General features: G+C 41.5%; 1 pseudogene; it reads left to right on the top strand.

Moving 5' to 3' along the window:
- Nucleotides 1–1114: 1114 nt before the first annotated feature.
- Nucleotides 1115–4816, top strand: LOC118880022 (annotated as a pseudogene).
- Nucleotides 4817–144179: the final 139363 nt, after the last annotated feature.

Here is a 144179-nt window from a genome sequence, read left to right as displayed (position 1 = left end):
GACGGCATTTCTAAAAATGAAGCTTTTTAAACTCTTCTTTGATCAAACTACAGCAATTTCCACAACTTCTCCCTCCTATTTAAACCCCAGTTCGAGGTAGGGTTGGGGAATCTCCTCTTGGGAGTGCCCTTTTACGTGTTATGTTGAGATATGATCATAGGATGAGGAATTTAAAGGGGGTAATTTTCAGCTTAAGTAACAAAGCAGAGAGTAACCTTCATTTTAACACAACGTGCTATGAATATGTAATTTTGTAGAGGTAGCCATAACCCACTCAAACATCAAAGATCAACCCATAGACAAACAGACTTGGCTCCACTACTTAAAATCATTAAAATTATCGTTATCATTTCGTTATTCTGCCTTTCAGTTGCTACACTGAATTGTTCCAACGGGATCCCTTTTTCAGTGCGATATTCCTAACTACTTTCCTAAAATTTTACCCCCGCCCGCCAATCACACTCTTTCTTCCTCTTCCCCGCTGTACTATTATCAGCAGCCTCAGAGGTACTGTATATTTCACAAATATGCCTGTTTATTTTCTATCTTCCCCACTGGAATGAGAGTCCCGTGAGAGAGGGGATTTCCATCTGCCTTTTCTTCCTGTTTTATACCCAAGCCCCAGGCAGTCCTCGACACACAGCAGCTGCTCAGTGAAGAGTTATCGTCTCCTTAATTAACGTAGCTCTCAACAGACAATCCTGCAGCACCGAGAGGGGAGGTGGGTTTTGACGGAGCCTTATTCCTCCTAAGAAATCCGTCCTCCCTCCTCGAAAAGGCTCCCTGGCCAACCATTGTACATCCTTTATCACATCCAGCCATCTGCCAAATGACCATTTTATCACCCACTATTCATCATGGTGTCTGCATTTGGAGGCGGCTCGTCTTAAATTTCACCCACATTCCCATCCGCAGCAGGATTTCTCTGCATTAGGTACTCCAAGATCATGGCCAATGCAAATGGTAACTTGTGAAATGTGTGCCTGGAGTGACATTTCTTCAATTTCTGGACAGCCAGTGGGCGATTCGAATATCCTAGAGTAATAAACTGTGTGCCCACTAAAGACTCAAGTGAGGGACCTCCCACAAATATGATGAGAGTGACAGCCCAGCCATGGCTGATACATGTAAGTTGTGCCTGATGCCCAGGTGGGGACTGGGGGCGTCTGTGCACCAATCAGCCAATGCTGTCACAAGCCTGGGTGGCAGGGGGTGGAGGAAAGGGACCCTGACTCCTCTTCCTAATGGGGAATCCCATGGGAACCACCTGGGGCGCCCAGATGTACCTTATCCTGCACGGGAGTTTATCTCACTGCACCTTGGGGTTATCAGTAGCTAGTCTCTCAGACCCTGTCCCCGGAGCTGAATGCAACTTGTCCTGTCTCTCTCTGCATTTCTGCTCCATTTCCAAAGAGTCTCAGTTTCCTCATTTGCAAAATAAGGATAACAGCATCTGTTATTATTAGCATCGCTATTAAATGTCTTAATGCCTCTCACATAGATTAGGGTGTGGCTTAGAGTTAAGTATCTAAGTCTAGGCTGTTATCTTTATGATTTATTTCTAGCTTCCCTCTCTGTTGGCCTTTTCCTTCATCTCCTCTGGTATCTCTCCTTGCCGTGGCTTTGAGGTCTCACGCATCGTCTCGGACCCCACGTCTACCTGATTTTGGACCTCAGCTCCCTACAGCTGACCGATGTGGGGATTCCTAAGGAGAAGAAATCTGCTCATCCACTCTTACATCCCAGCTGAAACTGAAATGGGATTCATCTTAGTAATCAGCCATGTATGTTTTAGAGAAAATGTAGGCATGGCAGTTGTAACACCATTTATTTACAGTCATCCAGACTTTTTAAAAAAGTTAATTAATTAATTTTTGGCTGCATTGGGTCTTTGTTGCTGCACGCGGGCTTTCTCTAGTTGCGGTGAGCGGGGCCACTCTTCGTTGGAGTGCGCGGGCTTCTCTTTGTGGTGGCTTCTCTTGTTGTGGAGCACGGGCTCTAGGCACGCAGGCTTCAGTAATTGCGGCACTCGGGCTCAGTAGTTGTGGTTCATGGGCTTAGCTGCTCCGCGGCATGTGGGATCTTCCTGGACTAGGGCTTGAACCCATGTCCCCTGCATTGGCAGGTGGATTCTTAACCACTGCACCACCAGGGAAGTCCCCAGCCATCCAGACTTTTAACCACCAGGAAGATCAGATAGAGAGGTTGGTTTTGCGCGTCCACTGGGAGGTCAGTCCTGGTCCAGGAGACTGGGCGTAGAGCTGGTCTTGACACACCACAGCGCCCTGTGACGCCTGCATTAGCAGCCTGATTCCCCGCCGTGGAGCCCTGGGTGGTGGCCTGACTGCCCACTAGAGTTCCAGCTCATGGAAGGCAGTGATGCTCTCCTTGGCACAGGGATGGTGAAGACCGTAGCCCTGCAAATATCTGTTAAATGAGTGAGGGAATCAGTGACTGAAATCCGCTTCTCCGAAAAAGACTCATCAAGTAAGCAAGCCCTGCTAAGGAGTGGAAGTAGACCCTTTACAGAGATATTTTGTAGCTGCTGTGGAGGTGTGCCACCTGGATCTCCACGGGGTGCCACTTCGCTGCAAGTGGTCCCCTTAGTGGACAGGCTCCACCTGTTGCTTTCTGGATCTGCCTTGGTTTCCCCTTTTCCCAGTCAGCCAGCCAATTACTGAGCAAATCACAGCAGGGATGCAGGGTCTGGTTACTTCTGTCCAGTTCAGGACTCCTCCAGTGGGGAAACTCTGCCTCTGGACCTCCCCACTGTGTTGGCTGAAACTTTATCAGATCCATTTCCCAAGTCCTCTCTGCTCAATTCTGCTTCCTCTTTAATCTTCCATGTGGGCATTGCCTCCCAAACTGTGTGTGCTCCTAATTCTCCCAGCATCTGCTTCCCAGAGACTAAAACTAACAAAATGGTGTTTCCCGTGGATACATCGGAGATTCCAAACTATTCAGGAAGTTTTGAAAAATTGAAATATTTGACAACACATAAAAATTGAAGACAAGAAGCCGCAGCCTCCTGGCAGCCCTCGGTGTGCTTGGCTCTGCACTCTGGCCACGTGCCCACCGCTGCCTGCAGCCCCCAAAGTGTAGCCAGTGTCCTGCTAGCTCTGGGAACTGCATTAAAATAAGACAGGAAGCATGTGGGAGTTTTGCTTAATTTCTGCCCTTGGCAATAAGGAAAATTTACAAGAAGATAGTAACCGCGAAGTCCAACCTGTCTGATGATACCAAATTCACTATTCTTGACTTCAAAGTGGGGGCCTTGGATTCCTGTGTTGGCCTCTCTGATGAGCTGGGGAAACTCAGTACCTTTGCTGAAAGCCTCATAAAGAGAATGGCCCAGAGACTTCCCTGGCAGTTCAGTGGTTAAGACTCCATGCTTCCACTGCAGGGCGCACGGATTCAATGCCTGGTCGGGGAGCTAAGATCCCACATGCCATGCACAGCGCAACCAGAAGATTAAAAAATAAATAAATTGTTTTTAAAAAGAGGACTTCCCTGGTGGCGCAGTGGTTAAGAATCCGCCTGCCAATGCAGAGGACACGGGTTCGAGCCCTGCTCTGGGAAGATCCCACATGCTGTGGAGCAACTAAGCCCGTGCGCCACAACTACTGAGCCTGTGCTCTAGAGCCCGCGTGCCACGACTACTGAGCCTGCGCGCCTAGAGCCCGTGCTCCGCAACAAGAGAAGCCACCGCAATGAGAAGCCTGCGCACCGCAAAGAAGAGTAGCTCCCGCTCGCCACAACTAGAGAAAGCCCGTGCGCAGCAATGAAGACCCAATGCAGCCAAATAAATAAATAAATTTATTTATTTATTTTAAAAAAATGATAATGACCCAGAGTATGGTAGGAGTTAGGGATGTTGCAAAAGGGAAGGTACAGGAGACCTTTCCCACCTTCGGAGTTGACCCAACATCCTTTGTGCTCACTTTGAATTGGACAAGCCAAGTATCCTGCAAGACAGCCGCTGGGGAGCGGGGAGCATGATGGGCACAGAAACAGAGCAGCCAGCATGGATCGAGAGTGACCTGGCATCCGCAGGTGCTGCCTACAGCTCTCTGAGGACGCACCTGGAGAGCCTGGATTAGAAGTCCACGTCTTCACTTGGGTACTGATCAGTACTGCGAGCAAAGAAGACTTTGTGTTGGATTCTGAATATCTCATCGTGCTTCTGGCCCCTGTTCCCAAACCAAGTGACACACGATGGCAAAAAGCCCACGAGTCCCTCTTGGATATGATGGTCCCTCCATCAACCAAATTGATGGTCCAGGATGAGGACTGCCTCTACACGGTGACCCTGTTGTGAAAAGTGATTGATGATTCCAAAACCAAAGTCAAGGAAGACAACTTGTCTGTGAATTTTCCTATGATGAAAAAGACATTAAGAAAGAAAGGGAAGAGGTGACCAGACTGCTGTGTGATAAGAAGCAGCAGTATCAAACTTTCTGTGTTGCCCTTAAAAAAAAGGATCATGCACCTTCCAGGGCCACAGATGGAAGGTCCCCAACTGCACAGACTCCAGATCAACTTCTGGGAAGCTTTGACTGCCTGGAGGCACATAAAAACCTTGAGAGTGTCTGTGGGTCCGTGCCCAGGTATGGACAGCCGGTGATATTTCAGGCAGTCCTTCTACAGCCTCGTAGAAGGCATCCACCAAACTTTGAAGGTTCCGAACTCCGTCTTCCGTCATGTGGATGATGCAGCAGCAGCAAGTATATTGGATGCATCTATAGAGGACCCTGAATTGTGACTCAAACACCAAGCCTACTTTCCTTGTGTCTTTTTTTTTTTTTTGCTGCATTAGGTCTTTTTTGTTGCGCGCAGGTTTTCTCCAGTTGCGGCGAGTGGGAGCTACTGTTTGTTGCGGCGCACGGACTTCTCATTGTGGTGGCTCCTCTTGCTGCAGAGCACGGGCTCTATGCATGCAGGCTTCAGTAGTTGTGGCATGCGGGCTCAGTAGTTGTGGCACACGGGAGTCAGTAGTTGTGGCACATGGGCTTAGTTGCTTCGCAGCATGTGGGATCTTCCCGGACCAGGGCTCGAACCCATGTCCCCTACATTGGCAGGCGGATTCTTAACCACTGCGCCACCAGGGAAGTCACTTTGCTTGTGTCTTAGTTTTTCATTGACCTTGGTCTTCTTGACTAGGAAGGTCAGCTGGCACCACTAAGCTCTCATATCCATGCAGACGACTACAGGTTCTTCTGTCCCTGGTCGAGAAAATACTTTAATATCCTACAGAATTTAGATGTTCAAAGAAATTGTTCACAAAAGTCAGTTACAGTTGTGGTTCTTTTTTAAAGTTATAATAAAGAAATGCTCTCAGCCCTCTGGGGGAAACATAATTGGAAGACCACATCATGTCAAAATACACATTTCCCCATTTTCTTTTGTAAAGACAGAAGCTGTCATTCCAAATTCCCTGAGCACAGTGACCTCCACATATGGTGGAGGACACAGGTCAGGTCAAGGTCAATGCTATGACTTGCCTTCGAACTCTAAATGAATCAATGAAGTCTCCTTTAGGGAAATCATTTTATTTAAATAAAATGTTGGGTGGTCATATGATCCCAGAACAACTTAAAAATGGCAGCCATCTCTTTTCCCAAAGTCTGGCCTAACTGATGTGGCCTTTGTCTCATCTCTACATAGTTCCTTGCAAAATTTGATAATTTGACTGAAACTTTTATTTCATCATATTTATTGATGAGCATGAAAGAAGAAAATTTAAGTTGGGTAAGATTGAAAGCCCTTTTTGGCTAATGAGAGACATTTGTTTATTTTCTTTCCCTCTTTGTTTCTTCCTTCCTTCCTTTCTTTCTTCTTTCTTTCTCTCTTTCTCTCTTTCTTTCTTTCTCCCTCCCTCTTTCCTTCCTTCTTTCTTCCTTTCTTTCTCTTTTTCTTTCTTTCTCTCTTTTTCTCTCTTTTTTTCTTCCTCTCTTTCTTTTTTTGTAAATGTTCATTTGCTTAATAGGCTCTTTTTTTTTTAATGTCAAGCAAGGGTGCCATAACTTTAAGACATTTATCAGAGTCATGGACATTTTTTGGTCATTAAAAATACATTTAGTAAAGCTGCCGCTGTTTACCAGGAGGAACAAGATTGTGGGAGAGAGGAACATGTTTAGGAGAAAAAGGATGAAATTAAGGGCTTAGAAACCTGTGTCTCTGTGAGAAGCAGAATGATTTCCCCTAAAGATGGTCCAGTCCTAATCCTCGGAACCTGTGAACATGCTACCTTATGTGGGAAATGGGACTTGGCAAGTTGATTAAACTAAGAATCATGATATACAGTTATCTTGGGATAATTCATGGTTTATCCAGGTAGAACCAATAGAATCACAAAGGTCCTTATAAGAGGGAGGTGGGAGGTCAGAATCAAAGATGTGACAATGGAAGCAGAGGTCATGATGATGATAGAACAAAAGCCAAGGGATGCTGGTCCCTAGAAGCTGGAAAAGGCAGGGAAAGGGGTCCTCCCCTAGAGCGTCCACAAGGAACACAGCCCTGCCGGCACCATGATTTTACGGCTACAGATCTCTAGAACGATAAGATAATAAATGTGTGGGTTTTCTTAAGCTGCTGAGTTTATGGGGGCTGGTTACAGAAGCAAGAGGAAACGAACACAGAGCCTAAGCACCTTGCCCCCTGAACGCTAGAGAGCAGAATTCAGTGTTAACGCATTGCACTGGCAGAAGGACCAGAAGTACAGCCACGAACAGCATTTTTATGTAACAAGGTAATAAATAACAATAAAGCTCGTCTTCACGCGGTGCTTCCCAGGAAGCAAGGCACCATCACTGTGCTTTGTTTATAGTGGCTCATAGAGTCCCAACAATAGATGTGAAATAGGCATTACCATCACCCCCACTTGACAGATAAACAAAGTGAAGCCCAGAGACTCCAAGCACGTGGCTTCAGGTCACACAGCAGCAAAAAAGAAAGGCCCACCTCACTCAGTTTGTGTGGGTCCAGATCCCATGATCTTTGCCACTGCCCTGAGCTGCCTCTTCTAGGAGACTGGGTTTTGAATATAAAATTCAGACTCTTAGAATCAAAAGGCCTGTTCGAATGAATTAAAAGAGGTATAGGGACTGGTGCGTTTTAGATGTCTGCTCTGAACTTGCGTGACGATTTAACGATGATGTCCAAGGTGAAGACTTTATGATGCTTTTCGGGAGACAGATGAGCAGAACCACTTGCTTTTGTAGTTATTATTATTGTTACTATCATTTATATGCAGATATGATGCCATTTAAAACAGTGCTTCCATCTTAATTTAAATAGCCACAATCCTCTTTATTTCCTGGCTCACCAAACCTTTCCATCTTAGACAAGACAAAGGTTTTGTTGATCCCCAATTAAATTAATTGTTCCCAGTTTCTGCATCAATAATGGAATCCTAATTAATGGAGCTTTATGGACTTTGAAAAATAACAAATGATGATTGTTGGCTTGAAGTGTGGCTTGTAGACATATGGATGATTTGGAACACTTGCAAAGGACTTTGTAAATATTTTTAAAATATTTTACTGCTCCTGGCTATAAAGAGCCCTTTTGCTATTACGTTAAAATCTATTTAAATTAATGCTTAATTACGCTGGAACTGCTTGCATGATTTAATGTAAAGTTAAACTTTGACTATGTGACTAAATCTCTTTAAGAGTCTAGCCTTAATCTTATCTCTTCTCCCCTCAACAATTTCAGCACCTAACTCAGAGGTAACCTGACCTTGGTTCGGGGTGAATCATTCCTTACTTTTATGGGGCATTTTCATTCATATAGATGTCACTGTGTGTGCTATTTGTGGCTGGTTTTTGTTTTTGTTTTTGTTTTTGGCGGCACTGCACGGCTTGTGGGATCTTAGTTCCCTGACCAGGGATCAAACCCGGGCCCTCAGCAGTAGAGCTCTGAGCCCTAACCACTGGACTGCCAGGGAATTCCCTGTTGCTAGTTTTTTTTTGTTTTTTTGTTTTAACTTTTTATTTTATAGTGGAGTATAGTTGATGAACAATGTCGTGTTAGTTTCAGGTTTACAGCAAAGTGATTCAGTTATACATATACACATATCTATTCTTTTTCAGATTCTTTTTCCATTTAGATTGTTACATAATATTGAGCAGAGTTTCCTGGCTAGTTCTGATAGAGTACAAGAATGCCTTTGTTTGCACTGCTTTCTACCAGGCTAAGAGATTTCGTCAAGAACTAAATCAACATTCTCATCAAACGCTTATTATCCTCCTTAATCGTTTACCTTTCCCAGCTCTGCCTTATTTTTTTTTTTCTTTGAGAACCTGAACACAGCCCCTGACTTCCTTCCCCACTCCCCTCTTTATCCCAGGAGAAGGAGAAGGGGGTCTCTGGAGCGTAAGGGAGGATGTAGCGTCTGCAGATCCCCTCCCAGCCGCTCAGCTTCTGCCTGGAGACCTTCCCCACTTAATCACTTATTCATCATCTTCCGACGGGGCTGGAGTTATGCTAAGTCTGAGTGATGTCCTGGACGAAATATCCAAAGTTTCAGTTCAGTTTCTCCTCCCATCGCCAAGAAGTTTGCCCTTTGGCTCATACAGTTGAAATTGACCTTTCCTAGCATTTCACCAGCAAATTCCTATGATGCCAAGATGTCATCCCTGAATTTATCTTCAGTAAAAGCTTGCTTGGATTCAAGGAACAGAGGGAACTTTGGCTTTCAGGTGGCTTGAGGAGGGAGGGCAAAGGCCACCTTCCCTATTTGCCACTCTGTATATCTAACAAATAACTAAGCAAATTTGCTGGAAACCATTCTTTGAGTTTTAAAAGGAAAGTAACATCTTGTCACCCAGATCTTTGTTCTGTGCTTGAAAAACCAATGAAGAATAATCCTTTCCCACTCATGTTGCCCCGTTTCTGGACAAGCATGAACTCCGGGAAATTCACTTTTTCAGGCCACTTGTGCTGTGGGTACCACACACCTGGCTGGTTCGCCACTGTCATCAAAGCATCTGGGCTAAATAAGTGTGCACCAAGCCAATGAGAATTTGGGGCGGTTTCTTTCCACGCAAGATTTAGGGACATCAGCTTCTTGTTATTTTTTCCCACAGTTTGATTATATTCTACTGTTCTCAGTTGAATTCAAATAATTCCTTTAAAATGATTAACTAGCAGCAGCCCCATGCCTGGCTGGAGCCCCACGGTGCAGGCGAAGAGACGGCCATGTCGAGAGGGAAGTCCCTCAAACTTGCAAAATCCACTCTGTTTGCAATTGTCACTGGGATGAATTTCCCTGAAGTTTTCCCATATTTCTAGTAATTTCTCTTTGGAGGCTCCATCAGTGAAGACTAAAGTTCTAATGAATTAGCCAGCCTTGATGTGACAAGATGTCCTCAAACCACAGTAGACTGTCAACCAACAGAACCGTTGTCATTGGCTTTTCTTGACCGTTTGTCATTGTCTGTAATTAATTACAGCTCTTTAAGCCCAGGCATCCATTATAGAGATAATGCATAATAGAAGCCTTTTATGTTGGATTCTCTATTTACTTTATTGTGAATTTCCTTCCCTTCTCTTCCACCAGAGAGTTCCTGAAAATGGTCTTTGTGTGCAAATTCTAATTATCCTTCTTAGGTCTTGCAAGCCACTTTTCCCTCCTGCGTGGGGACATTTTTTCTATTTCTTGATTATTGTCTATTATTCCAACACAAAAGGAGACAGTTAGGTGAACACTGACCTTGGCATGGACAGAACATTAATTATCATTGGGATAAATGCCAGAGTGCCTACAGTTGCCATCAAAGAAACAGATGTTTTATTTTCAAGTGCAAAGTTGGGTATAAAAAATGCGAGGAAGAAAGAAGAAGGTCCTTACTGTTCAATCATTTAGCTGGAACAGGGCCCGTTCTGGGTAATGGCTTTCTTAACAGGGGGTTCTCCTAATGACTAAGAGCCTGATTCTTTCTCTTTTTATTGAAGTATAGTTGATTTAAAATGTTGTGCTAATTTCTGCTGTACAGCAAAGTGATTCAGTTATACATATATATATATATATATTCTTTTTAATATTCTTTTCCATTATGGTTTATCACAGGATATTGAATATAGTTCCCTGTGCTATATAGTAGGACCTTGTTTATCCATTCATCTGCTAATCCCAAACTCCTAATCCATCCCTCCCCCTTGGCAACCATAAGTCTGTTCTCTATGTCTGTGAGTCTGTTTCTCTTTTGTAGATAAGTTCATTTGTGTCATATTTTAGATTCCACCTATAAGTGATATCATATGGTATTTGTCTTTCTCTGTCTGACTTACTTCACTTAGTATGATAATCTCTAGGTCTATCCATGTTGCTGCAAATGGCATTATTTCATTCTTTTTTTATGGCTGAGTAATATTCCATTGTATATATGTACCACATCTTCTTTATCCATTCATCTGTCGATGGACATTTAGGTTGTTTCCATGTCTTGGCTATTGTGAACAGTGCTGCCATGAACATAAGGGTGCATGTATCTCTAACTTTCTTGTGAATTGTAGTTTTGATGCAACAGCAAATTTATGTGAAGGTGGTTGCTCTTGAATAGTCACTGTTTATGATATTTGAAGAGAATCACACAGGATACTAAATAAAATAAAACAATTGATTTGAGTAAATGTAGTTCTTGCTGCAACAAAGATGAAAATCTGAGTGAGTTTTTGCTTTTCTTCTCTCAACCTCATCTTCCCTCCTCTGTAAAGTGAGGGGGCTGGGTAAGATCCAGGCAGGTCTCCCAAGAGTTTAGTAGGAAACATGCAGGACAAGAGTCCTGGTCGCATCAAAGCTCTTCCACAATCGGCACTGGGAGACCATGCAAATTGTATCCCTGTCTTGGAGTTTCAGCAGGCGTAATACAATAGTAGTGATTCTGCAGGGATATAGAGAATAGACTGGTGGTTGCCAAGGGGGAGGAGGGGTGGGAGAGGGTAGGAGTGGGAGTTTGGGATTAACAGATGCAGACTGGTATATGTAGGATGGATAAACAACAAGGTCTTACTGTAGAGCACAGGGAACTGTATTCAATATCCTGTGTTAAACCATCATGGAAAAGAATATGAAAAGAATGTATGTATATATATATATAACTGAGTTACTTTGCTGTACAGCAGAAATTAACACAACATTGTAATTCAACTATACTTCAATAAATAAATTTTAAAAAATATTGGGTTGGCCAAAAAGTTTGTTCGGGTTTTCTGTAACACCTTAAGGAAAAACCCGAACAAACCTTTTGGCCAACCCAATAGCAGTGATTCTGAAAAGTCCTGCAATAAAGAGAGCTTTTTAAATTTGCCTGAGTTTTCCATCCATTCATCCACTTCTTTCTCAAATGTTTGCCAGAATGCCTCATATGAAAAAGTAGGAGTGTGAATGGAATACATGCCTAAAATATTCAATTAAATTAGACACATGAGCATCTCAAGCTTATCTGAGCAAAGTGTCACAACTTTGGAGTAGCCCTTATCACCCAGGCTAATTCTAAAACCTGGTCTTGACTCAGATGGTGGTCACACATGGAGTTGAGTGGCTAGGACTGAAAACAGAGAGACATTCTTTCTGCAGAAATTACCAGAAGGCTTTTAATCCATGAATAACTCAATCACCCAAAATGGGATGAAAGAGCCACTCTTATTTGCAAGAGAATACATAAGACGCTATTTTTCTACTAATTACTATTCACTTAAGTGAATTAAAAATTTGGGGAAAAAATCCACAAAAACTTGGAGCCAAATCTGATAAATTAAAATTCTTTAAAAATATCCTCTCTCAGGTAACAGCCTTTCACTCATTTTGTCCATCTTTGGGATCTGAAAAAAATGTGTCTTCATCCCATGCTGGGCTTTTAGTGGCCATGTTCTTTTAAGATGACATTCTAATTTTAGATGTCTCCTGAATGATGGAGCGTTCTGTTAACTTCCAAACTGCACTACGTTTGAATTGAAGTCTCTCTTCTGTCTTCGTGGATCTTCTCTTACATTCATCTCTTGAGCACATATGTGTGTGAACCCCTCAGGAATGATTTTGGGGTTTGTAGTCTACAAAATATTGGAGCTCTGGGCTTTGTACTGTTTCTTTTCCAGGTGTCATAATATCTAGAAAAAAATAATACCAAAACTGTCCTTAGAAGATCAAGTTCTAGAGGACCCCACAGAGGTTCTGACTGAGTGGACCAAGACGCAATGTAGCTTTCATTTACCCAGGAGACGTGCATAGATCTATTCCGTGCTCAGCCATTAATGTTGAATTTATGTTGCTGAACATGAAGTCATAAAAAGTCCCAGTTGTGCCGTTTTATCAAAGAGGTGTTTCTTTATCAGTCTCTCGTGAGTGATTTAAACTTCAAATTGGCATCAATTCGTGGCGTAAGTGGGATGGAACACGGTAACTGGAACTTAATTGTATCATTTGGTCCGTTAGATGGCATTATCTGAAATGATTTCCTGGATCCATCTAAAGCGTGTATCAAGAGGCAACTCTACAGTCGTACATTTGGGAAACGATTTAAATAACTCTAAATGCCTCTAGATCTTTCTTGTCAGTTGGAAAATCAGTAAAGTGTGTTCTGCAGTGTAGCTGCTGTTCTTCTTGTTCTGGCATTAAGAAGTCACTTGCAAAGGATGACTGTTCACTTAGGACATGAGAGGTTCTTTTGTGGACATCTCCTGGAAGGGCTGCCATGTACAGCGGTTCAGGTTGTACACTGAGTAAGAGCATCCAGGTGACAAGGCAACGGAGGGCTGAGATTTAGTCCTTATTCCATATGATCATTTAAGGGTGGTTTCAAGTTCCTTCCCACTCCTCCTATTGAGAGGTGGAGTCTATGGCCCCGCCCCCGTCTTAAATCTTGGCTGAATGGCTCCTTGACCAGTAGGTTATGGAAGTGACTCTATCAGTTTCCTGGCCTAGGGATGAAGACACTGCCTAGTAGTTAAAAAGGAGCTTCAACTATTTCTTGCTTGAAACACTTGCTCTTGCTGATTGAGTGAGGGCTGCTCGCAGGGATGTTAGTGCCCCAGCACAGACTACTTGATCTAGGGCATGAGTCAGCAAACATTTTCTCTAAAGGGCCAGATAGTATATATTTTAGGCTTTGTGGGCCAAATACGGTTTTCGTTGCTTCTTCTCCTCCCCCTTCTTCCCTCTCCCACTTCTTCTTCCTCTCCTCCTTCTCCTCCTCCTCCCCCCTCCTTCTTCTTCTTCTTCTCTTCTTTATTCTTTACTTTTTCCTTCTTTATTCTCTAAGCATTTAAAAATGTAAATAATAATAATGATAAACTTTCTTACCTTACAGCCTGTACAAAATCAGACTGCTAGTTGGGTTAGCACACTTCTCCAGCATAAATACTTCTCCGGCAGAGAAGTCCTTGTGGTAGAAAGCCATCTGTATATATTATAATGATGATGCAAAGGACATGCTGGCAAAATTTTTTTCCTGGTCTCTTTTCTTAGTGGATGGACTTCCATTGTCTCACCAGTGACAGCCTTCTTTCTTCCTCCCTTATTTCACTGGAACAATTGGTAAATTCCCCCCCTTTATTCTATACAGAAACGTTCCACTCATTCAAGACCAGGGTAGTTAGTTTCTATGTGGAAACTCCCTAATGAGGGCAGCATTGACTGGGTCCTGAAGCATGTGTAAGAGTTTTCCAGGAAGAAAAAAATGTCTCTTTCTCCAGTCCTGTGATCCTCTCAAAGTTCACAACCTGAGGATTAGATGCCAGTCATTACATCATCCTTTTAAGAGAGAGCAAAGACCCTTTGAAGGTCTCTGGTTCAACTTTGCCTTCTTGTGAAGGAGGAGCTTTAGACTGGGGACCAGCCAAAGATGTGGTCTCCTCTGGAGTTTGATTTGAGGGTTACCACAAAATTCCTTTATCCCTCAGTGCTTGAGGTGCTATCATCCGTGGTGATTCATGCTTTTTTGGGTACCAAGTCAATGATCATATAGAAAAGCAAATTCTCCTGGGATGGGAGCATATTAACAAATCTTTAAAAGTTTAGAGTCCATGAAATCTTTTCCACATGATATTTAGCTGAAGACAGGATTTATTGATCTCTGTGAAATGGAAGGAAGGGAAGCATCAGAAGACTGGACGTTGTGGGGAATTTTGGGAGGAAGAGCCTTGTGAAAGGACAGGAACACAGAGGTGAAACCCCCTTCCCACATCGCCAGCCCCGCTTCAGGGACAGGGTAACACTTAGGCACCTTTGCGTTACTGCCAGTCATTGGTGTACACAGTAGAGATTCAAAATAGCATTTGCAGAAGGGATAAAAAAGGAAATCTACAGCAAAATACTGCCATTTGCAGCAACATGGATGCAACTAGAGATGATCATACTAAGTGAAGTCAGTCAGACAGAGAAAGACAAATTGATATCATATGATATCACTCATATGTGGAATCTAAAATATGGCACAAAGGAACCTATCTACAAAACAGAAACAGACTCACAGACATAGAGAACAGACTGGTGGTTGCCCAGGGGGGAGGGATTGGGGGGAGGGATGGAGTGGGAGGTTGGGGTCAGCAGATGCAAACTATTCTATAGAGAATGGATAAACAACAAGGTCCTACTGTAGAGCACAGGGAGCTATATTCAATCTCCTGTGATAAATCATCATGGAAAAGAATATTTAAAAACGTGTGTATATCTACGTGTAACTGAATCACTTTGCTGTACAGCAGAAATTAACACGACATTGTAAATCAACTCTACTTCAATAAAAAAATATTTTAAAAAAGAAAGGAAATCTACAACAGGAAAGTTAAAGCGCTCTAAGAATGGTTTCCCATGCAGATTCACACAGCTGGAGAGGTTTCAATGCACAGGGATATCTGAAAGTCATTTCTTGCCAGACAATGACAAAACTACCACTATTAACCATTTGGTATATTATGATACAAATACTCTACCTCATGCTTCACGTGTTTCATCTCACTGAGACCACCTGGCAGCCCTATGGAGTAAAGTATTATTACTATTACCATTCTGTAGATGAGAAAACTCAGGCTTAGAGAGGGGAAGTGAATTCCCCAAGGTCTTAGAGCACCTGAGTGATGGAGCCAGGATGGATGGCCCCCTCGTCAAAATCCAAAGCTTGTTAAACCTGGATATCAACTAAAATGAGTCCCAAATGCCACTTTTCTCCTTGTACCACCAGACACACAGGATGAGGAAGTAGAAGGTTAAAGCCAATCAGCTCGGGCTTCCCTGGTGGCGCAGTGGTTGAGAATCTGCCTGCCAATGCAGGGGACACGGGTTCGAGCCCTGGCCTGGGAGGATCCCACATGCCGCGGAGCGACTGGGCCCGTGAACCACAATTACTGAGCCTGCGCGTCTGGAGCCTGTGCTCCGCAACAAGAGAGGCCGCGATAGTGAGAGGCCCGCGCACCGCGATGAAGAGTGGCCCCCACTTGCCGCAACTGGAGAAAGCGCTCACACAGAAACGAAGACCCAACACAGCCATAAATAAATAAATAAATAAATAAAATATTAAAAAAAAAAAAAAAAAGAAAGAGGAGCGTGAAGCATCTTCGTTTAAAAAAAAAAAAAAAAAAGCCAATCAGCTCTAGAGGGGTTTTGGATTGTGTTTGATCGCAGTTTAGAAAATGTTATTACCAACTGTATGGGAGACATTTATATGGCTTTTCAAACTCCGGTGATAATTCTTGGTGCATGAGAGGTAGTAAGTGATTAGTATTTGGAGATCATTAGAGAGAACCAATGAACTGACAGTTTCAATTGGGAGGAAGGGTCAATTATTAAGAGCTGGAGATTGTAGGAGAGAAACATTTTAGTATTCACACATTCCGTGCTAATGCGACCGATGATTTGCGCTTTACAGCTTAACAGAGAGTAAAATAAATTACCATAAATGCAAAGAAAACATTTTCCCTAACAAGAAATGTACTGAATATGCAAACATTTAAATACATAATAGGGCTGACAGTAAAATGAGTTTGGTGCATTCCCTTGAAGGAGGGTTTATAAGGCTTTCATAGGAATTTTGGCAGGTGTGTGGGGGTTTTTTTAAGAGAAATTCCTTCTTATTTCCACTCTAGAGTGATAATCATTATTAACTATTTGGTATACATCCTTCTTGATAATCTTTTCCATATGAAGTTTTTGCTTTCGCATAAATGAGATCACATTTACCGTTTGATATCTGTTTGCTTTGTTTTTTAACATACAGTGAACATCATTCCAGGTTAGTACAGAACTATCTAATTCACCCTTTTTTAAATTAATTTATTGGAGTATAATTGATTTACAATGTTGTGTTAGTTTCTGTTGTACAGCAAAGTGAATCAGTTATACATATACATATATCCACTCTTTTTTAGATTCTTTTCCCATATAGGTCATTACAGAGTATTGAGTAGAGTTCCCTGTGTTATACATTAGGTCCTTATTAGTTATCTATTTTATATATAGTAGTGTGTATATGTCAATCCCAATCTCCCAATTTGTCCCTCCCCCCTCTTTTCCCCTTGGTAACCATAAGTAACCATAAGTGGTTTCTTTTTTGTTTTGTTTTTTTTTTATAAATTTATTTATTTATTTATTTTTGTCTGTGTTGGGTCTTCGTTGCTGCGCGCGGGCTTTCTGTAGTTGTGGCGAGCAGGGGCTACTCTTTGTTGCGGTGACTTTTGTTGCAGAGCACGGGCTCTAGGCGTGTGGGCTTCAGTAGTTGTGGCACTTGGGCTCAGTAGTTGTGATTCGCGGGCTCTAGAGCGCAGGCTCAGTAGTTGTGGCACACAGGCTTCAGTAGTTGTGGCTCACGAGCTCTAGAACGCAGACTCAGTAGTTGTGGCACGGCCTTAGTTGCTCCACCGCATGTGGGATCTTCCCGGACCAGGGCTCAAACCTGTGTCCCCTGCATTGGCAGGCGGATTCTTAACCACTGCGCCACCAGGGAAGTCCCCATAAGTGGTTTTAAAGGTTTTATTTTATCAAATTCTGTAACCTCTATTTTTCCTGATTCATGCTACATACCATTGACATCTTCATACATGGATGTCATGATTAAGACAAACTTTGATGGCCAGAACTTGGGGGATGCTGAAATAGTCTTTTTGCTGTCCACCGTTAAGATGATACATATTTCACTTTGCTTACATCTTCTTTTCAATTCTTACTTTTTCTCCTGTTCCAGCTCTTCACAATTTTTTTTATTCCCATCTTCCTTACTGGTTTGGAAACTTTCCATGCTATGTCTATTATTTTAGATGTTGAAATTTCACTCTGTTGGGCCCGATTGTTCATGGTCTTCCTGAATGTACTTTACTGATTACCAGTGACTCCTGAAAAGTGCCCCTTAATTGCTTAGGGAGCAGGAAGAATATTCAGGGGTTTTTTTTTCCATCAGGTGCAGTCAACAATTGAGTCTACTCTTTTCTGAAGTCCGTCTCAGTTCTTTTTCCCTTCCACACCCATCTTTGTTTCTTTCTTGATTATAGCCAGTTGGGCAAAAGTTCACACCTTCCACAAGGCTGAGAAATCATCCAGAGTGGAGAGTCCCAATCGTTAGCACACGTGAATCACCTCGTTAAACATCAATCACGTGCCGCATGCCCAAAGTTTCTGATTCGGTAGGTCTGGGGTTGGGCCTGAGGACTTGTGTTTCTACTCAGTCCCCGGTGACTCCTGTTGTTCTAGGAACCACACTCTGAGTAAGGCCTTCAACATCATCACTGGAGATCATAAGTCTTAAAGAAGCTTTTTTTGTAATTTATTTTTTTAATTTTTATTTTATATTGGAGTATAGTTGATTTACAATGTGTTAATTTCTGTACAGCAAAGTGATTCACTTATGCAAATATATGTATTATATATATATATATTCATTCATATTATATATGTATATGTATATACATTCTTTTTTAAATATTCTTTTCCATGATGGTTTATCATAGGACATTGAATATAGTTCCCTGTGCTATACAGTAGGACCTTGTTGTTTATCCTTTCTGTATATAATAGTTTGCATCTGCGAATCCCAAACTCCCACTCCATCCCTCCCCTACCTCCCCTCCCCCTTGGCAACCACCAGTCTGTTCTCTATGTCCGTGACTCTGTTTCTGTTTCGTAGATAAGTTCATTTGTGTCATATTTTCGATCCCACATATAAGTGACATCATATGGTATTTGTCTTTGTCTGACCTACTTCACTTAGTATGATAATCTCTAGTTGCATCCATGTTGCTGCAAATGGCATTATTTCATTCTTTTCAATGGCTGAGTAATATTCCATCGTATATAGGTACCACATCTTCTTTATCTATTCTGTCAATGGACATTTAGGTTGTTTCCATGGCTTGGCTATTGTGAATAGCGCCGCTATGAACATAAGGGTGATATATCTTTTCGAATTAGAGTTTTGTCTGGATATATGCCCAAGAGTGGGATTGCTGGATCCTATGGTAGTTCTATTTTTAGTTTTCTGAGGAACCTCCATACTGTTCACCATAGTGGCTGCACCAACTTACATTCCCACCAACAGTGTAGGAGGGTTCCCTTCTCTCCACACCCTCTCCAGCATTTATTGTTTGTGGATTTTTTGATGATTGCCATTTTGATTGCTGTGAGGTGGTACCTCATGGCAGTATTGATTTGCATTTCTCTAATAATTAGCAATATCGAGCATCTTTTCATGTGCCTGCTGGCCATGTCCAGATAATTTTTAATGGCTTCTTACCTGGGAATCAAACATCTTTAGCCATCCCACCTGTATGTCCCACTTGCAGAGGTACCTGGTACCACCAGTTTGGGAGTGGGAGTGAGGGGGTGGATTTGTAGAATAAGCTACAGTGGGTCGTGTCCCATTCTACACACTGCTGGCCTGCGGCCCAGCCATCACTCTCTGTCTCAGTGTGTCTCACCCTCCTAAGTTGCATTCCTGTTTTCTCCTCCAGCATCTCCTTGTCCTTGTGTGTCAGTATCTTAAAAACAAAATCAACTTACTGCTATTTTAATGGCATTTGAGGAACAAGTACAAATAACTCCTTATGTTCATACCATCATCTTTACCAAACATGGACTTCCTGAATTTAGTGGGGTGGGTGGGGGGGTGGAAAGTTTGAATAATTTAATTTCCATTATAATTGAGTGCAAAATTCCAGATGCTGATATAGTTCAGTTCATTTCTGGGTTATCTTCAATCCCCTGAATTTATTGTTGGTCTCAATGAGTCCCGAGTGCTCAGTTCTCTTGCTTTTAGTTCCTCTTATTCAGTAACACAAAGACATAAAAAGTCAACAGTTTCTATTCATGATGACAAAGTCACTTTTTCCCCCAAGTTGCACATGGTTTGAATGAAAGCCAAGGTTTTTGTGAAAAATGATTTAAATATATTTTTAAAAGACCAACTAAGGAAATAGGTACCTATGATGCTTTTTGTCTGCTTAGACTTGGGGCAGAAATGGTTCCCCTACCCTTCAATCTGCAAATAAACTTCCACATGTTAAGGCACCTCCATAACTTTGTTTTCTGTGGTCTACTGGGGCAGAGGCAAAGATCAGAGCATGTTTAAAATGTATATGTCTGTTTCTGATTGAATGGTATTCTGGGCCAGTCAAATGATAACTAATTACTGGATCTCAACATGCTAACATCTTGTGATGACTGATGAACCACTGGAAAAATGGATAAAATTTGCATTTTCTATACAGAATCAACTTTGCAAAACAATAAAAGAGAGCATTGGATACATGGTTTGGCAAACAAAAAACTATCTTTAAAAAACATTTTTTTAAAATTGAAGTATTGTTGATTTACAATGTTGTGTTCATTTTTGCTGTACAACAAAGTGATTCAGTTATACACAAGTATATATTCTTTTAAATATTCTTTTCCATTATGGTTTCTCACAGGATATTGAATATAGTTCCCTGTGCTGTACAGTAGGAACTTGTTGTTTATCCATTCTATATATAGTAGAAAAAACTATCTTTTAACCTTGACATTTCAAATGATGACTGTGTACTGTAATTTCCTTGGCCCGTTTTTCTATGTCTTACTATTACTACTACTACTAAGTATATTCCTATTAGCTACCACTCAGTTCATGTAAAATGATACATTCCCTGCAAGATGGTAGATTCCTGGCATAATTTGAAAGCTGAATGCTAAATGAACAACACCTAAGAGATAATATTCTTTCTATTGACAAGATATCAAGAACGACATTAGAAAAATACTTGTTGTTGCCTTTTCAAAATATACACTTTAGTTGTTGGTGTATTTTATAAAAAGATTAGGAGTGCAATAGCAAAATAATGAACCAAAGTAGGGAAATTTTACCCTTAGATGTAGATAATTCATCCTTTGTGGATTACACACTAGACATCTTTAATTTTATATTCAGTATCTGATTTTCCTAAAGTCACACATTGTTTCACTCCATCAACTTTACCCTTTCTCTAATGGCATAAGCTTAACGTTATTTTTTCTAAGAATTAGCTTTCGTACTTACTAGAAAGTCAAAGCTTTATCCTAATTTTACAGTGACTGTGATCTAGAGTTAAAAGAAATCCCAGATGGCTAAGAGGGGTTAATAAAATCACATAGAAAGAAGACTAATTACCATCAATCTGGACTACATGGGCCAAGTATGGGATGAGCAATCCTGAGAATGCAGGGTCCACCAGCGTTATCTGTGTTGGTGACGTCAAACATCTGGGTATTTTCAAGCATCCTCACGCTGGGGCGGGTAAATTAGACCAACCATCTGGTTGTTTGGCTGAAATTTACACTATTCATATGGTACACATTTTAAGAGAGTCATTGAGACCAACTCCAACCTTGCTCACTTTTCTGGTTTTTAGAAGCATTAAGCAGTGATACAGAAAATTAGATGGTATTTTTAAACTTGCAGTGGTGGGTCTCTCTCTACACGGTAGTTGCCTAGGCCATATCATTCCAGAACTCTTTTCTGAATCCCAATTTTGGTATTTAACTCATCCTAGGCTGGCTGCAAATTTTTTTCTAAAGATCTCATGCACTAAATGAATAACTCCATTCTTACAGCAATACCTAGTGCCTTGAAGTTCTGCCTGGCGTGTCTCTGTTCTGGACTTTTAATAATGTTCCATTTCCTCTTCCATTAGGAATCTGTTTCTAGAAAGAATCCCTTCAGTTTCTGGACAACGTTTTCTGTTTATAAGCTTGCTCTGAACTGCCATCAGATGGTAAATCGTGTGTACTTTAGAGGACCCTTCCAAACACATCTTCCGCTAGTGTCAAGAAGAGGGGGTGGGGAGTCAGTGGTACCAAAGCTAAGGCTGATGGGCATTGAGATAAGATGGGTCCAACTGATTCCACCGCCAGAGCTGCTGGGTTTTGTCTCTCAGAAAATCTAGTTTGCGTGTGGGCTGAGATCGGAGCTTTATCTTCTCAACCCTCCCCTCAGGAACTAAATGTCTTTTCCTTTTGAGTGACCCTGTTAGCTCCCATGCTGAACCTTGTTTCTGATTTTTCATCCAGTCTCCCAGTGTGCTACTGAGCCCACCTGGATGTCTTTGCTGACGATAGCCATGGGCTGAGTTGGATGGGGAGGAAAGCCACTCTGGGTTTAAAACAAACCACACACACACACACACACACACACACACACACACACAAAAACCCGACATAACAACAAACAACAGCCATTTGTAGAATGCCGTGTCAGCTGAACAAGCAAAAGGATTGTTGAACGAACATAAGACAAGGATGGGACTTTTTGTCACTGTTGAGATGGAGAATCCCTTCCTATATCTAAACTTGTGTTTTGTTCTCTTTGAGCATCACAGCTTTATTTCAGCTGTTTTGTATAGTATTCTCCCAAAGGGAGCTCTGCATTTTTGGTTTCTGAAGCAGAGCTCACTGGAGAAATGCCTGTGTGTGTGTGTGTGTGTGTGTGTGTGTGTGAAATGTCATAGGAAGCGTCAACTATTTTACATATGTATATATTTATTTATTTTTATTTTATTTTTTTGTACGCACAGTGTTGGTCTATGGAATTACTTTCTAAACCTATTTGTTCCTTTTTTATATGACCTCCTACTGACAAGCTTTTAAAAAATCTGTTTTAAAAAACTCTTTTTCATTGTTTCTACAGTGCACTGCTACCAATGTCCCCTGCTCTCAGCTTGCTCCTTGGGCAGGTCCCCTGCCATCAAGTTTGCTTCTTGTGCACTCTTACCTAAGAAAACAGATAACCTCTTCTTCCTTTTTTTTCTTTAATACATTTTTTTTAACATCTTTATTGGAGTATAATCGCTTTACCATGTTATGTTAGTTTCTGCTGTAGAACAAAGTGAATCAGCTATATGTAGGAAGGAAGGGGGCTTGTTTGTCCTGGTCACCCGGTACCTAGCACACGGCTGTGCCGTAGTAAAGGCTCATTCAATATTGTCTCACGAGACAGTGAAGTTATAGCAGTCAGGGTAAAGCAGGAGGAAATCATTCATAGAATCCAAAGGCCTTCCATTTTCCTAAAGCATGTGAACATAAACACACAGACTCAGTGGGTCTATGCCTTACAAGAAGCTTTAAAAATGCCCTCCTAGGGGCTTCCCTGGTGGCCCAGTGGTTAGGAATCCGCCTGCTAATGCAGGGGACACGGGTTCGAGCCCTGGTCTGGGAAGATCCCACATGCCGCGGAGCAACTGGGCCCGTGAGCCACAACCACTGAGCCTGCGCGTCTGGAGCCTGTGCTCCGCAACAAGAGAGGCCGCGATAGTGAGAGGCCTGCGCACCGCGATGAAGCGTGGCCCCCACTTGCCGCAACTAGAGAAAGCCCTCGCACAGAAACGAAGACCCAACACAGCCAAAAATAAATAAATTAATTAACTAATTAAAAATGAATGATGCTTTTTAAAAAAAATGCCATCCTAATAGTTGGCTGTGTCATTCGTGAATGCACTAGTGCATGCCAGAGATTCGTATCCATTCATTTTGGGAAATTCTCCAGCCACCTCTCCTAGACGGGTCTTCTTCTAGACGGGTCTTTGTTGATTAACCTTTGGGAAGTCTCCATCATGCATATCAATTGGGCTTTGCTGTGTGGCCATGATGCCGAGAAACACTGCACGCGTGTATTCTGACCACGTGGCTTCTCACGTACTTGGGTCTACAGCGCATGCTTGGTCACCTGTCTTTTCCAGAAATTCTAGGAGTGTGCTGAGCCTCCCCTGCAGCTGTTTGCACGCATTCACCTCTTGAAATGTGAACAGGTCCTTTCATTGGTCAGTGGCTGATACAGGTGTGAGGGCAGAGCGTTTAGCTCACTTGTTTCAATGTGTTGGACGATGACTCTTCCATATGACAAGTTGTATTAGGGAAAGTAGAGCCACGTAATCAGCAGCCAGATTGCAGTGATAAAACCCTAGAGGATGGCAAGGTGCACTGCTCAAAGCAAGGCTCTTTTTCAAATAGTTTTGCCTGATGAAATTCTAAGGATTTATTTTCCTCAACATAACTGTGCAACCTTCAGAAATCTCCTGAAAGTGACCAAATGACCCCTTGCCCGCCCTGAAGTCTTTGACTTTGAAAATGTATTGGGAACATTTGAATAGCTTTTATCTGAAAGAGAGTGCTAGTAATAAGTGTTTCTGACTACTGAGTTCTCCCAAAGTCTGTGACTTTATTTACATCCTCTTAAGATGTTCACTTGAGACATTTGGAAATATAAAATCCTTCGGCGGAATACCAGACTATTAATATTACCTTCTTATAAATTCTATTTTCCCAAACTGGCATTTATTAAATAACTGAAATATAATTTTACATGGCGTTTGGATTATGCATAAGCTTCATGTTTGATTTATTTTTCTTTGAGATTAAAGGTGACAGATGACATTGATAAGAGGGTGTTTTTAAAATATCTCCCCTTTGCAGCTCGTTCACTGTAGATTGACAACTCAGAGGAGGAAGAAAAACATAAAGTCAAAAGGGCTGATTATGCAGATGCTGTACACGCACTTCACAGAATATCAGGCAGGAGAGACTTGCGGTTATGGGGGAGGTGTCTGGGAAGAGGATGCAGGCAAAGGAAAGAAATGATTTAAATACTAGGCAAATACAGGGAATTTCAGATATGTCAGGATTGTAGGCTAGCCCTGTGAAAGATTAGGAAGGAAAATAATGATTTATTAAAGGTAGGGGACAAAGAAGATAAAGTTAATAGTTAATGCTCATATTTTATTATTGAATTACTTTGGCAGCTATGGCTTCCCTGATACAACTTTAGTCTGGTTTTAAGATCGTGCAGTCGTGTCTGGGCATATGATGTCTACTTGGGCTGAATAAATGCCAGGATGCCGCAGGGTCGGGATGGGGGGAGAACATGGGATCTCAGGGGTATGGTCCCACCTCAGCCACTTCTAGCTGTGTGACCGCCCCTGGAAAGGGGATTAATGATCCCAGCCTTGGGAACCTTACAGGAAAGCTGGAACACAATGAGTTAATAGATGAAAGTAGAAATAGCAAAGAGTAATAATAGTTCATTGTAAAAATGGCTTAAAATATTAAAGTGTTGTATCCCGGGAAGGGAGCACTATGATTAAGGTCAGATCTGACTTTTCTCAAAGCTCTTTTGTCTTCTCCACAGCTCCTAGCAAATATCCAGCACATATTTTCTGGGTAAATAAATATAAACACATATTTGTATGTGTGTAGATAGATGGATAAATAGATCATCAGGCTTTCCTGGTCCTGTGGAATACCAAAATGTCCTCTGTGGTGTGTGTGTGTGTGTGTGTGTGTGTGTGTGTGTGTGTGTGTGTGTGTGTGTAATGAATGAGGATCCCTATTTTTACAAAGCTTAAAAAACATGTAGTCCCCCAAGCGTTACAAAATTACTTCTTCTTGAGAATGACAAACACCATAGGATATCACTTATGTGTGGAATCTAAAGTATGACACAAATGAACTTATCTACGAAACAGCACAGCCTCATGGACATAGAGAACAGACTGGTGGTTACCAAAGAGAAGGGGGTTGGGGGAGGGATGGAGTGGGAGGTTGGGGTCAGCAGATGTAAGCTTTAAAAAAAAAAGGATAACAACAAGGTCCCACTGTATAGTACAGGGAACTATATTCAATATCCTGTGATAAACCATAATGGAAAAGAATATTAAAAAAAGAAAATATATATATATATTATATATGTATATATCACTTTGCTGTACAGCAGAAATTAACACAACATTGTAAATCAACTATACTTAAATTAAAGACAAAAACAAAAAAACAGAAAATCAAAATTACTTCTTTTTCTTCTTCACTGAAACGTTCACGGTCCATAACCGGTCTCTGAATATACAGAACATTCACATTAAGCAGTTGATTGTGTTTCTGATTTATAAAATTTTTGGTATTTATTATAATTACTTTTTAAAATGAAAGTATATAGTCATGGTAAACAATAATTGGGGGGAGAAGTTCTTGAGGATTTTGATGATAACTTTCCCATAGGATACCAAGCCACATTCCAGGCAACTAACTGGTACTCAAGAGTTATATTTATTAAATTAAAATTTTTAAAAATTAAATGTATAATATTGGTTGGGATTTTTGATTATGTGGCATGAATACAAGGGATTCACAGAGTTGGAAGTAAGCAGGGAACATTGGATGAGGCATGTGCATGGCTGCCCCGGAGGCTGAAACCTCGATAGAGATCCCATTCTAGGAACCATCTAGAATATGAACAGTCTTATCCGTGGAATGGAATGGAATGATGTTCACCTGTTTTGTTCCTGTCCTAAAGGAGCATCTCACTGGGCAACGGGCACAGATGAGTATCAGCACCACGAAAGTTTCACTGACAACACCCATCGTAATTTCCAGCATAAGACACTGAGGGGCTATCATAAAAGAGAATTTATACTGAGGAGGGAAAAAAAGGAGGAAACTCCTCACAGCATTACCTTTTTCTACCCTCAACTCAAAGCACAGAGCCCCCTCGGGGATCAGCATTATTTGCATCACAAGACTCTTACCAACCATCAGGGTACAACATGACAAAGGAATCTAGCCTCTCTGGGCTAATTTGCTATTTACTATCGGCATCACCCATCATTATGTAAACAAACTCCACCCTCACAATGTTAGTTCAAAGGAGGAAAACAGCTAATTTGCCAATATGATTGACTTGCAATTTGTTGTTACGCTTCATGAATTAAAGCAGAAGCCTATCAGTAGATAACTAATCAGAACCCGCTGTATAGCACAGAGAACTCTACTCAATACTCTGTAATGGCCTATATGGGAAAAGAATCTTAAAAAGAGTGGATATATGTCTATGCATAACTGAATCGCTTTGCTATACACCTGAAACTAACACAACATTGTAAATCAACTGTACTCCAATAAAAATTTTTTAAAAAGCAGAAGCCTATCAGATGACAGTAATTACTAGTAAAAACGAAAAGTATTGGCTGGCAGCTGGACCTCCCTGCTCTGACCTCACAGCCCTGACCTGAGGACACCAAGCTTCCGGGGCAGGTGGAGATGGAGGTGCCCAATCCCTGTGGTGGCCAGAGGGAGAAGCACCTGCTGGGCACCTGCCCATGGACGTAGGTCATGGAGAGCCATTGACAGAGACCTGCCGGCCCGTATTTTTGCACTGAATCCTGTGTTATATGTCAATCTGAAACTATTACATACTGTGAGCCCCATTTTAATCACAAGGAAGCCAGTCTCTGTCGTGGTAACAATGACCATATGGAAATAAACAACTGAACACAGCAGCCTGAAAATTGAAGTAATAGGCATTTAGCATGGTTTAAGGAGAGATGCTTGGAAAATTAGCTACTAAGCGCTGGTGTCGCCTTTAGGTTTTTAAAAAGGATATTATTTTCTGAATATTATGGAAAACAACCCAATTGTTTCCGAATATAAAAAGCATTTAAAAAGTTTGGAGTGGTTGGATTCAAATATTGCCGAGAGAAAACATTTTCTGTCTCTGGGTTACTGAAAAATGGTGTTTCTCCAAACGAAAGAGCCAAGCAGTTCACATTCTGTTTCCTAAAGAATACTGCGCTTTACTTTCACGTGTTTTCCAAAGGAAATGCTGCAAACGTTCTCTGAAAATTGAGTGTTTTCCTCTGAGCTCTTGACAGCCAAATACTGTATTTACACGAAACTTCAAAGAAGTGCAGCGCCCCCTAGTGGGATAACTTGCGCCATCACGGATTCATCTCGTGTTAGTGCATCTCTCCTGCAGATGGTTTGAGAGACCAGCCCATTAACCCCAAAGATGCGCCAACAAACTTCGACCATAATAACCAAATACCCAGAGCTTCCAATTCACTTTCCTGGGTATGAAATACATTTAAAATGTTCACCAAAATGTTGTTATTGCATGAGGCTCGTGCCGCCTGAAATCAAACTAATGTGTTTTTTGCTGAATTAAGAAATATAAATTCCACTTGCAGCTTTCCGTGACTCTGCCTTTAGTGATTCCTCTGAACTCTGCTCATTTCTCTATAATATCTTTAATGCTTTTATCATAGTAAAATTGTTTCTGGCAATGTTCCGTCACTGAGGAACAGTAGATGAAGTTAGCATTATCAAAACGGGTAATTAGAGGCAAATTCATTTTTATGTGTTTGACAAACCTTGCCATTTGATAGAAGTAAACACCTTGTCACATCTGAAATCAATGATAATTATAAATGATGGAGTATTTGCAAGAAGGCAACACAAAAGTAGCTACTAGGCCTGCTTCCAAACTTAGAATAAATGCATTAACAATTTAATATTGACCAATTATACATGAATTCTGTTTAGTGTGTCAGTACTTCTGGTGGCATGGGATTTATTAGACTAAGTAATGTAAAATAGAATGAAATGATTAAGTCTTTTTTATGAAATAATGGTACCCGTTAGATCGGGTACTCTAAGTCAAAGTGGGAATTTTCCACCTTGTAGACACTCTCTGAGTTGTGGATGGTGTGTTGAAACTCTCATGCTGCAGACAGCCCTAAGCCTCAAATTAAAACAGCCAACAAGAATGATAAAACAGATTTGAAAAAGCAGTTATCTCCAGGTAGAGAGAGAGAGTTTGGGAAGTTTGGGAAAGGTCCTTAGGTGTCTGCAAAGGTAGTATAATTTCTAACGTTGGTGTGTAAGTGTGGGTCTTCTGAGAGTGGAGACTAAGATGGGATTAGCTAAGCAAGAGATTGATTAGGGTAAACAATTTTGAGGAACATTTGGCAGGAAGCCAGGGGAGGTGGGAAAAGCCTTCAAACCTGCAAATCCAATTGTTCATGGGAAAAAAAAAAAAGATGGAAGGAAGGGTAGGTGGGTGGAGGACTCTAGAATTACAGGAAATTTGGAACATTTGTAAGGGTCCACTGGGAACCTTCAAGCCAAAGTCACTGTCACAGAAGCTTCAGTGTCCAGAGCAGCCTGCCTTGAGCAGGAAAGAGGACTATTTGCCTCTCACCTTAAGCCAAGTGAGAGATAGGATTCTGAAATTTTGCCCTGGAAGTTGTAGGGGCACAAAGCCTGACATCAGAACCACTCCTGAACATACCTACAGGGACAATGCCTTGCTAGAACAGCCCAGTGGGCATCAGAGCAGACAGGTATCCACGTAAGGAAGTAACTGCATCCTCATAGCTCAGAGCCAGTGGTCTGATATTCACCTGCAGGGTGAAGAAACCCCAGTAAGAGGGGAGCTAAATGCCTTGGGACTGGGTGGGGACTGGGAGTCAGCCTCAGGAGCACAGCCAGCATTGAGGATGTCCAGTTAGAGAAAGGCAATGGGGAATTTTCTCAGTGTTGGAAAACAGTAGATGTTCAATAAATGTTTGCAGTGGCAAATTTATCTTGTTATGCTGTGTCAGTCATGAAAGCAGAAAGCACAGGTATTGCAAACAGGGAATTTAACTCAGGGAACTCATTACAGTGGTGATGGCAGACCTTAAAAGCTTCCCAGAGATTAACAACTGACAGTAGAGAGACAAAGGGAGATGGTAATATTATTACAGCTGGGAGCCTGGGCCTTAGAATTAAATCTTGAATCACAGCAGGCCCTACGGGTTGGGGGGATGGGGAAAGAGTCCACAAAAGACGCTCAGCTGCTATCTGAGATGCTGCCCATGGCAGAGAGAGGACGTGGGGAAACGCCTGGCTTCTCCCCGCCTTCCACCTCCAATCTCCTGCCAGGGTCTGTATTGGGCACATCTAGGCAGCAGCAAGAGAGTCTGGGAAATGCAGTTCCCTGTAATTTGGGGCAAAGCAGAAGGTCAACAATGGATCTGAGATCAAGCAGGCTCGTGAGCAATCCACATATCCTCTTAACAACCACATGTGTCAGGAGACTTGTAGGAAAAAAAATCAGGTGACAGTGACACAGACTGCAGTTGGCAGCTGGCAGAAGGATGCCATTCTCCATGGAGCAGGAGTTCTATGGCCTCATTTAGACCAGGATCCTAGAAAACTAGACCCTTTTTGATTTGGAACTTTTATAACAGTTCTGCGTATGAGAGATTTTGCATAATGATAAGGATTATTGCCAAGGGGCGGGGGGGAGGCAGTTTTCCTTTTTGTTTAGTTGGCACATAATTAAAACTCTTACACTAGTGAGAGTTTTCAAATTTGGCACAAATCTATTTAATATCAGAAAAGCTTTGAGGCGCTGCTCTCTGGGAATTATGTAAACTTAAAAAAGCAAATAAAGCCTGGGTTTTAAAGAGTCCCAAAGCAATACTAGAGAGGAGAGTATTATTATGTTCCTTATAGAGACACTGGCTTAGGACAAAAAAATGAGCTCCAGAAATGTCTCTAAATTCTTCCAGTGCATTTCCTTACCTTTAGACCAACTCTTCGGACAGTTATTGGACATGATCCTTGTTTGGAACTTTCTGTGGAAGGAAATGATTTCCTGCATCACACAATAGGCACCAAGATAACAAGTGTTCTTGATTGGCCAACAATCTGATAATACTTGAAGTCAATATTTAAAAACAAAAAGAAATTGAAAAGTATTTAGAAGAAAAGCAGAGTAATCTGTGGGCAGAAGAGTGGATAAAAGACAACCATTGTTCTCTTTTACTTGTATTGCCCTGAGCAATTCAGCTCTGCCCCCAATTTGCATATTAAATTCAACAACAAAAACATCAGCAACAGCAATAGCGCTTGTGGCAAATCAGAAACACCCTCTTGGAAGATGTCCGTGGACACTGCTACTTCTCTACAGCTCTCTTGCTAAAAGGGAATTCAGTAAAGAGCCCTTCCCAGGTGTCCTGACATTTTCAGTTCCCATTAAGTGTGGGCACCTAGCAGTGCCCTGATGGAGATCATAACCTGGTCTTGCTCCAACGGATGGGGAAGTGTGGGTCAGTGATGGAAATTAAACAAAGGAGGAAGCTGAAAGGCAGGACTTACGTTCAGGGAAGGGGCTGAGAACAAAGAAAAGAAGAGGGGACTCTAAGTCAGGGCGTTTGGGGAAATGGGAAGGCGACATTTCAGACAGGAGCCTGGGAGATGTGAAAATGAACCTAGGGATCTCCTGCTAGTTATTTTAGGGGAACCACTGACCGAAACTGCCCACCCTGGCCAGGCCTGATAGTAACCACTTGCATGAGTTATCTTACAACAGGAGGTCCTGGTAAGGAACACGGAACTAACAAGCTATCACCAACCGGAAGAATTTGGGAAAGGTCAAGAGGAGAGAGGATACAGACACCAGTCCGTATGTCCTACCAACCTCCCAGAATCCTCTTCGCTGGAATCCACCTTGGCTGAGCAATGCGTGCGCCACCAGGAAGGACCCTGAGTCAGAATGATTGGCCAGAGACAACCCGGAAACTAACCCCATCACCAGAAAACCCAAGACTGCAAGCCACATGGCAGAGCGGTTCTCCTGGGTTCCCTTACCCTGCTGCCCTCCGCCCCGGCGCCCCTTCCCAATCAAGTCTCTTGCACTGTCAGCACATGTGTCTCCTCGGACAATTCATTTCCGAGTGTTAGGAAAAGCCCACTCTCGGGCCCTGGAAGGGGTCCCCCTTCCTGCAACAGTTAGAGGGGGTGCTGAGGGTGGGAGGGAGGAGTCTAGAAGCCAGTGGGAAAATGGAACAAACTAGTGAAAGCAGTACTGGGGGCAGGGAGTGGCTGGACATCCTTTTCCTGAGCATCTTATTACGATTTTATTACCGACTCTCTCAAAGAGGAAAGAAACTTGCTGATGACGCTTGAACACTCACCACCTAGAGTCTACTTTTCAAAGTCAATTTCAGACATTAGTTCACTCCCTCCCCCCAAACTTCTGCACTTGTATCAGTAAAGACAGTGTAACGTTATTCGTGGATTATCATTAGAGGTAACATGTAAAACAATGACCCACACAAATCTCACGGGTAACATTCCGTAGGTTTTAACAAATGCATGTGTCCATGTAAGCATGCTCTTATCTGGATGCAGAAGCTTGCTGTTCCCCCGGGAAGTTCCCTCAGGCCCTCTGAAGCAGCTAGGGGGTGGAGCAGGTGGGTGCTGATGTAGAGGAAGCTGAGTGGTTAGGGATGGGGGGAGGCCAGGGTGTCAGGGTGGACCATGGCCAGGGAGGCACCTGTGTAATGGGCGTGGCTGGGAGTGGGGTGACCAGTCAGGCAGTGGCTCTCAGAGGCTTCACGACACTGGGGCAACAGGAGGGACCACGGTGGGGTCTTCAGGGGGCAGTTGTATCTCTGAGGAGCCTGTCTGGGCAGGTGAATGTATCAGGACATGGCATCTAAGAAAGATGAAAGACGGGGCAGCAAGGAGGCTGGAGGGACCACTGGATCTCAGATTGCAAGCCAGAGACTGTCCCCAGCCAGATCCAAGCCAGACTGGGGTGCCAGGTAAGGCTTAGGGGCGGGAGGTGAGAAGCAGGAAAGGGCAGGGATAGTGGAGGCGGGAAGAGGGGGAGAGCAAGGATGAGGGAGACAGGGAGAGGGTCCCATGGGGTTTAGTGGATTTTTACTAGATTTTCCATGTCGTTAACTTCACATCTGCAAAGAGTGACAGCTTTTCTTGTGTTTGCCAGTATTTATCCTTCTGTGTTCTTCAGTCTCTCTTGTTTTGCTTTGTTTTCTTACTGGACTGGTTAGGACCACTCGCAAAATGTTGACTATTATTAGTGACAGAGGAGATTGTCTAAGGTTTTTTCTAGGTTTCTGATGGCTACTCTGAGTGAAGAAATTGATATAATTTCTAGCTCATTGAGGATATATGACTTGTTTGTGTTTTATTTTTGGTTTTCTTTGTTCGGAGGGAATGTTTAGAATTTAAACAAACACATTTTGGTAATCTATTGACATGATTTTGTGCTTTTTCTCCTTTTCCTCTATTTTACATCGATAGATTTGACTGAGGTTGTTACATCCTTGCATCTGTGAGAGAAGTCACCTTTGGTTCCAAGGAATAACTTTAAATACACTAAAGGGTTTGGATTTTCTGATAGGAGTTCACCCTTGTTACCTGTTTTATAGATAAAAAGGCTAACTCCCTCAGATTCTTTTCAGATCATTGATTTTCCACACTTTGTTGAGTGCGCTTTGTAATCTGTGTTGACCTGGGAAACCCCTCAGTATCTTCCTTTCTGAGATAATCCCTTCTCTTGTTTGACATCGACTTTCCTCAGGGGAATCCTTCTCCCCCGAAGACACGGTTTTCTCTGAAGCCTTTAGGTCATGGCTGACTTACCTCCTGCATCGGTTCACTCATCACCTTGCAGGCAAGGTGACGTCCTGGTTCTCCTCAATGATTCATCCAGAACAATGTTTCCATCCCTCCTAAAATGTTCCAACTTTGAAACTCGAGGTATACCACCCTTTCCCCTTCCTTGTTGCAGACACTTGTAGACCCTGGTTCGTTCTTCCACAGTTCTTGAAGTTCTCTGACTCACTGTCATGGTCTTTGACTCCTTCCTTCATAATCGAGATTTAAAGCATGCACCTCTTCAAGGAGCCGTTCTCATTGTAGTTGGTGTATGGAGGAAGGTAGGATTCTAAATTCGTGGAGAGATAGCCAACCTTTATTAAGTTGCTACTATTTTCCAATTAAGTCCCATGGCTGACACTATCAAATATCAAGTTCTCATACATGTCCGGGCAGTTCCATTATTCCATTGGTGAATTTGGCTACTCTTGTCCCCATACCACAATCCTAGTGACTTCAAAGAGGTAACACATCCTGATAATTGTCAGAAAGTCCCTCTTTTTGGTTGTTTCCTTTATAATAATGATCTCAGTTATACTGGGCTTGGCAGGGTCAATTCCTGGGCTCAGTCTTTATTCCAAGATAACATTCTTGAAGCTAATTTCTGTGAGTGTTAGATTCTCTGAAAAGCATGACGGTCTCCTAGCAGAGGCATGCCATGTGGTTGGGTACCAGCCAGGACTTTGGGGTCAGTCCCAGCCCTGCATCTCATCAGCAGGAAAATGCTGAACCCGTGAAAATAAGTCTAATGATAGAATCAGCCACATCTGTTACTTTGAAGCATAAGATAATGTCTGTTAAATTGCCCATGGAACATAGTAGATATTTAATAAGTGATAGCTGATTTTATGATGATTTACAAACTTCTGATAATCTTAGTAGTACTATGTAGGGATATTAATTAGGATTAAAAGAGCTAATATAAATAAAGACCCAGTATAAAGTAACACCTGTCAAATATTACTTTTAGATAACTCATACAGGTTAATTTCCGTCACTAATTCTCTTCTCTGTTCTCTTCTTTTCTACTGCTTCTTTCTCTTTGCAAATCCATGTCATAGAAATAAGATAGAATTTGGGGAAGAAAAGTATTCAAAATGAACTTATACTGCTCTTTGAGCAAAAAAGGTAAATACATTTTTAGATAGCAGTGATCTTCCCCAAACTTTAATTTATCAAATTCTTGGGAGAAGAGTTATTGTGAATATTGTTAGCAGTTAACAGTATTTTCTATGGAAGTTTAAGACAAGTCAGTTTTATTCTGATAAAGAAGAGAAACATATTCTGTTTATTCTGATAAAGAAGAAAAACACACATACACAAAACCCAGAACTACTCATCTGGAAAAAAATAAATGAAGGCTGTGACTTCTCTCTGGTAATATTTTCTGATCTTTCTTTCTACTAAACTTGAAAAATAAAAACCTCTCCTTGAGTTAGCATCTACCACGAAATATGACAGCCAGTTCAAATCAACATTACTAAAAATATTTTAAAAATTAAAATGCCGCAAATAGAGATAGATCAATATCTTGAAATTTCCTCATTTCTCTCTGTAATTGATACTCCATTTTAGAGTTTCAAAAATCCCACAAGCATTGAACAAAACTTTAAGAGGAAAAATGGATCAATGGGAACAACATGCTTGGCGTATTTTATAACAAATATAGAGTAGCTACAAATTGGTTATGTGGTGCTGCATGTTATAAAAGCCTTGTCAATATCTCTGTGTATATACAATTATAAGACGGGATGATAGAATGGGGAATGCTTGAAAAATCTATATGGTAAAAGTTGCATACAACACGTGCCCATATAAATGAGATTGTGCAGGTTTATAGTCCTGTACAAGAAGATCACTTTCCTGAAAGAGAGAGAATGCAACTTGTGTGAAACTAACTGGGGGAAACTTAAACCTCAAGCTGAGCTCCAGATGCCTTCCCTGATATAAATGAGTTGACTTTCATGTACTGATGATATTCAGGGTTGGGTTGACTGCCAGGAAAGTTAACCATGACTAAATATGATAGCAGTTTGCTACACAAACTGTGGATGTACTTTAAGTAGTGAACATGGGGTCCTGTGACCCTGTGATTTCTAGAATTTGCTTTGATTTGGTGTACTTCATAAGAGGAAATTTATTTTAAAAGATAGATTTACATTTTTATTAAGAGATTAAGTTTAGTTTTATTACTAGATTAAAAAGAATTTCTGTTTCTGGCCAAGATGAAATAACAGGGTCTGAATTGACCTTCCTGGTTTAGACAACTTAAATAAATGGAAAAATATATATATATGAAACAAGAGTTTTGGACATAGGGCATCAGACAATTCAGGGCAGTGATCACTGAGAGAGGAGAAATGATAAAGGACTTGGATCCAGAATATATAAAAACTCCCCCCGGTAATACAGTCAGATATCCTAATAAAAAAATTAAAAGGATATGAAATAAAATTTTGTAATGATGCTAAACATCATTATCCACAAGGGAAATGCAAATTAAAACCACAATGAGATACACTATACTCTTATGAGAATAGTCGAAATTGAAAAGATTGACTGCAAATTATTGGTGAGGCTGCAGAGCAACTGGAATTTTCATACATTCCTCGTGGTGATGTAAAAACATACTTTCTTCAGGATAATTTGGAAACCGTTCGGCAGTTTCTTAAAAGTTAAATATACCCCTCCCTGTGACTTAACTGTTATACCTCAAAGTATTTACCCAAGAGAAATGAATGCACATGTCTATACAGCACATTTTGTGTGAATGTTTATAGAAGATTTATTTGCAACGGCCGAAAACTGGGAACATCTCAAATGTCCATCAACAGGTAAACAGATAAATTGCAGTATATCCATACAATGGACTACTACACAGCAGTAAAAAGGAATAAAGAATTGCTACAGCCAACAACATGAATGGATATCCGAACAAATATGCTGAGTGAAAGAGCAGACATACTGTCGGGTTCCATTTATGTAAAATTATGCAAATGTGAATGAATCTGTAGTGACAGAAAGCCAGTCAGTGGTTGCCAGGAGCAGGAGGTAAGAATTACAAAGGGACATAAAGAAACTTTGGGGAATAATGGACATGTTCATTTTCTTGATTGTGATAATGTTTTATGGGTATAAACATATGTCAAAAATTTTCAAATTGTATACTTTAAATATATATAGTTTATCTTATGTGAATTATAAATCAACAATGCTATAAAAAGAGGCAATTTGGAAGGATGATAAAGCATCATTTAGATGGGAGAAAATAGTCTATATAAAACCACGTGTAATTAGGTAACTAAATTGCTTATCTGCCATGCAAAAGTGACAAAAGGTGAAATTAAAAGTACTGCTTTCCTTAAGCAATTCACTTAGTACCCTATCAGATTCAATTTTTGATAGTCTGCACGTTGCTTAAAGGAAAACAAAGTAAGGATTAATCATGCAATTTTTAGCTTAGGGTGGAGCTGATGAGTTTAATTTCCCAATTTATTTTTTGGAAACATGATTTGCCTATATGAATACATAAGCAGTTGTATTCTTAATATTGCCTTCAGTGTTATTTATACAGAGATAATATAATAAGAGAAACGTTATTCATTTATTCTAATGCACCCTTCAGGCTCTGGGTGATAACAGCTCTGACGCCTGGTGATATTGGTGGTATAAATATTACATGTTAGACTCAGGGTGGTGAGAATTTTTTGATAGAAGGAGAGTCTCATTATTGGCTTTGTATATATTCTGTCACATGGAGGTTTCCTGTGAAACAAAAATGATTTAGGTTTACTTTTACAGCATCAATAAAGATGCTTAATCACTATTGTCTTTCCACGGTGTTGTAAATCTGGGGCAGTAACATAGATGGTAAATATACCACGTTTACCCCTCTTACATCCATAACAGACATTAATAGTCAATTGTGATACTCTGACCCAAAGCTTTGCTCTCTGAATCCCTCTCATCACATTCCCTAAAATAAACACTAACTTCGGGGAAAGTGTGCACGAAGGCTGAGCCCAGTTTGCCACTTCAACTCTAGAGAATTCTGCAGACATCAACGGCTCAGCTCTTGGGTGGCTTGGTATAAAACGTGTACTATCTGCCCAATATCAGGACACTTATTAAGAATAACAATGACAATGTCTTTCCTTTCATATAAATTCCTTTTCTTTTGTACAAATGTAGTACACGCTCACTGGAGAAAATTTGGAAGACACTAAAAATTACAGAGAAAAATAATTATTGTACATAATCCTACCACCAAGATAAAACAATTAGTGCCATCTTCAAGTGACTTTTTTTTGAGATACATATATTTCATTTGTGGAGGTTGATTTGGGTCTTCTTTCCACATCTCTACTTAAACGCACATTTTCCAGTACCTTCTTGGATATTTGGAGCGTATTTATAATAGCTATTTTAATATCGTTGCTCTATTTCTATCACTTGTGTCATTCCTGTATCTATTTCTATTGATCAATTTTCTCCTTATGGATAATGTTTTCCCATTGCTTTGTATGATGGGAAACATGAGTGTGGCCAATTGTCAGCTGACCATGAATGCATGAGTGATACCAGCCCAACCACATCAAGTGCAGACCAGTTGTCCCAGATGAACTTGGCCCAAATTGCCAGCCTATAGAATTGTGAGCAAGCTGATGATTGTGTTTTTAAGCAACTAAGGATTTGGTTGGTTATCCAAAGCTAATTGATGCATCAGGTAAATATTTATGAAAATGATGAATAAATATTTCATAATATCTCATAACCTTGAGGGACAAATTAGGGTAGGGGATTAACAGATACAAACTACTATATATATTATAAAATAGATATGCCACAAGGTATACTGTACAGCACAGGGAATGATACCCATTATCCTGTAATAACCTGTAATGGAATATAATCTGCAAAAATACAGAATCACTATGCTCTACATCTGAAATTAATATACTATTGTAAATCAACTATACTTCAATAAAGCATCATAAAAATAAATATTTCAGTTAATAAAGAAGAATAAAAGGACAGTAATCCAAATGATTTGAAAAAATAATGTGTGACTAAGTTCCCTGACAGATCCAAAATGGGTGTTATTTCCCACAAACGTGGAACGTACCCTGCTTCCCAGGTTCCCTCTGTGTTTCTTGCATGTGTCTCCCTGAGTGTCTCTTCATGGTTTCTGTTTATTTGCTGATGAATGTCCCCTCTCTGACTCAATTCACAGGGAGAGCAGGATGAGACCACTCAGTTCATTTCTCTGCTTTTGCAGCTGGAGTAACTCCAGTCTCCTGGGGTAGAGCCCAGATGAGACAGACTGGGGGGTTCATGATTCCCACCTACCGTTATCAGGCTGTCCACTTTTCTTTGAGCTGTTTTCATCTCCTCACTTTCATCCTTAATTGACCATAATATCGACTGAAATAAAGGATTGCATTATTTATCATTATTGAACAGTTTCATATTTCTTGTCCTTAAAGACATAAACAGATGAGTAGAATATTTTCTATTTCTCTGAGACTACTACTCTAAATTAATTTGCTTTTTGCTTATGAGACCTAGCATTTTTCTCTCTCAGAGTTAAGGCTCCTAGAAGAACTGAGAAAACATAGGTTTTGTATGTCAGCATTAAGTGTTCCACCCAGATACTTTCTTGCAAAAATTACAGTTACTATTACCACTAATCATTATAATAAGAATTAACAAGTTAAACATGACTGCTCTCTGGGAAGTTTATACGGAGCTCTAGGGACCGAGTTCCTTTGTTTCCCCAAACAGGATACACAGTGGATTTTATCACATATTTACTTACTTAATTTTAGATCAATACTTGCAATTTGGCTTCTCTGAACCACTTATTTGAGGAAAATGTCACTGCTTCAAGCTGAACTTTACTAGTGCAATTTGCAAGTAATGATTGAATGTTGCAAATTGTCATCAGGCAATTTAGTCAAGATTGGCGATGGAGTGGGAATATTATAGCTGCAGAAATTAGCTGCTGTGAAAAACATCACTATTTTAAAAAGTAATTTCAGCAACTTGGAAAAATGAATAAGAATTCCATTTTTTGATTATTGAGATGGAAGATGTTAAAATACAAAATGAGTCTAAGGCACTTAAGCTCCAATAAAAACTTTCCTCCTAGAATTTATCCTAAACTGATAGCTCAATTTTCCTTGGTACAACCTGGAAAACACTAGAGATTTGAGCTAAAGTGTCATAAAAATGTGTGCGTGAGACTGCTGTCTGTAACCTGTTTGAAATGGAAAACATTTAGAGCACAGTGGTTAAGCAGGCACAGGGTTTGAAACCAGGGTAAGTAGTGGCGTACCTTTGGGTATTTATTTAACCTCTCCCAGCTTCTACTTCCCAGTCTGTAAAATGGGACCGACTGATAGGTACCTTCCTTCTGGGAATGTCATAGGTTAAATGAAAGCATGACGTAAGCCTTTATAAGTATAATGCCTGACACTTAAGAAAGAAATGTTTTGTAATATAAATGCTGCTCTTGTTATTATTTAAGGGAACAATGAAATAACTCAATGTTTATATGCTATAAAAAAACATGATAATGTCCATGATAAAAATAAACAGTTCAAAGGAGCATAAAGGGGGGAAATTGCATTAAAAATTTCCCTTCATCTTATAGCCCCTCTGTTTTTGTCTCCACAGATAGTCATTGTTAAATTGTGTGTGGTGTCTGTGTGTATGTGTGTGTGTGTGTGTGTGTGTGTGTGTGTGTGTACACTCTCCAGAGTCATTCAGTACATAATCAAGTATACGTCACTCTTTTAAAAATATATATGGAAGCACACCCTTCCCATAGCTCTGAGCCTCACTTTTTCTAGCTCAGTTATAAATCATGAAGGTTGTTCCCTATCAACACATATAGATCTACTTTCGTGGCTTTTTCTGGGTCTTGCTCATCATGTTTTCTTTCCTAGAAGGAAAGATCTCTGCAGGTCATTATTTTCCTTCCTGTTAATTACTTGGCAATGTACTAAGACATTGACAGATAAGGCAGTTTTGACATTCAGATAATCATTCTTTACAATTATTCCAGCTGGACCTACAAAGACCAGATAAGGAAAGGCAACCATACTCCTAAGACCCTAATAGAAATAATGGGGGATATTTTAAATCACACAGTTGTGAAATGTACTTGGTGTTTCAGTGCAATTGGGAAAGTCAATTACCTTTCTGAGATCTCATGCTATTTACTAGAGCTAAGGTTATAATTCCTGAAAGGCAGCTGGATATAGTTAATTTGCTGTCTACAGTGAATTTCTCAATCTACTAATCATATAACTTAGCTCTTTTTTTTTTTAACATCTTTATTGGAGTATAATTGCTTTACAATGGTGTGTTAGTTTCTGCTGTATAACAAAGTGAAACAGCTATACATATACATATATCCCCATATGCCCTCCCTCTTGCGTCTCCCTCCCACTCTCCCTATCCCACCCCTCTAGGTGGTCACAAAGCACCGAGCTGATCTCCCTGTGCTATGCGGCTGCTTCCCACTAGCTATCTATTTTACATTTGGTGTGTATATATGTCAATGCTACTCTCTCACTTCGTCCCAGCTTACCCTTCCCCCTCCCTGTGTCCTCAAGTCTACTCTCTATGTCTGTGTCTTTACTGCTGTGCCCCTAGGTTCATCAGGACCTGCCCCTAGTTTCATCAGGACCTTTTTTTTTTTTCTTTAGATTCCATATATATGTGTTAGCATACGGTATTCGTTTTTCTCTTTCTGACTTACTTCACTCTGTATGACAGACTCTAGGTCCATCCACCTCACTACAAATAACTCAGTTTTGTTTCTTTTTATGGCTGAGTAATATTCCAGTGTATATATGTGCTACATCTTCTTTATCCATTCATCTGTCGATGGACACTTCGGTTGCTTCCATGACCTGGCTATTGTGAATAGAGCTGCAATGAACATTGTGGTGCATGTCTCTTTTTGAATTATGGTTTTCTCAGGGTATATGCCCAGTAGTGGGATTGCTGTGTCATATGGTAGTTCTATTTTTCATTTTTAAAGGAACTTCCATACTGTTCTCCATAGTGGCTCTATCAATTTACATTCCCAGCAACAGTGCAAGAGGGTTCCCTTTTCTCCACATAACTTGCTCTTTGTATATATTTTAGAGCCAGTGAATAATAAATCTGGCAAAATATCTTCTGGCCTTCACATTCAAACTTTGCTGTAATACAGCAACTGAGAAAGTTATTTTATTTTATTTTTTAAATTAATTTTTATTGGTGTATAGTTGATTTACAATGTTGTGTTAGTTTCTGCTGTACAGCAAAGTGCATCAGTTATACATATACCTATATCCACTCTTTTTTAGATTTTTTTCCCATATAGGTCATTACAGAGTACTGAGTAGAGTTCCCTGTGCTATATAGTAGGTCCTTATTAGTTATCTATTTTATATATAGTAGTGTGTATGTGTCAATCCCAATCTCCCAATTTATCCCTCCCCCCGCTTTCCCCCTTGGTAACCATAAGTTTGTTTTCTACATCTGTGACTCTATTTCTGTTTTGTAAATAGGTTCATTTGTACCACTTTTTTAGATTCCACATATAAGCAATATCATATGGCATTTCTCTTTGTCTGATTTACTTCACTCAGTATGACAATCTCTAAGTCCATCCATGTTGCTGCACGTGGCTTTATTTCATTCTTTTTGATGGCTGAGTAGTATTCCACTGTATAAGAGAAACTTATTTTCATCCAGGTCTATATATGCTCTTAACTGCCTTTATCAATCCATGGGTGATTACAGGTCTTGATTTCGGACAATGGGGTCTCCGAATTTGGGCCTGACCAAGGCAAGTGGCACTTGTTTTCTCCTCACACCATGCATGCCTCCTAAACCACGCACTTGAGACTGAAGTTTCCACTTTGTTTGCATTCTATCCTCTCCTTCAGAGTCTGGCCAACATATAATTAAATGGAAAAATCTTTCTTAACATACGAGACAATGGCATTTACTATTTTCTATCACTCAAATCTATCCACACTTAGGAAAACACTAAACTAATTTATAGGTTTGTTGTCTTATTGGGGCTACTCCAGGATTTAACTCATGTGGTTATTTAGCAGATGTTTGTTCTTGGGCCTTTTTGAAACTTAGATTCCCCATAAATAAAACGGGAATAAGCCCATCATAAGGATAATATTACAGCTCAATGATATAAGACATGTAAAGATGCTTATCATCTTTACTGCTTTACCACATAATAAGGTACCAGTAAATATCCAGCTTGTATAATGAGGATCTGGGTGTGTATTGGGAGATGGCTTCCCCCACTATTTCTGGGGGTAGCTCTCTTGTGGGTGGAGACTTGAAGCCTGATGCTGATGCCTGCCTTCTTCACTGCCCATGGTGACTGTCTGCTGCTCTGTGCTCCAAGGACTGACCTCTCCAAACTCTTTGCCTCTTACACCCAGTTGGGTTCAGTGGACCTGGGAATTACTGAGATAATAATAAGTTGGATCAAGTTTCCATTATTCATCAGAAGCTTATTTAACTGTGACCACAAAGAATTTTTTTTCAACCAAATTCAGAAAAGAAAGGAAAAGGGAAGAGAAACTGGAATTTGGGGAACACCTCCTATGAACCAGACACTCTCCCTATAACTTGTCTCCTTTAATCCTCAACTTACCCCGTGAACATTTTTTTCTTTCATTTTTAAAATGAGGAAACTAACATTCAGAGAAGATAAGACATTTGTTTAAGTGTACAAAGATTATCAGTGGAGGGCCAAGACCAAATCCAGTTGTGTTTGACTCTAAATGCCATGAATGAAAGGTCATATGTGCCAAATTTCAGTAATCTTAGTGGTAAAGTAGTTAGAAGTTTGTCAACTAAATTGTCAGTGGTGAGAATTTGAGAATTAGAGAACTGCCTAAGAAGGGAATGAATCAAGCAGAATTTACCTGTCACTTACTCATGTTGGCAGTATCTATTGTTTGAAATACGTTTTTGATGGTGATGATGGTGATGGTGATGATGATGATGGTGATGGTGGTGATGATGATGATGGTGATGATGATGGTGATGATGGTGATGATGGTGATGATGATGGTGATGATGGTGATGGTGATGATGATGATGGTGATGATGGTGATGATGATGATGGTGATGATGGTGATGATGATGATGGTGGTGATGGTGATGATGGTGATGATGGTGATGGTGGTGATGGTGATGATGGTGATGGTGATGATGATGGTGATGGTGATGATGATGATGATGATGGTGGTGATGATGGCGGTGGTGGTGATGATGTTGATGATGATTATGATTATGGTGGTGATGGTGATGATGATGATGGTGATGATGGTGATGATGATGGTGATGATGATGGTGATGATGGTGATGGTGATGATGATGATGGTGGTGATGATGGCGGTGGTGGTGATGATGTTGATGATGATTATGATTATGGTGGTGATGGTGATGATGATGATGGTATGATGATGATGGTGATGATGATGGTGATGATGATGGTGGTGATGATGATGATGGTGATGATGATGATGGTGATGGTGGTGATGGTGATGATGAAGGTGATGGTGATGATGGTGATGATGATGGTGATGATGATGGTGATGATGATGGTGGTGATGATGATGATGGTGATGATGATGATGGTGGTGATGGTGATGATGAAGGTGATGGTGATGATGGTGATGATGATGGTGATGATGATGGTGATGATGATGGTGGTGATGATGATGATGGTGATGATGATGATGGTGATGGTGGTGATGGTGATGATGAAGGTGATGGTGATGATGATGGTGGCGATGATGGTGGTGATGGTGGTGGTGATGATGTTGATGATGAATAGCTGATATTGATTGACTGCCTATATATGCTGGGTACCACTTTGTGCATCTTGCAAGGGCTACTATCTTAAATCCTCATAATAACTATATATGTGCACACTACCAGTCTCTATTTTATGAGAGGACAGAAGAAGCAAAAGTTTATTACTTCATCCAAGGTCAACCAACAGTAAGACTCAAACCCAGTTCTACATTATTCCAGAATTGTCCTGTTTAATATAATCTAATTTTGCTTCCCACCAGGGATGAATGGGTGCAAAATTCTCTGAAATTTCTTCCATTCAGTTATTCTCATAGCTCTGGCCCACTTGTAAATGTGTCCTTTACAAGGACAGAGTGGCATTTGGGGGCATAAATTTTCAATTTCTAAAAAAAAGAGGCACTGATGATTTAATGCCATGTCATGATCTACTGCAATGTTTAATGTAATTAAAATTCACATTTAAAATATGTGTGATTCCCAAGATGATTGGAAACAAACTTGTCTGAAAGTAAAGAGAAAAAGATGGATTGAATACTTCTCAACTCTACCTGCATCGGCCAAAAGGAAGAAAGAGATTGGTCTTTCTCTATCATTCTCTATCATCATATTGGTCATCTCTAGCTATATCCTTGCTTTGCATTTAACAAATGCAAACCCTGAAAATCCCAGGGCCTCAGTTTGCTCACTTGTTAATGAATGTACCTGCTTATTCTACTTCACAAGATTATTAGGAGAGTAGGACCTAAATAAGAGATATGAATGCTCTGACTGGTTACGAAAAAAAGTTGGATAGTATAATGCACATACAAAATTTTATGATGCTTTGACACATGCAGAGAAAAATGAATGTGTAGCTTCCATAGATGCTCAGGGGGACCAGGAAACAGTGTTCCAATGCTTGGATGACAGGAAAAGGCAACAGAACCAGTTTCCACTTGGTGAAAGTTGCTTATTCTACTTCGCTCAAATCAGACTCCCCGTATGTACAGAGATGGGTAATAGAAAGGAATAAATTTTGGAGTCAGGCCAGAATTTAAATCCTAGCTCTGGCATAAAGAACATCTGCTTGTTCATATGACTTGAGGACCAGATGTCTTAGCACAATGTAGATTTCTAATCCTTAGACACCGACTCAGAAAAGGGGAAGGCAACCCTGGATGGACTGAGATGGACTTCCTGCCATCCTTGAAGAATGGGGACTCAGGAGGGAAAAAAAGGTGAGATGTAGAACAAAAATGATTATTTTGGAAAATTCTCCCAAACCTGCATTTGTAAACTGAGATCCAAACCCATCCACAAGTGAGATCTTGAAATAGCATCCCTGATGCTGATGTGCTTTTTTCTTTTTTTAAACTAGAGTTGACTTACTTTTTATTTATTTTCTAATTTTTATATTTATTTTTATTGTTTATTATTATTATTATTAATGTGTTTTTAGGATCCTAATTTCTTTAAGTATCTGAAATAATCCTCCCTTATTACTGTGCTATTAGCACCTCAAGCTTTGGAAGAAATAGGGGAGCTTATTATTGGTTAGCAGGAGGTAAAATTGTGACTGTCAACAAAATAAAAAAGAAACTCTGCATGGCACTAAATCCTTCCTTTCATGGCCTCCTTTCTTTATAACTGCTGGGCCATTTACTAGGAATCTTGTTGATCTCCCAACACTTCTTTGTAAAACACACTCCAAAGTAGGGTTAAGTGAAGCTGATATAATAGCATTTTTATTATTGTTATGATTGCTGCTTCCATAAAGCCAGCCTAAGTGCCCCGTTTGTTATGATTATAGTCTAGTAATAAAAGAGCATCTTAAGTGAAGCAAACCCTGTCACCCATCTAAACTCAGATGGAATTTTATGTTAGAAATTAACATCTCCAGCCTTTATCTCCAGTTGAGCTGTAAGAGAGCCAAACCTTCAAGGACCAAACTCCAGCATTAATCAAGGTCGACTTCTTTGTTTTCTTTCTGAAAATACGTTTACTTTCTTCTCACCACTGCAATAAGGCTCCAAATTCTCACTAAAACTGTCCTCTCAAAAGCCATTGCAGGTGAGAAAGTAACAGCCAAATCCAGTGGTTCAGTGTCTTTACAATCATCAAAGTTTTCTAGACATTTTCACTTGCATCTTCCCACACCAGGGTTATGACAATTAAAGTGTGAATGGCCAGCAGTGAACAGAGGGAACCAAGAGTAAAGTGTATTCCTTTGACTCTGCCCCTATTTTCATATTAATTTAGTTACACCTTTTCAGGAATAAAGAAATATACTACTACAATTAATGATATTAACCTTTTATATAGTAGCATTACTGTATCCCTGAAAAGCTGCTACCAGTAATGTATTTACTTTCTATCACCTTTTCTGCACCTGAGAATCCTGGAAATGATGTAACATTGAGTATCAACAATGGACCAGACACAGGTGATGGTTCTCAACCATCCAACAATCCCTGGATGCCGTATATTATCTGCATTTCCTAGATGAAGATTCGGAGGCCAAGAGGTGTGAATTAACTTTTTCAGACTCAAACATCTGATGCGTCTTGGAGGCAAAATCATCAAGGGGCTTAGAGAGTGACTCACAGTCTAACTTTTGGGACAGTTATTTTACACCTGAGATTCATGTGTGACCTTTGTTCTACTTCATGGATCCCCTGACCCATGTGTCCTGAGACAGATCTTACAGTAGCAGAATCAGTGAGCCCCGAAGTTCTGGAACTGTCTCTTCGGAAGTGACCCCCAGGTGACGCACATGCTATGTTCCACCTGTAAACCAGGTCCTTTTCTATAATTCACCCTTTAACTAATTATTGGAAAAGAGCAACTGCTCCTCAAAGCCTTGAGGAAAGTAAACAAACCATAAATAATGATTTATTAGTTTAATTAGTTAACTCTCTCACATGTTCTGTTGGGAAGCTAGGAAACCAAATGAAGCTAATTATAAATGTGTGGTTGACAAATAAAAGGCCAAGATGCTCAATTAATTAAAAGTCCCCCAGGATGAGCAGTAGCCTGGGGTTTCCTTCATCTTGGAGGAAGAGGGAACAGGTGTCATATTGGGAGGCGTAGCCTCCTTTCCAGCCTGGAACAAGGTAGCTACTATGGATAAATGTTTTTAGGAAAACTCTCTTGCTATTTTCTGTCTACTCACAGAATCCTCTACTCCATTTCTTCTGATCACCAAGTGTTGAAACCAAGCAGGACCCTGTGGAGTCTTCCCGCGGACACATCCCAGCCCGTGTCCCCCACCTCTTGTTTACAGAAAAGCTTTAGCCTCCCTGAGTTCCAAAGAGCAGATTTAATCAGAGACGTGAGAAAATGCAGAAACAAAGGAAAACAGTCAAGCGAGACAAAATAATAATAGTTTAGCCATGAGACAAAGTCCAAGACCTTTAGTTCCTCCTCAAGGGCTGTAGATAATATCCTGAGAGCTGTTTTACAGATGCCGAAACCCCCTCCAGGTAGAAGAAGTTAACTGCATGCTGGTCACCAGCAAGTAGACCCCAGACCTGTTGGAACCAGAAGGTTGATGACTGAGATTCCTGAAACATCACCCTGTTACCAGGACCGAGCACCCTGAGGGGATTCAGGATGAAGAAAAGCAGGATTCTGGCCCTAGATAGCGAAGGTGCTTCTCAAAGGAATGATTTCAATGAGCCCAGACTCCTGCATCTTCCCATACACGGAAAAGCACTAAATTCATTAACTTATTAGCTTGAGATGTCTGGTTTTTCCTTAATTAACAGCAAGCTTTTGACTTTCCAACTACCTGGTCTTTGCTGCAAAAACTCCTACATATCCTGGATTACCCCTTCAGAACCGTCCCTCAGAGCTATCTGAGAGGCTGTCTCCCGGGCGTAAGTCCTCAGTAAGTCCACTGAATAAAACATCATTCTCAACCTTTAGGTTGCGCTTTTTTTTTTTCAGCCCAGAGTTCCACCTCCATGACTTTATATACACACATACAAATTACATATATATACATATATACATATGTATATGAATGTATGGATGTGTGTGTTTGTGTACGTATGTAAATCTCAGATACATACGTGCCGAGGGAAAGGTAGAGCCATGGACATAAGTGAAGGTGTAGCTGGACCACAGTAGGTGGGTAGAGATGCAGAATGTTATGTAGGCAGCTATAGTCGCCTTGCTCAATCTGTATCTTCAGGTCCCATCCACACACGTCACACCTATTGGCCCCCAACAAATTCTTATTAAACAAACACACGAACACTAGACTTCGCAGTATGGAGAGCTACTTATGTATTCACATCTGTGAGCTTGCTCCAGGGAAGGGAAGAATATCTATGCCTTTCTTTCCTGGCACATGGCCTGCTGACCCTGGAAACATTTGTGTTTGATGAATATTTATGAAAGCTGCCACTTTAATTAAAATATAAAAGCCTCAAGCTAAATTAATTGGGCTGAAGTTAAAAAAAAAAAAACCCACAGCCCACTTGCATTCTAGAAGATAACAAATGAGGGTCAGAGGTTGTCTTTGTTCAGAGCCACAGAGAATAACTCAGGAAGTAAAGACTTCGGGAAGGAACACACCTTGAAAGCATTTCTAAACCAACAGACTTTGAAAACATATTCTCCTTCGTGGCTTGCTGGCTTGAATCACCAGGCAATAGGACTGGGTTTAAGTGAACATCCTTACGGTTCCCCTCTAAGCAGGCTGCTGTGTTGCCCAAATGTCAATGTTCACATTCCGTGGGCACACAGGTCATCACCTCTGCTTTCACTCAATTCCCCCGAAACCTGCAGGACACATGAGCCTCACACCTGGACCTCACAGTATGAAATCATTGTGATCTCAGCACAAACCATGACATTTACCACCAATGTAGCTCGCCAAACATCTGTTATTGATAGGAAAACAAGGTTCATGTTTTGCTTAAGGACTGATAAAAAGGCAATTTGGGGGAGTACTGTTTTTCTCCAACCTCTTAGTGTCGTTATGTTGATTTTCTTAAATCTTATTTTCTCACCAGAGTGCTTGACCGAATCTCCCTCCGTAAAGTAGCACAAATCCCCTTATGTCCTGGGTGCTGAGGAGTGGATATCTGTCACACAGAGCTTCCTGGATTTTCCTTCCTGGATCACAGCTCTGAGAAGGTAAAAGTGACCTTGGGGCCCCTCTATTTCTTGCCCAAATTTACATTTCAAGATGGCAGGTTTGGTCATCAACACCTTGCTGACCTGGGGAAAGCAAATTCATCCTCATTCTAAACACCCCTCTGGGTCCCCCTTTCCTGCAACATCTCAGCAGTTGGGGGCCCCTGGATGGGGATGGGACATTGAGACCTGTGTCAAGGGCACCCTGGGTTTGCTCACGAGGGCAGCACTATCGCCCCATTGGAAAGGTCTCATCTCTCATGTCAATGGAGAAGAGCCTCTTATTGTGCAGCTCAATTATTTATCTTTATTGAGCTTGAGGCTGCGTGTTCATATGAAATTCACCCTTTTGTTACAGCGTTTGAGGATAATTAAAAGGCACTAAACCAAATGAATGAATCATCACAATATTTTTAATTAAATATTACCAGGTGAAGACACTTGAGAGGATTTTCATTATTGAGAGACACAAACAGGCACAGATTTCAATTATGTCAACTATATCTCCTACTTTCAACGTTAAAAAGTGCCACTGAGTAAAAAAAATGGAATTCATTCTATTGATGTGATTTTGAGAATAATTCATTCAGTTTATTGTAATCACTAGTAATTTATTGTGGGCAGTCAATTAAAAGTATTAAAAAGTCTAAAACTTAGCGGTGAGAAAACCTTACCATGGTGGGTAACTGTAATTATTTCAGTCATCAGAGGAGAAAAGTAGCTAAAAAACTGAATAAGACAAATGAAAATATACAGCCACATGAAAACTGGACCTGACGTTCACAGCAGCGCAGCACTGTTCATAATCGCCCCGAAGTGGAAATGACCCAAATGTCCATCAAGTGATGAATGGATAAACAGAATGTCAAATGGACCTACAATGGAATATTATTTGCCACTAAAAAGCTGTGTATTACTGATATGTGCATAGATGGACCTTAAAACATCATAGTAAGTGAAAGAAGCCTGTCACAAAAGACCACATACTATATGATCCTATTTACATAAAATGTCCAGATTAGGCAATCCATCAAGGTAGAAAGTTGGTTCATGTTTGCAAGGAAATAGAGTCAGGAAGGATTCAGGAGGGACTGCTAACGGGTATGAGGTTTTCTTTTGGGGTAATGAAAATATTCTCAGATTAGATTGTGGTCTTGGTTGTTCAACTTCAAAAATCTAAGAAACATTGAATTATGTCCTTTAATTGGGTGAATTGCATGGTGTGTGCATTCTATCTCAATAAATCCATTTAAAAATGGAATGAAGGTCAAGTAATCACAGTCACCCAAAATGCCACATATAACTTTTGAAAAACTCATTTACCTTATTCATTTTTGAAGTAAAAAACAAATCCAATCATATCTCTCTATTCACATTCAAAAATGAAATAAAGCCCTACTTACTAGTGTATTTGGTTCTGTGTATATTTTAGTTTTTCTCTCTCTCCATATTTATACATTCTAATATATTTTTATACATTTAAATTTTTAGGAAAAAAATTTTTTAACCTATATTATTTATGTATATAAACATAACACATAACATATAGATAACATATATACATATACATAACATATACAACGTAGGTTTTTAATTTTTTTTTCCTCTTGGCAAGGATTCCCTTGATGAAAAAAGTATCAGGAAATACATTTTGGTGGGGTCTCTGTGGCCCAACAGACAAGAGGGTGAGACTTCTTGCATTTTGATAGCAGCATTGCAATGGATACCCTATTTAGGGACCGGGAATAAAGGAAACAGATTTCTACAGATGTTAATGCCTGAATGTTAATGCCACAGCCTTGCTAAATTTCTAGGATCATCTGAAAATAACCCAGCCATTTAAAAACTCTTCAAGGGTTACGAGTGACTTGATTCTGAACTTTACAACAAAATTAAAATAATTTATTAATAATAGTAATAACAGCCTACACTTAGCATTGAACAAAAACCATAGACAGTTGTATAAATACTCATTGAATTCTCAACATGATGCTATTAGCTTCATACTATTATTATGTCTACTTAAGTGGAGATCATTTGCTTCAAATTAATTTTTGAAAAATAAAAGTATTAAATGTAATTGCCCTATTAGCTTCACAAAAAGATTTTAAAATATACTTCACTTTTTTTTTTTAACACTGTTAACTCAGTTAATTTAGGATTACATCAGTGGGGTTTTTTTTTTAATCAGATTTTCTTTTAGGGCACATCTGATAAATATAGGTTTTAGCACATCGATGTTGTTGTTGTTTTTTTTATCATTTAAAACCAAATGGCTTATCTACTCATTTAGTCCAATAAGAATGTGTGTTTGCATCTCCAAGTTGGAATTTTCCATTGACTACTCTTTTAAGATCTTTTATCTACCCTGTGTAGGAAACAGACTAATGAAAAGCTTTAATTATTTTCCCATCTACTGATCCTAACTGTCCTTTTCTCCATCAGTATCCATTCCATGTGCAAACTCTGAACCTGTAACTATGATGTCCCAGACACATGACACTGGAGGGTCGCATTTCTCCAAGGATTATTGAGATGATGATGACGATGATGATGATATAACATCTTTGAAATCCCTCACTCTATGCCTGACACACAGTATGTGCTCAGTTTCTCTCCTCATTCTGTTTCTGCCTGTACCGTCCATTGCTGGGCATTGAGACTGTGATTTTACATGTTTTAAGACAACTTAACACTCACAACAATCCTATGAGGTAACTTCTAATCATACCCCAACTTCACAGATGTGAAGATTGAGGCACAGAGTAATTTTCCCGAGGTCATAACTACACTGGATGGAGAAATCAGAATTTAAAACCATCAGGGACTGTCTCCTTTGTAATAAACCAATAATCCAGTGAGTAAACTGATTTCCTGAGTTCTGTGAGCCATTCTAACAAATTAGTTGAACCCAAGGAGTAGGTGTGGGAACCTCTGATTATAGACAGTTGATCAAAAGCACAGGTGATGACCTGGACTTGCAGTTGGTGTCAGAAGTGGAATGGGGGCGTCTCATAGGACTGAGCCCTTAACCTGTGGGATCTGATGCTGTCCCCAGGTAAAGGGTGTCAGAATTGAGTTGAATTGTAGGACACCCAGCTGGTGTCCAAGAATTGCTTGGAAGTGTGTGGAAACCCTCCATGCATTGGAATTGGTCGACCCTTAGTGACTCTCTCCACACAATCTTTCTGTCCCCTCCTCTATTTCAATCTTGAAGCCCCCGCAACTCTTAATAGTCTGGGGGTCTTGTACTAACCCTCATGGTTTCTCTATACCCTGTGAGCACCTTATAAATAATTATTTTATTAAACTGTCTTTAAATTCTCCAAATTTGTACCAGAGATTTCCTAGTTCTACTGGAAAAGTAATCTTCGGTTGTCAGTTTTCTGTTCTTCTTCTCTCTTTTACCACAGAGAGACACAAATATCAAATTGCAAACCACAGTGGAACTAATACTGTTGCCTTGCAAAAGTCAAGTGCAAGTTCTTATTTTCACCCTGTTCTAAGGGTTCTAAATCCTTTGTTACATATCAGTTAATCAGCTCTATAAAGATATGAAATATGCATCTGAATACTTCCCAGAGTTCTGTATCAAAGCAATGCACACTTTACAATCATTGAAAGCACCCTGGAGGTTTGCAAAACTCATTATATTTAAGAGAAAAAAATATGTTTCGGCTATAAATGGCTTCTCTCTAAATGATTGAGACAAAGGGTATTAGTACCGTAGAATGAAATCGAAGAACACACCATCTGGAGCATTTGAGGATATTTCCGTGGCAGGGTCATACAGAACAGCACCAAAGAGCTCTCTGAAGATGGTACTGAAAACCTTGAGTTTTACCAAAAGGACAGTTTTGTCTTCTAGCATTCTGAATATTCTTTTCAGGTTGCTAAATGAGGCTATGATTCCAATATGAATCCTTTCCCTAAATATTATGTGATCGGTCAACAAATCATTCATTTTTTATTATTATTTAAATGATTGCTAACACTTTCTTGACTATTCAAAACCCTTTTCTTACCCTTTAACATGGCTATTGCTTTTTATTTTTTTGACCTCTTCTTCTCTCCTCTTTCTTTTCACCTCTCCTCTCCCATCCTCTTCTCCAAGTCAACATTTTGTGTTCTGTGTTATCCCTGAAATGCCTTGGTCTTATTTTCTTGCAGTTTCAGGAGAGCTCTCTTGCTTTGGCTGAAGCAAGATGAATGGTACCGTGAAAGGTGCCAGGAAGTCCTGGACCCACATCCTGCCTCTGCCACTTACAGGCTGTGTGACCTGGTGTCAACTGCAGAGCTGCTGTGAGGCTAAGTGTCCACGTGTATAAAATGGGGCACCATGACTCATTTATAGGATTTTTATGAAGGCTAGCTAAAACAAATTCCAGTTATACACGGAAGACTTACACACATTTATTTTGCTCCTTCACCCGAGGAAGGGGTGGACATATCAACACAGTTTTGTCCAAGGAAATAAGACAGAGCAATAATAGGACTGTTGGTCTCAGGAAAGAAATCTTGGTGCCTGCAGAGAGGGCGGCCAGGAAGAGCTGGTCTGCTGTAGAATCTCAGGAAATGCCAAGGTGCCAGGTACCTTGGACAGTAGCACAGAGATGGAGCTGACGAGGAAGGTAGTCTGTAGCATCTGAAAAAGGACCGTTACACCCCACATCCAGCCCTTCTGTTGTCCTTGCCGATCCGATTGGGAGTCTGCCCTCCACCCCAGGGAAGTGATGGGAAATTAACATGGGAGGCTCTGGTGAATGTCTCCGTGCCCCACAGGCTGGGGAGGATTGGATGAAACAAGAAATGAGGAAGCATTCCATGGATGGATTGGGGAGGGTGACAGAACACCCCTGCTCTAGATTGGGGGGTGGGGCGGGATGCCCATTTGTCCTTTCTTTGCCCACAGACCCCAACACGTTGAGAGGCAGCAGGGCTTGGGGACGAAGGTGCCAGCTCTGCCGGCAGAGGGCCTGGAATCTCGGCACTTTGTGGCTGTGAGACCATCGGTGAGTCATTTAAAGTGTCTGGACCTCAGTTTCCTTGTCTGTAAATGGGCATAATAATCACACCAATGCATGGGGCTGTGAGGATCGGGGGAAGGAGGTAATAGATGCACGAGGGCGTTAGAACAGGGTCTGGCACAAAGTAAGTGTTGTTAAAAGTGTTTGTGACAAATCTTTCTTTTTGTCTCTTAAATGTTTTCCAGGATACACACACACACACACACAAAATGTACATTGGCATGAATATGTGGGTGTTTATTTGATAATTAAAAAGAAGGAAGGGAAAGAGGAAGAAAAGGAGGGAGAGAAAGAGGGAAGGAAAACAAAACAAAAATACAGAGACAGAAAAGAAGTCTGTCAAGAATAAATCAGAAACTAAATAAAATGGTACCTTTGGAGGAGTGGTGAGAATGGCATAGGGACATGTCATAAGAGTTAAAGGTCTAATTTTATAATTGGGAATTTTATGGATATAGACAACTAGGAAAACCTTAGGAACAATCGGTTTAAATGTTCTCTTTTCCTACTTTTGCATATCTGAAATTTTCCATAAGGAAAGGTTGACATAAACAGATAACCTTTAAGGAATCTTTATTAGATGTAGCCGGGACCTTTCTGATACTATAAAACACCCCAGAGCACTTATTATCAAGGTATTTACACACACACACACACACACACACACACACTCACTCCTCTGGAAATGTGTTTTCAGTTTTTTGTTTTCCTGATCGTGAAGTAAATTTTCTTAGCGTTTTGCATGATGCCCCTAACAGTACTTAGATATTTTTCTGAAACTCTCTGGCTCATTTCTTGATTTCAATGGAAACAATACGCACCTATTAATAGTAAGATTAGCTTCTATTTTTTTCCTGTTCATATTGTGAACACCCTTCAGCTTCTTACTTTCTCTTGATATTTGCGACTCAGAAGATTTAAGCATCATCTGCAGAGTTAAACATTTCATTAAAAAAAAAAAATCCCTCCTCCAGACCACTTATCGTAAAATATTAAGTAACACTAATCCAGAGGCCCATCCACTGGTGGTTCATCATCCAGAAATATTCCTTTTGCTTCCTGCTAAAAAAATGAATTATTGCCTGCTGACAACATGCTGTTTCTGAGCCCAAGATTGTTAAAGAATTGAGCATGTGTGGGTGTCGATCATTGTCGGAGGGTTTTTGAATTAAAGCTAAATTAATTGGCTCCACTTACTCTCTATTTTCTGCATATGCTCCTTTCTGGAATTAATGGGCAATTTGCTCGTGATGTTTAATACAAGCAAACGTCACTTTGTTAGTGTCTTATCATAAGTGATGCCATCTGTCCCATCTATTAACATAACAAGTGGGGGCAGCTGGATGGATAGTTCACGGGGCCTTTCCTTGCGTTGAGGTGATCAATAACCTGGAAATAGAGGCACCATGAGACACACTTGATAAATGTTTCTCTAGTGATTGAGTATATTTGGAGGACGCATTTTTGCTTGGCTGTAATTTCAGCCCTGCTTGCCCTGATGTCAATAAGGTGTAAATCATTCCAAGCTGCGGTACATCTATTTACAGGAGCTGAGCGTTAACTTTGTGTAAAGTACTGGTAGAAACTTTATCTCATGAAATCGTGGAAGTGGCATTGATAAGTTGCAATCCTTCCCATTTAACAGTTGAGGGTGTGACGACTCAGGACACTGAAGCTTTTCTTAGAGTCACAGGGTAAGCCTCTGAGCTGGGACTAGACCCAAGTCTATCTGATGATGAAGTCTTTACTCTTTCTCTTTGCCATTGTCATCACCTAATTCCTGCAGAGGTCATGGGTCTCAGTGGTGCTATAAAGTACACGAGATGCATTCACCTGTCAATGGACTTTTGGGTTGTTTCCATGTCTTGGCTATACGTACATATATACTGTACAATGGAATATTATTCAGCCTTAAGAAGTAGGAAACCCCACCATTTGTGACAACATGGATGGACCTGAAAGGCATGACGCTGCATGAAATAAGCTTTGTGGGGTTTTTTTCTAAATAAATGCCTTTGCCAAAATAAGATCTATTTTGAAAGTCATTTGAAAGACAGTGGTTTAAGGGAGGAAACCTAAGACCCAATGGCGGTAGATTCCAGACTCATAGTCTTTCCAACCCGCACCAATGGTCTTTGTCGTGCCGAAAAGTTGCTTTCTTTGGCAATTCCTACTTGTAGATTCCTGGAGAAGGCATCTTTCCCATAAGCCTTCTTCATTTTTATTTGTAGAGCTTTGTTTCCAGGAGACAGTGTGTTAGCTGGAGATGGGTATATATTTTTTAAACATCAAGGAAGATGTAATATGTTCAACAAAATGAAGCGGACTCCCCCAGAGGTGAAGAGGAGAGGGTCTCTAGTTTTGCTTATCATCTTGCTGCAAACAGAAATCCACACGTCGACATAGTCCCCAGCACACACCACACGCACAAAGCCTCCTTGGCAATATTTGGCCAAATTTGGGCTGATTATCCATAAAGCACAGCTGTCTTCCATGCTGGGGAAGAACAAAGAAACTGCAGCTGCAGGAGGAGAGGGAAGAGTTTTCTTGAAGCAAAGCTACTGCCCAGTGATCAGGGCCTTTTGTTGTTTCCGTTTAAAACGAGGAAACCAGCTTCAGAGCTTGCCTTTGCTGACGGCCACGCTGGGAGAAACGCCAGCACGGAGCAGGGGGCTGTGCCCACCTGCTGCCTCTCCAAGCCGGCCCACCTGAGGAACACCCCCGGGAGGGGAAGCACGGGCCTGCCTGAGCCTGGCAGCCCTCAGCCGGCCTGGCTTTGCCTGTAATTTTGGGACGCAGCCCAGGCCTGAGAGGTTCCTGGGTGTAGCCTTGTTTTACAGAATTATTGGGTTTGTGGTAATAAAATCAGTGAGTATCAGTGACATTTGATTAAAAAGTGACGACTCTGAAACACCCATCCCACTTATAAACTGAATCCACCTGGACTTTTTGGTTTGTTTTGGATTTTTTGGTTTGTTTTGTTTTTTGATTGGGTCTATTTAATGTTTCATCACCCTGGCTTCAGTTCAGGAATCTTAAAAAATACAGCCACTATGGAGAATAATATCGATGTTCCTTAAAAAAACTAAAAATAGAGCTACCATATGACCCAGCTATCTCAGTATGGGGCATATACCCTGAGAAAACCATAATTCAAAAAGGCACATGTGGACTTCCCTGGTGGTACAGTGGTTAAGAATCCGCCTGCCAATGCAAGGGACACAGGTTCGAGCCCTGGTCCGGGAAGATCCCACATGCTGCAGAGCAACTAGGCCCGCGAGCCACAACTACTGAGCCCATGTGCCACAACTACTGAAGCCCACGCACCTAGAGCCTGTGCTCCGCAACAAGAGAAGCCACCGCAATGAGAAGCCCGCGCACCGCAACAAAGAGTAGCCCCCGCTCGCCACAACTAGAGAAAGCCCACGTGCAGCAACGAAGACCCAACTCAGCCAAAAATAAATAAATAAATAAATAAATTTATGATTAAAAAAAGAATTGATTAAAAAAAAAAAGACACATGCACCCCAATGTTCATTGCAGCACTATTTACAATAGCCAGGACATGGCAGCAACCTAAATGTCCATCGACAGATGAATGGATAAAGAAGATGTGGTACATATATACAATGGAATATTACTCAGCCATAAAAAGGAATGAAATTGGGTCATTTGTAGAGACTTGGATGGACCTAGAGACTGTCATACAGAGTGAAGTAAGTCAGAAAGAGAAAAACAAATATCGTATATTAACACATATATGTGGAATCTAGAAAAATGGTACAGATGAACCTATTTGCAAAGGAGAAATAGACACAGAATTACAGGACAAATGTATGGACACCAAGGGGGGAAAAGGGGGATGGGATAAATTGGGAGTTAGGGAGTGACATATATACACTACGATGTATAAAGTAGATAACTAATGAGAACCTACTGTATAACACAGGGAACTCTACTCAGTGCTTTGTGGTGACCTAAATGGGAATGAAATCCAAAAAAGAGGGGATATATGTACACATATAGCTGATTCACTTCTCTGTACAGCGGAAACTAACACAACATTGTAAGGCAACTATACCCCCCCCCAAAAAAAAACAACTAATGTCCAGGACCTACCCCCAGAAACATAGACTCATGTTTTCTTTCTTTCTGTCTTTCTTTCTTTCTTTCTTCCTTCCTTCCTCTTTCCTTTCTTTCTTTCCCTTTCTCTCTTTCTCTCTTTCTCTCTTTCTTTCTTTCTTTCTTTTCCTCACATTTTCTGGAATGAGACCCAGTGGTAAGTATTGTGAAAACAACACTAACTAACAAAAACTTTTCAGTTGATTCAAATGTGTAGCCAGGGATGAGAACCATAGGCCAACTGTTGAAATATTTGCAATACAAGATTCTTTGTTTGGATTAAAATATATGTCAGGGCAAGTCTTGAGCCCCAATAGAATATTAAGGATTTCTCCCATGATAAAGTGCGTTGACAATGATGAAATCTTTAGGAAGGAAGTAAACAAACAAGTCTCATGGTACACAGTGCAGGCGTCATTTGTCATAGACCAGCCAACATCCCACCTGTGTTATGATAAGTGGCTTTAGTTGTGCAAGTTTTCCTGCCCTTCACAGTTGGGAACTGGGGGTTTATACTGCTGATGATAAAGAATGGTTCTCAGACATTTCCATGGCACAGGGGGTGAGTTATGACTCTGAGTTAAGTTTAACGAGGGAAAAAATAAGGCAGACGTGATGCTTTGTAGGATGGTCTGCTCTTCCCGAAGTGAAGACGCTGCAAGGTTAGTCTTCTCAACTTGCACCAGGATGAAATGCAGAAACTTAGGTTGTTTCGTGGTCTTTGAGGTAAAACGATGAGTCATAGATTTTTATTTTTATTGATTGATTGATTGATTTTATTTTTTAGTTTTTGGCCTCCCTGTGAGACTTGCAGGATCTTAGTTCCTGACCAGGGATCGAGCCCGGGCCCTCGGCAGTGAAAGCACGTTGTCCTAACCACTGGTCTGCCAGGGAATTGCCAAGTCATAGATTTTTAAATATTCATTTAATGATGTTGGGGACTTGTCAAGTCTGTGAATGCCTGTAAGTTACGCATTTGGCTTCATGGGAGCTGGGCGCCCAAACACAGAATTCATCCTTCTTGCTCACTGATCATTCACTTAGAGTTACTAGTGAGTTTAGAATTTTTAGTGACCAACAATTCAAATTTATCTGGAAATAAAAGATTTCCCAGGATGCAGGATTTTCAGTATTAAGACCATGCCATTCACAGTTGGTCACCCTAACACTGCAAATTATGACTTCAACAGACAACCCCACAGGTGCACTTGACTTCCCCATACAAAGTGTGTGTCCATAGCACACAGCCTGTGAGTTAAAATCCTAAGACAATTGTTTGTGGAAGCTTGCCCCAAACATTCTAGACTTGTCCAAATAATGTGAAAACACCCTGCTCCCTCTATACTTTTACATGGTTAATCCTTTAATTTAATCCTTTTAGATCCTACTCAGGGCAAAAGAACTTGTTCCATGTGTTTTAAAACTGGCAAAGAAGGGTTGGTGTGGTGTTTATAGATGGCATGCAGAGGCTGGTCTAAGAAAAATTTGATCAATCCACTGCATTCTCTGGTAATTTGATAAGACTGATGAAGAGATACCTTTAGTTAAAAGTATTAATCTTTGGTTTCTTGTCCAACACCTTTGAGCTTCTGTGTATGAAGCAAACTTCATAAGATAACCATTAGAAAAACTTACTAATCAACTAAGCTAAGTTGATCAAGAGTACATCCATTATTTATCCATTATATCCATATATATCCATTATATCCACTGAAGTTAGGGATCACCATTTTGACAGCCTTAGTAGTGAAGAAGGGAAAACAATCATTTGATAGAGTTTTATGACCTGGGCTGGGTGATTTTTTTAAATTTTTATTTTATATTGGACTGTAGTTGACTTACAATGCTATGTTAGTTTCAGGTATACAACAAAGTGATTCAGTTATAGATATACATATATAATAGCTATTCTTTTTCAATAATTTTTTCCCATTTAGGTTATTACAGAATATTGAGCAGAGTTCCCTGTGCTATACAGTAGGTTCTGTTGTTTATCTATTTTATATTTAGTAGTGTGTATATGTCAATCCCAATCTCCCAATCTATCCCTCCCCCCTTCCCCTCTCCCCTTTGGTAACCAAAAGTTTGTTTTCTAAGTCTGTGAGTCTGTTTCTGTTTTGTAAATAAGTTCATTTGTATCATTTTTTTTTAGATTCTGCATATAAGTGATATATGATATTTGTCTTCCTCTGTCTGACTTACTTAACTTAGTATGATAATCTCCAGGTTTATCCATGTTGATGCAAATGGCATTATTTCATTCTTTTTACTGGCTGAGTAATATTGTATTGTATAAATGTGCCACACCTTCTTTATCCATTCACCTGTCGATGGACTTTTGAGCTCCTGTGTATGAAGGAAGCCTCATAAGATAACCATTAGAAAAACTTATTAATCAACTAAGCTAAGGTGATTTGAGAGTACATCCATTATTTATCCATTATATCCACAGACAATATTATAGCTCCTGAAGTGGAGGATTACCATTTTGACAGACTTAGTAGTAGAGCAGGGAAAACAATCAAGGGGTCATTTTGATAGAGTTTTATAGCCTGAGCTGGGTGATTTAAAGGTAGGTCTTACAAGGCAGGAAACATGTTAGGATTAGTTTGGAATTGATGGGTACAGAGGCCAAGGTCTTGAATAGAGTCTTGATGAGAAAACTGTAAATCATGATAAGTAGGCTATTTTAGTTTGTTTACAGTTTTATTCTGACTTGAGTATTCCTTAGAGCAAGAAGACAATTATTTTGTGCTTGTTCTGACTATTATTTAATATAGGAACAAGAAAATATGCCCAGCCTTGTTTAATACAGGAACAGGACATTACCCTGGTTTGGGTTCTCCAGTCTTTTAATATTGTGGTCACCTATTGATTTGGCGGGGGCGTGGTGTGGTAGAACTCCTGAGTTCTTCTTCTGGAGGAGTCTCTCCCCTGAGAAATATTATGTCAAATCTTGGTGGGACCGTTAATGTAGATAATAACTCCCACTTGCACGGGTTGTGAGACTAGGGGCTGGCAGAAGTAAGTCAAACTCTTCCTGGAATTTGGTTTGTAAGCAGAAACGTACAAGAATTAAAAAATGGTTGTAGTTGGTTTTTTCAGCTGGTTGAAGAAACCATTCATTCCTACAACCTGTTTCCCTAAAATTACCTTTGTGCACAGTGCTTTTTGAGTTTCTCTTCAAGGTACTCTCATATCATTTCAAAGTTTTTCTTTTTGTTGTAGTTGTCTAAGTGAGCCAGAATTTGCCTCTGTTAGATTTAACCAAAAAAGACTATTTGACACATTTAACCATTATTTACAAAAATACTATTTTCTGCATAGCCCGTATCTGATCCCAATACGTCAGTGTGTCAATTTCAAGTAGTGACTGCATCAGAAAAGTACACTTGAGAATTATTTACTTAACCATCTAAGCAATCTTTTTTCCGGAGGTGGGAGATAGGATCCTTTTCATTCAGAAATATTTTTCATTTGTTTTTGTTTATTCAACCCCCATTTGAATTCCTGCCATGTGCCAGGCACTGTTCTAGGGGTTAGTAATACCACAGTAAGCAGAATCCCTGTTGCTTTGATGGAATGTACGTTTTAGTGGCAGTAGACAGCAAACAAGGAAATATATGTCAAACAGCAATTAATTTTAAAGAAAAATAAAGATTAAGTGTGATAAAGAGTGCTCGTAAGTGAGGAGGAGAGCCGCCATTCTATCAGAGTTGGGTCAAGGACGACCTCTCATTGAAATGTGATGTTTGGCGGTCCAGTGGTTCGAACTCCTCCGCGCTTCCGTTGCAGGGGGCACGGGTTTGATCCCTGGTCAGGGAACTAAGATCCCCCAAAGCCAAAAAAAGAGAAATGTTTGAACAAAGACTTGAAGGTGAAGAGGGAGCCACTAGGCTCTCTGTGGGTCAAGGCAGCAAGAATGGGATGTGCAACAGCCCCCGGGGCAAGGGTATGACTGGAAAATTTGGGGACCAGTATGAATGGCACCCAGGGCACCCCAGGGGGGTGGGAAGGGTTGAGCTCAGAGAGGTAATGGGAAGGTCTTCCAGCCTCTTTGCCTTTTGCTTGCAGCAAAATTGTAGCCACTGCAGGATTTTGAGTAGATGAGTAATACGGTTGACTTCCATTTAAAAAAAAACATTAACCTGGTCGCTATACTAATACAGGGCTGAAGCAGGGGCAAGGATTTTTATAGCCAGGAAACCTGATATAGATTATATCATAAGCCACATGAGAGAACGCGGTGGTGAGGACGGGAGGTGGGAGGGGGGTGTTCAGAAGTTGTTTAGATTTGGAGGTTTTTTTTTTTCCAAATAAATTTATTTATTTATTTATTTTTGGCTGCATTGGGTCTTTGTTGCTGCGCGCGGGCTTTCTCTAGTTGCAGCGAGTGGGGGCTACTCTTTGGTGCTGTGCGCGGGCTTCTCATTGCGGTGGCTTCTCTTGTTGCGGAGCACGGGCTTTAGGCATGCGGGCTTCAGTAGTTGTGGCTCACGGGCTCAGTAGTTGTGGCCTGCAGGCTCTAGAACGCAGGCTCAGTAGTTGTGGTGCACGGGCTTAGTTGTTCCGCGGCATGTGGGATCTTCCCGGACCAGGGCTCGAACCCGTGTCCCCTGCATTGGCAGGCAGATTCTCAACCGCTGCACCACCAGGGAAGACCCTAGAGTATATTTTTGAAGACTGATCCCGTCGCATTTGCTCTTGGATTGGGTGTGAAGTGGGAGAGAAAGAGAGAGCTCAAGGATGAACCTAAGATTTTTGCCCTGAGTCAGAAGAAAAATGGAGACAATGTTCACTGACCTGAGGAAAGTCAATGTGGAGGCGATTTGGGGAGGAAATCTAGAACTCTGCTTTGGACATGAAGGGTGAGAGGTCTGCTTGCATCCAAGATGAAATGTCCAGTAAAGAATTGGTTATAGAGTCTGGAATGCGTGGTAGAGATACTAGTTGGAAATAAATGTATCCATCACCAGCCAAAACAGGTTATTTGAAACCTTGAGACTAGAAGGGATTAGCCAGGGAGTGACAGGAGGTAGAGACAGGGTCCAAGGATGGTGATCTGGGGCGTTTCAGTATGTAAAGGAATGGGGAATGTAGAAGAACGAGGGCGGGACCCTGAGAAGTGGGCAGTGAGTTTAAGTAAGAGCCAGACGTGACTAATGTCTTAGAAAGCAACTGATGGAACTTTTTCAAGAAGGAGGGGCCATTGCTTGTGTTCAAGGAAAATGCCATATTAACTCCTTCAGCCATGTGGCTACCCAAGCAGACATCATGCCCATAAGCTTATGCAGAAAGAATTACATTCATGGGAAAATCAACGGGGGGTTGGGGGACACATCCTTGACTCCCCAACATTCAGCCAGGCTACAGTGTATATATCTGGTTCCCCAGACTCTTGATGTCAGCAGCCTTGCGTGTTGCCTAACTAAAACAATTTTATTCTTCAGAAATAAGTTTGTAAAAACACAGAGCTGAGCATAGCCTCGAAACTCTAGGAGGTGCTCAGAACGAGACTGACAACCTTAATTAGGAAATATCCATGCTAATTAATCAACCTTAATTAACAAATATCAATGTCTCTTGCTCCTTCTAACAATCCTTGGTTTACCAAATCTACCTTGGTTCTGTTTGTGATGTTGATGGATTAGGTAACATCGCTGTTTCAACGAAGTGCCAACATACCTGGCTTGTTTCCAAGAAAATGAAGAACTATGGCAGCACCCTGGAACAAACCAGGCTGCAGGCACCCAACTCAGCCTCAGAAAATACCCAGACTCTCAAAGGCTACCATTTGGAAGCAAACTGTGACCAAATCGTTTCTTAAAACGTGAACAATAAAATTGCTTTGACCTTAGGAGATGTGTCCCAGTCCGGAGGCAGCTGAGTTAATTCTGGGGCCGCAGGCAGTAGATTTTTACATGAAAACACCCAGTACACGTGAACTTTAGAGGGTCCTTGTCTACTCTCCTCCAAAAGGCTTTAGGCATCACACACAGATATGCTAAAACACATAGCGGTTGTCTCATAGCAAACAAAACACATACTTACCATCGTTATCGTCAGCGAAATGACAGCAACAACGAATGGACCTAAAATGGTTGATTATCCCCGTAACAGTCTACTTCGATAGTAGACGGTGAAAGTAGAGGCATTATCTAACATCAGTAATATTCTCAGCAAGGGGATCGGTTAATGCAAATTTGGCAAGGAGGTAATCAATCGGTTCAGGATTTTAAACTCTTTCTCCCTACCTGAGCTACGCTAGGCACCTGGAAGACATCTCGAAATAAAGAGGCTGCAGCGTGTCTCCTAGGATTGGAGGTAAGGCGTGGACGCATGCAGAGCTGATGGTATCCAGGCAGCTGGGGTAGGGGGCACGCATCTTTCTAGGGAGGGTCTCCACTGGTCCTTGGGACTGGGACTAGGTGGGAAGAAAGACAGATGGGCAGTAAGTTCAAAGATGCTGAGACTTGAAAGCGATGAGGCTATACCTGAGATGAGGAAACTCACCTGATAAAAGTTGGGGGCACCCGGTGGAGAGTGGTGAGCCAGGCGACAAACAGTAAAGAGAGCTTATGTTTCTTAAACACTGACAAGTGCCTTATTTCTTGTAGTGCCTTTAGGAACCCTCGAGGGTAGAGAGCGACACCACCTACATATACATACACATTTGACTTACTCAGATTTTAGTATATTTTCTTGGAGAGAGAAACAGCCCCACAATTCTCCCCCTCTCCACACAGCTCTGTTCCTCAGCTCCAATGAGGAAAGAGAGAGTAAGCTTTGTGTTACATCTTGACTTTTGCGTTTCTAAGTGCCATGATCTTGATGCTATTGAGACCATTTATGTGGTCTCCAGGAGTAATTTTTAGTTTAACAGATTTTTTGCCTTTGCAGTGAATTCAGAATGTAATCCTCAGAATTAGATGCAACGCCGCTGTCCTATTAATATTCCTAATTTACAGATGAAAAATAAAACAAAACGAAAAACAGGGGAAGGTTTCTTCTGTATAGAAACATTTCTAGCTAACTATGCAGAAGAAATACGAGAATTAGAAAGTCATCGTTCTGAAAGCCTTCGTGGAAATATGGATTTAGACCAGGATCATCAATGCTGAGACCATTTAATGTAAGATGGTTAAAGATGGCACCACTAGACCCCATTGGCCAACCTAAATATTTGCCTTTAGATGCAGTACAGCAGGAAGTACAGACACAACCCATGAAATATTCTTGCCAAAAGATGTAAACCCAATCTAATCAAACCTCCAGATTCTGAATAAATGACACAGAAAAAGAGGGAGGGGGCCTTCTTACAGGTTACAAGACTCTTAGGAGAGATGCCAACTAAATGCAATGTGGTTCTTTTTTTTTTTTTTTTAATCCTGATTCAAATAAACTGGCTACCGTAAAAGACATTTGGAGGCAATCAGTAAACTGAAGAACATTGCCTGAATATTAGATAACATTAAAGAATCCCATTAATGTTGTTAAGGGTCATAATGGCATTGTAATTGTGCCTCCAAAGTCATTATTTGTTAGATGTATATGCTAAGGCATTTGCTATTGAAAATAGATTGGTGTCTGTAATGTGTTTTAAAATACACCAGAAAAGAAAATGAGATTACTCAGGAGTTAATCATTGGTGAAATAATAAGCCCCTGGACATTCATGGCACATTTATCTCCACTTTTATCATTTCCACAATCAAAAGTTTTAAAATGCATAAAAGGAAAAAAGTATAAAATATTCCATGTCCAGCTCTATTGCTCTCTTTCCTTACCTGGGTATATTTTTCTTCTAATCACTTTTCATTCCCTCCTATAGAATATATTTTTTCCCCTTCAGGATGTAAGCTCATGGAGAGTAGTCTTTTTTTATTTTAATTTTTCTTTTTAATTTATTTTATGTTTGGCTGTGTTGGGTCTTTGTTGCTACGTGCGGGCTTCCTCCAGTTGTGGCGAGCAGGGGCTACTCTTTGTTGCGGTGCGCGGGCTTCTCATTGCGGTGGCTTCTCTTGTTGTGGAGCATGGGCTCTAGGCGCGGGCTTCAGTAGTTGTGGCACGTGGGCTCAGTAATTGTGGCTTGCAGGCTCTAGAGCACAGGCTCAGTAGTTGTGGCATGCAGGCTCAGTAGTTGTGGCGCATGGGCTTAGTTGCCTCACAGCATATGGGATCTTCCCGGACCAGGGCTTGAACCCGTGTCTGCTGCATTGGCAGGCGGATTCTTAACCACTGCACCACCAGGGAAGTCCCTGATTTGTTGATGGTTGGATTAACCTCCATTATGTAGAACAGGGCCTGGCACCTACTGGGAGCTTGATGAATGCTATGATTGTTGAATGAAAATGATGATAAAAAATAAAATAAATAAAATGAAGTTAAAAAACATAAGCGAGTACTTACGTCCTATGGAACACTAGTCCAAGTCCAGGATTACATGCCCAGGGAGGAAATAACTTCAGAAAACCCTGTACTTCACGCCTCCCTCTTAGAGATCCACAAAGCATGTGAATGTATCAATGCATCTTAGAAAACTCCCCTTAAAGAATCTTGCTTATTTTTGAGGAATCGACTTATTTCATTATAACACTAACACTTCCCAGGATTTATCTTTACAGAAGATACTGTAGAGGACGCTCACTTCCAGAGTGAAAGGGACACTTTGAGAAGCTAAAAAGTAAGGACCAAGCTTGGGACACGCTTCTATCTGGAAGGGGCGGATGGAGAGCCAGGAAGGTAGAACATAGGAATTGGAGTCTCACTCTTTTCTCATTGGTTCTTCACCCACACATTTTCAGATGATTCTCTAAATAAGATCCCAACCACCATCTACCTTCAAGAGGAACGTGGAGGAGAGGGAAGAGGAGGGGTGGAGACAAGGGAAATCCTCATAGGAAAGCCACACTGATGCCTTGTGGGGAGACCAGAGGCAGGAGCAGTCGGTGCCTCCAGAGAAGCATCTTTTTTTTTAAAATTATTTTATTGAAATATCGTTGATTTACAGTGTTGTGTTAATTTCTGCTGTACAGCAAAGTGACTCAGTTATACATATATACATAAATTCTTTTTCATATTCTTTTTCATTAGGGTTTATCACAGGATACTGAATATAGTTTCCTGTGCTCTGCAGTAGGATCTTGTTGTTTATCCATTCTATATGTGATGGTTTGCATCTGCTAATCCCAAATTCCCACTCCATCCCTCCCCACCTCCGCCTTGGCAACCACCAGTCTGTTTTCTATGCCCATGAGTCTGTTTTGTAGATAAGTTTGTTTCTGTCATATTTTAGATTCCACACATAAGTGATATCAAATGGTATTTCTCTTTCTCTTTCTGACTTACTTCACTTAGTATGATCATCTCTAGGTCCATCCATGTTGCTGCAAATGGCATTATTTCATTCTTTTTTATGGCTGAGTAGTATTCCATCATATATATGTACCACATCTTCTTTATCCATTCATCTGTCGATGGACATTTAGGTTGTTTCCATGTCTCGGCTATTGCAAGTAGTGCTAAGAACATTGGGGTGCATGTATCTTTTCAAATTAGAGTTTTGTCTGGATATATGCCCAGGAGTGGGATTGCTGGATCATGTGGCAACTCTATTTTTAGTCTTTTGAGGAACCTCCATACTGTTTTCCACAGTGGCTGCACCAGATTACATTCCCACCAACAATGTTAAGGGGGTTCCCTTTCAGAGAAGCATCTTTATACCCCATACTGCCCAACCCAGCATGGATTCCAGAGATCCTAGTTCAAGGCGCCACCAGCACCAGAAGATTATGTCTCTGAGGCTCACCCCAGAAATATGAGATCAAAAGGTTCTTGTGATTCAACCTCACTTTGAAATACCTAAAAATGTTTCCAGAAATGGCTGAATTTGGAATCTTTCTGTTCCCCAGTCTCCAACCATGTCTCAGCCACTTACCCTTTGGCATTTAGAGTTCTCACCTAGGGGGGAAAAGAAGCCAAAGGAGTAAAAACAAAAATATATTTTAAAAAATCCAAACCCAACAAAAACAGAAAGCAAAATCCTGAACAGCTTGACAGGTCTAGTCTTTCTTAAAACACAATTATTTTAATAAATGCAGTACACTCTCCACTCCTGCCTGTTTTAAAATGGATTTGAAGGTGAACTCTGCTAGCAAACCTGCATAAAAATCTAAATCTAAATTTTCACTGCAGAGGAAATAAATGGAAAGACAGTAAAGCATGAAGTGAATTTTTTTAACATCTTTATTGGAGTATAATTGCTTTACAATTGTGTGTTAGTTTCTGCTGTATAACAAAGTGAATCAGCTATACATATACATATATCCCCATATGCCCTCCCTCTTGCGTCTCCCTCCCACCCTCCCTATCCCACCCCTCTAGGTGGTCACAAAGCACCGAGCTGATCTCCCTGTGCCATGCGGCTGCTTCCCACTAGCTATCTATTTTACATTTGGTAGTGTATATATGTCAATGCCACTCTCTCACTTTGTCCCAGCTTACCCTTCCCCCTCCCCGTGTCCTCAAGTCCATTCTCTACGCCTGCATCTTTATTCTTGTCCTGCCCCTAGGTTCTTCAGAACCATTTTATTTAGATTCCATATATATGTGTTAGCATACAGTATTCGTTTTTCTCTTTCTGACTTACTTGACTCTGTATGACAGACTCTAGGTCCACCCACCTCACTACAAATAACTCAATTTCATTTCTTTTTATGGATGAGTAATATTCCACTGTATATATGTGCCACATCTTCTTTATCCATTCGTGTATTGATGGACACTTAGGCTGCTTCCATGTCCTGGCTGTTGTGAATAGAGCTGCAATGAACATTGTGGTACATGACTCTTTTCGAATTATGGTTTTCTTAGGGTATATGCCCAGTAGTGGGATTGCTGGGTCATATGGTAGTTCCATTTTTAGTTTTTTAAGGCACCTCGATACTGTTCTCCATAGTGGCTGTATCAATTTACATTCCCACCAACAGTGCAAGAGGGTTCCCTTTTCTCCACACCCTCTCCAGCATTTATTGTTTGTAGATTTTTTGATGATTCTGACTGGTGTGAGGTGACACCTCATTGTAGTTTTGATTTGCATTTCTCTAATGATTAGTGATGTTGAGCATCCTTTCATGTGTTTGTTGGCAATCTGTATATCTTCTTGGGAGAAATGTCTATTTAGGTCTTCTGCCCATTTTTGGATTGGGTTGTTTGCTTTTTGGATTTTGAGCTGCATGGGCTGCTTGTAAATTTTGGAGATTAATCCTTTGTCGGTTGCTTCATTTGCAAATATTTCCTCCCATTCTGAGGGTTGTCTTTTTGTCTTGTTTATGGTTTCCTTTGCTGTGCAAAAGCTTTTAAGTTTCATTAGGTCCCATTTGTTTATTTTTGTTTTTATTTCCATTTCTCTAGGAGGTGGGTCAAAAAGGATCTTGCTGTGATTTATGTCATAGAGTGTTCTGCCTATGTTTTCCTCTAAGAGTTTTATAGTGTCTGGCCTTACATTGAGATCTTTAATCCATTTTGAGTTTATTTTTGTGTATGGTGTTAGGGAGTGTTCTAATTTCATTCTTTTACATGTAGCTGTCCAGTTTTCCCAGCACCACTTATTGAAGAGGCTGTCTTTTCTCCATTGTATATTCTTGCCTCCTTTATCAAAAATAAGGTGACCATATGTGCGTGGGTTTATCTCTGGGCTTTCTATGCTGTTCCATTGATCTATATTTCTGTTTTTATGCCAGTACCATACTGTCTTGATTACTGTAGCTTTGTAGTATAGTCTGAAGTCAGGGAGCCTGATTCCTCCAGCTCCATTTTTCTTTCTCAAGATTGCTTTGGCTATTCGGGGTCTTTTGTGTTTCCATACAAATTGTGAACTTTTTTATTCTAGTTCTGTGGAAAATGCCATTGGAAGTTTGATAGGGATTGCATTGAATCCATAGATTGCTTTGGGCAGTATCGTCATTTTCACAATGTTGATTCTTCCAATCCAAGAACATGGTATATCTCTCCATCTGTTTGTATCATCTTTAATTTCTTTCATCAGTGTCTTATAGTTTTCTGCATACAGGTCTTTTGTCTCCTTAGGTAAGTTTATTCCTAGGTATTTTATTCTTTTTGTTGCAATGGTAAATGGGAGTGTTTCCTTAATTTCTCTTTCAGATTTTTCATCATTAATGTATAGGAATGCAAGAGATTTCTGTACTTTAATTTTATATCCTGCTACTTTACCAAATTCATTGATTAGCTCTAGTAGTTTTCTGGTAGCATCTTTAGAATTCTCTATGTATAGTATCATGTCATCTGCAAACAGTCACAGTTTTACTTCTTCTTTTCCAATTTGGATTCCTTTTATTTCTTTTTCTTCTCTGATTTCTGTGGCTAAAACTTCCAAAACTATGTTGAATAATAGTGGTGAGAGTGGGCAACGTTGACTTGTTCCTGATCTTAATGGAAATGGTTTCCAGTTTTCCACCATTGAGAACGATGCTGGCTGTGTGTTTGTCATATGTGGCCTTTATTATGTTGAGGTAAGTTCCCTCTGTACCTACTTTCCAGACAGTTTTTATCATAAATGGGTGTTGAATTTTGTCAAAAGCTTTCTCTGCATCTGTTGAGATTATCATATGGTTTTTATCCTTCGATTTGTTAATATGGTGTATCACATTGATTGATTTGTGTATAGTGAAGAATCCTTCCATTCCTGGGATAAATCCCACTTGTTGATGGTGTATGATCCTTTTAATGTGCTGTTGGATTCTGTTTGATAGTATTTTGTTGAGGATTTTTGCATCTATGTTCATCAGTGATATTGGCCTGTAATTTTCTTTTTTTGTGACATCTTTTTCTGGTTTTGTTATCAGGGTGATGGTGGCCTCGTAGAATGAGTTTGGGAGTGTTCCTCCCTCTGCTATATTTTGGAAGAGTTTGAGAAGGATAGGTGTTAGCTCTTCTCTAAATGTTTGATAGAATTCACCTGTGAAGCCATCTGGATGAAGTGAATTTTTATTGTGTGTTAAGGAGGACCAGATAAAGCGGCTTCAGCATCCATTGTGTCAGCCACGGATGCAGAAAGCATTTTCCCATTTGAAGAAGATGGAGTGTGCGGTGCAACTTACAACTTCAGGGAAAGTTACCAGACTCCTCCCAACCCAACTTCTCTTATGTTGTAGGATGCCTTTCTGGAGATCACGCACCACCTCTGAGCAGGAACATATGTTTACAAGGAAAGGGATAATCTGTCTCCCCAGCCTCTCTCATTAAGCTCTGCAAGTCCTCAGGTCACCTTCACAGCCAGGGCTTCTTCTACCCTGGACTGTTCACAGGCGCTCAGTATTTCTTCCTGGGAAATAAACCTAATTGATATATTTTCCAGGGTGTCGCCTCAGTCCTGCAGGAACCCATGGAACTAAATGAAAATCTATGTTTCACATTTTGGATGAGAAGGTAGTCGTGTCTGTATTAAAATTAATGAGAGCATCCAACAAGCCAGCTAAGCCAACAACTACAATTTCTTCACAGCAGCTTGAACGTGCTGTCCAAAGTGCCAAGGGAGAAAATGCTGTTTGAGTCCATGACCATGTTTTAAGCTTTAATAACATTTGGTTTGAAAATGAATAATACAGGTCCTCTATGATTTGGATCATCATACTGCATTATTTTCTTTCATTTAGAAGATTATTATCTTATAATAGCTACCCTTGCATGGCACGTACTGTTTGCCAAGCACTGCTCTGATAGCCTTAAGCTTGCCTACTTATTGAATTCTCTGATCAGCCCTATGAGATAAATCCTATAGTGATCCTTTTTTTACAGACAGGGAAACTGAGGCACAGCGATGTTACATAACTTGCCCAATTTTACATAGTCAATCAGGGGCATTTCCAGGATGTCACCTGAAGCGGGTCAGCTGGAGTCTGTATTTTTAACTCTATGACAATGACCCTTAGGTGGTCACATGTTAGAGCCACCTGGGACACTTTTTCAAAATATCCATGCCCACGTGGATGAACCTAGAGATTATCATACTGAGTGAAGTAAGTCAGACAGAGAAAGAAATATCATATAATATATGCAGAATCTAAAATAAATGATACAAATGAACTTATTTACAAAACAGAAACCGACTCATAGACTTAGAGAAGGAACTTATGGTTACCAGCAGGGAAGGGTGGGGAGGAGGGATAGTCAGGGACTTTGCGATTGACAGGTACACTCTGCTTTCTTTCTTTCTTTCTTCCTTTCTTTTGGCTGCACTGGGCCTTAGTTGTGGCATGCGGGATCCAGTTCCCTGACCAGGGGTCGAACCCGTGCCCCCTGCATTGGGAGCGTGGAGTCTTACCCACTGGACCACCAGGGAAGTCCCCACTCTGCTTTATTTAAAATGGATAACCAACAAGGACCTACCGTAGAGCACAGGGAACTCTGCTCAATATTCTGTAACAGCCTAATTGGGAAAAGAATTTCAAAAGCATAGATACGTGTACATGTATAACTGAATCACTTTGTTGTACACCTGAAACTAACACAACATTGTTAATCAACTATAGTTCAATATAAAATAAAAAGTGAAACAAAACCAAAAAACATCCATGCCCAAGCTAAGTTCCAAACAAGTAGTTGAGAAAAACTGCCTGGGGAAGATTGTAGTAGAAGGACATTGAGAGCAAGCTCTATCACTCTCTACCTGAGAGCGGGGTACTCAGGTAATTCATTTAACCTCTCTAAGCCTCAGTAGTTCTCATCTGTCAAGTGGGATAGTCCTGGCTCCCACCTGGTAAGGCTGTTGTTGTGAGCATTCCGGGTCGGTTGGCCACCTGTCCTAGTTAACACAGACTGAGCAGGGTCTCAGGACCTGGGACTTTTAGCGCTTAAACTGAACAGGTGGGGACAAACCGTGACTGGTTTTGCATCATCACAAAATGAGCTAATGCCACCATGTCAAGCACATTTCCCCCAAGCACTTGTCAGCTCTCAGCAAACAGTAGTTATTAGATTCGTGTTTTATATACATCTATTTTGCTTTAAAGGCATCCCATATCTAAGGGATTTTCAAGGCAGGGATGAACAGGCAGATTTGAAGTTCAGAGGAAGGCCAGGGTGGCTGGACCACATAAAGCAAGAGGTAGCTACGGTCAATCTCAGGGGTAAGAAGAGTAATAAAAAGCCAGAGAGCAATATACAGCGATAGAGATTCAATCTGGTCGCATTAAGTAAACCTCAACAGGTGAGAGTTTCAGATGGGAAAACGGCCAGAGAAGGTCATGTACTGGGACTCGTGTTAGTCAGGAGAGGAAGAGGCTTGCCATCTGTGGCTTGGCAAGGGTTTGTGTTTGTCTGTGTTTGGACAAGATTACGGAGTGGTCTTGTCCTGATCCATCCTGGTCACAAACTGGATTTCTCTGATGTTTATGTCCTGTGAAAGTGTCTGTGTTTTATAGGAGTACAACGAGGTCTATCTGAGATGTCAGGGACCATTCTTCTTTTTTCTCATTGGGCTACTACAAAAAAATAAAATAAAATAACTTAAATAAAGCCCTCATTGAGTTGACAGTCGGGGACCAAAGATAGGCATTCAGCAAAAAGTCACTCATGTAATGAATTGATTCCTTAATCTTGTGATAAGTCCAGTGAAGAATAGTTTCAACAAAAGTCTATATTATTAAGGATGTTAAATCAATTTGGGGGAGAGGGTTGGAATGGAGGAAATGAGCAACAGAGAACACAGGTCTTTCAGTGGTTGAGAAATATCTACGGCCATATACAGTTTATTCCTATTTGTATATGGAAAAATGAAGAAAGCATAGACCAATGGTGTTGTATTTTAATGCTTTCAATTAAATTGATTATGCACTCAGGTATAATGACTGCTTTTGAGATCATGACAAATGTCCACCTTGGAATCCCTATATGGGCCTGAGGTCTGGGTTAGATGACCCTTTAATCACACTCTTTTGTCCCCTGGACACTCCAATGGCGATACTACATCTCAGAGTGAAACGTTTTAGCCAAGCAGATGTTAACTTCCAATGAAAACAGAATATAGAAGAAACAAGTCCTTATTAAACTAAAACTATAGTGTTTCCATCTTTATCTGGAAAATAGAGGGCACAGTACACCCTGCTCCTTTAAATATCCATCTAAGATTTATTCCTAGATGAATTGAAAGGACCCTGGGCCACCTCTTCCTTATAACCTGCCAGGGTGAGTGGGAATAAATATCCATGTCATTATCACTTTCTGTTGGGCGTCATCCTGTTGTGCAACTTGGCATACCAGCTTTAGGAGTGACCCTGGAATCAATTAACAGTGAATTATTTATAGGAGAAAGGGCTGCAAAGTGTTTCCCAGCTGTTGTTTCATGAAAGACATTCTTGTTCTTTTCAGATGTTGCTCCGGGGCGTGAACGTAAGTGACCAATTCCATCATCAGAATGAAAGGGATTTTCTTTTCCTTTTCCAGATATCAAGACCTGCCCACTCAATGGATCCCTCGGCTCACTTTTGGAAAGTTGAGCTGTCAATCATCGCTGTGCAATTTTAGCTGTAGTCTTGCTAAGTGGAGCTCTTCATTGCCATTGGGCTGGACCTAGTTTAAATGCAGAAACACGTGAGGTAGGTTCTTTCACCACCAAATATGGTCGTTTTGAGAGTCAATGGTAGATCAGAATTCACCAGTGAGGGGCTTCCCTGGTGGCACAGTGGTTAAGAATCCACCTGCCAATGCAGGGGACACGGGTTCCAGCCCTGGTCTGGGAAGATCCCACATGCCGCGGAGCAACTAAGCCCGTGCGCCACAACTACTGAGCCTGTGCTCTAGAGCCCGTGAGCCACAACTACTGAGCCCACGCGCCTAGAGCCCGTGCTCCGCAACAAGAGAAGCCACCGCAATGAGAAGCCTGCGCACCGCAACGAACACTAGCCCCCGCTGGCCGCAACTAGAGAAAGCCCGCGTGCAGCAGCGAAGACCCAACGCAGCCAAAAGTAAATTAATTAATTAAATACATTTTTTTAAAAAATTGTCGATGCCATCGTCTTTAAAAAAAAAAGAATTCACCAGTAAGAAGTTACACGGTGACACCCTTCAAGTACCCACCCTCTTCCCTTCTACTCTTAAGCGCTGCTTGGAAACATAACTTACCCTTATAATAACCCAAACAAAATCTCATCAGCAAGGCAGAATCTTAACGCTGTCCAAAGGAGGAAGTTGAGACCCCCTGCAATTTTCTGTTGCCATTCACATCAAAACAAACCCATTCAGCTTCCCAGTTCCTTTAGGAAATTCTTCTATTCTCAAGGAGAAGGCAGCTAGTAGATAAACTAATTGGGGGAAAGACATTCAGTAAATATGAATGTGCTGACTAAAGGCAGAAGGCAGATGTTCATTTCTTTAGGAGTCTTCTGGGAATTTGAGGAGGGATTCTGATGTGAGAATTCCTTGCAGAGCCAGGAAAACACCTAGAATTGAAGTCTGCATGGCATTTAATTTGCTGACAACTTTGGAAGAGACCGCAGTCGTGTGGGGTTCTTTGTTGAGCGTTACATCTTTTTCAGGCAACAAAGTGAGATATAGGGTGAGACTCTCCTTCACATTCCCGATGTTTCACCCTGTTAAACAAGATTATTAAGGTTTTCTCCCTCTTCCTCCTATGTTATTTTGGTGAGGAGCGAGAAGGGAAGGAAAACTGAGCCACAGATAATACTTTCCCGATGGCTGTGTTTGCTTCCAGATCTGAGAACAAATGCACATCTCTTTGGGGAAGTCAGACTAACACTCCCCACTTGTGCACGTGGCCTCCCATACACACATCTGTAGAAAGAACCAAGCAGACAGAAGTGGGGGTATAGACAACCGTATAATCTAGTGTGAAACTCCAAAAGTGATCATGATTGGATCATGAGTTGTCTTCTGTTTACAATTTTAGAGCTGTAGATAGGTAAGCACACAGGGAAATATTCTGCAAATGAGTAACATACATGCTCAGTGCTGCTGTTCTTCTTGTCACATTTTCATAAGAGCTGCCTTTTCTCGGGAACCCTCCTACGCTGTTGGTGGGAATGTAAGTTGGTGCAGCCACTATGGAAAAACAGTATGGAGGTTCCTCAGAAAACTAAAAATAGAGTTGCCATATGATCCAGCAATCCCACCCCTGGGCATATATCCAGACAAAACTGTAATTCAAAAAGATACATGCACCCCTATGTTCATAGCAGCACTATTTACAATAGCCAAGACATGGAAGCAACCTAAATGTCCATCGACAGATGAATGGGTAAAGATGATGTGGTACGTATACACAATGGAATACTACTCAGCCATAAAAATGAATGAAATAATGCCATTTGCAGCAACATGGATGGACCTAGAGATGATCATACTGAGTGAAGTAAGTCAGAAAGAGAAAGAGAAATACCATTTGATATCACTTATATGTGGAATCTAAAATATGACACAAATGAACTTATCTACGAAACAGAAACAGACTCACGGACATAGAGAACAGACTACTGGTTGCCAAGGGAGAGGGGGTTGGGGGAGGGATGGAGTGGGAATTTGGGATTAACAGATGCAAACTAGCATATATCGAATGGATAAACAACAAGGTCCTACCGTAGAGCACAGGGAACTATTTTCAATATTCTATGATAAACCATCATGGAAAAGAATATAAAAATAGAATGTATATCTATATATGTATAACTGAATCACTTGGCTGTACAGACGAAATTAATACAACATTGTAAAACAACCATACTTCAATTAAAAAAAAGATACATAAAAAGAGTTGCCCTTTCTCTCTTTTTCAGAAAGTTTCCTAGAAGCGCTGTGCTGTGGAAAGAGCAGTGGCTTTGTCGTCTCCAAGGCATATGTGCCCCATCCGTCACTTTCCAGCCATCGGTGCTTGACGGTGAGTTACTCATTCTTAACCTGCTCACACTGCAGCTTTTTTCAGCTGAAGCCATTCCCCCCGCCGTGGGCTCATCTCCATGGATTCAGATGGTTACTGTGGGCTCCCCAGAAAGACGCACCTAGAAAAGCACCCCCCAAAACCTTGAGGATTGGTCGACTTATGTAGAGCAGCTCTGGCAGACCCTCAAGGGGTAAAAACTTCCTGGAGACTCTCCATCAGCAGTTCTGAAATGACGCTACCCTCCAAATGTTAGAATCCAGGTTCCTGCCATACAGAGGGCAGAACTTGGTAGCAGTTTTGCTTTTTGTTTGTTTGTTTGTTTGTTTTGCCTGTGCTGTGTGGCTTGCGGGACCTTAGTTCCCCGACCAGGGATTGAACCTGTGCCCTCAGCAGTGAAAGCACGGAGTCCTAACCACTGGACCACCAGGGAATTCCCCAGTTTTGCTTTCTTATTGTCTGCTCTATTGATTCATTTCTTGATTCTTGCCCTTAGCTAAACAAGATGGTTTATAAATGCATGATGGGAAACTCAAAGAATGCTGATTTTGTTTGTATGTTTGATTTTTAGCCATAGCAGAAAAAAAAAATAGGCTGAAAATAAATAAATCTAAGTTAAAATCCCAGATATGGCAGATACTTACTATGTGATCTTTGTCAATAATAATAATAGTTGCAGTAGTAATGGTAATAATATGACTGGACTTCCCTGGTGGTCCAGTGGTTAAGACTCCGAGCTTCCACTGCAGGGGGCACAGGTTCAATCCCTGGTCAGGGAACTAAGATCCTGCATGCTGCATGGTGTAGCCAAAAACATTTTTTTTAATAAAAAAAAATTAATTTAAAAAATTTAAAAAACAAAATAATATGACGACTGCTAATAATAATTATTATTTACCTAAGGTCTACCATGTACCAGACAAGGTGCTAAGACATTTGCAATATTATCTCATTCAATCTTTGCAACACCCTTGTGAGGAATGCTGTATTGTCACCCCATTGTGCAGATGAGGAGACTGCGGCTCGGACAAAAGAAGCAGCGGGCTCAGTGCCACACAATGAGATAGGAATAGAGCTGAGATTTTAAATTCGGGTGTGTTCTCTGCTTCTCTGCACTGGGGCATCTTCTGACTGGGCTGTGCCTGTCTGGTAAACTTCTCCTGTGTCAACCCCAATTAAAACCATTAGAAATATTCCACTTGTCATACTTCCCCTAAGGGTGCAATAAAACTCCTTATTAATTTTTATTTAACACAGTGGAGGATTTAGCCAGATTCTAGTTCTCTGTTCCAATCCTTTCAGCCTCAGAGAAATGACTCTAAAGCTTAAATACCTCCCTGTCTTCATTATCGTCTGGGAGTTCAGCCAAATAATGTCCTTGGGGCTGAGGGAGAAAGGAAGCTAGCAGCTCTTGTTTCCTTGTTTATTTCTGAGACAGAACAATGTGACCATTTTTTCAAGGGATATGTACATCCTCCAGAGAGAAAGGGAGGGAGGAAGGGGAGAAAGAGAACCAGGGGAAGAAAGATCCAGGCAGAGAGAAGAGCAAGTACACAGGCCGGGGTGGGGAGGGGATGGGATGGAGGCACCAGATGTGAACAAGGAGTGGGTATGGCTGGGGTTCGGTGAGTGGACGAAGGGCAGTGGGTCCCAGGAGGCAAATGGGGCTGCACCACCTCTGGTCCTGCAGCTTAGGGAAGGACGTTGTATTTGATTCTAAGTGTGGTGAGACATCATTTGCAAGACACTGAACAAAAGAGCAACGTCACCTGATTTACATTTTAAAAAATTGCTCTGGCCCCTCCCCCTTCCCTCTCCCCTCGGGTAAGGGATTTTTTTTTAATTAATTAATTTATTTTTTTTGATTTTCGGCTTGGGTCTCTGTTGCTGCCTGCAGGCTTTTCTCTAGTTACGGCGAGCAGGGGCTACTCTTCGTTGCGGGCTTCTCATTGGGTGGCTTCTCTTGTTGCGGAGCACCGGCTCTAGGTGCGCAGGCTTCAGTAGTTGTGGCACGCAGGCTCAGTAGTTGTGGCGCACGGGCTTAGTTGCTCCGCGGCATGTGGGATCTTCCCGGACCAGGGCTCAAATCCGTGTCCCCTGCATTGGGAGGCAGGCTGTTAACCACTGCGCCACCAGGGAAGTCCGGGTAGGGGATTAAGTGATACAAAGTACTATGTATAAAACAGGGAAGCAATGGGGTGGGGCAGGGATGGGGTGGGAGATTGGGATGAGCAGATGCAAACTATCACATAGAGAATGAATAAACAACCAGGTCCTGCTGTAGAGCACAGGGAACTCTATTCAGTATCCCGTGATAAACCATCATGGAAAAGAATATGAAAAAGAACGTATATATATGTATAACTGTTTAGCTCTAAAAATAAGTGAGCTTCCAAGCCATGAGAAGACATGGAAGAATATTAAATGCATGTTACTAAGTGAAAGAAGCCAGTCTGAAAAGGCTACATGGTAGGTATGATTCCAACTATATGAGATTCAGGAAAAGGCAAAACTATTGAGACAGTAAAAAGATCAGTGGCTAACAGGTATTAGGAGGAAGGAGGGATGAATAGGAAGAGCACAGAGGATTTCTGGGGCAGTGAAAGTATTCTGTATACGACCTTAAGGGTGGATATATGACATATATTTGTCCCAATCCACAGAATGAACAACATTAAGAGCGAACCCTAATGTAAGCTGTGGACTTTGGGTGATATTGATGAATCAATGTTGGTCATCAGTTGTAACAAATGTACCATCTGGTCGGGGACGTGTAAGTCGGGGGGCTGTGCACTCGTGGGGGGCAGGGGGTACATGGGAAATCTCCATACTTTCCTCGAAATTTTGTTGTGAACTAACAACTTATCTAAAAACTAAAGTCTTAAAAAAGAATCCCAAGAGTGGTCATTGAGACTCTGCATGACCGGACCCCAGCTCACTGACCCACCTTCCTCTGGGTCCCCCTGTTCCTCGCTGGGCACAGTGACAGGGGTTACTTATCCGATGGATGCACAGAGACATTCCACCTCCAGGAAAGCGGTCTGGTTTCCAGACGCCTTTAAGCTCCTAACTGAGCACACAGACTTGATCGGCATTGCTGATCGACTTTGAGAAGAAACTCAAATGGGTGGAGAGAGTTTGTTTTGGGCCGTTCCGGGAAGACGCGCGTGGGTCACAGGGAGGACGAGGTGGCAGCTGCCAGCGCACACGGCACTGAGAGCGCAGGAGCCGGGAAGTTTCTAAGCGTTTCATCAGTCTCGGCAGCGAGGCCGCGATGCTGATGAAGCCGCGAGCGCGGGGAGATGAAAGACGCTCCAGGACCTTCATCTTGGCGTCGTCTTTTCTCCAGACACCAGGGCAGCGGAGCGTCTGCTTCCGCAGGTGACACGGTGCTGCTCCCTGGCCCAGAGACGGATGGTAAACAGACGGAAGGAACTCACTGATGGGGCCGCTCTCTCCCTCTCCCCACCCATGACACAGAATTCACCGTTAAGGATAGATAAATGCGAATCTCTATTCAAATGAAGCAGGAGAGAAGCTTTAAATGACATTCGTCAGGGGAGCTGTTTAATAAACCATGAGCGTTGCACCCAGGGGCGGAGAGGAGCACGTGGCAGGGTCCTTGGCGACGCCCTGATGCCCGGGCACAGCCTGCCATTCCCCGCATGCTGGGGGGAGGGCCTGGGTGGTGAGCTTGGCCAGCCTCGCCCCCCCTACTTTTGGCTCCTGGTACCCCTGCCGTGGCCAACAGCACAAGGATTCCTCAGATACTAAGTCCTCCATCACGCTGAGGACTTGGCATTGGCTGGTCTCTCTGCCGGGAAAGATCCCCCCTCAGAAACCAGTCTCCCTTCTCTACTCCCTTTAGATCTTGTTTTCAGACGTCAGCTTCTCAGAGGATCCAACGCCCATCTATTCTGAATCAGAACACTCCACCACCAGCAGCATCACGCCTCATAATCTTTATTCTGTGATCTATCCATGTTTCCTTGGCATTTCTTGCTTTGTCATATGAGTTATCCATCCCCGACACATACACAGTAGATTAGAAGTTTAATGCTCAACTCACAACAGTTAGCAAAGTGCCAGCACTGAACCCTCCCACTCTAACTTTATTATTTTTTTAATTTATTTTTTGTATTAGGGTAGAGTTGTTTTACAATGTCTTGTTAGTTTCTACTGTACAGCGAAGTGGAGTTCCCTGTGCTACACAGCAGGTTCTCTTTAGTTATCTATTTTATACATATTAGTGCATATATGTCAATCCCAATCTCCCAATTCATCCCATCCTCCCTTTCCCCTCCTTGGTAGCTTTATTTTTAAATGGAAACACAGTCAAAGAAAAATCTGAATATTCAACTCCATTAGACCAATTTTTTTCTCTATTTCTTCTTTCTTTTCAGATATATTTGTATCTCCTTCCCTCCTTCCGTCTCTCCGTCCTCCTCCTCTTTTTTCTTTTTCTTTGCTCTCTCTCTCTTTCTCTCTCTTTTTTGGTGAAACTCAGAAGAAGGAAAACTCTAATACCACAAACAGACAAGAAACCAAGAGAAAACACTCTCCTTAAGAGGCAACACTGAAACGGGCACCATTATGGACTATTTTGAACCAGGCGGTGTTCTGATTGCACTTGCATTTCCTTTTCTGCTGTGAAGGCTCACGGAGCTTCTAGAACACGGGGTTGAAAGATAAGAACTGAGAACATATGGTGTCCCTGCTAGCAGTAATTCTCGGCTCTCATAACACTGTCAGCCAGCTCTCAAGTTGGCTGCAGTAGATGTGGTTTTGTCTTTGCTTCTTGCATAGGGGTGAGGGTCTCGACTCCCTGCTCAGCTGCGGATGGGGAACTGCAGTGCACATGTAAGGAGGTGCCTGCTCCCATGACAGAGGGTGGGCACCACTAAGGAAAAGCAGAGGGTGGGGTGCAGGCTGTTTCTCCAACCCCAGTCTTTGTTTAATTTTTTTTTTAAATTTATTTATTTATTTATTTTCGTCTGTGTTGGGTCTTCGTTTCTGTGCGAGGGCTTTCTCTAGTTGCGGCAGGTGGGGGCCACTCTTCATCGCGGTGCGCGGGCCTCTCACTATCGCGGCCTCTCTTGTTGCGGAGCACAGGCTCCAGACGCGCAGGCTCAGTAATTGTGGCTCACGGGCCCAGCTGCTCCGCGGCATGTGGGATCTTCCCAGACCAGGGCTCGAACCCGTGTCCCCTGCATTGGCAGGCAGACTTTCAACCACTGCGCCACCAGGGAAGCCCCTAATTTTTTTTTTTTTTTGAGTAGGAAAAAAATATCTTGATTCCAAACAAAGTTTAACCACATTTTGTTTTCAACTAACCCTACCCAACGTGTCACAATCCATGGGAAAGAGCTTGAAGTAATGACCAGGGTCCTTGTAGAATGTAGTGTTGTGTATTTTGTTCTGAATTCTGTGAATCCAGCCAGGATACAGCAAGTATTGGTTACATTTCTCAGTCTCTTTTAAAATATATGTACATTTTATTCAACTACTACATAATGAGAACGGGCTAGCTCTCCAACTGCAAGAGCTGTCCTAACAGAACTGACGGCTTAGAAACAAGTTAAAGACTTGACCTGAATTTTTTAAAAAAAATTTTAATTGAAGTATAGTTGATTTACAGTGTTGTGTTAGTTTCAGGTGTACAGCACAGTGATTCAGTTATATATAGATGTGTATATATATATATATGTTCAGTTCTTTTCCATTACAGGTTATTACAAGATATTGAATATAGTTTCCTGTGCTATACAATAGGTCCTTGTTGTTTATCTATTTTATATATAGTAGTGGGTATCTGTTAATCCCAAATCACTTATATGTGGAACCTAAAAAAATGATAGAAATGAACTTATCAACAAAACAGAAATAGACTCACAGACATAGAAAATGAACTAATGGTTGCCAAAGGGGAAAGAGATGGGGAGGGGTAAATTAAGAATTTGGGATGAACAGATACACACTATTGACCTGAATTTTTTTATTAGCTTTTATTATGTCGTTGATGGGATTTCAGTTTCCACCTTCCCAGGATGTTATCTTAAAAATGAGAGTGATGGAAGGTACGGTGTTTTCTTTTTGGCTCATTAATATAAATTGAAAGAGCCTGAGAGTCAGTCTTTCATGTACAGACTTCACTAGAGAAGGAACCAAGAGAAAACTGCTGGGTCAATATATTATTGGTGGGGATGAAAGGGACTAATATTTACTGAACATCTATGATGTATCAAGAACCAGGATTTAATATTTTTTCTCCTTGAATCCTCCCAACTATACTACGTCATACAGTTATTCCCATTTTACAGATAGAGAAGTTGAGGTACAGAAAGAAAGTCAAACACTGCAGCTAGCGGGATTTCTGGGAGTATTACTATAGAACTGCGATGCTATAAGATTATTTAATCATTTAATTGGTGGATATTTGATAGTTTCTAAAATTTCACTCTAATCTCATAATGAACATCTTTTTATATAAATGCCTTGTATGTGTTTCCTAAGATACCACTTACTGAGCATTTGCTGTGTGCCAGGGGCAGCTATGTTTTACATACATTTTATAATTTAATTGTCAAAGGACATGGAGAAGTGGGATTCAGATCCAGACCATGGTTTCTGAGTAAGGGTGCCAGCCCAACCCATGGGAATATTCCTATTTATGAGTGAGAAGTTCACAGGGCATCACAATTTCATTTTTATCTTTAAATTTTCCAAATTTTCTATAACGTGCACCCATTATTTTGCCTCTAAAAATATACGCACACATTTATGGTTATGTGTGTGTGTGCATGTGTGTGTAAGAACCGCTAAATCAACCATGGCTAGAAGGACTGGGTGAAAGCAAATTCAGAAGACAGAAAATAGAAGCACCCCAAGGAGGCTTCATCTAATTCTTAAAGATCACACACTTCATAATTATTTTACACCTTCTGAGGTGCTTAGGGAAATTCTGCCCAGCCTATTGTGTGGGCAAGAGAGGCTGAAAAAAATCTCCATTATTCTGAGACTTTCTTTTGCCTCTTGTTTGGCTCCTACCATTGCTTTTAGATTTGAGAGACATATTTTCATGACCGTGACCTGGTCTCTAAACACAGGCTTGCCATTCTATAAAGCGTGGGTCAAAAGGATGAATAATTCAGGTTCATCAGTTATTAATATATACATTGATAAATCTCGAGGCAGCTTTCCTTGTTTTTCAGGTTGATCTGCTGGCAGTTAAACACTATGCTTCACCCAGAACAAATAAACATTTCACTTTGGACATGGTTCTGATGCATGCTTTGACTGAGTCACTTATGTAACCATTTTTACCATCAGTGCCCTCTGCCAGAAAAACGCATAGGCTAGAGTTTGATTTTTGGGAGTTTTGTTTTTTGGGTTTTTAAAAATATTTTTAAAATATTTATTTAATTTATTTATTTGGTTGCACTGGGTCTTAGTTATGGCCGGTGGGCTCCTTAGTTGTGGCATGCAAACTCTTAGTTGTGGCATGCCTGTGGGATCTAGTACCCTGACCCGGGCCCGGTGCACTGGGAGAGCGGAGTCTTAACCACTGCACCACCAGGCAAGTCCCTAGAGTTTGATTTTTATTCCTCCAAATGGTGCAAGCAGCCAAGCTCCATGTCAGATGCCTTATTTTATATTTCTGCTCTCCATGGGTGAGGTGGAACAGTTCACCTCTCCCCTGGCCAGGAATACGAGGGCTTCTACCCTCCCCAGCCCCTGCCTGTGTCTGGACTGAAGAGATTTCAGTGTTTCTCAGGTGAAGAAACACGCTGTGTGTTTCTATCTCATCCCATCTAAAGAGAAGGTCAAGGCTGATTCCTGGAGCTGAAATATGTGCCCCACGTATTTGTCTGGGTACCACTGGAAATAGATTTGCATTTCCAGAGTGAAGACATCTTTCTTTTTTGGTGCATAGGTGAGTCTCTCAAAGGCCAGTCCTCTTTACCTCTCTATAAAGTGGTAATTTGCATCGGGCCCTGCAGTTGCCAGGAGAGACAGAGAATTGTCTCAATTGGCAAGAAAACATGGTGGACCCTCTGGACTGCCACCACCCTCCCACCCCGTCTCACTCTACGTTCAATTACAGAAATGTCAAGGTGGTCAAATATCTCTTTCTCCAGCTGGTCCCAGCAACTACCAACTTTCACACTGCCAGGTGCCATCTGAGCTGGGCTGGATGTTTTGTTTTGTCTTCGGGACCCCTTCATCTGCTCATACCTCTCTAATTAGTGAAAGATTCTCCAAAACTCCTGAAGATCATCCCTTGAGGTGAGGAAGATGCATTTTCAATTTCCTCCTGCAAATTAGACTGGGACATGCTTTTCTGAAAATATCAGATAGGGGAAAAGCGTGCAGCTCTGGGGCTGAGTTTTCAGAATTGTATTTGAAAGACAAAAGCTCAGTGAGTTTTGTGAATCTCAAAAAGGAGAATTACAGCCACATCTTGGAGCCCTGATGGGTAGGAGGGAGGTGGTTTAGTGCCCTGATGCTGTTGGGTCCACTGGTCATTCTATTTCGAGACAAGTTGGAAAAGAGTCATGTGTCTCTCGTACCTCAACCAACTCTACCAGACCCATCACCAGGTGAGTACTGTGACCTGCTCCCTCTGAGCATGTGCCAGACACTGCAGGGACCACAAGAAGCAAATATGTTGCCACACTGCCCTCCCGGAACTCACAGTCTGATTAGGGAAACGACGGGTCAGAGTTTAGGTTGCTTCCGGTTGTGAGTAATACACAGCCCACCCAAAAGAGCAACAAACAAGGACACATCGCGATTTAGACTCAGAGTATCTGAGATGGTTACCTACACTCAGATACCCTCTTCCATGACATCCATCAACCCCTGCAGACCTTTCATTCCTGATAAGTAGTTCTCAGCATCATTGCACGTTAAAATGTTGTGGGAATCTTTAAAATACAGTGGTCCAGGCTCCACCCCAAACCAATCTCTGGTGGTGGAGAGAGAGAATCAATATTTTTTTTAATTAATAGATTTAATTTGAGTGGTTTTGAGCTTGCTGAAGAATTGCAGGAAAAATGCAGAGAGTTCCCATGTAACATCTCCACCCCTACACAATTTCCCCTGTTATTAACATCTTGCATCAGTGTGGTACATTTGCTACAATTGCTGAGCTGATATAGAGACATTATGATTAACCAAAGTCCATGGTTTCCATCAGAGCTCATTGTTTGTGCTGTAGAGTTCTGTGGGTTTTGACAAACACATAATATCTTGTATCCACCATTGCAGTATGGTACTGAACGTTTTCACTGCCATGAAAATCCCCTGTGCTCTCCTGTTCATCTCTCCCTCCCTGAGTCCCTGGAAACCACTGATCTTTTTTTTTTTTTTTTTCTATGGTTTTATCTTTTCCCAAATGTTATACAGTTGGGACCATACATGTCGCTGTAGCTGGAATCATTATTTTTTTAGAAGGTCACCAGGTAATTCTAATGTGCAGCAGCCTTGAGAACCACTAGACGATAGCCTGGGATAACTATATGTTAATTTATCTGAAAGAATCTTCAAGATAATCCAGTGCAGATGAGAAATATGCCTTGGAAGGGAAGTAACTCGGCCAAGATCACGTGGGAAGTTCAGGAATCTTCTAAGTGAATTACATCGTTTTTCTGAGATAAACTGTTAAAAGCAACTTGCAGTGTTATCTTTCTCAAGGTTCTAAAATTCACCGATTTAACAGCCATTTGTAGAGGATCGGTTCTGGGCTACGCATCCCTGGCGCCGTGGACACAGCAATAAACTGAGAACAGCTCCTGACCTCAGAGGCCGCCGTTAGTCAGTCGGAGACACAGACAAGTTAGCAGCTGCACAATGCGGGGTGTGAACAAGAGCAGCCGGTACCCATACACACGCTGACTGTGCCAGCACTTTGTGGTATTAGCTCATTTAACCCTCACAAGAGCCCCTGGAGGTAGGGATAATTATTACCCCATTTTACAGATGAGGAACTAAGGCGTAGAATGGTAAAGTGCTCTACCAAAGGTCACATAAAAAAATATTCATAGGTGGGACAGTTGTTACCATCCAGGGTTCTTGGCCTCCTGAATCAATAGAAATTGATCAGAGTCCAGACCGGAAATTCAGGCAAGGCTTTGTTGGGGCCGCAGCTGCAGCAGGGGGGAGCGAGAACCAGTAACAGGTTCCCCTGCTCGCTGCCTCCCTGGGGTGTGTGTGGGGCGAGCTGGTTCCTTACATGAGGTGAGGGTAACCGCGTGTGTGCTTGTATGGTATGTGATTTATATCTCAATAAACCTGCTTTTAAAAATTTAAAAACAAGACAAAAGCTTGTCTGCGGGTCGGGCCGGAGGGGGGGCAGCTTAGGTGGTCTGTCCACCACTCTGGTGGTACTGAGTGCAGGGGGTATGCACAGGGCGCTGCTTTTGCTCCTGGCTCTTGAAAAATGGCAGTTGGGTTTTTGGTCTTTTTGTATCCTGTCTATAATTTGCCCCAACAGCTCATACAGGCAGCTACTTTTAGTCCCTTACAGTTTCTTTGCATTTTGTTGCTGGAAGAGACGTTTGTCCAGGTGCAGGCCCTGCAGCAAAGGGTCCCAGGTCCCAGCCTGTCTCAGAGCCAAGATTCAAACCCACCAGAGACTGTTCCGTGCACTAAATCATTGCTCCTGCACTCTGCTGTATTTTACACTTTCATTAGTGTGGACGTGGGGCTCTGAATGGCCCCTTCCTCATTAAACAACTCAGTGACAGCTTGATTCTGGAGCTTATTGTTGAAGCCGGACACATTCTACAGTCCATTTTACCTGAAAGCTGACTGCTTTCACCTGGCAAGTATTCAAATGCCCTGAAATCTCCGTCCTTACGACAAAAGCTTTGAACATCTTTACATCCAATTGTCTCTCTCAAGAATGATTTCATTTATGGGAGCTAGTCTGCTGTTCTGCATTTATTGTTATTGAATAGTTTTTCATTCGTAGGGGGGAATGGCTTGCTTAAGTAGGTCATTGCATGTTGGCATTTACGAGTTTTAAATCTAAAATTCACCCATATGTTAATGTGTTGCAAGCAGCACCTCAAAGAGCAGTTACTTAATGAAAACGGCATTTTTTATTTGGAACTGGTAAACAATGTAAAGTGTTGGGCAAAAACAATCCCAAGCAGGAGCAATTGATATGCGGATTACCAAAAAAAGGGATTCAGATTTGGTTAATCAGGAGAGGAGTCTGGAAGTGTCCTTGGGACTAGACAATTAAAACTAAGACACAGGGACTTCCCTGGTGGTCCAGTGGTTAAGACTCCACACTTCCACCGCAGGGAGCATAGGTTCGATCCCTGGTCAGGGAACTAAGATCCTGCATGCTGCTTGGCCAAAATAATAACAATAAAAAATTTAAAAATAAAACTAAGACACAAATGCCATGAGCAGGTTCACTAAAGAAACTCATGGGCATAAGAGAGATGCAAGCACTTCATCTACTTATGATTTCTCTACCCGTAATCTCTCAGTTGCAGATCCTGCCAGAATAGTTGGGTAACTCAAGCAAAATCCCAGGGTTGAGTCTTATTGGCCCATCTTGGGTCACATGATGATGCCAGGAACAATCATTATGGGCTGTAGGGGAATGAATGAGTTGATCGGTGGAAATCTGGGCTCATGGCCAGAAGGTCAGGGTCCCTTTCCAACAACAAAGACTCAAAGTAGAGAAGAGGTGGCTTCCCAGGGAATCTGTGTCCCATTATTAGGGGAAGCAGACATGGACAATCAATCAAAACAATACCTTCCAATAATACCAGTCTTACCTCCATACCTGACTAACCCTTGGGTTGTCATATTAAATTCCCTCTGGATGCAGGCTCTTGAATTTTCTTGTGGGACCCTTTTCAGTGTTTTGTTCAAGTTTCACAGGCAGGAGATGGGGGAACAATGGGGGAAAGGGCCCCAGGTGTGTGGTTAAAATAGGAGAAATGATGGAACAGTCACAAGTGTAAGCCAGGTTGTAAACAGGAGAAAAATACTTTCAAGGAGCCCAGGGAATGGTGTCAGTTTGGTAGCTGGGCAGAAGGAAGCATCAAGCTGGTAGAAAGGATCACTGATTCTGGAAGCCACATTCATGTATAAGGATTTTCTTTGAGATGTTTGTTTTCCTTGACGCCCTTAAAGTGCCAGCTAGGCTAGAGACCTGGGACTGTCAGTGTGGCTGATCCTATTGTGTATTATAGGATTGAGTCCTCTCTGGATGACGAGGATAGAATAGCTACCGTTTACGGAGTCCTTATTAAATTCCAGGAACTACGCTAGGCATTTTGCATTGGCCACTCAACTTAATTAGGGCAATGGCTCTGGGAGATATGTGGTATTATTATTATTATCCCAAGTTTACAGATGAGAGAATCAAGCATCTGTCTAACGCCAGCATCTGTGGTATTATCCACCACACAGCCTCCCTTGGCCTCACTGTGAGGTCCTGTTGCCCGTCCATCCAAATTCCCGATTCTGCTTTACTATGACTTAATCCATGGGAGTAGATGACGTGAAAGACAAAAATAATACCTCTTAGAAGCTAAGTCTTGAACAGAGTAGAAAGCATTTCCTACCAAGCAGACGACCCAAATTGGCAGAGTCTTGGTAGGCTCATGGGGTTTGAGAGGAGAAACACAGATCTTTTAAAGCCAAAAAAAAAAAAGAAAAGAAAAATGATGTCTCTCCCCTACAAGGGATGTAAAGTCTCTGCGTGGGGTTGCTGGCGTGGCTCTGGCTGTATCTCACCTTTGGGTAAGCCCTGGAGTAGATGGAGGAGGTCTCCTGCACAGGAAGGGTCCCTGCATCAGGACTGGGCATCCAGCTGCATTGTGGTGTGGCTGAGTCGGGCTTTTATCTTCCACTCATGTTTGCACAAGTGCCTGAAGGTTAGTTGACCAGGTCAGAGTTTATCGATGATGATAAATGTTCGCAGAATAGCTTTGATGCTGGCTCAGTATCTGGTTGATTTGCAGAAAGATCAATAAAGTCAGAAAATGGACTTCCCTGGTGGCTCAGTGGTTAAGAATCCGCCTGCCAATGCAGGGGACATGGGTTCGAGCCCTGGTCCGGGAAGATCCCACATGCCGCAGAGCAACTAAGTCCGTGCGCCACAGCTACTGAGCCTGCACTCTAGAGCCCATGAGTCACAACTACTGAGCCCGCGTGTCACAACTACTGAACCCCGTGCGTCTAGAGCCCGTGCTCTGCAACAAGAGAAGCCACCGCAATGAGAAGCCCGCGCACCGCAACGAAGAGTAGCCCCCGTTCACCGCAGCTAGAGAAAGCCAACGCACAGCAAAGAAGACCCAACGCAGCCAAAAATAAATAAATAAATAAATAAAAAGAAAGAAAGTCAGAAAATGTGTGTTGGCATTATTTTCTTTCCTCCACTAGAAGGAATTCTTCTGGACCCTTCTTGATGTTCTCAACACTTCTGATGCTTCAGGATCATATTATGGGCAAAAAACATATTGATAGGTTCCTGGTTTGGTCTGGAAAGATCTACTTCACGACCATGTAAAAAAATATATATATGTGAACGAAAAAATAATTACCAAAAACAAACCAAAAAATGTGAACTGATTGTCACAAGCTCTACAATATGAGCTAGCTCCCTCTCTGGGTCTGGGCTTCAGACGTTCCCACCCACCCCTCCTGCGCCACCGTGCCCTGCATGGTTCCCTGCCGGGCACCTTCGCTGCTGTTGGAGAAGTTGGCATCACAGCTAAGGTGATAGAAATGACACAGTTACCTCCTGTCTCTGGGTGACCAGCTGACCTCAAACTCCAGGGTGCCTGCCCATGTACAGTGATCTCTGCTTCCTCTGCCATCCCCATGAGAAAGGGGAGAGATTCTATCGCAGGGGATCTGTACCAAATAAGCAAATATGTAGTGTCAATGTTGTAGTAAGGCTTATCCTTTGCTGAGTTCTTGGAGAGGAATACGTTGGGGCCACACATGAAACTTAAAGAGTGTGGCAGGGGGGTCTTGCTCAGATCTGGGGCTATTATGTTCTTAAGTTTGTGAGTTCTCGTGATGGGTGAATAGATGCTATCATCTTCAAGCAGGGTATTTACCCTTTCTAAATTTCGGTTTTCTCATCTAAAAAATGGGAAGAGTGATGTTAATGTCCTTATAGGTTGCTAAAGACTTAGTATACAGCTTGATGCATGCATACTAAGTACTCAGTAAATGTTGGCTCTTGTTAGTTTAATGCCATTTTTCAAAGAGATACATACAAGGGCCTCCAGAAAACTCCTGGGCCTCTCCACTCCTCTACCTGACGTGTGTATGAAATTCAACACACCCCAAACTAAATACCCATCCTTCCATCTGCTCCCAGAATGGTCTTCTGCATCTCACTTATGACACCACATTTATTCAGTGGACCCCAAAGTCCTTTGATTCATCCTTGAGTCCTTTCATTAGATACAACCTACATCTAGTCCATCAGAAAATACCATTGCTTTAACTCCAAAATCTATCTGGAAATGAATTACCTGCATTCTTAACTCACCAGGATTACTGCCACCACCTTCTCACGGGTCCCCCTGCTTCTCTCATCACTCCTCCACCCCCCAACCCCATCAAGAAGTCAACATCATAAGGGCAGGAAGGGCCTTGTCCATTTGGTTCATGGCTGTGGCTCTGTGCGTGTCATGTAGTAGGTGCTGAATACATATTTACTGAATGAATGAATGAATCCTTTACACAGCACGTCATTTTATAATTTTTCTTCTCAAGATCGTGAAGACTATGGTTATCGTTCTTTAGCTTTTTAAAATCCTGCCAATAAGATTTAAGACAGTTTACGTATTTTCGGGTCCTGATCTGTCGGGGTCCCAGGTACCAGAATATGAGATTCAATTAGTTTAAATGCTGATGCAGTATAAATTCTGGGGAAGACACATCCTTCTTCACGTGGTATTTTATAACATGAATCTCATCCAGAACCACCGATGGAGAGAGGGAAGTCAGAGAAGATTCCAGAAAAACTCTCTAGAGCCAGAAATAAAGAATCAGGATTAAATCCATGTCTTCCTATGCTTCTCTGCTGCCTTGCAGGATGGCACGATATGCTGTGTCAAAGACACACTCTCCTGATAGCTGTCAAGCTTATAAGATGCCACGCAAGTGCCTCCTTACCCTTTTTATCTCTGGGTGATTATCAAATGAAGCAGCAAGCAAGTGACATGCTCTGTCAATCAAAGACAAGATAACCCATAATATACTGAGGTCTTGAATATTTTCCAGGCATATACTTTATTTATGGGACTTGTAATATTGCTATCCACTTTTTTCCATTGTTTTAAATTAATTTTGCTTGGTATAGAGTTGATTTACAATGTTCTGTTAGTTTCAGGTGTACAGCAAAGTGAATCAGTTATACATATACATATATTCACTCTTTTTTAGATTCTTTTCCCCTATAGGTCATTACAGAGTATTGAGTAGAGTTCCCTGTGCTCTACAGTAGGTGCTTATTAGTTATCTATTTTATATACAGTAGTGTGTCTATGTCCATCCCAGTGTCCCAATTTATCCCTCCCCTGGCTTTCCCTCCCGGCAACTATAAGTTTGTTTTCTATTGAATACATCTGTGACTCTCTTTCTGTTTTGTAAATAAGTTCATTTGTATCATTTTTTTAGAGTTCACATATAAATAATATTTTTTTCCCTCCCCTTGATATGCATCTGTTACTTTGGAGGCAAAGAGGCCGTTGCTTATGGGGAGAAAATAAGAAACTCACAAATGGAAGAGACATGCTTTTCTAAGGTGGTGACTTTTCCTGACTTTACCATCCAATCTCAAGAAGTGCCTGTTTATGGCAGGCACGTGGACATGCCGGGGAGATAAATTTTCTGGTGCACATTCTCAGGACTTCCAAAGAATGGAAAGGTAAAAAGATATGGCCAAGCTAGTCAATACTGACTATTCCAAGGATTCGATACCTGTCAGCTCTGATGGATTTCTGGACCCCGCATGACTCAGCAGCTAAGTGTTCATGCTGCATCTGAGCTGTTAAGAGCTGTACACTTTTGTTCAGGCACAAAATTATGAAACCAGCTATGACTGTATGCTTTTGTTGCTATGGTAATTTATATTCTCTCTGTTTTCATAACTTCATCAAATGCAGGCAATCAGGAGCAATGTGGTACCTCTACATAATTTAACACTAAACCATCCATAACGACTCTCAGAGGCATTTGAAACATTACATGAGGAAATTAAAAGCAAATAGAAATAAGTCATCTCAAACCTGAACGCTATAAATATTTGAGGTGGGCGCATAAAATACTTCAAGAAAATTTTTGATGTTAGGAACAGACATTTCTAATAAATGGTGCAGAACAATGATATATTGTAAAAATTATCTTTGAGCCTTTTCTTCTCACTTCAAAAGAGAAACAAAAGAGAATAGTGCTTTCTAATTGTTAAGACACAAAACATAAAGTGATTTTTCACAGGCTTCAGTAATATGGTTATAGTACTTGATCACAAAACCATAATTATTAGCCTTTGCATGAATATTGGTATTTTAAAGGTCTGATTACTACACACTGAACTTGTGTCCAAAATATTTATAATAGGTTAAACTAGAAAGCGTGACAGTTCTTAATATATAATCAAATCCTGTGTATTCTTACACAGACACACACACACACATACGCACAATCAATTCAAAAGCATGTTATTAGCGAACTATGTCAGTTTTGTTTCTTTGCTTCTGGTTTGTTGTTGGTTTGTCATTATCGCAGGTTTAACGCACTAGGTTGTATTTGCCTTTATTCGTGAGCAATTCCCACTGTTCTTGGTGCTCCCCTGGGTCACAGAAAACTGTATTTATGTGATCACTGGAACCCTGACCCTTCTAAAATATAGCTTGAGGTCAGTATGTGGGGCTGGAATGGATTTCAGAGTTAGGACAGAATCCAACCCTTTATCATCCTAGAAACATGTTATTCCTCCAGCCACAGCCATGGGGATGTGGGTAGAGGGCTACGCACCGGCTGTGTTTTCAGCGTTGCCTGGAACCTGTCCACTTCCCCCGTCCCATCCTGCACCGGAAATGTGTTTTCCCCCAGCTTGATGGGACAGTGTGATCTCTTCAGAGTTAACCCACTTGTGACTATGAGCCGACCGCCAGATGACGGTGGGTACTGAATGATGGACGGCAGAGCGGGCTGCCCAGGGAAGGAGGACAGAGGAGGAAGGAGAAAGGGATGCTGAGGGGTGAGAAGAGATGATGGATTCATCCTCCCATCCTCTAGCCACTGAGCATCTTCTGAGGACCAGGCACTGGACCAGGCGCTGGGTCTGTAGTGGACACAGCTGCTGCCTGCCCTCCATCTGGGAGCCCCTTTTCCTTCTTGGTACAGCTCTGACGTTATTGAGGTGCCTTACCCTCTTCCACACTCACAGTTTAGAAGAAGCTGCTTCCAGCCCCCAGCTCCAGACTTAGGTCCTTTATTGTATAAGGCACATCATCCCCTTAGAACTTCTTATTGGTCCAGGTAAGAACACATCACCTAAGTTGACCCAAACAGAAGGTAGCCAAGGTTCCTAGAGTAAGATTGGGCGAGTTTCTGGCTGCATCTACATGTCTATACACACGTGTGTGATAGAGAAAAAATAAACGCGTGGTTCTGCCATTAGGAGCCCTCTTTTGTGGACCAGAGGAATTACGGTTTGATTAGAAGCAGAGCAGAGACATGGAAAAAATCTTGATCAATCATGAATGACATTGCTGAGTTGCTGAGTCAACCACATGAGTAATTTTCCCCAGATCTTGATCTCTTAGGTGAGAGAAAACAATTTCCTTCTGATTTAAATGAGTCTGAGTCACAGTTTCCAATTGCCTGCAGCTGGGGGCGTGGCATTTTTTCTAGCGAGGATCTTTTGGGTGACGGAGCGGATACAAGCTACTTCGCTCTCCCGGCTGTAACCTCAGCAGCACAGGGGAAACCACTCTTGGAAAGATGTGATTCTGGTGGCTTCACGTGTCCTCACTCGACAGGGCAGGAAGCAGAGTTGCCAAGCGGTTGAGGAAGTGGGGTCCTTCCATCCCTTGCCACTCTTCACACTTTCCCGGAGGTGGTACATCTAATCCATGCTCTGTATATAAGAACCCGGGATTCCTTCCAGGAGACAGTAGCTGCTCCTTGGAATCAACCTCAGGTTAAAACAAATTTGGATTTAAGGCCTACTTGAAAAAACACTGGTGTTTTTCTGGTGTCAGCTCCAACACGTCAAGAGCTTGGAAGTCATCACTTCTGTACTGACAGTGAGACACATCTGGAAAAAACTGCTAGTCAGTGACTTTTCTTAGACCCAGCAGAGCACTGAAGTTCAAGGCAAACCATCATCCTGAAATCCAGATATTCATAATAAATAAATGAATGAATGATTAAATACATCAGCAGAAAAATAGACAAATTTCCTGAGCAAAAGATTCCAAATAATTTATGCAGATGCTACATCCTCAAGGAGGTGCAGCCTAACTGCCCACTTCTTACAGGTGGGCTACTCACAGGGACTCTCTTCCAAAGAGTAAGGTATGGAAATGAACAAGGGGCGGGGCTGGACGGACTGAGATGGCTTAGCATTGAGAGAGTAGGTTTCCACCACTCAGCACATTGGGGCTTTGAAACAGTGATGTGGTCACCTATAAAATATAAACGTACATTCCTAGCATCCGAGTGTGTGGTCTGAGATTCCTACCTCCTGCAGGCACGTTGTTTGTGACATTACTGGGGCCGCCACTTTGTCAGCAGCGTTCAGTAGCAGATCTACGATTTCTTTTTTTTTTTTTTTTTTTTTTTTTAATTAATTAATTTATTTATTTATTTATTTTTGGCTGGGTTGGATCTTTGTTGCTGCCCGAGGGCTTTCTCTAGTTGTGGAGAGCGGGGGCTACTCTTCGTTGCGGTGCGCGGGCTTCTCACTGCAGTGGCTTCTCGTTGCAGAGCACGGGCCCTAGGCGTGCGGGCTTCAGTAGTTGTGGCTCGTGGGCTCAGTAGTTGTGGCTCGCAGGCTCTAGAGTGCAGGCTCAGTAGTTGTGGCGCACGGGCTTAGTTGCTCCGCGGCATGTGGGATCTTCCCGGACCAGGGCTTGAACCCATGTCCCCTGCATTGGCAGGCGGATTCTTAACCACTGCGCCACCAGGGAAGCCCTACGATTTCTGTGTCACTAATAATATTACTGTCAGTTCACTTCCGCACAGAAGGTGCGGTGCCTCGAGCATGGCGCTACGGAAGGCAACTCCTGTGTTTCCTGAACCCTCAGAATGTCAGGGCTGAAAACAGTTGCTATGTGATTCAGGGTCCTAGTAGCCATAGGTAGCACGCATAAAGTGGGATAATCTGGGGAGAATTTAATAGACTACGTGTAAAGTATTGTGCAGGGAAACCCCGGGGATTAGTAATAGAGAGGCACCCACCATCTCTCACATGCAGGGGTGAGGGACTGCGGACGGCATGGTAGCAGAGTGACAGGGAGGGCTGTGCTGGGAGGGCCACCAGGCAGGACCTGGGACTGCCAGTAAAGGAAGCAGCCAGTCTGCTGCAATACCACAGGAAGCTTGCTGGGGAAATTAATACTTTAACTCGGCTTTTGTCCCTCCCTCTGATCTCCTGCTGGTGCATGTCACTGTCAGATACCAGTGTAGATTCCAGGGCAAGATAGCTCTTTGATATGCAGGAAACACAGAGGAGAAGGTGGAGAATGCTGCCTACCAGATATCCATTCAATCTTTCTCCTTTAGAATCAAAACCTCAGTCATATTCAAGGTTACACTATGCCCAACATCTCTTGTAATTAAGTGCACCCTGTTATTAAGTGCTGAATAATGGAAATGTTATGTGAGAGTTCTGGAAAGTCTCCCTCAATGGAACAGATGCAGGTGAGAGGTGAAACCCATTTGGTTCTCCTGCCTCACATTCTTTCTTGCTGTCTAGAATGTGGATGTAATGACTGGAGCACTAGCAGCCATCTTGGGTCATGAGGTAAACTTGACTTGGAATTATGTCAGTGTACCAGAAACATAGAAGTTAGTGGCCGCACACCACCGTTCCTTTTGATCTGGGAATTTGTTTCCTTCTTCTGGCCCAGTGAAACATTTTTCTAACTGAATAGTTATTAAGGGAAGAACTTTATTTGAACTGGAATATAGAGAAGGGTAAGGCAACAGGTGAAAATGATGGCTGATGATAAATCTCTGGTGGGGAGTCATGGAAATCACTAAGTATTGATATGTCTAATATTCAACTTTTGGTTTATTTATTCATTCACGAATTCAACTGATATATGTTAAGGCTCTTTTGTGCCTGGTGCTTACTCAGCCTTGGGGCTACAGAGATAAGACTGGGTCAACTCCTGCCTGGTCTCCTAAGAGTTGAGTGGATAAAGCAGATGGTGGTTGTAAAAGATTTACAAGAATGATGAGTGCTGGGAAGGAGAGACACAGAGCACATGTTAGGAAACAGTGGTGCGGGGGGCGGAGGGTGGGTCTGCTTAAGTGGACAGAAGTGTCCGAAGACATCACGCTGAAGCTGAGACATGAAGGAGGAGGAGGAGCCAGTGGCCGGAAGCACAGGGCATGTTTCTGGAAGGTGATGGGAAAGAGCAGAGACACAGCTGTCCTGGGAGAGGGCTGCTCCTGCTGGGAACGGAACTACCTACTGAAGGTGCTTCTTCAATGGTTGTTTGTTTTAAGAGAGACGAAACAATCAAATTGATATCAAACAGTTTAATTTCTTTTCCTGGCTTAGGAGATAAGAATAATAGTGAGGTCGGTCAATTCCACATCCACCGCCTCTGAGCCACGGTTCTGGCGGGAAAAGAGGCGGCCGTTGAGAAAGGACCTGAACCACATCCGAGTCTCTGGGAGTCGTGGACCGGCCTGGATTAAGACCCTGTTATTCCGGGAGCTCACCGAAGCACAGGAAGGACAGAGAACTAGAGGAAACCTAGCTTCTCTTTTTTCTGAATTTCACGTAATTGAGATGAAATGTCTGAAGGCAGCAGCAAGGGACCTGTACTCTTTCCTAATCACCTCTCCAAAGCCCCCGCAGCCAGGACCCCAGACACTGTCACGGGGCCCCTGGGCTTCCGTGTGCTCGGTGCCCACACGGGGGACGGTGGGTTCAGCCCCGGAGGGGAAGGAAGGGCAGCTTCCAGCCCGGCTCCTGTTTTGACAAAGGAGCTCACTTTTCTTCTTGAGCAACCAATCTGTACAGGGACGATGGGCACAGGGGAGAAAATTACACGTAGTGCCTGTGGATTAGAAAGAAGGCAAGACTGGAGCCTCGGCTCTTAGCTTTGATTCTGAATGAGGGAAGGGGCCTCAGGACACTCACTGCCTTGTAGACATCAGCAAGCCCTGGCCAAGTGGACCGCATCACCTCCAGGCTGCTTTCCTTGGATAACTGTCCCCTTTGGTGTCGGCAGATACCAGCTCCCAGCAGGTGTCATCTCTGGGATTCTGTTCAGATGCTTTCCTGAGCCTTGGGAACTTATTAAAGAGTCATCTGATGAATGGATGTAACTGGACACTTTTTATTTTGTAGCACACTTTTTAAAAATTGAAGTATAGTTGATTTACAATATCATGTTAGTTTCAGGTGTACAGCAAAGTGATTCAGAATATATACATATATTCTTTTTCAATTCTTTTCCCTTGTAGGTGATTACAAATACTGAGTAGAGTTCCCTGTGCTCTACAGTAGGTCCTTGTTGGTTATCTATTTTATATATGGTAGTGTGTATATTGTAACTGGACACTTTTAACTGAGAGAGAGAGGGAACTTAACAGAGCAGGCCCTCGAACCCCATTCTGAGCTGCGCTGGTCCAAAGAGAGAAAAGACAGGGTCCCGCTGTCTCTGTTGGTCTCACTGCCCTCACCCCACGGTGTTGTGTGTGATTCCCAAGCTACAGAGAAGTTCCCCCCTTTAATATTCAGGGGCTTCAATGTAAGTCATCTCTTTCTTCTGCACCTGCCCTGCCACCAACGGAAAACAAAACAAAAACAAAACCAAAAACCTGTTTCATCTCTGGGAAAAACAAACACAAAATCGTGAGTCAACACACACAGAGTTGGCTGAGCAAAGTCTAGCTTCCAAGTCCTAAACACTTGCAAATTCTATGCTCAGTTCTCTCCCCCTTGGATGGATTGCCCATGGTAGATGCTCAGTCAAATGGTTAAATTGCTCATACAGGATCCAAGCTTTCTTCGCTTGTACTGGACTCTCCCTTGAAAGACCAAGAAATTGGATAGAACACACTTTAGGCAAGTCTGGCCTCAGGGCAGCCAGTTTGCAAGTGGCGCAGAGGCTGCCCTGGAGAGAGGGCTGCAAAGGGAGGAGGGCAGCTGACTGCCCTCCATGTGTATATATTTTAACTCTGACACCCCATGAATCCTTTATTTTCCTGACGCCACCGAGGCACCAGGGCCTGACGGTGACACTGCACTGAATTTGCAGCAGCTGCACTTGAACGGCATTCGGTTGCCCTCATCTGCTGTGATGTCCTGCCGCTCTGCGCAGGAGCCTTCAATAATTATCTTGTGAATCTTTTTCTTTAAATGAAGTGGGGGACTTCAAGAGGCTTCCACATCCGGGAAATAGGGGCAAGCCTGACATTTCCCTGCTCTAGAAAAGGGCACTGAAGGATGCGTGGGTTTGCCTGAGAGCAGGAGACTCGAAACCAGGCCGGTTCCTGGCATGTTCGGCACCCACTTCGGGCTGAGAGCACATCCAGCGCTCAACAGGGAGAAGCCTGGGTCTGGGAGCCCCCGTGCCCTGGAAGCGTCCCGGCTGGAGAAGAAGCTTTGCTGTCAGTCTAGGCTGGACTTAATCCAGCCCAGGGCACAGGCTCTGAAATGCCCACCACATCACCATTCTCTTCTAAAAATAAAATGTGGCTCATCCAGCTTCACTACCAAAAAAAGTCTGAAAATATACATTAGCCAAAGATAGCATTGAAACACTCATTCTTCCTGAGATAAACACTCTAACCCTCATGTATTAAACTTCAAGCCTTATTCTTTTTTTTTTTTTTTTTTTTTTTTTTTTATTTATTTTTTTTTTTTTTTTTTTTTTCTGTGTTGGGTCTTCGTTTCTGTGCGAGGGCTTTCTCTCGTTGCGGCGAGCGGGGGCCACTCTTCATCGCGGTGCGCGGGCCTCTCACTGTCGCGGCCTCTCTTGTTGCGGAGCACAGGCTCCAGATGCGCAGGCTCAGTAGTTGTGGCTCACGGGCCCAGTTGCTCCGTGGCATGTGGGATCTTCCTGGACCAGGGCTCGAACCCGTGTCCCCTGCATTGGCAGGCGGATTCTCAACCACTGCGCCACCAGGGAAGCCCAAGCCTTATTCTTATACATACATATACACACATCAGATAGATAGATAGATACATAGATACATAGATAGACAAAAGACATTAAATCCCCCATACATTTTTTTCCCTTAAAATGATGCTATAAACATCTGTGGTAGATTATTTTACCGTTTTTAATTTTTCTCTCCCTTTGTGATCACCACCATCATCATCATCACTATCATCGTTATAATCGCCACCATCTTTGTCATGATCATTATCACCATTATCATCACCATCATCATCACTGTTTTCATTAAGGCTTCTCTACTAATTCTGTTCTGATGGTGGAGTAGTTGAATAACTAACTAAAATTTCAGCTCATCTAGTATAACCTGTTTCCATACATAAAAATGCTGTTAGTGTACCTAACAACTGGCATCCCATCCCTGACTACAGTTTTTCTGAAAGGAGGAACTCTTTATATCGCAAAGAAGCTCCCACAGGTTTTACAGCTTTGATTATTTCTTTGAAATAAATATCAAGGAGTGAAAAGGGCTCAAATAGAATGTTCCATTATAAGACTTTGAATTCATATTGCCAAATTGTTTTTCTTAAATCACTTACACTATGAAAATCCCCATTTCATCATATTCTGCCAACAAAGGAGACTATATTTAAAAGTTATTTGCCAGGGTGATGAATAAGACATTAACATTTCCCAGTTTTTTTGTGTGTGCTTTTTATTAATGACAATGTTGAATTTTCACTTCTAGTAAATTTTCTCAAAGACATATTTCCTCAAATATATATATTTCCTGTATTATTTTATTTTCATTTCTAATTTGCTTGTTTATGTCCTTTATCTTTTAATAAAACACTTTTATTAAAGTGTTTGCATTTATATTGGGTGATTTAGAAATCTTTACATATTAAGGATGCAAATGCCTTGTCTTCTAGATTACAATTCCTTCCCCAGTTTTTGTTTGCCTTTTAGTTTATTTATAATGCATTTTAATAAACAGAAGTTTAAAAATGTATAGTCACACGTGTACACTTTCCTTTATGGCTTCTTAATTTTCTCTCAGGATAGAAAATGCTCTCATATTTTATATATCATATAAGCGTATACCCTCTACATTTCATGTTGATTAAAATGGGATTACACAGTGATCTAGTAACTTATTTCCATCTGTTCCTGATAATTCCTTTTTCTAGCCCATCATGGGGTTTTTCTCTTATTTAAGCCAGACCAGGAAGCATGTGTGGCCTCAGGAAAGGTAAGGGGTGAAAATGGAAAAATAATGGAATAACAGAAGCTGCAGCAAATGTTCCTGAGAAAAGCCTGCTTTCTGCTCCCGGTCTCCCTCTCCTGTCCTCCCCAGGTGGCCCCGAGACCCAAGGGGAGAAAATGGAACGTGATAGAAATAGACAGCTTGGGAGTCTGAGAGTAAGGGACTTGTGTGCTGTGCATCTCAGGGGGCCTGGGGGATGCCAAGACTCAGATGGGTCCTGTCCCCAGCCCAGGTAGGAGCGACGGAGTGGCGGTGCCTACAGGGTTCGTTAGCAGACTTTCCTCCCACCTGTGTACTGAATGGAGCCTTGGAGCATCTTCCTACCCCTGCGAGAGATGTAGGAGAGGCTGTGACAAAGCCCAGGGTATGCCTGGGCAACGCGGGTACCGATGCTGTGACTAGACAGGAGGGGAAAGATGCAGCACCAAGGACCTGGGGTCACTCCCAATTCCCTAGAAGCCCCTGCAGGGCAGCGCCGCCATCCCCGGACCCTGAGCTGATCGTGAATACTCTAACTTTAATTAAATAATGTCTCCGCCCCTCTGTGGGGTAAAGGTTACAAATGAAAATGAATATATAGAAAATAAAATGGCTTTTCTTTTTTTTTTAATATACTTTCACTTCCCCCTTTTAAATTTTTTCCCGTTTTATTGAGGTAAAATTGACAAATAAAAATTGCATATGTTAAAGGTGTGCAACTTGATGTTGATAGATAGGTGATAGATAGATAAGAAGAAAGAAACTCCACAATCAAGCTTATTAATATACCCATCACCTCACATAGTTACTGTTTTGTTTTTCCCTTTTTTTGTGTGTGTGGTGAAAACACTGAAGATACACCCTCTTCGAAAAATTCAAATACACATTACAGTATCATTAGCTACAGTCACATAGCTGTATAAATGTGTGTGTGTGTGTGTGTGTATATATGTATATATATATATATATATATACACACAAAGATATATATGTTTTAAACATATATATATGTTTACACAAAGATATATAAGAGTTACAACTCTTATATGTTAATAATATTAACAAAGGTGTAAATTCTGCACGTGTGAAGAAGTGTCGAATTTCATCTTATCTCTAATATATATTCATAGTAACATGGTAGTGTTACTCATAAGTCTGGCAAATCCTTCTAAGTCAACAAAAGTATCTTTTTCTCCCCAAAACACACCAGTATTCATTTGGAAATAGTGACCACTGCATTACACTGGATACCACACAAACAAACACACATTGTCATACCCTTCCCTCGATTGCTCTAAGAAAGTGAGCAAAGTTACATTTCCTATTTTAGAAATTGCAACTAAAATGTTCTATGGGCAAATAAACGGGAGTGTGGATAGCAGATGCATTGGCCCCTTATCTACAGAGCTGATTCTAGCAATTCTTACTGATGATCACGCTTCCTACAATATATCAAGTGATGTGTCCAATCGCAGGAACAACAAAAATTTGTTGCCCTTACCTCTCAGGTAATTTGATTTGAAAAAATAGAGTTTCAAAATGTTTTCTTGATTTCCATGAAGAATTTAATAAGACCACACAAATCAAAAAGCAAAAGATTTTTCTTTGTATCTTGTCTAAATACAAACTAGATTTTGCTCAACTCCCTGCATATTCAGCCAATAGGCAGGTGTAAATTTTGACAAATTCCATTGAGCCTCTAAATTCTTGCAGAAGAAAATAGTCATGATCTGCTGAAAGTCCTGCTTGCTTTGTACACAACAGTGCTAAGCAGGAGTGTGATTTGTTTGCCTCTGACATTGAGGGCTTCTTACTGAAAGCTTTTGGTCACTTTTCAGTTTCCTCAACATGAGCAGAAGCTCTTAGTAAGATTTTTTTTTTTATTTACTTTGTAGAAATTAAAGGAGAACACCTTCTTAGACAGGTGCCTTCAAAAGCCATAAAAAGGATGTTAAAATGTTGGCCTGCTATGAAATTGTATTTTCAAAGTGTGGGACAAGTAAAGTGTCTTTCTTTAATTTGGAAATACACTGAGGAGGAGAACAGAAAGAAAGACTACATTAAAACAGAAATCTATATACAGTTGACCCTCGAACAACACAGGTTCGAATTGCCTGGGTCCTCTTATACGGTGATATTTTTCAGTAGGAAGTACTGCAGTGCTACACCATCTGCGGATGGTTGAAACCGCGGATGAGGAACCTCATGTAGGGAGGAATCTTGGCTGCAGACAGAAGACTATAGACTAAAAATTACTTGTAGATTTTCCACTGGGAGGAGGGTAGGTGCCCCTCACCCCCATGTTGGTCAAGGGTCAATTGAACTGTTTTTCCAACACTGTTTGATGATCTTTGAAGAGGTGATAGGGAGCCTAGAAAAGAATGAACTGATTCACTTTGGTTGTTCAGTGTTCCACGTGGCTTGTAACCAAAGCACTTACAGGGAAAAAAAAAATCTTTTTTTCTTGTTCTTGAAAAAAGACTGTTTCAGAACTCAAGAGAATGTCTCCGTCAAAGGGCAACCAAGCTCAACAGGACTTCCTCAGTTTTGTTTGTTTGTTTGCTTTGGGTTTTTTTTTTTGTTCGTTTGTTCATTTGGATTTGGAATCCAACTTTGATTTCCTGAGTTCAAATTGCTCCTACGATTTTAAATCATTTTCTCTGAGAAAAGAGGTTTCACTTATGATGACATCCAATGAGCTTCAGAGTGTTTAAAAATGATGGGGGCAGGGGCTTCCCTGGTGGCGCAGTTGTTGAGAATCTGCCTGCCAATGCAGGGGACACGGGTTCGAGCCCTGGTCTGGGAAGATCCCACATGCCGCGGAGCACCTGGGCCCGTGAGCCACAACTGCTGAGCCTGCGCGTCTGGAGCCTGTGCTCTGCAACAAGAGAGGCCGCGATAGTGAGAGGCCCGCGCACCGCGATGAAGAGTGGTCCCCGCTTGCCGCAACTAGAGAGAGCCCTCGCACGGAAACGAAGACCCAACACAGCCAAAAATAAAAAATAAATAATAAAGAACAGATGCAGGTAGTTTGATATGCTCATTGCATAACATAAATAGGGTACCAGATGCAAAGTGCTCCAGAAAATGTACATGGCTTTCATGCTATAGGGTTCTTTTCACAAAAAAAAAAAAAAAAAAATGGTGGGGCATTTTAGATGTGGAGAAACAGGCTGAGGAATTGATAGATGCCGAGGACCTGACGGACCAACAGCTGGTCCACCAAAAAGCAAAAGCAAAACTGCGCTACAGAGTGAATGGACACTTCTGGAGAGCTGGAAAGGAACCTACAAGTCTAAAAGGCTGCTATTCCCCTATATTCACAGCAGTACTGTTCACAGTAACCAAGACGTGGAAGTAACCTAAATGTCCACTGACAGAGGAATGGATAAAGAAGATGTGGTACATATATACAATGGAATATTACTCAGTCATAAGATGAATGAAATCATGCCATTTGCAGCTACAAGGATGGACCTAGAGATTGTCATACTAATCACAGTAAGTCAGAATGAGAATGACAAACACCATATGATGTCACTTAGATGTGGAATCTAAAACATGACAGAAATGAACTTATCTACAAAACAGAAACAGACCCACAGACGTAGAGAACAGATTTGTGGTTGCTAAGGGGGAGGGGTTGGTGAGGGATGGAGTGGGAGCTTGGGATTAGCAGATGTAAACTAGTATATATAGAATGGATAAACAACAAGGTCCTACTGTATAGCACAGGGAACTATATTCAGTATCCTGTGATAAACCATCATGGAAAAGAATATGAAAAAAAAAAAAAAAAAAGCCCGCTGTTACTTGTAAGTAACCCTATGTGCTCCATGTCACACGCTGTTCTGCAGACAATACAGGGTATGGTATCACATTGGGCCATCACTGTCGTGTGGGCTTGAGAAGAGCAGAGCAGAAAAGTCCACGTGAACTTTACAATTCAGTTAGTTTATAATGTATTTAGTTGCAACACAACATAAAGGAAAAGGAGGCCTCCTGAAAGCCACGGGCAGTTTAGAGAACTCTCCCAGGCTTGTGGCTCAGTAAAGCCTGCCTCTTACTCCCACCGTCAAAATGATCAGCTCTCCAAATTCCTTTGTTTTTGATTTAATTTTACGGCAGCCTATCAGGACTGATTCATCAGCTGTCGCCCCTGTTTACTGTTGATTCATTGGGGCTAGGTGATGAGAAAAAGGATCATTCAGGGATTGCACCGAATTTCAAGAGAACTGAAGTTACACTGGTTTCAAGAGAGATGATTTCCTTTAGCAGAAGCTCCCATTGTTTTCTCCCTTTGCCAGATGCATCTCACATGTTTGCTTGCAAAAACTCACAGATCCCCACAGACCTCTCCCTCTTGCCATCTGTTTATAGTCATAACCAACCCCCATGACCACTACGAACCTCTTTTCCATCTCCATAGTTTGTCATTTGCAAACTATCATATTATAAATGAAATCATACAATATGGGATATTTTGAGATTGACTTTTTTCACTCAACATAATGTCTCCGACACCCATCTAAGTTGCTGTGTGTATCAATAGCATGTTCCTTTTCCTGCCAAGTAGCGATTGCACAGTCTGGACACACCACAGTGTGCTTCACAATTCACCTTTGCAAAGGGATATAGTTGTTTCCAGGTTTATGTTTATGACAAATAAAGCTGTTACGAACAAGAGTGGGCAGGTTTTTTTGTGGGGACATTTTGCTCCATTGAAAAATATACCCAGGAGTGTGACTGATGGTTGGTAATATGGGTGTTTTTTTTTTTAAATTATTTATTTATTATTTATTTATTATTTTTATTTTTGGCTGTGTTGGGTCTTCGTTTCTGTGCGAGGGCTTTCTCTAGTTGCGGCGAGCGGGGGCCACTCTTCATCGCGGTGCGCGGGCCTCTCACCATCGCGGCCTCTCTTGTTGCGGAGCACAGGCTCCAGACGCGCAGGCTCAGTAGTTGTGGCTCACGGGCCCAGCTGCTCCGTGGCATGTGGGATCTTCCCAGACCAGGGGTCGAACCCGTGTCCCCTGCATTGGCAGGCGGATTCTCAACCACTGCGCCACCAGGGAAGCCCGGTAATACGGTTTTGAATGAAATGAAGTGGGAAGATATCCAGGTGGTTAAAAGAACTAGCCATGACTTTTTGTCTTCATATAAAAAAATGATAGTCTCAAGCCCCTACTTGCTTTATTTAAAGTTAAAGAAGATGGAATCTGGAGTTTGGATTCTGTTATCAGTTTCAGAAATTCTATACAAAGAAATGCATAGTAAATACAGAATGTCTGGCCCCCTCCCCCGACTCCTGCAACAGCCTCCCAGAGAATTAGTAGTGTGGATGCTGCGGAAATTCACTTAAAGTGCTTTAGGTCTAAATATTTCCACGAATATCCTCTCCGGGAGAGGAGATATCACACTGTACCGATTTTAAGGTTTCTTATTAAAAACACAATTTCAAACACAAAAGGCTCAGGTTTAGATCAAGATCAGAAGAGGAGGTTAGAGCATCATTTGTTTTAGCATCTTAACTGGGGGTCCAGGAGCTGAAATAACCTCCAGTCTGGCCACGCCTGAGAAACCTTCAACACAGATCCTCCAGGTGCCGACAGGAAGGAAGATGTTTTACCTGAAGGACACGCCAGGAACTTTGGTAGAGAGGAAAAGAAAAGAAGCAAGGAGAGAGACTGTCCGTTTATGACAGAGGAAGAACAAAGTTTTATTAAAAGAAAAATACATAAGTTTTAGACAGCACCCGCTCTGGGCCCACAGATAAGCTAGCCCAGGTCACAGAAACCAGAGTTATAATTCTTGTCACTGAAGGAGCAATCCAGGTGAGCTGTAAATATCACCTCTGGCTGTCATCTAGGTTAGCAAACTAAAGGTAGAAGAACCTGGTAGAAAGTGGGAAAGGTAGACGCAGCAAGTGTAGGGACTGGCCCTCCTTTCTCTGTTTCCCCAGGTGGTGATTAAGGCCCTCGGCATGTCGCATCCAAACGCTCATTTCCATCCGTCCCCAAACCCTCCTTCACCAGTGAGCATGCCACCTTGAGACCCCCGCACACTCTGTAAATTTCTCTCCCCAGATGCAAGGGGCAGGGTTGCCAGATTTAGCAATATGCAAATACAGATATATTTAGTATACAATAAAATTTTAGTACAAGTAGGTCCCAGATATTTCTTGGAAAATTTCTCTCATATATATAGGGGAGATATATATATATATATTTATTTATACTAAATTTAGTATTCATGCAACATAGTATATGTATGTATACATAGTATATATCCTATGTTTTATGTATACTAAGTCAAATATAATTAATAAATTATGCTTATCAGTTAATAACAATATTACAATTATTAATACAGTTAATAACCTAAATGTCCATCAACAAAAGAATAGATAAAGAAGATATGGTATATATATACAATGGAATATTACTCAGCCATAAAAAGGAACAAAATAATGCCATTTGCAGCAATGTGGATGCAACTAGAGATTATCATACTAAGTGAAGTAAATCAGACAGAGGAAGACAAATATCATATAGCACTTATAGGTGGAATCTACAATATGACACAAATGAACTTATCTATGAAACAGAAACAGACTCACAGACATAGAGAACAGACCTGTGGTTGCCAAGGGGTGGGTCGGGGAGGGTTGGAGAGTGGGAGTTTGGGATTAGCAGATGCAAACTATTATCTATAGAATGGATAAACATTCTGTATAGCACAGGGTACTATATTCAATATCCTGTAATAAACCATAATGGAAAAGAAGAAAATTAATATGGTTAATAAATTATGATACTATAATAAATAATAATTAAATGATGATTGTTAGATTAATAAATTTAATAAATTTGATAAAATGCAGTTTTATGAATCTTTATTTATTTCATATTTACTGTGTTATATACATTTATTACTTAATATTTACTTACATTGTAATAGAATTATATCTTTTTATATAGTACTATATACTTATTATTTTTATAGATGCTATATATTATATAATTAACTAAATGGTAATATAATTTATTATTTAATATTTAAATATTTAGACATAGTGTTTATATATTTAGTATAAGTAGGTCCCATGAAATTTCTGGACCTGTTTATAATAAAATTTTCTTTGCTGTTTATCTGATACTCAAATGTAACTGTGCGTCCTCTATTTAGGATTTGGGAGCTCTAGCAGGGGGTGGGGTAGGGGCGGAGCTTACAGGGACTCAGTCCCCCAGAAGCCAACTACTCACAAACTGGAGGACCTAGGAAGGCTCAGGAGGAAGAGCATTAAATTGGAGACACACAGAATCGCTACAAGTGTTGTTTATAAACCCAATTCAGGAAGGATCCATAGGCAGAAAGTCTGGAATCAGGAAGGCATTTTTTCCCCTTCCCTTGAACGGTGCAGGGAGAAAACAGACCATGAAATCTTTCCTTGGCTTGCTTAAGGCCAAAGGGCAATTTCTGCTGTAACCCTGGGCTTTACTACCTAATACCAGCAGCAAATAAAGATTTATATATTCATATATCCGTAAATATTTAGGACTACGTATCTGACGGCCAATGACAACGCTAAACAAGCACTCATGGCTTCCAACAGACTCTTAGAGTCTCTGAGGGAGGTTTCATTTTGCCATCATTGGGGAAATTAAACATTTGAAATGAGCTGTAAAGCCGGATCTCGACATAAATAATTCACAGGGAGACTCGTGGATTCCAGACACTCTTTTCTGTTTGCGGGGACGCTGGCCCCTGGACCCTGCAGCTGCCTTCTCTTCCCCGGCCTTCTCTTCCTCCCCATCTTCTCTCCAGAGGCTGCTACAAAGCTCCACACAATCAAGGTCCCTCCTTCTCATGTTTCAAACCTTAAAAATACAGTTTAGTCTGACTGCTTTGACACTCGATTTGATTTTGATGCAAACTACCCCCAGAGGACCAATCACCTAAAAAGTGCCTCCTTTGGTGGAATTTGAGGACAGACCACTGATGCTGTCACAGGTGTGTGGGACAGGTTTCCCTCACCTGTACTCATGGGTCCCCTGAGTCACCTGCCCACGTGGCACTTCCATCCCAACTCCCTATCTCCATCCAGTGGGGCATCACCATTTCACATCTAACTTCCACGTATGTTTTTGGGTTTTGTTTATTAAATGACTAGAAATAGCAAAGTCCAAACAGAGTAAAACACTTAAAAATAAATTTTAAAGAAGCTTAAAAAGTACAAAGGACCCCCTTATAAGCTCTTTGGTGTCTAGGATGTGTCTTATTTATCCATAGAGCTCTGAGTAGTCTGCATGTGTAATCCAATCACGATTCATCTCCAAGACTCTGGGACTTACTGCTTGGAGGTGAGAACATTCACCCCAGTACCTGACCAAAGAAGGAGAAACACTTCTGGTTAAGCCATTAACAGTATCTGCAACCCAAGGCAAAGGAGTAGGAAAGACTCTTACGTTCTCACCTCCAAATGGGGCCCAGATGCAGTGACCACACCCAGCATGCCGGTCTCACCACACCCTGAGGACCGGTCCTTATTTCACATTACACGTGAAACCAGGGAGACACAAGAGGAAAAGTAGCTTCTCTGAGATCATCTAGACAGTGGCAGAGATGACCTTGGCAATGAAATTCTTTACTGCACACTCAGATTCTTTTCTTTTTTTTTTTTTAAAGCAAGTTTTCTGCTTTTTAAAATATATATATATATATATATTTATTTATTTATTTGTTTGTTTGTTTTTGGCTGAGTTGGGTCTTCACTGCTGCGCGCGGGCTTTCTCTAGTTGTAGCGAGCACGGGCTACCCTTCGTTGCGGTGCACTGGCTTCTCATTGCGGTGGCTTCTCTTGTTGTGGAGCACGGGATCTAGGTGCGTGGGCTTCAGTAGTTGTGGCTCGTGGGCTCAGTAGTTGTGGCTCGCAGGCTCTAGAGCACAGGCTCAGTAGTTGTGGTGCACGGGCTTAGTTGCTCCGTGGCATGTGGGATCTTCCCAGACCAGGGTTCAAACCCGTGTCCCCTGCATTAGCAGGTGGATTCCTAACCACTGCACCACCAGGGAAGTCCCAGATTCTTTTCATAACACCATGCTTCCTCTTGACCTGTATAAAAAATATTTTCAAAGCGCATTGCAAAAATGAAAAAGTAAATCATCTGCTATCTTCACTTTTTTCTACTATAAAAAATCTCATTGCCTTTGCCATTTAAAATATTTTGAGTCAACCTTTTTATTTAAGAAATAATAGAAACACATGCATATAACCACTACATGGTGACGTGGACTCTTCCAAAAATTTCACATATAAGAACTCATTCCATCCTTACAACCTATGAGATAAGAATTATTATTATCTCACCTTCAGTGATGAAAACTCTGAGAGAAAACAGAGAGGTTAAGTAATTTGCCTAAAATCTCACAGCTAGTAAGAGTCAAAGCCAGGATTTGAACCCAAGCAATTTGACTCCAAATGAGTATACCATAAAAGATGCTAATTTTCCTTTAAGAACAGAGTTCAGGGAATTCCCTTTCAGTCCAGTGGTTAAAATTCCATGCTTTCACTGCTGAGGGCCTGGGTTTGATCCCTGGTCTGGGAACTAATATCCCACAAGCCACGCAGCACAGCCAAATAACAACAACAAACACAGAGTTCAATGCCCAATGGGATAAAAAAGAAAGAAAGAAAAAGAATCTCCAAACTATATTTTAGAAAACCCATATACTGGAGACAAAGTAATAAAATCTAATAGGCAATAAGTTTACTCAAGCAAATGAAAATAGAAAATTAGAAAGATGAACCGGGGCTTCCCTGGTGGCACAGTGGTTAAGAATCTGCCTGCCAATGCAGGGGACACGGGTTCGAGCCCTGGTCTGGGAAGATCCCACATGCCACGGAGCAACTGGGCCCGTGAGCCACAATTACTGAGCCTGCGCGTCTGGAGCCTGTGCTCTGCAACAAGACAGGCCGCGATGGTGAGAGGCCCGCGCACCGCGATGAAGAGTGGTCCCCACTTGCCGCAACTAGAAAGCCCTCGCACAGAAACGAAGACTCAACACAGTCATAAATAAATAAATAAATAAAAGAACGTGAATTAAAAAAAAAAAAAAAAAAAGAATCTGCCTGCCAATGCAGGGGACACGGGTTCGAGCCCTGGTCCGGGAAGATCCCACATGCCACGGAGCAGCTAAGCCCATGCGCCACAACTACTGAGCCTGCGCTCTAGAGCCTGAGAGCCACAACTACTGAGCCTGCGTGCTGCAACTACTGAAGACACATGCCTAGAGCCCGTGCTCCGCAACAAGAGAAGCCACCGCAATGAGAAGCCTGCACACCACGTCGAAGAGTAGCCCCTGCTCGCCGCAACTAGAGAAAGCCCGTGCACAGCAACGAACACCCAACGCAGCCAAAACTAAATTTTAAAAATAAATCAATAAAAAGAATAAAAAGATGAACCAAAATTGATAGGACCACTTTGTAAAATTGTTCAGTACTATCTGCGAAAGCTAGTACCTACCAAAGCTAAACATATGCGTACACCATGACCCAGCAATCCCACCCCTAAATATACACTCAGTAGGATTGCTTACATATTTTTTGCCAAAATTCATATATTAGAATATTCCAGACAGCAGTATTTAGAAGAGCCAGAAACTAGACACAAACCAAATGCCCAAAGACTTAGGTAAATCATGGTATATTTATATAACATACAAATAGGTACTAGATAAAATATAATGTGTATTATATAAAACAATATATAATGTATATGATGTAAATATAAACTGTTCAATGATGGGAATACACAATCCAAAATATAAAAATAGGGATACAATTAACATAATTTCGAGTAAAAGAAGCTGAGAGTATGTTTCTACTACATGAATCCATTTATATAAGAGACAGACACAGGCAAAACTAACCTCTCTGAGTGGCCACCCCGGGGAGCCAGGTAGACGTAGCTGGAGGAAGGATGCCCAAGGACGGGACTCTGGGTGCCACGTGTGTTTTGTGTCTTGAGCCAGGAGAAAGAAACACAGGTGTATTCAGTTGCGAAAGTTGGTCTGTTACCGGAAGTGGGGTCCTGCTCGCCGCTCAAAAGCCAATAAAGAGGCCAGGTTGGTGGAAAGGAAAGTTTGCTTTATTCTGGAGGCTGGCAACTGGGGTGGGGAGGTGAGGGCTGACTTCTGTCCAAAGGCAGACACTCTCCCCCACCCCACGCTGACAATCGGGGGCAAGAGGTTTTATAGACGGAGGGAAGGGGCTCCGTGCAGAACCAGCACAGGCAGCTCCGACAGGCATCTTGAAACTGGTCATCGGTGGTCTGACCAGCGTCCTCTTGATGGTTTTCAGTACAGTGAGTCTTCAGTTCCAGGATCGGTTTGTTCCCATTTCGTGGAGGCCAGTTCTCGGAATTGTGGCAGCTTATGTCATGGCTACAGTCTGGTCATCGTGTAGTTAACTTCTTCCACCTGCTGTGGGTTTCAGTGTCTACAAGACAGCTCCCAGGACACGGCTCAGAATATGATCTCTAGCCCTTGAGGAGCAACGAAAGGGCCTTGACTCTGCTTAGTGACTAAACTATTATTATTTAGTCTTGTTGGACTGTTTTCCTTTGTTTCTGCATTTTCTCACTTCTCTGATTAAACTTACTCTTTGGCTAAAGTTTTTCCACAGACAAAAGGCAGGCTGAGGACGTGGGGATAGGGGCACGGATCATAGGGTCCTGCTCCGTTTCAGGTCCAGTGGGCAACAGTGAACACTTATCGATTAACCGTTAAATTAAGAAATTAAATGCTTTTAGAGGGTGAATGATTTGACCTTTCTTCAATATTACCTGCCCTTCTGCAACTTTGCCAACTTTATTTCTTCTTTGCCTGCCTAGCCAACCTGGGATACCTGAAAACGTCTATTTGTATTTGTTTTTTAATGTTCCTCCTTAAAAAGACATTGTCTTGCTGTGGTAAATATACTAGCCTCTTGGAACGACTATCCAACTTTCATTAACATGAACTTGGGGAGAGTTGGGGTGAAAAGAAAGAACTCTGGTGGATGGAAGAAAGTGGGCATTTTTTCATGTTCTCAAGCTCTCCCAGTAGACAGGGTGTCTCATGGGTTCCCCTCCAGCCTGGAAGGAGCCCCAGCTCCCTTGCCTGCAGCTGAGGGCTGTCTTAAATGTACTGGGGCTCCTTGTGGAGGAGTCTTGGGTTGGCTGTTATCTGGGATTAGAGCCTGTGGGATGACAAGTCCTGCAAATAAGCAACCAAGGAGACAGCTAGTAATGGAGAGAAGTTCCTGCCCACGGAGATACCTACAGGTGCTGAAAAACAGGCCAGTGTATACTGTGTTGCCAGGATGGCTAATGAGCACAGCATCCTTGAGAGAAATAGCCAAAATACGTGAAAAGCCTTCAAGATTGTGCAAAATCTTCAACTCAGAAATTCCAGTTCTAAGAAATTATTCTGGAAAATAACCGAGCAAGGGTTCACCCCGTACTAATTATATTCTGATTTTATCCATGCTTGGGATAAACGTGGTTTTAACTGAACCAATCTAAGCCAGATACAAGTTAAAGTAACTGAATGGGTAGTTGTAAATCGTTGCAAAAATAAAGGCTGTTTTGAGACCTATAATTTTCTGGCTGGTAGGTGAAGCAAAAGCCATTTTCTGATGGAATTTTGGAAACCAGCTTTCTGTAGAAATGTGTTTATATTCATCCTGGAATTCAGAGACAAGGCTGAATTTATTACATCTTCCAGGAACCAATTTATCCCCAACGGCTCATACAGAGAAATGTGTCTTAATTCTGGTGGTGCAAGTGGCACTCAATATTTTAATTTATTTTCTCCACAGACAAAAATTTAATTTGTCACCATTTATTATGTTGCATGCTCCCTAATGGAAATTCTTGGAAACATTTCTTTTCTTTTCTTTTCTTTTCTTTTGCTAGTGGGTCGATAGATTGCATTAGCCAACAACTCTTTTCTTTCTTTTTTTTGGCCATGCTCCACAGCCTGTGGGATCTTAGTTCCCCGACCAGGGATCAAACCAGCGCCCCCTGCAGTGAAGAGTGGAATCTTAACCAGTGGACCGCCAGGGAAGTCCCAGCAACAACTCTTTTTTGAAATCCTGAGACACCTGTTGTAGCTGGTTGAGGTTTTAGCAAATGCAAAATGTGTTAATTAAATCAAGACTCAGAGGCTCCCCCTTCAGGCCAGTGGAAGAATCAAGGGTCATTTATTGCCTTTGGAATTTCTTCCTGTTATCCTGGTCTCCAAGGTCACTTCTCTTCTGTAATCTGAGACTTCACCAAAAGACATCTGTATGGAGGCTGACAGAGAACTGGTCAACAATTTTGACAGCAGAGTTGGCAAAAAAAAAAATACATTCATACATCACACCTGAAATTCTGACCTACAGACTCAAAAGCAAATGAAAAACCTTGAACATCATGACTATTCAGTATTATGTAGAGTTATATGCCCAGAGCTCTATAGTTCTATTTTTATTTTTATTTTTATTATTTATTTTTATTTTTATTATTTTTTTTATTTTTATTATTTATTTTTATCTATTTTTATTTTTATTGCAGAAAGTTGTAGACAATTACAAGATCATCTCAGCTAACTTGAAGTTTCTATTCATAAGGTGTTGTCAAATGTAGGTCTCTCAGTTATACCTCCCTTGGGTATAGTGAGGCAGACAGATCAGGACATGACTGTCATTGAAAAGATAGTTCAAAAAAGAAAAGAAACAAATGAACTTATTTACAAAACAGAAACAGACTTATGGATATTGAAAACAAACTTATGGTTACCAAAGAGGAAACCTGTGGGGAGGGATAAATCAGAAGCCTGGGATGAACACACACACTATGTATAACACAGATAACCAACAAGGACCTACTCTGTAGCACAGGGAACTCTACTCAATGTTCTGCGATAACCTATGTGAGAAAAGAATCTAAAAAAGAATGAATATATGATATGTATAACTGAATCACTTTGCTGTACACCTGAAACACAACATTGTAAATCAACTCCAATAAAATAAAGTAAAACAAACTTATAACCACAAGCCTCAAATAGAAAAAAAAATAGTTTGTTACAGTTCTTACGAGGAGGGGGTGTCCCAGGCCATGAGGGGCCGTTCGGGGAAGCACCAGGTCAGTCAAGAGGCAGAGGGCTGGGAGGAAAATGGGGTCAGGAGTCTTTATTGCAATTTCTGTGGGAAGGAGCAGGCAACAGCAGGTAAGCAGGCTTAGGTTTGCCCAGTTTGAATAATTCCATTGGTCTCTAGGACATAGGGGCTGTCCCTAGGTGATTAGGGCATGTGGTTAGTGGCCCAGAGTGTAAGAACTCAGTAGAGGAGGGGGTAGGGTGTGGACTCTGGATTAGTTGGTTTACAAATGGAAGGTGGGAACTGTTTGCTATCTATCTCTAGGAATTAGTTAATCAAGAGGGGCAGTCCCTCCCTAACCAGCAAGACCCCAGATGTCAACTCAATAGAAAACAGAAATGGTAAAAACACATGCTAATCCAGAGGGTCCCCTCTGTCCTGCAGCCTGGGGATGCAGGAGGTGAGGACTCCCATTCATCCTGCAACATCCCGTGACCCTGTAAGACACACTCACATTTTCACATCCTCGAAATGCAGGGCACAGAGGTGTGCAGAATAGAAAACCGTGACCTTATGACAGGCATCTGAACTTCTTCACCTGCTAAACTGGCCTATTCCATTACCTGGAGAGGGAAAGATGGTCGTTTATACATATTAAATGTTAAGTCTTGACCTGGTCACAAGGTTAGAAAATGTGTTATTTTTCTCTGTCCAGGAGGTTCATTGGTTGAGTCAAGAGAAAGTCCTTAAGGAAATTAGGGACACAAATTCCTAGGCTGTGTCAGGACAGGGATTCGGTGGATTTTTCTTAAACAAAAAAAGAAATAAATCTAAACATGGGTACAGGTTGCGCTAAAGGTCACAACTTCTCTTCAATCCTGACCTGAATAAAATAAATTTCTTGTGCACGTTTTTGGTATCAACCTCAGCTCCTGCACGTACTGTCTGTATAACGTACACGTGCCACTCACCTCTTCAAACTACACTTCATCTGTGATGATGGGGGTGATCAGAGTTTCTCCCTTACGTGACCACTGTGATGGACAAGTTACACGATGTGGGTAAAACACTGAGTATTTGTGATTATCATGCTAACTCTGACAATCCTGGGCATTATTAGTGCGGTGGATTAAATCTGCAAGAAATGGCCATGACATGCCCTCCCCAAAATTTGGATGTTTTTTTTTTTTTCTCTTGCTTTGGGATGGAGTGGTCTTTGGTGACTAGATTGATCAAGAGACTGGACAGAAGTTGGGCTGTGGGCATTCCCATGTAAGGATAGAAAAGGCAATACGACCTCTTCTTGGTCCTCCTGGGACTCTCCCACTTTGAATCCAGCCAGCATGCTCTGAAAAAGCCAATCAGACACATGGGAAGGTCCAGTGAGGTCTGAGTGGGTAGCCCTCATCATCCTTGGACATGTGTGTGAGCCGCCTTCAGGTGACTCTGTCCCAGGCTTCAGGTGGCCTGGCTGATGCCAAGTAAAGCAGAGACCAGCATGTCCCTTCTAGCCCAGAGAGGGAGGAGTATCCCTGGGGAAATAAATGCTGTCATTTTAAAATCACTGAGTTTGGGTTTTCTTACACAGTAATAAATAATTTTAAAATAAAAAGTCTGTAATATATAAGAATCCTATTAATGTCTGTGCCATAATATCTTCCAATCAATTAACCTCAACTGTCCTCCTCTCCCCAAAATTAAGATAGAAAAATTCAGAAGTGAGAGGTAGTCTTCATTTTTTAGCAATATGTGAAATTATGCATAATATGTATTGCCATGTAAAACAATACTTCTTTAAGTAATATACTGAAAAGTCGACTTTTCTAGCTGCCCTTATTTCTATATGTGTATGTATTCAATATATATGTGTGTATGTATACATACGTATAGATATATATGAATGTGTGTATACATATGTATATATAATCATTTTCTTACTTCAAGTTTATCCACATATCCTTCTGTTCTATAACCAAGAAAAAAAAACCAAAAACTTTAAAAAAATTTTGTTAAAGTGTATTCCTGCATTTGATAGTAGTTTCACAACTGAAATAGTATAAATTTCCTCTCTTGTAATAAGCAAAAGAAATAAATGGAATACTTCAAAGTCCATGGACTTGTTGCCCTTTCTACTGAAGGGTGGTAAAAAATACAAAGAGGGCCCAAGAGTAGATTCAGGGGGGAAAGAAACAATGTAATTATAGTGTGCTTGTTACTAGTATCTTTTTAAAATGCTTATTTTAAAAAGAGATTATTCCTCCATAAGCAGGAGAAATTCTCAAATTACTTTGAAATGACTGTTCTTAGCTTGTTCTATAATTCTTTTCATCTTTGTCAGCTAAATAAGCAATAGAATATCCTTAAAGATGAACCAGAGAAGAATAAGAAAAATCATCTTCATTACTAACTCAGAACCGACATATCTTCTTTTGGAGGTAGTTTAACACACTGAATATGTCTCTTATAATGTCTTCTTCCTCAAAAGTAATACTGCCTTCTTTTTCATTCCAAAAATAATCTTTTATACACTTTAATCAAGTTACGGATGCTTGCCACACAAGGCCCATTATGGAAACGCACTAGTTAAAATTAATTCACCACCTTTGATTAAAGAGTACATGAAATATGAATACCTTCTTTAAAACTGAGTTTCTTTGGTCCAAAATGTCTGCCTCAAATAGAAAGTAGGCAAGCAAACTTCTACAGCTGAAGTTTTGTACTATGTAAGCCAATGCTATCTTTCCATCCAACGAGGAAGGATAAAATTTAGAATAAAGATCTTCCATTCACCAAACCATGACACAATCTGCATTTTTGAAAGTGGATGAGCTTATAAATTATTTGTAAATACTTATCAGGAGTGACACTACCTCTTCAAAATAGCATTACCAGTGTGCTTTACTTAATATATAGAATAAAAATGAAATTCAGGTAGACAGAGATTTTGTGTTTTTGGAAACTCAAGTCGGGATTCCATGGGCCAGTTCTAGCCACTGTGTGCATGTTCAATACAAAGAAATCAGACACTCAAGAGCTCTCCTGGTCACTCGTGGTCACAATGATGTCTTTTTGAGTTATCATTTCTGCTAAGGTCCAAAAATGATACTTGAGTTATTTGTAAGCTAACTCTTAGTTTTCTTCTTGTTCAAGCTGATAAATTCGGGTTGTTTCTCGCAACCCAGCTGACCATCACCCCAAAGCCCATCCTCTTACACCTACTATGTCACTTGTATGAACTGGTAATTGAACTTATTTTCCCATCAGCTGTAGTATCCTAGTCTCAAAGTCTCCCTAATGGAGACTCATAGCCCCAAGGCAAATATTTCTGTGTGTGGCACATATGTTATTTCTCAATAAGAAGAGGAAGGGGGAAAAAAGGAACTCAAACATGCAGCTGAAAATGCCGAAAGTCTAACTTAAAATACCTCAGTTATCTGAAATGGTGGTACTAATGTGTTTTTTGTTTTTGTTTTTTTTTAAATTTGATTCTTTTCACTTTATTTATTTATTTTGGCTGTATTGGGTCTTCGTTTCATGTGAGGGCTTTCTCTAGTTGCAGCGAGCGGGGGCCACTCTTCATCGCGGTGCGCGTGCCTTTCACTATCGCGGCCCCTCCTGTTGCGGAGCACAGGCTCCAGACGCGCAGGCTCAGCACCTGTGGCTCACGGGCCCAGTTGCTCCACGGCATGTGGGATCTTCCCAGACCAGGGCTCGAACCCGTGTCCCCTGCATTGGCAGGCAGATTCTCAACCACTGCGCCACCAGGGAAGCCCCTACTGTGTTTTTAATTCCTTGTCACACTATTTCTTTTTTTAAAAAATTAATTAATTAATTTATTTTTGGCTGCGTTGGGTCTTCATTGCTGCACGTGGGCTTTCTCTAGTTGCAGCGAGCGAGGGCTACTCTTTGTTGCAGTGCGTGGGCTTCTCACTGAGGTGGCTTCTCTTTTTGTGGAGCACGGGCTCTAGGCATGGAGGCTTCAGTAGTTGTGACACGCGGGCTCAGCAGTTGTGGCTCATGGTCTCTAGAGCGCAGGCTCAGTAGTTGTGGCTCATGGGCTTAGTTGCTCCGCGGCATGTGGGATCTTCCCGGACCAGGGCTTGAACCTGTGTCTCCTGCATTGTCAGGCGGATTCCTAACCACTGCACCACCAGGGAAGCCCCTGTCATTCTATTTCTTACTCTGCTATCATACTGGTTATATTTTGTTGTCCGTAATCCTTAGTAACCTAAACAGTTGTTCTCGGTCCTTGTTCATTTTAAGTTCCAAGGCTCACTGGTGTTCCTCTAGGGATATATGGAATTATTTGTTGATCCCCTGTTGCAATCCTCTGATCTCTCGATTTTCTTGCTAGATGTCCATACTCCATGTGGACCGCGGTAATATGCAAAGTCATTCAATGCGTAAGATTTTTTCGTGATACTGCTTTATGGGTTCTGCTTGCTGGTTGAGAGTTACAGTTTATTCAGTACCAGCTTCTGCCTCATTATCGGACTCTCTTGATCTTCCAGTGAGATCTTTAACAGCAACTAATGCTCTGTCAACTGTGCAACTCATTTTCCGATCAGCTGTAGTAACTGAGTCTTAAAGTCTGTGCTAACTAATAGCCCCACAGGAAATAGTTGTATGTGTGTGGATAGAGAAGAGAAGTAAAAAAAAGAATTTGCATGTATAAACTTCTAGATATGTGGATGACAAATTCATGAGTCTACTTACAATATGTATTAACTTAGTTAATCCTATTTAAAATCGGCTGTTATATAGGATGTTAGAAAGACTGCTTTTCTCATTCTTGTATTTCCTAAAGCAATTTATTTAAATACATCATATATACATTTGACAGCAACAACTTTATTAACCTAGAATCACTGGCTAACGCAATTTTCCACCTTCTAAGTTGCTTGAAATGAAGCACATGTGGAATGTGTATTTGATGTTTTGGCTAGAAATTTCATCCCAAGCGATTAGTGCACATTTGTTTAAACTTAGGACATTTATGTCGTTCCCTTGTCCAGTGAGTACTGCAGAATCACAATCCAATAACTTCCACATTGCTTTGTTAAGCAATGTTTACAACAGTATTTAATGTTCTTGATTTTAGAGTCGTACCCTAAGAAATAGTCGCTAAATCTTTTTTCAATGTCCCATTATTGTTTCTTTCCTCTTCTCCCTTCTCCTCCCCTCTTGGCTTTTTTGTCTTCTTAAACGTTATCTTTTTTTTTCCCCTCTATCCTCTTCTTCTCTTATTTCATCTTTAATTAATAATGTCAGGTGATCTCACAAGTATCTAAAACTATCATTAATTGAAGGCAATTAATGTGTTTTCTCCAAATAGTATAAAAGTTATAAGTGAAGTAAATATAAGAGCATCCTCTAATATGAAAGAAATAAATCTTTCTTTACTGGGAGTTTCAGGGTCTATCTCTTACTATAGATTTGAGCGTATATTATAGTTATCACATATCCAGAAATTTTGGGACAAAACCATATGGTGTAATTACCTGGTCAATGAACTCATTGCTGTCAGTCAAGGGGCTCCCTAGCTGACTGATTGAAACCATGATCTGGGGAAATGTATAACATCCAGATTCTAGAGTCCCACCTGAAATCTAATAAATCTGAATCACACGTAAATGTGTACTTTACACATCCTTCTCGGATACTTTGGATGCTCAGCCAGGGTTGTGAACCAGTGACTGAGATTATAATGGAGTGCCTTTTCCACACAGAGGTTGGTATTTTTTCTTTTCCAGTGTATCTTGGCACTTGTGAAATGTCAGCCTTCCAAAAATCTCTCCTGATGACATCAAAGCCAACCTTCTAGTCTAAACAAATTACAAATCACTGTAAATAAAGCTCCAAGCAGATATCTCAATATATTAGTTATTTATTGTAGTGTAACAAAAATAATCCCCAAACTTGGTAGCTGAAAGCAACAAACATATTATCTCACCGTTTCTGTCTGGGAGTCTGGGAGAGGCTTTTTCTTGGGTGGTTCAGGCTCAAGGAATCTTATGAGGTTGCAATCAAAGTGTCACACAGAGCTGTAGTTATCCCAAACTCAAATTACAAGCTAATGCACATGGCCCTTGCCAAGTCTTGGTTCTCTGCCATTGAAGCTTCTCCACTGGCTGCCTCATGGCAGCTGGTTTCCTTCAGAGAAGGCAAGAGGGTGCACCTCAAATTACAGCCGCAGTCTTTTTTATAACCTAATCTCAGAAGAGATATCTCATCACTTTGGCGTATTCTGTTCATTGGAAGAGATTGATTAAATCCAGCCCGTACTAAAGGGGAGGGGGTCACGCATGGGTGTGGATGCCAGGGGATGGGGATTTCTGAGGGCATCTTAGAGGCTGGTCCCCTCCCCATGGGCCAAGCGATGGAAATCCTGGGTAAGGGTGGACCCAGCCAAGATATTTACATCAAAACCATGAAATTAATTCCTTGAAGTTATTCCAGGATCACACAAAAGCATGTGCCATGGAGATTTCTAAAGCAAACCTACTTCCACCAAAATGATGCGTCCAAAGGGTACCCTTCTATATTTATATAAAAGTCACAATGGTGCTTAAAATATGCAAATGTGCCCTATTACCAAAGTGATAAGAGTGAAATTAAGTTGCTTGTAGATGAATTTTCATTTCAGTTTTCCTAGTAAATTTTATGTGTAATTGCTAATGAGGTTGTCAGTTAGTTTAGCTAATTCCACAGTGTGCCATGGTAGACTTAGTACTTATTGTTTTTGGCATATGTTTCTACGCTCAGCATAACAGTGTTCTAAATCAAATATAATTGTTTGCGGTTAGTCTCTGCTTCATTAATGTGGGTTATCTTTGTCTCCCAAGCTGGAATGAAAATTCTCTGAGAATAAGGAATAGATCTTACTCATTTTTTAGAACCGGCTTTCTTTTTTCAGCTATTAAAAGTGACCCAGATTTAAAATTTTTTTAAATAATTTTTAATGAAATCAGTTTGATGTATGTTGCTAAAAATAGACACAAAGACACAAAACTGGGAGATGACTTCAAGATAATTTAATTTTAATAAATAAGAGGCCAACTCTTATGTGAGAATTTTGGGAATTTTTAGAAAATCCTAGTGCCTGGTATATCTCTATTTCAACCAAGATGAGTCAACTTCTAGTCTACCAACTCTCTGCGAACAACTGAGTACCTATTTAATATATACAAAAAGCAACATCTCTTTAGAGATATTAAAGAGCTGCCCCAAATCCAAAATTTGCATAAACAGGAACAAGAAGAGAAGAACCCATTAGATAAGCAGAGCATTCTCTGCTGCTTTCCCTCCCAATGCATTTGGTGAACTATCAGTTATCTATGCCTGGGTAACAATCCCCTCCCCCAAAACATAATTGCTTAAAATAACATCAATCATTTTTTTTTGCTCATGAATCTTCACTCTCCTCTATGGTGTCAGCTGTAATGCTGTGACTGGGAGCAGGGAATCCCTTTGCAATAAGACTCCCATGGCTGGCAGGTTCGTGTTTGTCACGTGACCTGATCCACAATTATGTGGGATGGGGGGAGGGTCTCATTTCTTCTCCATAGGGTCTCACCGCCCAGCTGCTTGAGCTTCCTCACAGAATGGCAGCTGATTCCAAGAGAAAGTGGTGGGCCACCTGGAATCCACACACAGGACCACCCCTGCTTCATCCCCACAGGCTCCACTTTCCCCTGAGTCTGCAGGGGGTGCTGGTCTGCTCAATCCACAGTGGTCCATTCTCTGCTCAAAATAACAGCAAAGGCAAAGTCTGCCCTCTAAACCTGGAACCTCTAGGATGGACCCCTCCACCAACGGCAGGGCATGTGGCTTTGTCCTCGTACTTTGTCCTTCCGGCTCCCTCCTGGGGGACACACCCTCCAGCCCTGGCAGGGGACTTAGAGGGAGGGGCTTCAAAGGTGGGAGAAAGAAAGGTGAAGAGGATGAGCGGGGGGCTGCAAATCCAAGAAAAGGGGGCATCGGATAGTTCCAAGGCCCATCTGGGTCAAATTATTTTGTTTAAGTTTGCATTTTTTAAAACTTCTTATTTTTGTGTGACTTCTCATCTCTTTGTGTATATTTTCAATTTTTGGATTAAATTGTATGATCTGGGGGAAAATATTACACTAGTCTGGGAATCAGGAAATGAGGATTTAGACTGTAGGTCTTTTGGGGTAATGAATCCTCAGCGATGATGAAGAAAAATGTGTAATTCTGTTGTGTTTGTTTTGGGACTTTCAACCACCTGTAAAGTACATTTAAAATGAGTCTGCTGTGTTGTATGCAAACTGTACCCCGGTAGATTTGATTAAAATTGGCACAAGGAAGCCGTAGACAGCGAGGTCCGGGAAGGCTCCTCTCACGGGTGGCATGAGGATGCTGTCCTCCACGAAGGGACGTGCAAAGGAGCCAGACCCAGGCAGGAGCTCCAGGCAGAGGACAAGAAGGGCAAAGGTTGGGTGGAAACAAGCTGTTTGTTCCAGAAATAGAAACAGACCCAAGGGTGAGTGTTGACTGTCTAACCAAATGTCAATAAGACCATTTATGAAGCAGGTTTGAAGCACTTAGTTTCAAAATAGTCAAATAGGGAGAGTGCTTGATGATGTTTTGTGTTTAATTTTTTTCTAATAGGATGTCATTTGGATCAAGGAAGTCACGTAAGAATGTTTACTGAAGCCGCAGGTGGACCAACCTGCATCGCAGAAGCAACGTAGGCTTTCTATCCATCACTCTGCCAAGAGTTTCCCCCAGTACAACTTTTGTTTGACCGTTGTTCTTGAAAACCACTGAAGCCATCATAGGTCGGTTGGTGGCACTTATATTTAAGATCATGGGCTTTGTCTATTTGCATCTGGGGTAGTAGTTACTTGTCAAACAAGCCCAGGATGGTTTGGGACTATTATAGGGTAAGAAGATGCTAAATGTCCACTTTCTCACCCCAGGGGCTGTGCTTCTCACCTCTGCTACGGCGGCTCGAAGCTTAATGTTGACTTTCATTTGTTTAAAAGCAGATTTCATTTCTTCCAATCCACTTCTGGACATTTCCACTAGGCTGGTAACATAATTCATTTTTAAAACCAAACTAAGCCTGGTTTTGTCTCCATAATTTAGTTATTTAACCTGACTCCTACAGGAAACCAAGCTTCACTCTCATGACGGAATGAGCAGCTCCAGATAATACAGCAAAGATGGACGTAATTATGGGATTTGCTAAGTTTGGTGGAGAGAAAGTGGATTGAAAAGCTGCCATGCTCCCGTATGGGGAAAAAAAAAATGTAGTATCTACTCATGACATATTAGAGGTTTAAAACTAGACTCAGGCATGTGGGGAATTTGAACATTGACTAGATATTTGATGATATTAAGGACATTTTTATTGTATTTAAGAATAATAATGGCGTTACAATCATTTTTAAAAAGAGGCATAGTTTTTTTTTACACGTAAGGAACTATCTGTGAATTATATGCTTAAAAAAGACAACAACCAATCAAACAAACAAACAACAAAAAAAACTCAGAAGGGATTTTTCAACCCTTGCAAAAATTTCCAAATGCATTTTCTTTCCAAATTTTGTTTTATTTTTCCTGGTAGGATTATGCTGACCTGACCACCATGCTATTTGGAATTCAACCCAGTATTTCTACAACCACAGAGAGAGGGCATAAGCGTTATACTTTATTCCTAAATACGTGAACACCTCTGTAGGAATTTGCCAATCTTTAAATACTTGGCCACAGTTTTCCTCTGAATCTATGATGATAATGAACCTTTTATAGCTAGTTTTGAATCTCATGTACAACAGAAGCTTCTAAATGAGCTATTTGGCCATAATGAGAAATCTCTATTAAAACAAACAAACAAACAAAAAACCTCTGCATGGAATAATTAAATAGACATAAGTGCAGGTTCTGTGCCATGTGTAATCGTAAATAGCACTGACAATGTAATTTATGCTCGTTTATGACACAGTAGCTCATTAGGGCTCCAATTTTCATCCCTTTCTTTAGCCAAGCTCTTCTGTTTCTCTGATAGAAATTCTTTTTATTTCATCTACATTTTTTTGCCACTGGACCTACAAGGGGAAGGGTAAGAAGCTTCTGGAATGGGGGCTACCAGCACCGGGACCCTAGGAACAGGTAGGGGTGCAGGTGGGTGGAGAAAGCTCTAAAGGGACGGGGGTCCCTGGCCTTCAGATTAGCTTTGCCAAGTTAGAGTGTTTCCAGAATTTCCAAATCAGCCAGTGTCTCACAAAAAGCCAGAAATTGAGACTTTTACATAAAATTGTCTTATTTTTCTACGTTGGATACGGATTAAACATTTTTCTACATTCTGTGTGCCAGGCACAGTGTGTTTGCAGGATGCAGGGAGCGGCATCCATCAGTTACTAACCTTTGTTCTGAAAGAATAAGGCTGGTCCCCATAATGCTGTTCTCATTTTCATCGGCATGTTCAAACACAAATGAACGTCAAGGGTGTAGCTTACACTCTACTCACCAAATACAAAAATGAAACTTTGGTGCAATAAATGGAATTTGGGGGGAATAAATAAGATTATCAGAATGCTGAATAGAGTTCCCTGTGCTATACAGTAGGTCCTTGTTGATTACGTATTTTGTATATAGTCGTGTGTATATATTAATCCCAAATTCCTAATTTATCCCACGGGGAACTCTACTTAATATTCTATAATAACCTATACGGGAAAAGAATCTGAAAAAGAATGGATATATGTACATGTATCACTGAATCACTTTGCTGTACACCTGAAACTAACACAACGTTGTAAATCAGTTTTACTCTAATGTAAAGTAAAAATTAAATTAAAAAATATAGGAGTATCCCTAGCGGGGTTAGGAGCACAGAATCTGGAGTGGGAAAGCTTCAGATGTATTCTGGCTTCCATGGCTGCATCAGTTATTGAATTTACCTTCTCTGTAAGCCTCAGTATTTTGTCTGTAAAAAAGGATAATAATACAACACACACACACACTCACACACACACACGCACACGCACACACACACACACACATCAGACTTTTATGAGGATTTCAGCAATACTGCAGGTTCAATCCTTAGCGTATGAGCCAAACCCAGTGAATTCCAATATAAATGACATTTGTTCCCAGGGTTCAGTAGTAAAAGCCAAAACCCTTAATTCAGTTCAAGAACATATCTTTTGTTTAACTGAGACTGGATTGTAAAAAAAGAAAAAAAAAAAAACTGCTCTTGGTAGCAAATTAAGCTGTGTTTCTTGCTGAGTGATATGAGCTTCTGCAGAGTTCAACGAACACAGGTCCAAGTGGCCCTGTTTTTATGTATGCGTGATACGTATTGCTCTGTGGCTTCCTGGAAGGGACACATGCATTTTGTGGGTTTTCAAGCCATACTTATTGGCAAGCTACAACTGCAGAGCCCTTTACAGTTTCAGGACTGGTGGGAACTGGCTCATTTAGGAAAATACATGGTGAAAGAGGGCCCCTTCTGTCTGTTTCCCTGATTTTATAGCCTTGGGTCCATTATCTGTTTTCTCCATCCGTTATGCTCATTGGAACAAAGACGTCAGCCAAGCCAGGAGGAAAATGTGCCAGTGGGAATGAGAGCAGGGGTAACTTTTTTTTTTCCCCCAAGCTTTTTTATTCTCTTGATTATATTTCCTCTTTTTTATTGCAAATGTTTACTTCAGATATTATTTTGATGCGCTTCTTTCTAAAACCCCTTCATAGGTATAATTATGGAATCCATAGTTTCATGACTGGAAATTGATGTCGATTTTTTGTCGCTGGCTCTGCAGGGGAATAGCTCATACGTCTACCTCTCCCGTTGTGACTGGCTGCCTTATCCTGCCTGGAATATTGGCAGAGAGAGCTTGTTTGGAGCCATTTTAACTGGATTAATGGATATCCTCCTGATTCCTTCAAGGGGAAAAGATGCCTTTTCATCACTGGCCTTTTTTCTCAGTATCGATAATAGATTAGCAATTGAAATTTAGAAGAGTGTATGCCTTTTAAAATATGAAACCCTTTTATTATTATAATACAAATCTTATCATAGAAAAATGAAAAGATATAGTAAAAGTAGAAGGGGAAAGTACTCAACCAAGTGTGTTGTTTGTGAATACATTAGCCCGTTGCCTTCACTTTCCTCTATGCCTTGTAATTGTATTGTGTTCATCCTGACACATATTTTGAATCCTGCTTCGTTCACTCAATATTAAATACAAACATCTTCTATGTTCTTCTAAGTTCTTCACAAACTCATTATTAACGTCAAAAAGAAATTTCCTCTAGAGCTTTGACAAAACTAAGTAGTCTCCTACTTGGGGTCTTTAGGTAGTTTCTGATAATTCGCTATTGAAACCGAGCAGGACCCTGTGGGCCCCTCCTGGGTACAAATCCTTTCCGTGTCCCTCATTTCTTGTTTGTAGGAAATAGGCTTCATTCAGCCTCCATGACCTTCCCGGAGTTCCAAAGGGCAGGTTCAAACAGTTGCTAATCAGGGAAGGGAGGGGATGCAGAGATAAGGGAGAAGCAGTCAGAAGACCATAGTGCAGCCTTGGGGCAGGTCCTGGTTCCTCCTGAAGGGATACACATAAAGATAGCTTTGAGTTCTTATGCGGGAACTGAGGCTCCCCACCCAGATGGAGAATGGTAACTTCAGGCTGAGCTCAAGGTTCCTGATGCACTGTCCTCTTACCTCACCACCAGCTAATCAGAAGTCACACACCCTGCAGCTCTCTCCCCAGATTTGGCCTATAAAAACTTTCCCCCCCAAACCATTGGGGAGTTCAGGGTTTTTGGGGCATGAGCCACCCGTTCTCCTTGCTTGGATGGCCCTGCAATAAACCTTTCTCTATGCCAAACTCCAGTGTTTTGGTTTGTTTGGCCTCAACTGTGCAGGCTCACAAACTTGCATTCAGTAACACTATTATGCATACAATTAATAGAAACCACCAACACGATTGGTCACTCCCCTGTGGAGGCACTGTGTTAAGTGTCTGATCTCTGGTACTGCATGGGACCCTCAAAAGCAGCTAAGTCAGATTGTAGCATCATTTTCACAGATGCAGGAGGACACCAAGGCTGAAAGAAGGCAATCCATGGGTCCATAGGCAAGTGGCTGGTAAGTGTTGGGGGCAGGGTGAACAGCTAGTTGGAGTCTGCACTGTTTTCTGTGTTTGGACTCACAACCAGAAGAGCAATGCAGAACCCTGTTGTACTTCTGATGCCATCACACCATGGACGTCTCTGGGGGAAACTGTGACATGCAGCTCAGACGATTTGAGCCCTTTGTCTTTTTTCCAGTCCCTGGACAACTTTAAAAAGCTAGACCCCTGCCCCTAAGCGAGGAATGTCTGCTCTCAGCAATGCATATGAAAAACAAGCACTGTTGCCCCAAAGCTGGTCTTCCTCTCGAGTGCTGTCTATCTAACTGCTGGTTGCAATGTACTGTGTATATAAAATAATTTTAATAAGTTTAATGGACTGGTGCCAGCTTTTAAAAGAGAGACTAGAACACAACAGAATAGAATAGAAAACAGAATAAGATACATCAAAGCACACTGAGGATAGTAAGGGTACACACAAATTCTGGAACCTTCTGTTTCAGTTTGAATGTGTGTGTTTATGTGCTGAGTCATGATAGAAAACGTGTTTCTTTCTCTGGGTTGTGGTAAAAAAAAAGGATTTGAAAATCATGTTTCTAGGGCTTATACCATGAAATTTCTGGTATTTAGACTTAAAAGCAGAGAACAGCCACGTATGGTGATATGGGTGATGTTAATTGAAAAGAAACACCAATCCTTGGTATTTGCATTAAAATAGTAAAGAAAATAAAAGATAAAAAAAAGATAATAATAGCAATGTACATACCAGTGTGTGTGTGTGTATATATATATACATATACATATATATATATATATATATATACACACAGACACCAGGCCAAGCTCTGAGTGCTTTTTATCATTAACTTATTATTTATTATCTCATTTAGTTATCACCAAACCCCATGGAATTGGTACTATTATTGTCCTCCCTTTACAGATGAGGGAACCTAAGCCCAGGAAGGTAAATTAATTTTCTGAAGTTCTCACAGCTGGGAAGTCATGGAGCTTTAATCCAAACACAAGCAGAGAGCCTATGTTCTTAAAACTATTCCCCAGCTCCTTCTGCAAAATTTGGTAACTTATCTGACAAATATGGAGAAAGGAAATGAATGGGAATATGCTTTAATAATCTTACCATCACAACTTTAAGGTGTTTCTAAAGTGACCTGCATTAAGCCTTGGACAGAGGATGATGACCCCGTGTTGACATTAACAGCAGCTCTGCTGTATCGGCAGCATCAGTAAGAAGAGCACCGATGCCATCTGTGACCTTAGTGGGAAAGTTCTGATAGTGATTAGTAATGTCTGCCACGGGCATAGGATAAGAGGGTATAGGCATGCACGCCACCAGGTATGTGCCTTTTATTCTTTCATTAAAGCAACATGTATTGAGGGCCTAGGTTGTGGCTGGCACTGTTCTAGGTCTTGAAGATATGGCAGGGAACAAGAAAGACAAGCTTTCCTTTGAAAGGGAGACATTAAAGATTGATAATGAAGTGGACAGTTAAACACATGATAAAATTTCACATAGTAACTTCAGGTACTGGGAAGGAAAGTAAGGCACTGAAAAAGGTAGATGTCACAGAGCTGGGCAGCTGATGTGTAAGGTATCAGGGGAGCTATCTCTGGCGAAGGGCTATTTTAGTAAGCCGGAATAAAATGAGGGAGTATGCCCACAAGAAGAGCATTCCTCCAGAGCATATGGAGGAACAGCATTCCAGGCAGAGGGGACGGCAAAGGGAGCATGGCATTTCCTTGGCATGCCATGAAGGCGAGACTCGTCCTAAGCCTTTCGGCCATTGACTTATAGTTTTAAAATGTACAATTTGTTCAGAAGGTTGTGCACGCGAATGCTGGGAATAGATGTTGCAGGAAAAGAAATAGTGTCTTGCATTTTTTACTTTGTCAATTTCAAAGTAAATTTCAAAGTTTTTGGAAATCGTTTATGAGAGGCACACACTATTTTTATAAAAGAAAAAAACATTAAAATACTTTATAAATTGTATACATCCTGGCTCAATTAGTAGCACACTGAAAAGAAAAAACAATAAAATACTTTATAAATTGTAGACATGCTGTCTCAATTAGTGACACACTGAGGTGAGAGTTTTGAGTTACTTCTAAATATTCAGAGTGCTGGCCAAGTAGATACTCACTAGTTTCCCTGTGGTTACCAGACAAGATTTAGAATGAGTTTGTGTTAAAAGTGAAAAGAGGGTTTCCCTGGTGGTGCAGTGGTTAAGAATCCACCTGCCAGTGCAGGGGACACAGGTTCGAGCCATGGTTCTGGAAGATCCCACATGCCAGGGAGCAACTAAGCCCGTGTGCCACAGCTACTGAAGCCTGCGTGCTGCAAATACTGAAGCCTGCGTGCCTAGAGCCCATGCCCCACAACAAGAGAAGTCACCACAATGAGAAGCCCATACACCACAATGAAGAGTAGCCCCCGCTCGCTGCAACTAGAGAAAGCCTGCACACAGTAATGAAGACCACACAGAGCCAAAAAAAAGAAAAAAAGTGAAAAGAAGTTATGAGACCTCATCCAATTTGGTCCCCTGTTTCCATGATCTAGTTTGATGTTTTCCAAGTGGGAGCAACTTCTCCCCCATGAGACATTCAGCAATGCGTGGATATATATTAGTTTGTCACAATTAAAGGGTGCTACTGGCATCTAATTGGTAGAAGCCAGGGACACTGCTAAGCATCCTACAGGGGGAAAGACGGCCCCCCAAATAAAGAATTCTCAGGCCTGTCATGTCAATAGAACCAAGACTGAGAAACCCTGATCTAGGTAAGAGCATCATAAACAAATGGAGGTCGAATTCCTTTGCTCTGCTGATAGTCTGATGCAGTTGCTATGGAGACCAAGTGATGGATACATGCACATTCAGTGGCTGTGCAGAAGTTTCAAGGTCAGGATGAGGGAAAAAGACAGATAGTGATTGAAACTGGAGAGGTACCACTAACTAGCAGGGTTCTGCAGGTGCTGACTAAATTATCCATCACACTTAGAGTTTGCACTGGGAGCGCCCCCTTCTGGAGCAGAGGAACTCCTGAGAACTCAACTTCCAGGTCGACCTGAGAATTACCGTCAAGGGGACCACCTCTTTGTCCCTTCTCACTCACACTCAGAGAGGTCCCTGCCATGAGAGAGCTGGTTGTGAGAACTCTCCGAGAGATCTTTCAAAGCAGAGAGATATTTCAAAGCATCGGGAGCGTAGGCTGGATGGAAAGGTGGTCTGGAAATTCAGAAAGATCTGGAGAGTTTCCTAACTTGATCATGGATCCATGGTGATATTTCTTCTTGTGGTAAATTTGATGTTGAAGCAATCATCTTGAATGTTTTTATTCCCTTCTGGCTTCAATTTTCTTCTATTTGACTTTATTGCTACCTTTCATTTTTTAAAACTTGATATTGATTTTCCTACCAGTGAGAATGGGAAACCGTGGCCATTTTCCTGGACCATCATTAGTGCTAGAATGGAGCAATGGAGGCATATCTGTTCAAGGAGAAAGCTCGGTTTATTCCTATTCATTCTCTCTCTCTCTCTCCCCTCTCTTTCTTTCTCTCTCTCCCTCTTTCTTTCTTTCTTTCCTTCTTTCTTTCTTTCTTTCTTTTCTTTCTTTCTTTCTTTCTTTCTTTCTTTCTTTCTTTCTTTCTTTCTTTCTTTCTTTCTTTCTTTCTTTCCTTATTTCCTTCTTTCTTCCTTTCTTTCTTTCTTTCTCATGCCTCTCTGTTTGAAAGCTAAATATCAAGGTCTCATTTTACCTGTAATTGAAACTTGAACTAATGAAGATTATCAGGCTAACATCTATAAAGAAAGTCTTTAGTTATCAAAACTCAACTTGGCATACTCCAAGTAATTTTATAATTTCCAGTTTTAAGGCTTTAACATTTTACATCACTAAAAAAAAAAGTTACACAGGGGTGAGTATCCAAATAAACAGAAACATTTTGTTTTGAAAGGCAATTAGCAATTGCATCAGAAGCCTGAAATGTGTATTTACACTTTGAATCCATATTTCACTTGTAAGAATGTGTCCTAAGGAAATAATTTCAATGATGTAGTTAGCTATTGTTTTTGTCTGCCCAGGAAACATTATCGCTCCTTCTGTTACTGGCACCCCAAATTCCCTGGGGGACGACACCCCCCTTCCCCACTGTCCAACCATGTGTTTAGGTGGACATGATGTCTTCCTCAGCTCAGAGAGAGCAGCCTGTGACTCAAGTCTGAGAAATTACTATATTTCATTCTTTTACCGCCATGATCTGTTCAACTGGAAACTTGACCCAGTTCAGTTCTAGGCCAGGCATGAACCCAAAACATTAATGGGTCTGAGGAAATGAGAAGTTCTCTTTCAATCAAACTTATCACCGGAAGGGTATAAGGCTAGAAAAGCTAGGTTTCACTATGTGGAGAGAACTCTAGCTAAGAATGTGTCCACCACAGAAAATAGGAAACCTTGGAGTGTAAACCTAGGTTAGACTTCTTTCCCTGTCTTCAACTAAGGTAGAAACGCATGCTGTCTGTGAAAGGTACAATACCATGGTATTAATTTAGCCATGCCCTCAGTAATTGTACGTCTGAAATCACAAGGTTTTTTGTGCTAACTATATACTCTCTAACATATTAAAATAAATTCCTATTTTTTTATAGCCCTTTGTGTTTCCCAAATATCGCCTTTCATGTCAGCAGTTTTATGCACTCTGTAGGGAAGATGTCAGAGTGAAATATCCTTTTCACTTCAAATGACATCTTCCATAAACCACCCTAATCATAATGTTACCAAACTCGGGTCTGGCTGTTCACTACTCAAAAGCCAGTAAAGAGGTAAAGTTGGTGGAAAGAAAAGTTTGCTTTTATTTCGGAGGCCAGCAACCTTTAGCGTTAACTCTGTGCCTCTAAAATTCTATGGAAGATGGTCTAGACTCCCTGCCAGTAGAAGAGTTCTGATAAGTATCTACCTCTAAGAGGTCCTTGCATATGATTTGAAAGGTGGAAAAGAAAAAAAGCCATTATTCTCCGGTGCACCTCTGGTGGCAGGTGCAGAAAAGCAGGTGGACATTGGTGGCTGATGAAAATGAAGTTCCTCCATCATTTTCCTGGATTCCCTCCCGAGAATCAGATACTTGGGTGTTGTAGGCAGTGACATAGTGTAACCTAGCAGGACCCTATGGCAGAGGTCCCCGACCCCTGGTACCGGTCCTCGGCCTGTTAGGAACCGGGCGGCACAGCAGGAGGTGAGCGGCGGGCAAGCGAGCGAAGCTTCATCTGCTGCTCTCCATCGCTCCCCATCACCCGCATAACCTCCTGAACCATCCCCACCCCATCCGTGGATAAATTGCCTTCCACGGAACTGGTCCCTGGTGCCAAAAGGTTGGGGACCACTGCCCTATGGGACTTTCCTGGGACTGACCCCTCCACGTCCTCTACCTGTCTCTTGTTTGTAGAAAAACTTTAGCCTCCTAAGCCTTCCCCAAGGTCCAAAGAACAAATTTAATGAGAGAAGTGAGAAAATGCAGAAAGAAAAGAAAACAGTCAAGCAAGGCAAAAGAATAATAGTTTAGCCATTAAACAAAGTCAAGAACTTTAGTTCCTCCTCAAAGACTATAGATAGTATTCTGAGCCATATCCTTGAGCTGTTTTGCAGATGCTGAGACCCCCATTAGGTGGGAGAAGTTAACTGTCTGCCGCCCACAAGCACGTAGAACCTAGACTGGTGGGAACCAGAAGGTTGATGATGCCGACTCCCAATTACCTCACCACCAACCAATCAGAAGAAGGTCCACGAGCTGATCGCACACCCCACCACGCTCTCCCTCACCCTGTCTTTAAAAAAACCCTTCCCTAAAAGCCATCAGGGAGTTCGGGTCTTTGGAGCATTAGCTGCCCATTCTTGGTGCCTGCAGTAAACACTGCACTTTCCTTCATCCCAAACTGGTGTCAGTAGATGGGCTTTACTGCGCTCGGGTGAGCAGACCCAAGTTTGTTTCGATAACAATAGGACTCGCTTGCCCAGTCCTTCCCGCTGTTGGGTAAACCTTTAATTCCCTGTACAAAGAAATTCCTCTTAAAAGCTTCTAGTGGCTCCAGACTTATTGGCTGTTTGTTGTAAGCACTACATTTTCTTTTTAATTATGGTAAAATACATGTAACATAAAATTCATCATCTTGGCCATTTTTAAGTGTCCAGTTCAGTAGCGTTAAGTACATTCATATGGTTGTGCAACCAATGTCCAGAACCGCTTCCATCTTGCAGAACTGAAACTCTGTCCCCATTAAACATTAACTCCCCCTCTGCCCTCTTCCAGCCTCCGGCAAAACCTATTCTACCTTCTGTCTCCATGAATTTGATTTCTCCAGGGACCTCCTATAAGTAGAATCACACAGTATTTGGTTTTGTGACTGGCTTATCATCTCACTTAGAATAATGTCCCAACCCATTGTTTTTCAATTTGTTATGTTTAATACATAGAATGTTGGCTGAAATGAAGGATGTGTTGAGACCTGATAGCAGAAAACGTATTCCCCTCCTAGAGTTCCAAATTGGATCATCCATGAAAAGATTTCACGTGATTTCTTTAGTCCTTGTCTTTGTAGTTTACTATTACCTTGAGACAGAGCATATCCAAGAGGTTGTTCATAGGTGGGGTTAATACGCTAGAGAACGACCCCTGACGCTTATGCCCTGGGAGACCTCCCCTTGTTGTGTGAGCAAGTGTCTGAATTAGACATACTCTCGCCCATTGCTGAGTGTTATCTAGACAAAATTTCTCTTCAAATTCTGTTACTGGCCTTCGGCTACAAACAAATAAGTTAATTCACATCCATGTCAATAACTCAGTCACACGAAAATTGAATCAATGAATTTAATTAGATCTCCATGTATCGTTATAATTTGGCAATGATAGCTCTCCTAGTAAGGTGCTGAGATTAATCACTGGATGTCAGAAATGGGACATGCTGATTTGTGAAGAATTTGACACAAATTCTGGAATGGGGATTGTCAGCCATGGGTTTTCTTGGACAGCGTTAAGGCCAATTACCATGAGAGGAGAAGATGACAGTCTGAATTTTATTACCTGGAGACTCAGAGTCAAATGTCCCAACATTCTGTATTGGCTTCCAGGCTTTGGAGGACGTTAGACGCCTGTTATAAGTGTGAAAAATCAGTGGTGCCTCACCTGTGGGACCACATCAAACTAAAAGATTTCTGCGCAGCAAAGGAAACCATCAACAAAATGAAAAGGCAACCTACTTATTGGGAGTAAATATTTGCAAATCATATATCTGATAAGGGTTTTACATCCAAAATATACAAAGAACTCATATACCTCAACATCAAAAAAACAAACAGCCCAATTAAAAAAAAATGGACAGAGGATCCGAACAGATATCTTTCCAAAGAAGACATACAGATGGCCAACAGGCACATGAATACATGTTCAGCGTCACTAGCCAGCAGGAAGGAAGGTAAAGTAACTTTGTTCAGTTCCGAAATTCAGAGTTACAACGAAATGGAAGTTTTCTCCTTACCTGGTCTTCCCTGACCTTGCACCATCTCTCCAGAAAGCTTTTCCTTTATAAAACACTAAATGTGACCACTAATATTAGTACAAAGAACATTAACGGAGGAGCTCAGGGAAGGCCAGGCTGAGAGGCATGAGTTCCCACCTTCACAAATGGGCATCACTCCATAAAAAATGCCACCTCATTTGCCCAATGTCAGGTAGACTAGTATTTCAGACATGGAAACTTTTGCCTCGCAGCATCAAAATAATTGAATGCTGTAATGGCTCAGTACCCTGTTTAGAGTTATAATAACGGGATTTACATTATTCTTATCCACAGGCACAAGGTCCCCAGATTTTTACAACTCCCTTTCCTTCGCCCCCCATGCAATAACTAGGATGTCTTGTCACGCTCTTATGCAACAATCCTTGAAGCATGTCAGCTCCTGGCAACAAATGCACTTAGCCAGAAAATCATACACATCAACCAGCAAAGAAAAAATCCTGATTTAATAGAGTTTGAAATTGCCACAATCTGGAAGACACAGAGAGAAACAGAAGCTTCACCTGCCTGGCCCGTTGGTTGTTGAGTCTCCATCTGACCTGGAGGGATTATGAGGGGCCAGAACCTGAGACAAGGCACAATCCTCCTTCAGATCGGCTCTCAGAGTCCCCTGACCTCCCCCTACCTGGCGCAGATCACAGGGACAATCACACAACTATCTGTGTCATTGTTTCTTTCAAGAGTCACAATCTCAAATTCCAAAGCCACCAGAGAAGTGACATAGAGAGATGAAGTGGTCGCTTGGGGATCTGAGTTAACCAAAGGAGGTGTATGCACCCCAATAAGGGGATCAGCTTGGACTCAGCTCCCGTCAACCGCTTCCCAACCAGAACAACCCACTGTTGATTGATTTTCTACATTTCCAAGGGCAGCAGGAATGATCACTTTTAACATACTTTTAATTTTAAAACGGTTAGAGATTAACAGAGTTACTGTGAAGATAGCAGAGAGTGTTTCCATATATCACACACCCATGCCCCCCCCTATTATCGACATCTTACCTTTGTAGGGTGCGTTTCTCACTCTTTATGAACCAATATTAATACTTTTATCAAGTAAAGTCTATACTTTAATCAGAAGGACATGTGGTTGATAAGGTAAATGTTTTGGTATTTAAATGTTGATCTTTGTGGTAAGCAGAATAATTCCCCATCCCCGCCAAAGATATCTACATTCTAATCCCCAGAGTCTGTGAATATGTCACCTTACATGGAAAAAGGGACTCTGCAAGGTGTGATTCAGTCAAGGATCTTGAGATGGGGAGATTGTCCTGCATTATCCAGGTGGCCCAATAGAATCACAAGCATCCTTAGGAGAGGAAGGTAGGAGGGTCAGGGTCAGAGAAGGAGATGTGATGGAAGCAGAGGTCAGTGAGGCAGCCATGAGCCAAGGTCTGTAGGCAGCTTCTAGAGACTGAAAAAGGCAAGGAAACAAATTCTCACCCAGAGGCTCCAGAAGAAACACGGTACTGATTTTATCCAAATATGATCCATTTTAGACTTCTGACTTGCAGAACTGAAAAAGTTTTAAATATTGTGTTGCTTTAAAATTAGATTTATGGTAATTTGTTTCAGCAGCAAATGATGAATTCGATCAGAAGGAAAACACCCTATCAGTCAAACACAAGTTCACCCCCTGACCTGCCACTTTGCAGAGGACCAATGTCTGCTTGGGATGACACAGCTCCGAATGGAAAATGAAATTACACCCCCCTCTGTGTCACAGACCCTGGCACCATCCGTGACACATAGAAGATGCTCAACATACGTGTATTTAATGAATGCTTTTAGCACATTAAAAACTACTAAGTAAATTATTAATATCCTCCAACAAGGAATAATGTGATTCTTTATTCTCCTTGGGCAAAAAGTGTGAGAAATAGTGATTCTATTTATCTCTGGCCACTTAGGACTCCTGAAGTACGTACAATATCCTTATTTCTAAGCTACTTTAAGCACGCCTTTGATTTCTTATTATGGAACAAAATGAGACACATGCTTACGGTTTGCAGATGGAGTATCGTTACCGACAAAGTAACTATGCTTTTGAAAATGGCATAAGTGGAGAAAGCACCATTTCAGAGTTCATTGTCGGTCTTTCCAGTTTCAAGGGTCTAGAGAAAAAGAAATCCTTAGCCTATTTTCATTTTTCTTAGCTAAGACTTTAACTGTGAAGCTTTTCTTTTGTTGGGCTTGGGGCCCTGGGATAAGTGCCACACGAGTTGAAATCTGCACAAACATCAATGTCATTATGCTTTTACATGCTGGAAAGGCCAGTGTGTTACCTTCTTTTAGATGCTGTTCATCCTTTGGAAAGAGAGATCAGTTCAGCGTGAGGGGACTGCTACTGAGTCCAAGTTCGCACTGCTTGCCACACAACAGGCCAATAAACCAAGAGAGAAGCTGTTGGGGCAATGAATAGCGACTTTATTTGGAAAGCCAGCAGACCAAGAAGATGGTGGACTCGTCACCCAAAGAACCATCTGGCCGGAGTTAGAATTCAGGCTTCTTTTATACTCAAAGGGGAAGGAGTAAAGTCAAACATTTCCTGGTTCCCATCAGCCTCCAGAGGGGATGTGATCCTGTCTTCCTGCCTGCAGTCATTCACAGGTGGGTCTGGTCAGGATGTTTCCTGTGAGCTAAACAAAGGTATTTCAGCTTAACACTCATTACATGGGAGGCGGGTTCCCAGAGATGGGCCATAATGTATAATTTAAGCTTATAGACAACATCCCTTTAGTGATTAACCTGTAGCAAAAGCAATAGAACACAGAGGTTAAAGTAAAAGAAACAGATCCAATATGGAATCAGATTTGCTTTTCCCTGTTACAGGACCACACACACAGAAAACATAGAAACAGGGCTTTGAGCATTGATACATTAACTTCCCTTTCCCAGAGACGCTCTGATGGAAGAAAGGTCCTTTGGGACTTCTTTCCCCGTCTCTGTCTCCCTCTCCGTCCCTCTCTGTTGGACATTACTGTGCGTGTTTTTCCTGTTCATGGAAGACAACCACTTTACCCCCTCCAGAGTCGTTACCTAGGCAGAGGCTTCCTGCGTCATCCCTGCCCATCCTGGGCACATTCCCTGATGTTCACTGACACGCGGTTGAGTGCCTCCGTGCACATCCCTGGATCCTGTGTGGTCGCCTTTAATCCATCATTCCCACCATCTCACTGCTATGGTTTCAGGCTGTCACTCTGTTGTATTTCTGTGCGTCTTGTTCTTCATAGGCATCCAGAAGAAGCTCAGGGGGGTCCCTGAGTCCCAGAAGTGGCTTCTCTCTTTTGTCTCTTTCAGGAAAACCTGGGCTCTAAGTTCTAATTCTGCTGATGCCTGGCTCTGGCCAAGGTCAATCCCCCAGCCTTCACATCCTCATCTAGTAAGGGGATGATTCGCCTATCAAAGCTGTGAAGCTGGCTAAGTTCTTAGCTCCCAGGAAATAGCAGATGTAATTTATCAATCATTCAGTCATTCTTTCATCAAAGCAGCATTCAATAATGGGCACCAGGGTACAGGACCCTGAAGTTCAGGCTTTGAGCACCGACTGCTCTGGGTTCAAACTGCAGCTCTGCCGTTTACAACCTGAGTGAACTGGGTCAGCTCGTATATCCTTTCTTTTTGCTTCAGTTTTCTCCCCTGTAAAATAAGTGCTATGCTGGTCTTAGCCTCACAGGGTTGGTTTACAAGGAAGTTGAGTGTATGTAGAGTCCGACACAGTGTTGACCTTTAGTAAAATTTAGGTAAAAATACTAATACTGTTAGAATTACAGCAAGGCTCAGTCAGCCTGATTCCAGAGCCTGTGCATTCACAACTGTGCCAAACTGCTTACATAATTATTGTTAGGCATAACAAAGTCTCTTTAATGTATTTCCATTATTCAGGTGGGGTATGTCTTTGATGCTGGTGGATTCAGTTTTGCCCCTGCCAGAGCTCTGGGGTACCTTATCATATCCTGGGATCATCTGTGGGAGGGAGACCTGGCCATGGGGAGATGGCCCCCAGCAACAGGTGGGGTGTTACAACTCTCATGGGGAATTCAATCTGCTGACTCCAGGCCCTTTTAGGAAGCCTGGGACCAAAATATCCACGAGTTACTCCTGACACCCGCTGGTCCTCTTGCCCCTGGCCCGGTCACTGATGCTGAGATCCAGCTGGTGGTCATTCATGACAGCATAAGGATCTATATTGGGTCTGATAAAGGTTCAGAGCATAATTCAGCTTCTAGGGCTGGCAAGTCCGGAGGTTTCCATGTAAGCCAAGTGGAAAAACAAAACAGCTGAAACACTGAGTGGAAAATGCAATGGTCAGAATAGCACAGTGAATATGGGTCCAGATTTTGGAATCTGTCCTATAAATCTGTGTTCAACTCTCAGTAGCTGAACTGTATTCAAGCTAAATAACCCCTTTGTGTGTCAGTTTCCTTGCCGGCAAATGGGACTGAAATAGGACCTACCTGCTAGGGTTCTTATGCGATGCAATGAGTTAAGACATATATAACATTAGAACAAATCTCTGAACATTCCTTAATAAGCGAGAGCCATTATTAACTCGAAAAGTGTGAGCACATACAATCCAAAAAAGCTATTTAATCAAAGCGATTTGCTGCACAATATAAAATATATCTCACATTTATAAAACAAAATTCCTAACTGGAGACAGCAGCTATTTCCATTTTTTGTGTTTTTTTCCCCAGAGCCCATAGTTCTGCAGGCAGCTGCAGAGAGCTTTGAGAGATAATAAATGTGCTATACATACCAACTTCTTTGATTCCCTGCCTTTATTCTAAAATATGGAAAGGCTTGGGTGTAAATATGGCTGTGAAGTCTTTTATTGCTCCTATTAACGTGAAAATGTGCTTGTGTAATGCACTCAGTTGTGTCTAAACCACCCCTGCTCCTGCCTGATTTCACGTTGTCTGGGAAAGAGAAAATTGGAGCCGGTGCAGTAATCACACGTTAACAAGCACGCGGACATTAGTGGCCCAAAGAGCTTTTTAGTGGATTAATTGAAAGTCTCCCTGTGCGAGCTGGAGCATCTCAGCTAGCGACACTGAACAGGCACATCTCACGATTAGTGGGGACAAATGAAAACTAAATCATGTGATACGTCCCACTGCCGACTATTGAATAAGAAAAGTCACCAGCCCAAGCTGTCCTCATTTCAGAACTTGGAGGCACTACAGACAGCTGCACTGAATGTAGGTTAAAGCCTGGATCCTATCACGAGGCCATCAAAGTTTAAGTTCTGCTTCCACTGCTTACTTGCTGTGTGACCTTGGTGAAGTCAGTTACCCTCTCTGTGCACCTGTTTATCTGCAAAGGGGAATGATGATAACAGCACCTATCTCATAAGGCCACTGTGAGGGCAAAGTGGGCCAGACTGTGGGAACACACCCAGAACAAGACCTGGAGTGTAAAGAACACAAAGTAAGAGTTAGCTATTATCATTATAGTATTATTATTACTACTATTGCATTGTTAAAGTCCTCATAGAAAATACATGGCATACTCAAAGCAGGATAGGATTTAATGAAGGCAGCATTTAAATGGATTTGTCAGGATAAGTAGACAGGGGATGGTCCCACACCCAGAAACTAGCATCAGAGGAAAGCCTTTACACCACTCTCCAGCCTCACCCTAACCAGAGGGCCAAGAGGAAGAAACAGTTTCCAGAACAGGGAGAGGGGTGGCAATGAGAAGTTCTCATCCAGTGGGAACTGTGGCTTCTGTGAAAGCAACACAAATGATGCTAAATCATGGAAGAGTAGGGAGAGAATGAGGGCCATAAATCCCTTGACCTCTCTCTCATCTTGACCCCCAAACCCCAGTGCCTCCCATTAGAAAATCTACCCAGAAGCCAGCAGGCAGGGGAGCCCAGTTGATCCATTATGAAGAGGTCAGCCTCCAGGTTTCAGAATGGTGCAGGGGACACTGGGGCAAAGAGGCGATCTGGAGGGTGATTGGAAATCATCCAACTCCAAGGACAACGGTCTTTGGACCATCTCTGTTACCTATGCAATTAGTATGAATAAACTGAGGAGATATTACCCATATAGCCACATACCCCACTGCCAAGAAATGCTAAAGGGACAAATATAACTGACATAAATATTTCTCATTTTTCCAATCTGTGAGAATTACTTAGTGCCTTTTCATTTTGGTTCTGGGCCAGAGTCAGGAAGAGTGATAATCCTCATAAAAACAACCTGAACAAAAAACAGTGACAGCAAGTGGCATGTCTATAATACTTAACAATGGTCAAATTGTTTTCATGCATTTAAGCACATTTCAACATTGTAAAAAATTTGTGGTAAAGGAGCTAGTGATTCCTTTTTCAAAAATATGGAAATTGAAAATGAAGTTTTCAGTTGGGCAGGATCAAAACCCACTGTTCTTGTTTAAATTTCTTAGAGAATGCATGGAGAAATGTTAACAATATAGAATGTGGTTTAAAAGTACAAGATGTAGAATTTACTCATCTGTTTGTTTTATTTAAGTAATAAGTTGAGAGGTCTTGTGAGGCATCAAACTCCAGACACTGGCTAGCAAAGTTGTGGAGAAATTGGAATCCGTGTACACTATTGGTGGGAATGTAAAATGGTGCAGCAGCTATGGAAACCGTATGGAGATTTATCAAAAATTAAAGGTGGAACTAGCATATGATCCAGAGATCCCACTTTGCGGTATATAACCTAAAGAATTGAAATCAGGATTTCAAGAAGTATTTACACTCTACAATAAGTGGGAAACACTTGAAATACATGTAATGTACTTTACTGTTGATTTTAGGAAGTGGAGTATTCAACCGTTAGGTTTTCCTGTGGACAGCTCTTCTAAAAAATATTTCTTAAGCCTCCAAATTCTGTATTTCTAGTATCATATTTACTACAAACATTTTAAAATACTCTTTTATTATACTAATACTTTTGAAAAATTAAATAAGGGATGAAGACTTTCATAGATTGGTAGTTTTGTTGGGAAGAGTAGCCTCGGTTGGGAGGTTACTGAGAGCCACTGCAATTAACGACACACACCTGATGCTGTCTACTGCTAAATATCCCCGGAAAGGATCATTTAAGCATGCCTCCAGCCCTCCTTACTGGTCACTCAGAAAAAAATCTCCTTCTACAAGTCTGCTACCATTTATGATTGCTTTGTCGCTTGAAGAATAGAAAACAACCAATGTTTCTAATGACCCAGTTGAAATAGTTAGCTCTGGAAGGAATATTTTACCTGATGTGCTCAGAAGTGTAACTCATGAAGTCTACAGGATACAATCACGGGATTACATGAGAAAGACATCCTTTAGATTTGGTGGTTGGACATAGAACCCAGAGCTATTACTGAGATGACAGTGCATTCAGATGCAGCATCATTGTGAATTCTGAGAAAATGACGGAAAACATCCGTCCTGTGGGAGGAGGAGCCTTTGAATTGATTGTGTCTAATTCTGGAATAATTCATTTTCCAACCAGTAATTCCAGGCACCAGCAGCAATATGGCGGCCTTTGTAGACACCTAGGGGCCAGGAGGGAAAGGGGTTATTTGCATATAAATTAAATTTGCATAAATATTTTAGCAGAAATAAATGGAGCTAACCACAGTCTTTGCCTGGATTGTTCCTCTTTGGCAGATGTTAATAGAAGTGGCCTGTGTTGTTGTGAGTCGTCCCACTGTGAAAGCGGGTCTCTGGCACCCAGGAAAGGGCCTAGAGTCCCAGCTCCTGAAATAACGCACGTTCCCCTGAAATAGACTCCAAGATAGAATGAGTTAAGACTTTTCTGTAGTCCACTTATTCAAATCACTACTGAAGATGGCCCCAAATATTTTCTAGAACTTCTAAAATTTCTAGAAATAGCCCTTATTAGAACAGAGTGAAATCTGGATTTAAATTCAGATGGGGAGGTGAAGGTAGAATACAACAAAAAATCAGCAACTCAATGTCAGTTCAAGCCATTTATAAAATGCTGCCCCTGTCCTTGAACACTGAGGTCACTCTCACCCCCTGCTG

Source organism: Balaenoptera musculus, chromosome 14 (assembly GCF_009873245.2).
Source record: "Balaenoptera musculus isolate JJ_BM4_2016_0621 chromosome 14, mBalMus1.pri.v3, whole genome shotgun sequence".
Lineage (NCBI taxonomy): Eukaryota > Metazoa > Chordata > Mammalia > Artiodactyla > Balaenopteridae > Balaenoptera > Balaenoptera musculus.
This window is presented reverse-complemented; position numbering and strand designations above follow the sequence as displayed.